Source organism: Nicotiana tomentosiformis, chromosome 10 (genome assembly GCF_000390325.3).
Source record: "Nicotiana tomentosiformis chromosome 10, ASM39032v3, whole genome shotgun sequence".
Lineage (NCBI taxonomy): Eukaryota > Viridiplantae > Streptophyta > Magnoliopsida > Solanales > Solanaceae > Nicotiana > Nicotiana tomentosiformis.
The window spans coordinates 5,987,367-6,105,659 of record NC_090821.1 but is presented as its reverse complement, the minus strand read 5'-3'; the positions used below and the strand labels follow the sequence as shown (position 1 = coordinate 6,105,659).

Below are 118,293 nucleotides of genomic sequence, written 5' to 3'. Positions count from 1 at the left end.
CCCTAAGGGTTCAAACAACAATGGCACAAGGCCCAAATATGGCATTCAGCCCAATTTACAGAAACTCTTTCTAAAATATATAAGTATCATATAGTTTTAACAAAGTATGCAACTTTACAGTTGCTATGGGACGGACCAATTCTTAATCCCCAACAGTGCACGCCCACACGCCCGTCACCTAGCATGTGCGTCACTAAAAATAGTATAATGATACAAAAATCTGGGGTTTCGTACCCTCAGTACTAGATTTACAACCATTACTTACCTCAAACCGGTCAAATCTCTACCCCGCAATGCTCTTGCCTCTGGACTCGGCCTCCAAATGCTCCGAATCTATTCACAATCAGTGCAATACCATCAATACGCGCTAATGGAATGAATTCCACAAGAAAAGCTACAAAATTATACCAAAACCCGAAATTGGTTCAAACCCGGCCCCCGGGCCCACGTCTCGAAATCTGACAAAATTTATAAAACGAGAAAGCCCATTCACTTACGAGTCTAACGATACCAAATTCATAAAGATCTGACATCATTTGGTCTTTCAAATCCTTAAATTACTCCTCCAAAAATCTCAAGCCCTAACCCCTTATTTTCACTAATTACATGTTTAAACAACGGGAAATCACCATATATACGAGTATTAGGGCTCAAGTAACTTACCTCAATGAAAACCCCTTTGATTCCCTCTTCAAATCTCTCCCAAAAGCTCCAAATCCGAATAGAAATGGTGAAGAATGCACCAAAATTCGCGAAGTATGCAATATGTACCTTCTGCCCAGGCTTCTCGCACTTGCGGCCTTTTACTCGCACTCGCGCGACCGCACCTGCGGTCCAAGGAACCGCACCTGCACAACTTACTTATCCGCCCAGACTCCGCATCTGCGGCAAACGCGTCGCACCTGCGCGTGGCGCGCCGCATTTGCGAAGCCAGCCTTCTTCTTTCCTTCTGCATCTGCGCCCAAGGTCTCGCACCTGCGGGCTCGCAGATGCGATAGCCTTCTCGCACTTGCGCATCCTGCCTAGCCCAGCATTGCCCGCACCTGCGAACCCCCTTTGCACACCAGCGACCTTGCACCTGCGACTTCTCCTTCCGCAGGTGCGGAAATAGTAGAAGCAGCAGCTCTAGCTGCAAATTTCAACTTCGACAAATTCGTTAACCACCCGGAATCACCCGAGGCCCTCGGGACCTCAACCAAATATACCAACAAATCATATATCAACATACAAACTTAGTCGAACCTTCGAATCACTCAAAACAACATCCAAACACCAAATTACCCTCGGATTCAAGCCTAAGAACTTCTAAATTTTCAAATTCGGCAACCGATGCCGAAACCAACCAAATCACGTCCGAATGACCTCAAATTTTGCACACACGTCATAAATGACACTACGAACCTACTCCAACTTCCGAAATTCTATTCCGACCGTGATATCAAAATTTTCACTGCTGACCGAATTTGCCTAATTCCCAATTTCGCCAATTCAAGCCTAATTCTACCACGGACCTCCAAATCACATTCCGGACGCACTCCTAAGTCCAAATCACCTAACGGAGCTAACGGAACCATCAGAATTCAAATCTGAGATCGTTTACACATAGGTCAACATCCGGTTGACTTTTCCAACTTAAGGTTCTAAATAAGAGACTAAGTGTCTCATTCCACTCCGAAACCACTCCGGATCCGAACCAACCAACCTGGTATAACACAATACAGCTAAATAACACATAAAGAAGCAGAAATGGGGGAAACGGGGCTATAACTCTCGAAACGACCTGTCGGGTCGTTACAGTAGGTTATCATTGATTCAGGGGACTCAATTTATTCATTCACAGATCCATACATTGATACAGTCTCACATTTCAAAGATTATTGAGATTTACACACATATAGTAAAGATTATCCTTTTTCGAGCTTTGGACATTGATTCCTCTTGTTCATTTATAAATCATTCTCTACTCAATTTGGGTTTATATTCATTACTTTTTATAATCAATATTCGATATATTTCTACTTATTTTTTCGATTTGTACCAAGTTATACCACGTATCCTTAGAATCACGTATAAATTCAACTCTATCCGTTTTTCAGATAAACGTGTGCACATGACTTACAATACATTTTTGGTATTTATCAAACACTTAAATAATGATGTTGACAATTGTGCCGACCCGTCTTATCCTCACTGTCCTTCACCGTGTCCTTCTCCTACCTCATACAACCCCTTGAAAAGTACATAAGTAATGTTCTATAACTTTTTTTAGAAATGAGATGTGATTTTTTTTTTTAGTAACTGGAATCCCTCTTTTTCCAATTTAATGTACAAATCTTTCCGTTTTTCAAATCGATCCAATCTATTTGTTCATAGAGCTATTTACTCAATCACAGGTTATCAAAAAAGAAAGAGAATGGATTTTTTTTTTTTCTTTTAAAGAATAATAAAGAAAGAATCAAGTAATTTCATACGTTAGATTATTTTAACTTTAACAGAATAAGAAATCCCGTTTTTCAATATACAGTAATCTACAAGGTGGTGAAGTGAGATTAAATAAAAATTCCATTTCTTTAACGATACATGCAAAACTCAGCGTAAAGCAATAAAGGTGTACATAGTGCAGATATGGATCAGACTAGTGTCCAAAGAGCTGAGGATGAACTCGCAATTCAGTACATCCTGCTTACAAAGTGGATTTCAATGTACTGTCCAAAATAGGTTAAGCTTGCCACGGCTTCTCTTCTGCGGACTCCTACTATAGGCTACATACAGATATGCACAGCTACCAGTATATAGGAATTGTGCCAAAGATCACATCCTTACCAAATTAAGGCTGTCAGATACTTTCATTTCGAGTGACAGTACCAAAAAAGAAAATACATAAAATCTAACTTCTATCATGCTCGAGTATATTATCAAACTGGCATGAGTGGTCAATACTGAACTGAAGACGAAGGGCTAGCATTGAGAAGAGAGACTTCATCTTTCAGTGAAGTGGGGAACCCGTTGGAGTTGACAGTTCCATGTCAATGCACATATCCTCAGCTAGCAACGTTTCACTTACATCCTTACTTTCGTAGCCAAGCACATCTTGTCTATTGCTCAAGCCATATTCCTGCTCAGGAATGCCAAAAGGTTGATTCTGATTATATTCAGCACCAATAGATATCTCAGGGATATCATCCAGCAAGCTATTGATGTCACCACAGCTGGTCACAATGTCGGAAAAGTCACCATAGCAATCGTGCGTTTCTTGCATCAGGTAATTTGTGATTCCTGTGTTTACTTTATTTCCTTCTTCTTCCCACTTTTGGCTATCTTTCCTGATATGCCCGGGCTCAATAGCTATTGCTTTGTGCTTAGCAGTCCAATCTGGGCGACTCCACAGATACAATGGAGGGGAGTTGATGTTCCATTGCTCCATCTGCTGGTTATGCACATTAATTGATCCTGGCAGGTAAAAGGACTGGCATAACAAAACAAAAAACTAGTATCACACTCGCATTCGTAAGAGAAATGAGCGATAAAAATCTTAGGATTTCAATTTTTTGCACCTTGCCAGCCAAGATAATGTCATCTTCCCAAATTATATCGTATGGATTCTTTCTTTCATCAAGTCTGGAATGGTAGATAATTGATATATCAGGTGGTAAGCAGATAATCACTGAACTTGCAGTTTTCATAATTTAAATCTTCACCTTTTTGTTTCTTTCGGAACAGTAACAATAAGAAGCTTTGGTCTGAATGTAAGAGCCTTGCTTATAAATTCATTTGCCGAGGCAAAAGGGGGATTCAGCCCCATGATCTATTCAAGATGCAAGGTAAGATTGGTAATGCTTCAAAACAATGTTTAAGTCACACCAAGTTATGCAAAGCTGATGGTTTCCAACATACCAAATTGGATCCTTCTGGCAAGTCTCTTAAACCAACAGTCATCCAATCCCTCTTCTCAAAGTTGAAATTATTCTGGAGAGTTAAGAAATCCCAAGAAGTCGCTCATTAACTTACAAAACATAATCAGAGAAGGCACTAAGTTAATGAAATACAAAGCAAATGATCTAATAAGGGCAATGTGGACTTGAAGGATTCTAGCAAAAGTTGGATGAAGGTTTCATATTTGTAGTTTGTTTAGGAAGTACACAAGAGGAGACTAACATAGATTACAAATGCATTAACTTTTATCCCTACCCTTTCTACTATCGTTCAATCTATCGTACAATATCCAAGTCGATCGACCTGCTGTTTTGTAACTTATAGGATGATGTTCTTAATACAGTATTAGTTCAACTAACGGTTGCAAAATCAGCATAAATAAAATAAACAAAAAATAAAGCGTCCATATCTGTATCAATCTCCGGAAACCAATCAGATGCATGCTATTGTGAAGCATCAAAGCTTAGTTAAACAACAGTTTAAAAGACAAACTTAAGACTGGATTATGTATTACTCAGTGAGTTGAGATAAATTTAAGATCTAACGGCTTTAAAATCAAAAGATCATAGTGATTTCATGAAAGGAACATGTGTGGTCATACTTTCATACCTATATGAAACTACAAATTCACCGACATCTAAAATGTCGTGAATCACTCATACTAAATAACATTGTAGTGATGTGCTTTTGAGTTGGCTCGACAAACTAAATACTCCCTATAGCTCGGTGACTCGATTGAGCTTTGATCACGACTAATCATAGTCCTTTTCACGAGTCACAAACTATTTAACCAAGTCGAGTTGACTAGGTTGAACTTGGTAAGTTACCTCAGATTTTAAAGCAATGATAAGAAAACTTGCTCACTATATGGAGCATCTTATTGAGCACTGTAAGTGGCTACAAACTCAATTGACAAGGATGGCCTGTTGTCCAATAGTATAAACAACTTACTACATTGGTGATATCTCTTGTCTACGAGCCATTTTCCAAGTGTTTGGAGGATCGGTCTCTTCAACCTATCTTGTGCCTGATAACATAAACTTAAGCTAAATAATATTTGCACTTGGAAACTTCACCATGCCCTTAAAGAAAAACTCATTCCTCAACTACACATGATAAAAAAAAATATAATGCATATTTACATTCATTTTCTTCTAATTACAAGCCATTACAGTGGGTTTTATTTGCGCAATAACACACCACATGATGACTAGCTAATCTTATATTGTAAGCATTTGGTTGACGAACAAATCACAAGTACTGTTTGACTGGAGTAAAAAAGACTAGCTAGTTGTAACAGGAAGGGACCTACTCAAGAAGAGTTACTGCAAGAGGAAAATTAGAAAGAACTCAACAATTTTACTACCCCTCTTTTACCAAAAAACAGAACTCCCAGTAGTAATATGGTTCACCTGCAATTCAGATTTAATAATGATAATTCATGAAGGAAGCTGATATGATTATAAAATAATTTACCTTTGGTTGTATGAGATCAAAATTTCTGAAATGGCATTTTTTCCCCATTCTGTGTAGTTCTTCTTTCATCAAGCAGCTAAAGTCATTGGAGCCACAGCAGAAGTCCACTATCTGAACAAGAAAGCCTCAGTATTCAAAGAAATATGTAAAGCTGCATTCCTTCGAACAAGAATAAGAGAATGAAGAACTTAAGAATAAAAAAAATCAAAGCAAAAAGTGCTTGACAAGATGTTTATATGAGGTTTGCTGAATGGTAAAGGCACCCGCCGGTAAACACCAAAGGTTCTGAAACAAATTTCATTCCCCGCTGTTGGCCCTAAGAATTATTTTAATGATGAAAAAATTGGAGTAAAAGAATCTGTTTAGAGCTTGTAATCTGTCTTAGCAGGACAACAATATGCGACGAAGCCGACTAGATCAAATGACACAAAGAAGTTGAATCAAATGTTACTCTAAATGGAGACAAAACGCGATAATCCGAATAAGATCAACGCAAGACGCTTTCAAACTCGTTATTCAAGTTGTCAAAGCAAGAAAAGCAGTACAATTCAGAAGAAATTCAAGAAAGCTGATGCACTTGATGAGCAAGCGTGAAGTTCCAACAAAAGGAGAATAATTGAAGGACTCCGTCTCGTAACCAAAAAGTGTGGAGTCCCAAACAAGGAGATAAATTAGGTGTACAAGAAGCTGCAGACTAGCATGAAGACTTTAAAGTCCCTAGCAAGAGCATTTATGATCTGCCACGGTCAAGAAGTTGGATCTATCGAGAAAAGAGGAGATACTAATACAAGAAGGAGCGAAGACAATAACTTCACTGAATCTGCAAATACTCAAAAACACTCAGAGATAGACTGAGATTGTACTAGATCTTATTGGCTTATACTTTTATCATTTTCAATAACAAAGCTTAGAAGTACATATTAAATTTCACAAGAATTGGGCGACTGGAAACTGTTTTGGAAGTTCAAAATTATGTGTAAGTCAAAAAAATACAGTTTACTCCCCCCACCTGTACTTTCACCCAATTCCTTAGCCAAGCAATCCCTCCCCTTCCCCCCCCCCCCCCCCAAACCCACCAAAAACAAATAGCAAGAAAGAAAAGATAGGCAGGTTATGATGCTAATATAAGATGAGAGACTACAAGGAAACAAAGAAGATTATATGGACTTTTTACCGTGTCACCATCTTGCACATACCATCTTAGTCTATTAACCACCTGCATATGGAAAATCATGCTATAATTTAGCCTCTAATTTGCATAAAACACATAATTAAGCCTGATGCCATTAATCAGTACAAGCAACAAAGAGTAGTGGGACAGAATATAATGTTTTGTCCAGCAAGTGCAAGAGACATAATCATGAATAATATTCTCTTATAACATTCCAAATGATTATCTTGACTTTCTTAGCCAAACAAGAGAGAGCATTTGAAATCTCTTATTATTTTGGGTGACGGTAGTGTTCGGGCCAGCTTGTAATAATATTCTATTTACAAAATTCCGCCAGGTGCCCGCTACCTCCCAACATCACAGGTACCTGGTAACTCTCCCCACCAAGGCTTGGGCACATGGTAAGAATCACCTAGTCTTTTTATTAGTGTCGAAAATGTTTACTATTGTAACTTTTACATCGTATGCCAAAATTATACTCTAATTATTTTCAAGAAGCACTCCTGGTGAACCTTGTTAGAGAACTGAAAACATGCATACGAAATTCCAGGGTATTCATCTGTTTCGTAATGTAGAATGTTTCTGGAGTAATATTTAACGTCACAGTGATTAGAAAAGCTGTGAAGATGGAAGACAGGGTTTACTAGTACACTGGCTTTATCGAGTAAGTTTTAAAGTTGCATCAATTAGAAAAATTATGAAGATGGAAGACAGAGTTTAGTTTACCAGTACAATGCAGCTTTATTATCACTTCCATTGAGATACAAGATCCGATAAAAAATGTAAAAGAAGTGCATACCTCCTTCAGTTTGTCCACCTTCGTGAAGTGGCGACCGAAAGATGTATAGCGCATGCCATTAAGAAAAGGGGCAAGATAAGATCCTAGCTTCTTCTGTAACATACAAGACAGAAAATGAAATATTTGCAAATCATTCATCAAATCGTCCATAAAAAACAACCACGAAATGCCCCATCAACCATATCTCACTGTAAAAATAGGTTATTGACACTAAGATTCACATCTTCCTTTAATAATTTTCAAGATCATTATTTCTCCTTGTACACGAGATATTGAGAACATCAAGGTGAACCAAATAAGCACTTTACCCCCAAAAAAAAAAATTACTTTTCCACTCTAACACAAAAGCAATGGTGCCAATTCTCCAAATGCTGACATACAATAAGAATCTATCTTTTCACACTAATAGGAATGTGGAACTCGTAAAAAAATTAACAATATTCATGGAAATAAAAAACTTTAATTGCTGCGATGTATTTGTGATGCAACGCATGGAAGTTCAGGAGACTACCTTTAAGTACATGAATTATTTGTCTAGTCTTAAGCAAGAAATAATCCAGAGAAACCTAAAAAGTGCATAAGAAAGAATAGCTAGGGATTCTTTTCCACGAGCTAATAGAGGATATGGTTTTCAAGCACGCATCGATGCAGCAACTTCCAGAAGCTGAGGCAGATTTTGGTTTAATTTTTGGACTAGGTAGCAGCTAGACCATCAAAGGGAGTTATATTCTTTGCACAAAATAATTCATGTTCCAATGGAGTCAGTTAACCAGTAGCTATGACAAGCATCTTGTTTAATCATATGTGGGAACTTGTCAAAGTGCATCAGAATTCTATTGGTGCAACTACTAGAATCAATATTCTAATATACTCCTACAACTAGATCACCACCATCCAGTCCAAGCAATTCGAGAGAGAACTAGGGCATGTTACACTTTTTGTTGGGCTTGATTTAAAACCTAGAAGCTCTTTCCCTATCCTTTCTTTCTGTTCCAAGTATCTCTGATGCCATATCAACACTCCTCTTTCTTTCAGATTTGTTGTACATGACATGCACTCCCTATGTATGACCCACCAAGGGGAACATACTTCACCACACAGCATAAAACATTGGAGAAAGAAACTTGTCAACAAATTAAATCAGAAAATAATACATCAAGTCAGGAGAGCAAGAATATAGAAAGCCTGTGTTCATGTGTAAGAACATTTTTAGGTCCTATGGAGCAACCTTCCATCTGAAAATCTGAGTGAGAATTTCTGGTTCACAGACAGCTTTCGCATCTTCAATGCTGTGTCCTTCTTCTAGTTTCTTCAACGCTATTCCAATAGCCTGGTCCAGAACATAAAGGGGACAGATTTTCTATAAGAGGAGACTGCAGAAGAAATTAGAAGAAAAATTAAAAATTCAAGAGTACATTCTCTTCAATGCTGAACTAGTAGATATACCTTCACGGAACACTGAACTTTTCCCAAGGTAATGGCCTTGTCTGTGAAAACTTTTCGAGAGTTACTATCAATACATTTCCGGTTCTGCTCATTTATAAATTCCTCCACATTAAACGAAGAGGTAGAGTTTTTTATCAAAGTCATCATTCTGCATACCAAGTATAAAATGCAAAGTAAATAGGTTTAACAAAATGCATTTAACATCCATTTAAAGTTCTAACATGGATGGAACATATCATTTGAAACAAAGGGAAGGAGGATTCAAGTTTAAGAACATGATGAAGTCCATTTGAGCACCTCTTTTTCATTTCATTATCTTCCAATTCCCGTGTACTGCTGGCCTTCTTCATCACTGGCATAGCTGGTCGGACATTCATTGTCTTGCCACTAGAAGTACTTTGTGGGGCAAAGACAAACTTTGTACCCAGTGGCGCCTTCAATTTGCCTCTTTCTTGTGTTGGAGGCTTACATGGTTTTCCTGACAAAGATGTAAATATTTAGTAGACTTAATAGTTTGACCAATTATAGAACAAGAGCTTGTATAAGCCATTTTAGCACCTTTTCCATAAGAATCACCAACTTTAATAGCATTGTGCCTCGCTTCAAAAGGCTTTTTCATGTTCACGACACTTGTTTCAGTGAGAGCACCAAGAACCTTACTCCTTCGTGAGAGAATCCTCAAAGGTCCTGAAGATTGTGAGTTTGCATTCCCAACAACATATGGGAATAGGATATGGTCTCTTTTTGGAGTCCCAATTATAGGAATAATCTTGTGGTCCCTGGGCAAAGGTTGGCTTGGTAAATTTTTTAACAGAAATTCTCATGAATGTTCATGATTCCTGAAGTTCCAGATGATACTTACATACAGTATATCAAGATACGACTGGGCAAAAGATCATTCCAAGCCCTTCTCTGGATGTTCTTGTCATAATCGGAGGGCTCAAAAGCAATACATCTTAGAAGAGCCAACAAGAGAACACAGAACATGAGATGCCAGTACCTCTTTCGCCATTAGTATATTTAATCAAAGCATTCAAAATCAAAACAGTAGGATTAAGGAAACCTTGGTAAGCATCTGCGATGATATGCCCTTGGACAGCGTCTACAAATTGCAAATTGCATCTCAATTGTCTTTTTATCCTCTCCTTTCTTGCAGACAAAACATTTATGAGCAGGGCAAGTAAATGATTCTCCAGCTACAATTTGCTTCTGCAGCTCTAAGGCTCGACATTCATCACCAGGGAAAAGTAACACTGAGATGCATTTAGGATGAAAGAAGTGTCCACAAGTTGCAGAAACGCAAGGGAAGACCTTCGGGACATTGTGCAAATAAAATATAGGTGAGAAAATTAGATATAAAAATAGTATAAACAGTGATATGAAGAGATGGCAGATACGTAGAAGAAAATATTTATCAGTATCTCCAGTATTATGCAATTTCCAGTTCGTCCATATTCTGGGAATCAGAAATGCCTCCGGTTAACGCTGCAGAAACTCCAGCCCCCTTCTGAGGCTCTTCATTTGAGCAAAATGCAAAACAGACGGGTAAAACCGTAAAAGATTATGTTCTTGTTTCCTTGAGTATGTTCCGTGACAGGAAGCTGACAAATGGAATATAAACTTATGCAAGTTATTAGCTATGTTGGTAAGGAAATCTTCCTAGTTGCAGGAAATTGGAGCTCAGCCACAAATTCAAGGACCAAGAGGATTAAACATTTCCTATTATATGATAAAAATTACTTGCAATTTTTCAGAAGGTAGTAAGTAGAAGACGAACGTATATTTGAGAATCTGATATGTCAACGGTCAACTCGCTTTAATTCTAGCAAATCCCCCCCCCCCAAAAAAAAATCTCTCTTCGTTTTCTGCGTTTTTTTTTGTAAAATAGTGGTTTCCTGCATTTCTTTTACTGCAGTCAGATCTGGTTCTATATCCTCATAACAGAAGCAATTTTACCTCAAACCTGATCAATTCATTCCTTCAATCATCCCTCAAACCTATTTAGCATCCACTCCTCCTAGCTTAATAAGCATCCCACAGACCCCATGTCAGTGCTGCAACACCCCTCCACCTTACCCAATAGTCCAATATCAGCCTCGTGACGCAATTGAAGGATTGTAACACATAAAAATTTGATAATCACTGTTTTAGCTAAGAAAATGCCCTGTGAAACCGTTGTAATTTAGATACGGAGTCAGCTCAATTTCAACAAGAATTAAGTCATGTATGGATTGAGAAAACAGTTGCTCCACAGATGCTGTAAGAGAAGATTTGTGTCTTTCTTTTTTTCTTTTTTCTCTTAAACTAAAGGCACTGGGAAAGGACACATATTTGAAACATCAAGTTTGAATATTTTTTCTATTAATGTTACCATTAGGCCTTCTTAATGTATTTCAAACCTGTTGCTAAGTATCACGCTGTTCCGTTGGGAACGTAGCCACTTTCACACATCTCAACTATTATTTGAGACATATTTTAACCAAACACCAGCATAGTCTAGACGACTAAGACATTTCTTAGTGTAGCCAAATCAGTTTATCTACTTTCAAGCAAAGGAAGTAACGTCTTAACAATCAAAAAGGGGATAATGATGGTAAAATTTCAGCTTGAATCTATATTCTGCAGCCCTTTATACAGAAGATGGGTATCAAATGGTATCAACTAAAAAAGATTCCTGATCATTTTCTCTATTTCAAACAGAAGCTAGACCTAAATAAAATACAGGTCCAAGCTACTTGCCTTTTGTCTAGATCTGGTGTAGCTTTAATGCTTTAAGATTTTTCAAACTTGTGCACATGTAAAAGCTCCCAAAATGATTTGATAGCCTTTACATGTGAAAGACATGTTTGCTATAACTAAATATTCATCTTCTCACAATCTATGTTGCACAGACTTGCTTAAAAAAAAATGTTGCACAGACTCTCCAAAAAAGGTCAAAAATAACATAATATTTTCGTAATCTATGTTGTACACTCTCAAGGAAACAATAACATAATATTGTCATAATCACCTGGAGGATCCGACACACACCCAGTATCATCTTGAGAGAGTCCGAGCAACATAGCTCGTAATTGGTCGGAGATAGGTTTTGAGTGATATAAAACAAGATTGAGTTATGATATAAGGCTTCCATACCACAAAAGATTAACCAAATGAAATAAAATAAAATAAAATAAAAGAAATAAAAGTTAAATCCAATATATAATCATTAGTGGAATCTGCTAATCCGTTAAAATCAGTTATCTCAACAATAAGTACAGACATTTCAACATAGATATTGGTGAAATATTATCTTCAAGTCAGAGAAGAAAATTAGAACTTTTGGCATTTCATGGATTCTACCCTTAAGATTTTCCTATTTGTATATAATGGACAAGAAATTCAAACCTCTGCACCAGATGATTTGTCAGATGACCCCAACAAGCCACAAGCAAAACATTGATGTTGTTGATATTGACAATTTTTGCACAAGAAGGTCTGGATTGCCTGTGAAATAGCCGCATGCTAAAACTTCTTTTGATTGTTAAAGGGAAGCCACATGCTAAAACTTTACAAACAACCATATGCTGAAAACTTTAAGCAATTCCTAGCAAAGTTTGATAAGCCCTTACATGATGCCAAATATAGAGAGAAGTAAAAAAAAATTGAGAAACCAGGATAAGGATCAAAATATTCAGACTCCTACTTGTAGATTTCTGTAACCAAGAGATTCACAAGAAGATTCAACTCCAGATTCCACGGACGGATGGAAAGATCGTATGCAGCGGCCTTCACAACTGACAGACATGCAGACAGACAAGATTAAAGCTGTACAACACTCTGCAAAATGTTGAAGGACAAAAACAATAATTTTTCACGAACAATCTTAGGATTAAAATCACACAAGTGAATGAAAGTAAATGCAGGGCAAAATGCTATACAGAAACGATTTTAGCCAATCAAAAGGCAGCGACAAAATAGATGCAATCACATTCCTTCTAAAAGAGTTGACTGCTGATCTCTTTTATTAGCCTCTTTTTCTCTAGTATCTTTAAGATTTAGAGAGGAGCCAGATAACTTAGTCCAATAAAAAATCTAGTTACTTTTGTTATGATACTCAGTTCTTTAGATCAAACCAGCTAAATTCTAAAAGAATGGACTGACGGGACAAATATCAAGTTCTACTTATATTTCTTGGACGGAAGGAGAAGGGTAAGATTGCGGAGGCTAGGGATAAAAGACTTGAAGTTTTGTGATTTGGAGTTATGCTCCGTGGTATATAAATGTGACTCAAATTATTTTCTTAAAATCTTTTGAAGGAGGGTGGACGGTGGACCTGTGAATATTGGGGAAAGGGAAGACTTCTAGAGGGACGAACCCTGCCCCTAAGTGGTGCAGAATGAAACTGTAATCACTACTGTACAATTTCATACCCTCACTTGAATAAGCATCACTTTTAGGAGAAGCCAAGTAGTGATGCTAGCCAGTGTACTAGATCTCTATAATCTGCTAGTTGCTCTTTAGATTGATCAAAGGACCAATTTCTTTAAATTGGATGTAGCATCCTCAAGCACTGGAAGTGCTCTTTGGGACAATTTTCCGTGGCACTATGATACCTTGTTTTGACTTAACAAACAGCCTGTAATACAATTTACAGAAAAGACGAAAAAGACGATTACATGATAGCTCTGTTTCCCATTTTATAGGCTTCCTTCCCTATAAAATGTCTTCCCCCACAATTTCCAACATATTGTACCAACAATTTACAAACATTTTTCAGATAAACTAGTATCAAGGAGGAAGTGGAAATTCTGCAGGACCTAAATTTAGTAGAAATCTGTAAGATTGAAATTTTGTGAAGCTCCAAACTTTGACATTTGTATAAGCAACAAATATCACGAGTCATGATACATGGAATAGGAAGGATAGAGAAATAAGTCATTCACAACCAAATCATTCTACTTTAAGCTGCTAAGGAGGGAGAACATGGTTTACCGTCACTTCTCGGTCTGGATTCCTAAAGTACCACCTTTTTGCATGGTTAGAAACGTGAGAACCATCTTAACAACAGAGAAATTAGACGAAAAGTAAAAAGGAAGAAGGTTTAACGTTAATTGGCAATACACATGCAGGGGGGAAAAACTCAAGGGAGGATACCGGTTACTAAGTGCTAGCGCATTGATTATGAGATGTTGCTTGGAACCAGTACGGAATTGAATGGATAATGGAGGGTACAGTAACGCTCCATAGCTGGGAAATCAGAACGACAAGAAGGAAGAAATAAAGCATGGGACGTGCCCCTTTGCGCCCCTTGTAATCAATCTGCAAAGAAAGAAATCGATGGGTGTTGAAGTGATTGAATTACATTTGCAAAGTTCCATTTTTGTCTTCTAAACTTTTGGAGCACCCATGAGATTCCAATTAGTATAGTTGTTGGATGCTCCTGGTAGAGAAACATACTTCTGTTTGAGATTTTTCACTTTTCGTACGCACCTTGTACAAGGGATTTCCTCCGTATTACATCACTAAAACCATTACTTTTTCAAGAAAAAAAAATGATTGCATGACGTACTTAAGTTGTTCTGAAAGTCATCAGTAACAAAGTTTCTGAGTTATGTATAATTTTAGCACTCCTAATTACTTTTACCAAAATTTTCTGTTATTTGCCCATGTTTAATGGTAACACACATTGGCAAGATTTAGATAGCTTATATTAGAAATACTGAGTTACCACAAAAGTTCTCCCCCATCATCACAAAGAGCACAAACATGATCAAATTGTTCATCTTCATCCTCATCTGAATCATCATTGGTACCACTATCAGCATCGTTATCGGTCTCAATAACAAAGTGGGGTCTCTTTTTTGCTCGATTGCACTGCTAGACAAACCACAATTAAGAACTGAAAATTCTTAATGAAGAATAAAACGAGATAACATATAAATTGCATCTAACCTCGTTATCGTCTATCCTCTTTTGTGATGTCTCCAAAAGAAATGCATTCAAATTCTGTTTCAAAATGTAAATCTCAATACAGGATAATGCCAGAAATGTTAACGTATATACAGTTAAAAAGCAGAAGCGAGTGATAGCACAAAAAGGTAAGACTCCATATTAGCAACTAAAAGAACTAGTTCTCCACAAAGGACAAGATGCAGTAGCCCACATAAGTTGCAAAAGCAAATAAATGACAGACCACTAGCGACACATTGAATAAGGATCAGACTAGTCATGCTACACTGAAATATATCTTCAACCTTAAACATAAAGGTCTCCTGATATGGCACTGATATTAGCTAATCTGACCTTTAAACTTCTAAGCTGAGTTTAATGATGGTCTCTCTTAATGACATGTGAACAACTTAGGAACTAAAGTTAGAAAAACAGTAAGGACCTCAAGCATTTTAACACATGCTCAACTAAGCATATAATGTTGGTCTTACAAAAAAGAGACATACTTAACTCCATTCAACAACCTTTGCAGTATGCACCAAGAGAATTAGGTAACCACACAGAAAGTGAACACAGCAATGCATAATAATACTAATAATTAAAGAATCACAACCTTGGAACTAGATATGTCTTTATCCCTTCTTGCAGCTTCTTTGATTGTTGGCATATGCTCTAGCAGATCATCTTTACAAGGTAGTACCTCGTATGCACTAAAAGAACTGATTTAGTGAATCCCATTATAACTAAAACTGACAATAAAATATTTAGGGTGCGTTTGGCATGGACTTTCCCATGTTTGGTTGGTCAAAATGTTTTAGAAACATTTTGTCTAGAAAAAACAAGTTCCTTAAAAATCAAGAAAATGACTTCCCTGGTGGGAATAGGGAAAACAAGTTCCATTAGTGAAACTGATTATCTCCTCCGCACCCCAAATCCCGACCCCCCTAACCCACTAACCCGCTCCACCCTCTCATTCCCACCCTCGACCTCCACCCTGCCTGACCACCCACCCCCATGTATTTGCCTAGATTCTATACAAATGCTTTAGGATAATTTTTTGTGCTTACTTGCAAATAACCAAAAAAGGTAAAAAAAAAATCACTTATTTTTTAGGAAAATGTTTTTCCTTCATACCAAACACACCCTTAAAAGACTTAGGTGTAACATTTCAGTACCTAAAACTTTTCCCAATGTAATTCCACACAATCTCTCCAAATGTGTCTGGATTCTTCTTCACAAAGTGGAGGAAATGAACAGTGATGAGTATTGTTCTGATAGTGTCTGCGTAACTTTTTCGAGGTTTAAGGAGTTTAATCCAAATTTTATCTTTAGAAAGCACTTGAATTTCAGGCAGGGCATAAGTAAGTTCAAATCTCCATGCTAAAACCTTCTTATAAATGTGCTGAAGACCATCATCCGCAGTTCCACGCAAAAATATCTCCGCATTATTACTCACTGCCCCTCCAATTACGTCATCATCATCCTCCTCCCCCCACTGTAGAGGCAAAATGGAAAATGAAACAGGCTCTCCATTGCAGCCAACGAAATGGTAATTTGTTATGCAGTTTGGAACAATTTCGCCCTCTTCGTCAGATGATGCCATCAACAATAATTTTTGTAACAATATCGCCCTATTTGCCATAGTTAACAAAAGGTTGCATCAATATAAAGCGGAAAAAGAAGATTCTAGTAAAATTTCAATATATCGCCAGAATTTAAAACTGAGTGACAGAACTATGAACAGTAGGTGAACACAAGTAAGAGATCATTTGTAGTAAAAGAAAAAGTAGCAAAAGATAAGTCAAATTCCAAACCTACACTATGCAAGCTCTACTTTCTCAAAAAACCAAAAGCCATCGAGTGAGAAGTCAAAAACGCAAAAGCTTTTAAGCGCCAAAATCCTAACCATTATACTTGTTTTCCTTTTTCAAAAGTTTGTCCCAAAAATCCATTCACATGTATCAACCACTGTAAACCAAAACCTAGTCTATAACAAAAACCCACTTCACAAACAAAAAAATGAACTATATACTGTATAATAAAAAAGGTAAGAAAATACACTGATCACTTGAAGATAAGAGAAAAACAAAAAGAAAAGAGAGAGACTGTGATATAACAACTGTACTTCTACGATATAAGTAACATTTTAAGAAGAAGAAGAAGGAAAAGCACAATACCTCCCTAAAGTGGGTAACCTTTTCTGTTCAATTTCTGAAGAGAAATGAGACACAAATTACAAGGAAATAGAGAGAGGAAACACAAAGGAAATATGCTTCTGCTCTGCTAAAAAAGGTTTTTTTGTTTGTTTGATCAATGGTGAGAGTTTAGCGTGAGTTGAAAACCGTACTATGTACGTGACTAGTGTGTATAGCTGGAGACTTTCACAGAAATGGCAGTTGCTTTTTTGCAGAAATGGAAGTTTTTTAGTAAACATTGTCCTCTAAGTTTAGGAGTAGATTTAATGTTGTCCTCTATATATAATTGTGAGCATTTTCCATCCTCTAGTTTACAAATCTTGAGCAGATTTAGTCTAACTAACGGAACGATCCTGCAAACTTAACAGTATACATGATGTAAAAAAAAAAAAGACCCAACTCTTCTTCCCCGCCGTTTTCTTTTTATCCTTCCTTTTCATTTTTCGTATCTTCTGAACAATTATATATACAGGTTTTTCAATATTGACATTAATCGTCGTTTCAATATTTTTAAATATTGAACTTTAATAATTGAATTCAAGTGAAATATTGAAATACTAGTTTAAAGGTGCATTTCAAGTACATATCAATTCCCATTAGATTACAAATCTTCAACTATGGCAAACTTTTTCATTAAAAATGAAGTGCTACACAAACCTTTTCTTAACTTGAACTCAAATATTGTCCAAATGCCTACTTAGTTTTTGTTACTATTTCAAGATGTTGAAGACTTTCTAATATTTTTTTAATAATCATGGTATATGTCCACGCATTTCAACTTGTGTCCGCATGAATTTGAACGAGATACCTTATAATTATCAATTCCATAGAATTAAACGCAACTACTTAAGCTATAAGCAAATGATAAATTATCATGCTATGTTATATATCTGTTGTTCGAAAAACTCATCAACCTTTTAGCTCTTCAAGTAGTAAAAGAATCCAAACATTCGATTCATATATGAAAATAGTGAATGTTAGAAAACAATGCTCAGATAGGTGATTAATTAGTGAGTATTTTAAGTTTATGAACTGGTCTAATTTCATCCCTTTGTAATTAAATGGTCTTCCAAGTTTTCATTTTGGTGCACTTTTGGTCCGCAACTGACGGAAAAAAGTTATGGAACATTTGGTTTAATTCACAAGAGAATTAAAAAGAAACATATTTACTTTTGTTTCTTTCTATCTGAAGTGTAACTAAATCACCAAACTCCATTGAATGACCATACAAAATTCGCACCAGCACTACATTACAATGGTTAATAAGAAAAGAATTGCATGCCTGAACAAAATGAGGGGGGAAAATCACATGTCTATACAGATGAATGTCAAAAATACAATATCATTGCTCTTTCATTTTTTCCTGAATGGACAAAGTACACTTCATATGTTCATATACAACTCTTGAACTTTTGAATGCAAAAAGCAGCTAACCCCAAAAAACATATTTCCAATACAAACTTATCTATACATATGTAATACCCCACCCCCACCCCCCCCAAAAAAAAGAAAAAAGGAAAACGACTGTTTTACAGGGGTCAAGAAGTTGTCCTATGAGTGAAAGCCATACAATCAATATGGCTGAGGATTTAGTATCAATGGTTTGATATCTGCGTTTCTGATATCTCTTGAACGAATGCCTATTTGTACGATATCAGCTAGTTAAACATCAAGTCCCGTTTGTTCCAATTCCGACTTAGAAGCCATGAGACTATCAGATTCCTTGGAAGAAGATGATTCAACTAATTCAGGGACTTGATCGAGCAAGCGATTGATTGCATCAGGAAACTCACCCTTGGCCCGGTTGGTCTTACCCCCCACCACCACCGATGTCCCATCTTGCAAGGCCCATAGCTTTTGAAAATTCACATAGAAACATGTAAAACTAATGAGATTTTTGTAAAATTTACTGTCTCAAAGTTGTTCATGGTTTGGCAGGACATTTACCTGTGTATGAGATAAATAACTGATGCAAGTTGTAAGCATTAGAGCACCAAAACCAGCATAGACAACAGGTACTCCTGGATCAGTCTGTAAAAACACGGTTCATATGAAACGGCAATCGCAAACAGAACATGAAAACAATTGGATTTCAGTGTTGCTATGATTCATCTCACTTACCTTTAGGTCAAGGCCACTACTGCCAATTGCATCTACAATAACAATTTTTGTTCCATCAATCTCAATTGGAAGCTTGGAATTAGGCCGTCTGACTCCAGCGAATTTTCCTTGTTTATCATAAAGAATAACTGACTGCAAATCACGTGCTAGCATTGATCTGGATTATGAGCCGCCAAAACGACAAAAGAAAAATCAGAATACTTGACATAACAAGAACTCTTAGGACATAAGCTAGTCAGCAAGTTGAAGATTTCTATCGTCTCTTGAACTTTGTGTGCCTATTAAGAAAAACAAGCAGCTCAGACATCCATTTATCTACACCGTGTGTTAGAGTTAAAGAACATACATTCCCTTAACATTGGGCGAATCACCATCTTCGACTGGTAGGAAAGTACCAAAGAGCTTCTTGTCACCCCCATTCATTTGCAGTGGTGCCATAGCCAAATTAAAAGGACCTTCGCCATCCTTCAGAACTTGAAGCGCTGATATACTCCAATCTGTTTGGTATATAGTGATTCCCCCGTACCTTAATGGATCATTGACACTTATAGTCTTCCTCATTACTTCCTTTCCATTAAGGTCATATAGTGAAAGATCAGTATGGAACTGTGATACCTACAACACATATTAAAGACAAGGGGGAAACAAAATTGTCTCATAAGCTGATTTTGCATGCCTCCTTAGTACTAAAAAGAAAGCAAAAATCTGATTTTGCATACCTCCCCACTGTCATAGTAGTCCATGGAGAATCGATTGACATGAATCTCTGTACTGAAAGCATCAGAAGGAGTGGATAGAAACCCAGATGGTGAAAGTACATCACCCGCGACAAAATTTAAACCTTGTGGAACAGTCACAGCCCCTCTAAAGCTCCCGGTTGCACTAAGTGTTCCTCCAGACATTACAAGCAGCAGTGATAAATGGACGCCAATTGGAGCGAATCTACCTGCCAACCCTTTAAATGCATACAGAGCTGGCCCTTTCGAGAATACCTGGAGATACCGAGGTTGCTACAGGTCAATCCAAAAAGTCATATTTTTGAAGAAAATAAGAAACTAAAAGATGTTTGACAACAAGCCATGCAACTAGCAGAGACGAAGCCAGGATTTCAACTTTCGATTTCAGAACAGCGACTTCAAATGCTAATAACTAGGTTCTAAATTTAACATTTATACATATTTAAGGAATTTTTTAACAAAAATACATTGTTCGAGCAAAAACTATTGGGTTCAACGAAACGCGTATCCGGGCTTCTAGCTCCACCCGTGCATGCAAGGACACATAACTGAAGTGAGCATCTATGATTCAGCATAATACCAATGTTCAATCTTGGAACAAAACAAAATCCCATCTTGTCGAACAAACAATCACTGTCTAAAATACTAGGACTAATAGGAAAAAGAAGATGCACTCTGTCTAAACCTCTATAGAGAAATATCTCATATCTCTTAAGAAAGTCGAAGTGCTTAACAACCTTAGACACAACACTTTTTAGTTCTCTATCATATACCCGAGCATCCCTCTGATTGACAGAAGCTAGAGTTGCTGATTCCTATGACAAACCCTTATAATCTTGACATTTCTACTACTAAACCAAGGAAAGAGAATAAAATGAGCAAAAACTAGGAGAAATGTTATGTTTATACCTCGTATCCATCTCCCATCAGTATAACACCCAAGTCTTTAACTGATGCCCTAGGCAGAGTGTCTGCATATTCTTGCTTACGGATTGTCTCTGCCGAGTTTAAGAAAGACCATCTGCAGATTTAATCAATTAATTTTAGCCCCGGTTTTGGTTAAAGACCCCAAGAAGAAGAAGAAGAAAAATCTTATTTAGGTGAACTGAAAAGCAGACCTTCTTGCTACCTTCACAAGGGGAATCTGTGTTGTGTATGTGCAGGCCATCAACGATGCTCCTAGAAGAGTCAATGTTCCTAGGAATACCGGTGATGAGAACATATGATCAAAGCCAAGGGTAAGAACCCATCTCCAAGAGAAAAAACCCAGGGAAGGATGATCGTCCGGAAACTTTTGAAAGTAGTAATCAGGTGCCTCGCCTTGGTCAATGAAAGTTCCTTCAGAGAAACAAATAAAAACGAAACAAAATCCACAGTTAGTCAGAATACTTGAATTTGAGAGAAACAAATAATAGGAAAAAGTGATCAGGATGTGTGACTTAAGATGGAACAAAAAGTTAATAGTAAAATTTAACATTTGAATAAGAACACTTATTGGACAAGAATTTCACGTACTATATCATCCACAGCTACTCAACCTATCACTCATAACATAACAAAGACTAAACTTTCTGGTTTCATGCTATATTTAAGACGAAAAAACTTTATAATGCTAAGATTTCGAGGAAAAAGCTCATAGTCATGCCAAGATGGAATGCGTAGGAATCTCTCTTCCTTATATAATATTAAGTGAAATGGGCTTGGAATATCACAAGAGCAAGATATCTTTTGTGGATTTTGTAGCGAAGATGAGATAGAATGAGAACTCCAAATTGAAATCCGATAATTCAGAATATGAATGTGCCTATACTGCATGTTCTGCAGCATAGGTACGCAACTAGAACAGCTGCTGCTCAAATAATTAAGGATAAAGCTTATACATGGGGACACATGTATTATTATATAAATCATCCAGGATAATAAATGCAATAGGGTAAAGTTTCTACAGATCAGCGTTATCACGTCATTATCATTTGTGCCTCTATCAAAATATGCATATAGCACACATGGGCGTATCCAATGAACACGCTTTGGGTTCATCTGAACTCATAACTATTGGCTTAGACCATGTATATGTCTTAAGAGATTCACTATATATATACAAATAATATATTTTGAACCCACTAAATTAGATGCAGGTATAGAATTACGCATTTGAACCCATAAAATTCAAATTTTGGGTCCGCCTCTGAATTAGCACACATGCATGAAATACACTACATTTATCAATCAATCAATTATGCTCAATTCCGAACTAGTTGGGGTCGGCTATATGAATCCTCTATGTCTATTCCGCTTTGTCCGGCACATTTCACTAAATTTTACTAGTAAATAAGCTGTCTTTTAAGGCAAATTAGGAAACTGACAAGTAAGTCTTTACCAGTATCATAATTTATCTAGGCATTAACTGCACCTCAATAAACTATCAGAAAATTTTTCACATCTAAATTTGCAGATATGTAACTATACATTGAAATAAAGAAGAGTTTCAGTTTAATCTCAGCTGAAATTTTACCTAAGGCCATTAAGCCAGCAACAGCAAACATCTCAGCAATAGCCAAAGGCAAATTGGACAAAATTCCCAAAAATTTTCTAGGCAATTTCTTCAACAGTCCTGAACCAGAAACGCTATTTTTCTGCTCCACTTTCTTTTCACCATTTCCTATAGACCCTTCTTCTGCTTCAATAATTGGTGGTGCACTATCAGAATCAGGCACTGTAATCTGACCAGAAAAGCTTTTTTCATTGTTGGTTTTAGTTCCTTTAACTGTTTTGACTTTGAGCTTACATGTAAGAGTAAAGGAAAATGTGCGGCCACCTTTGTTGTTGTACACACCAAGAATTCGAGAATTGCGGATAAGGGGATAAGGTTTGAGATTTAAGGGATGAATTTGGTTTTGTATGTGTGACATTGTTGATGGTGTAGTTGAAATCTTTAGAGTTTCCATTGAAATTGTGTTGGGAATCTTGAGGAAAAAAAAAAGGGAAGATATTATAGGTTTTGTTCAGTCCATAATCCATATGTATGGAAGTGTAACGACCGGGTTCGTTAGTTTATCCACAAAGGTGTGCTTCAACTGTAATTATATTAGATATTTTTCAAAAAATACGAGAGGAATGTATATTTTTAGCTGTTGCAAAATATAAATCAATATATATTTTATGTACATATGTGTTGTATATATATTTTTTGGCTAGCGAATGTAATTATTTTCGACCAACCAACCAATTTGGTATTTTGGCCAAAATATAATACTAGTCATAGATTACGGGGAATAATTTTCCATGGTTTTCTTATTTGTACGTAATTATTATTTAGATGAAATAATTATTTTTTAATTATGATTTTTTATTTGTTTGAAGACATTTTAACTTATGAAATATGTAATTTATAGTACTTCTATGTAGTTTCTAAATAAAAATTTAAGAACTCGACATTCGAATTAGATGTGTTGACTCTTCTACCCGAACTTCAGAAACATTTTCAAGGACAGAAAGAGTACTTATAAGTAGAGTAAAGTATTTGATTGGGTACATAATTTAAGAAATTAAGGAAACATTAACATGTAAGTCCAATACATGCGAAGTATAAAGAATATCCTTTAAAAGAAATGGTAGCGTGAAAGTTCTATGTGTCTTTTTATTTTTATTTTCCTTATTAAAGAATGAAATTTTATTTTAATGAATCCCATTAGGCAACAAGTCATGTTATTATGGATAAAATGAAGTTATTTACAAGATTAAGCAATTTCGAAAAAAGAGAAATATGTCATTAGTTTTTGCCTGACTGAAAAGGAAAAGGAAATGACCATGGAAGATAATAAAGTATTCATAACGAACAGAATATTCAAATATAATATTTTCATGAATTTCTCTAATAAAATACATAAAAAGTTATCTTTAATCCGTATGCGTTGAAAGCCTTCACTAATTCATCCAAATCTGATGTAATCAACATCCAAATATTGACCTCACAAGCTTTTGAATCAACCCCTAATACTCCAACCGTGGCATCTTCTAAAAATTCAACTTGTAATATGATTTCTAATTTGAATCTTTCCATTTAGGCTTACAGAAAATCTTGTAGTCTGACCAGATCACTAATAGATTTAGCAATCCAGTAAACACACACATATATATATATATATATATATATATATATATATATATATATATATATATATATATATATATGGCTCGGGCAAAGCTGCAAACATTGAATGGTATCGATTGATGTTTGGAAAGGTTTTTGAGGAAAAGAAATATGTTTCCTAACTATTTTCTAGTAAGGAAACACATGTCATTTTTGTTAAAAGCAAGTAATTGGGTTTTGGAAATTTAGCCAAAACCTAATAATAACCGAACGCCATTTAAGTTTCCCAATTACTCTCTAGGGTCCTATTTACTTGTCATATTAGTCTCTTACACATTTTTAAAATATTGTTAATAAAAAGATTTATTTGGCTAATTTATTCTTTAATCTTTCACCACGCTAATCTCTCCCCAATAAATGTTCGCTCTACTAATTTAAGGGCAAAATTGGAAAAAAATATTACTCCATTCTTTCTTAGTTTTGTAAAATGATACGTACTCCTGAAACAATTACTTTGACAAACATGACTAGTAAATAGGACCAGAGAAAATAATACCGACGGTTAAGACTCCTTTGTGTATTTTACCTATTATAACAGGTCATTTACCATATTACTCAAGTTATCAATCCATGCTTGCTATTAAAAGTTACCAGAAATTTGGGTCGTAAATAAGTTGATAATGTAAATTTTTTTACACGGTTAATTTATATAATCAAACTTGTAGTAAAATAGATGCAGATCAATTTGAATGCGAAACTCCACCAGATTTTAATGATAAAAAATATGGAGCTAATTATGGTGCAATAAAGAATAAATACCTAAGCCAAATTTTGAATACAATGAAAGATAACTGTGCACACTGCTTTTGCTAGACATACATAAGCCTACTACTCTAAGATATACACACATGATTAACAATTCTACATCTTAATTTCATCTCTAACACTTGGAATGGAAAAAGGATAGCCGGTGCATTAAGCTCCCGCTATGCGCGGCGTCCGGGGAAGGGCCGGACCACAAGGGTCTATTGTATGCAATCTTACCCTGCATTTCTGCAAGAGGCTGTTTCCACAGCTCGAATCTGTGACCTCATAGTCATATGGCATCAACTTTACCAGTTACACCACGCTCTCCTTCTAACACTTGGAATGAAACTCTACAAAATTAAAGAAACAACTAAGAGGAAACCAATAATCAAGAGAAACATCTTGATGAAGAACTTTGTCCCATCTACATGAGTTGAATGATGAAAACCATGAGCATAACCGCCATGAACTGAACTCGAAAACAGGTATGGAACTCCTGTAGTCGCACCGTATACAGTAGCATCATGAAATCCTTGCACATGAAGGTTAAAAAAGGCCGGAATAGCTCCAAATAAAGCAGATAATGTCAAGTTCCCAAACCTCGCACTTGCCATTGGCATGAACCCCCCAATCGGATCCAACTCATCGTGCTGGAAATAGTTCATATCTAGTGGCGGAGCTGTTTGTGGTCTTGGCCCGAATACTGGACGGTTAGGAATGCTCGTCCTAGGACGTACACGAGACCTCGGGTCAGAGGTTGCCTTGCCTCGGCCATATATGGGAACTAACTTCTGCTCTTCGATGAGAGCCTTACAAACAGGGCATTCGTGGGAATGTGAATGAACTTGTAACCATTCACAAAGACAAGGCCAACAATAAAGGTGGCCGCAAAGAGTCACAATAGGATCTTGAGCTATTTCAAAACAGATGTTGCATTCAAAATCGCCATGCTCACAATTCATATTATCTGAATGCATTGCATCCACTGATTCACCAGTCTCGTGATCCATATGCACAACCTTTGAATCAAGAAACCTGTCAAATATCACAACACAATTGCCTTACTATGAGGAAAAAGGCTTGAATTTGATTATCTACTGACACAAGATGCAAGTAATCACACTAAAGAGTGGATAAGGAGTAGAGGGGTAAACAGAGAGGAAATACAAAGTTATGAACCAAACAGAGAGTAGACAAATATTGCAGCCTTTTATTACATAAAGAAATAGAAACAGTAATCAGCCTTCAAAAAGGAGAACAAAAATATATAAACGTCCATCATTTTCTATCTTTTGCTAGATTTTCCTGGATTCCGAGATATTCTGAATCTTCTGAGATAACTTCTCTCCCCTCTTAAGGCCTTCAAATTTTATGAAGAAAGTTAACATGGACAGGTCCTAAACATCTAATATATAACCCATTCCCCTCCTGTTCTACTATCTTCGTCCACCATTTTTGTGTTTTACCCTGACAGTGGTGCAAGACTAATGAAGGAACAGGAAGGAAATGAATCTTCAATAGTCTCAAGAAGTGCCCACTCACCAAGTGATTTCCCTATATGAGAAAACACAAAATCAACTGTTGAAAATCGTCTAGGCCTCTACGGTAACTACTGCAAACTCATACGATCAGTATCGACATATATGTCTGATTCTTAGTTCTTGCTCATTAAAATCCTTGAAAAATCAATCAACCAATCCCAAACTAGTTGGGTTCGGCAAATATGAATCCACTATATTTTCCCTCAATTCAAGCCTATTCCATTCCAATACAGAATCATGAAGAAATAACATTACTAAAAACAACCGCATCCGCAAACACAGAGAGAGTCAAATAAACGACAACACATACTCTCAAGAGAACTAATTGGGAGACCTATATTAACAACATTTTTGGATTGTCTTAATGAATAAGAACAAATTCTAGCACTGTGCAGATTGAAGCCACCAAAAATTCAAGCCAAAAACCAGAATTCAACCCTAAACTCACTTTATCCATCCCCAACCCCTCCCCCCCCCCCCCCCCCCCACACACAAAAAAAAAACCAACCTGCCCCAGACCAATTTCTGTTCTTGACAGCTTTATAAGGAACCAACAGAAGCATGGAGTTATATAAAGATGGAAACTTTATCACAAGGAATACATAATATAGTTAGTTACCAATTAAGTGCTCACCTTAAAATTGGATTAAAAAAGGAAACACCACAGATCCAACCACAGATCACATAACAACAACAGCAAAAACTACCCTTTAATCTCAAACTATACTATTTAGAGTCAACTATATATATCTCCCACACCCTTTTTGCTCTATTTCAACCCATTTCTTTCCAACATGCGCAAATCACATAACAAGATCAATAATAAAATAAATACATGCATGGAATTAAAAGAGAAAAAGATTGAGAACCCACCTGAAATTAAGGGACAGAGGATGAGAATCTTGAGGGAGCTGGAAAAAAGGATATATTTTGAATCTGAAAAAGAAAAGAAAGAAAAGGAAAACAAGAATAGATGATAGTATTATTATCTAATAGTAGCAGCTAATTAACAAACACAGAACAGAACTAAGGGGCTTTTCTCTCCTTAACTGTAGTGTCGGTTGATGGATGGATCTTAATGTTAAAGTCTGTTAAGTTCTAATTTTTTCACTAACAATGATTACTACAAAAATGAATGAGAAACTATTATAACAGTCCATTAATTTTAAAGTGGTTTTTTTTTCAAATGTTATTAGTGACTTTAAATTTTTAGTTTTTCTACATTAAACTATATTTTATAAAAAAATTAAATGTATTAATTTTATTTTAACAATAGTTACCGTCCAAAAATTAAATATAATAATCTTTGTGCTCTAAACATTATCATTCTTTTTTACATTAAGGACAAAGGAATCTACTGTCTAGTGGAACATTAATCCAACAGTAAAAAACTTGAGACACTATCACTGTTTAAAGAGGCATATAAGTTTTAATCAGTTATTAATTTTTTATTTATCTGAATAATTTATACTAATATTTATTTAATGTTTACTTGGGTTCACGTGTGCATATGTACATAAATGAGCAATACAAGTGGATGTATCAACATAAAAAACGTGGAGAATTTTCGTCTGGTCACTCTCAAAGCTTGATAAAAGACAACGAGGGACTTGATTAGTGGCCAGAGATAATTTTGTTCTCATTTCTCAAAATATTTTGTTTTCATTTTCCTTCTATAATGTGACGACAAAAACAAATACGCAGTATTTGGTATCAGAAAATTCGTTAACTAAGAAACTCACTGAAAAGTCCAAAACAAGTATCAAGACAACAAAATATCTAATCAACGAATCAACAAAAGCATCTTAAGTTCTTAACTGCTTATGCTATTGATTACCTTTTGATCTCAATTTATAGGTTATGAATAACTAATTACCAGTTGTAACCATAATTTATCGTATCCACAAATTAAACATTAACTTTTTTATTTGAATTTAATTTGTAATCCATACATTTCCACATAGGATAAATGTTCAATGAGTCCATTGTCTTTTCTTTTTCCCCGATGATAATCATCTTTTTTCGTAAACCAAATGACCATTGTGTCTTATGTCTTGCAGTAATTTGTGACAAAATGAAAAAGGATCAATATAAACATATACAAATAAAACCTTTTGTCACTATACTATAGTAATTATTTCAACCTAGACAATGTAGATGGAAAAATCCTAGCTGCATTTGAACAACTAAGCTAATCCTCTCTTGAGCAAAGGGAGCAACTATGTACAAAACCACTGAAAGTCTTTAACACCTCTCAAGAAACTTTTCTAGCAAAATCAATTTCGGAACTCATAAGAGCCGTAGAAATGCAAAATGTAAGACTCACTATGTAGAGATTTTATGAGTGGTAAAGAGTGAATAGATCTATTCTCTATGGAAAACCATTGCAATAATGAAATGTTCTTGGGTTAAGCATCACTCTTCATCTTCAGAATCAGAAGTGCCAACTTGTTGCTGTCTTGGACCTTCAATTGCACCACTTACATTCCTTCGCTCAGGGCGAATAAAATCTGAAGCAAACTGGTTTGCTGATAAGAAATAAAGAAGAAAAATGAAACATGAAAAACTGAAAAGGAAGGGGGGGGGGGGGTGGGGGGGGGTGGAGGAATTAGCACATAAATATGTAAATGAATACCATAAACTTATTTTTGTCAAGATACTTAACCAAAAGGACATTAATGATGAAAAGTATGTAACGATTAAGTAACACGAGATGCATGAAGGGAATGACTGATATCTAGAACACGAAATAGCAGCAAGTCCCAAGAGTATTTATTTGGCTACCTGATACGAAGGTCTTCATCAGAAGTGCCCTCACAAACTGGATTTCAGCTTGATGCAAGCTAACAAACTTGGACTGCAAGGGCAGGAATAATGCAAGGTTAAATGACATTGCAAAATTAGCTGCTTGCGAGTTGCACCTTAAAAAGATAATTAGCTTAAGCAAATTAAAGAGCCAGCCAGGTTGTGGATACTGATATAAGATCCAAAACCCAACTAATATATCGAACTGCTACAGACCAGGGTTTAGATGACTTAAGATCTATTTGAAGTAAAAATTAGTAGAAAATGGAATCCAACCCTTTGATCAGAAGGCATCCGATGACATCACACCTCATCAACCAAACATGAATCAAGAGTGTAATTCCTTCTTCTAACGTATAACTCGGAGACACAAGCTCCTTGCCCTTTGCTCCCCAACCCCACGAGAAGAAGGGAAAGAAACCAACAAGAGCCAAAACAGTAAGAAAGTAAAAGGCAAGAAAATAAAAACAAAAAAAAAAGGGAAATAGGAAGATGAAGTCTATAATTACCATTTGAGCATAAAAAAATCCAACTACTTGGTCCAGTCTGGCCTGATGCTTCAAGAGGAAAGGACGAAGATGATTCATATAAATTTGCCTTGCCCCCTGTCAGTAGCAAACAAAAGTACATACCATTTAGATACTCACAATGTTCACCAATTAGATTGTTCTGCCGGATCTGGAATTCATGGATGAAATGATGAAATGCATCCATAATTTGTGTAACATCAACATTGACGGGCGAAATCAGAAAGGTAAAACAAAAAGAGGCACTAAGTTCTGAATAAAGGTTTAAAGGGAGGAGACTGAGATTTAACAGTAGTTGTAAGACAAGTGACCACAAGAGGTTACTCAAACAGAGTGAGATTGCAACAGCCTTCCTGATAATGAGAGGGTAAGAGGAATTCCAGTACACAATCAGAAGATCAATGCAGTATAATGGTCTAAGGAACTCTGCACGTCATTTTAAGGCATGTTGAGAACAGACACATCTGCTTGTACAGGAGAAATATCCTGAACGATCCCTTAAGCAGGAGAACTTAAGAAAACAAAATTAGAGACAGATAAGGATGAATATAAGACAACACGAGCAACACAATGAGAAGAGCATCTTCTTTAGCTTACATCAGTAGTAGGGAGTTGAAGCCAAACAAGAAATGCAAACTTCATGTGGTAATACAGCGGAAACCTGATAAAATTGGAAGGACAAGAACATCAGCAGGCTTAACTAGCAGTCTAGCAGAAAAATGGTTGAGAAGTACAATGAGTGGAACATGAGCTATACCAGTAGAGAATCTTATCAGTCAATAACTCAACAATACTGAAAGACCCATAAGCTGCAAGCAACGGAAACTTCTTTCAGTTCTAAGTCCAAGAAATGCAACCAAATTATCGCGTAACCCAAGGGTACATGAAGAGAAACTATCAAAGAGAGACTGAACATTATAATACGAACTTACAGTCTGAGCAGGAATGCTATGCGGATTCACATAAAAATGAATTCCAATAAATGCCCATTAAAGCATATATACCTACCATGTATTAATATACTGTAGTCTCTCAACTTATTCCCAAATTCAAACATCTCTTGTTCCTCAGTATCATTGCAATCATAATCATTTTTATGTGGTTTATAGGTAATAGTCAATAGCTTCTTTAAAATAGTAATAGCAATTACTCATGACTTGCAACACAAAATTCCCCTTTTTGTTTTAGAAAGATACTTGCAACACTAAATGCAATTCTAATGTTCTACAGGCAACTATGTTAAGACATATTCTATGTTGAATTTGAGGCTACAGTTTTTTCAGCCTGTATCTAAATTCAACAACATCTGTACTAGAAGTAATATATCAATTAACGAGGGGCTATATGTAATGGTTTTGCCTAGAAAGTTGAAATACTAAAGTAAAAAAAGCTAGAGACTGGTGCTTACCACAAAATTAAATAGTAGTGTATTAAGAGATTTATAATCAATGGAGAAAAGCAATAAGAAAAATAAGCAACAGTACAAACCTGCCCAATACAGAAGCCACTTTTTCTGCTCATTTTCATCTCTTCCCTCAATTGCCTTAAATGTGGAATAAACAGGTAAAACAACCCCCACAGAACAGCTGTAGATGTCACATAATAAAATGCATCATCAATAACAGAAGCAATCTTCTCTAATCTTCCCAAATAAGAATCAATTTTTTAACAGAAAACAAATTTTCATAAATCATAAGCAGCAGTTTTAGTGAATAAAATTAAATAGCAGCTCACCATGCTGTCCGCACAACTATATTAGAACCCAGTGGAGAAAGAAGCAGTCTCAATCCAACCTGCATTGAATGGAATTTGCATTCATATAATTGATAGATTCTAAGATAACGGGAGAAAGCACCAAAAATATTCAATTTCTTTTGCTGAAGTAAGAGCAGCAATAGGTAATAGGGTATAAGTGATAAGTTGCAGCAACTTAAAAATTAAGTAAAATGAAGGCATATATATGCTTGTCACAAAGCCATATTACAACAAGTGTGAAGCGTAGATTCCACTCAAAATAATCCATCCTTGACTTAGAGAACTAATTCACAATTCCATCAACTGAGTGCAAAGAGAGAACTAAATCACAATTCAATCAACTGAGTGCAAAGAGATGTCAAAGATTAAAATGCAAATATGTGCGTACAGTTTAGATAGAAAGATGATGTTACAATGATTTTAGAAAACACACTTCGATACAAAGTCCTTGGACGTGTTAATGTTTAAAAAGAAGTATAACTATGTCCCCTTAACCATTCCATTACAAAAAATCCCTAAATGAACAAGAATAGAATAAAACCCTTCCCTAGCTCATGGTGACCTATCCATCATCCTTACCCCCTATTCAGTGTTAGGTAATCCACCTCTCATGAGACACTTGAGACAAAACATTAGTTCTTTGTGATTTAACCAAACAGCATTTTCAGTTCTGAAATTGAAGAGAATATAAAACAACTATGTCAGCTTTTTTCTGCTCCTTTTTTGTCTGGAAAATTATCGACACCATCTTATTTAATAAGGAATTGTCTACGCAATGTGTGTTTCACAAAATAAAGCTAGTTCCATCTTCAGATAAAGGAGAAGTGTTGTTGTAGGCCAATGGCCAACAAAAAAATAGTCTTAACTATAAAGTATCCTATGAATACTAAATTGGACTCGAATAGTACCAAATGAATAATTCATATAGCTGACCGTAACTAATTTGGAACTGAAGCATAGTTGGTTGACAGATTGATTGATTCAAGGAATTGTCTGCACTAGTTATTATATAGCAGCAGATATAATCGAAAGCTGATCATCCTCCTACACTGTCTAGTTGAATAGCATCAATCATTTCTTCATCCCAGATTTGAGAAATGTTTATTGCCAAGGCTGCTTTTGGTCATCCGAAAATCATGACGCACCTCCATCGTCACAACCACCATAAATGATTCCAATTTCAAACCACCGGCGCCAACCACCAAGCATCAACCAACTGTCGGTCACTACCGCACGAACCACTGAATCCCCTTAATGAAAATCCTAGCTCCGCCATCCGAAGTACTATTGAGTCTTAAAAAAGTCCTTTCTTTTCACCACTATTTACTACTATACCAACACTGGAGCATCCACAATCAACACTTGTATGAATCTTCTATATCTATTCCGTTCTAATTGGGCTCTCATGTGAGAAATTCATTCATCATATTCATAGTTAGGCAATTCTTTCCTACGGCTCTCCTAAATTTTCCACAACATAATAAAAATCGAAGATTGCAAATCAATAAAAATATTCATGTCAAGAAATAAAAGAAAAAATCAGAAACTCAAGCGCAAAAATAAATAAAAAGTGCATAAGAAGCGTATCAAAAGTGTAAACAAACCTCGGGATCCATCTGTTAAATCGATCAATTCTCGAGCAGTTGCTAGTTTTCCAGTAACGAATTGGCGCAACGTAACTTCTTGTGGAAGAAATAAGAAGTGTTTAACGGAGGTTTTTGCGTTCGGCGTTCGACTCAGTAACTCACCGGAAGATATCAGTTTTCAACTTATCTTATTTCCATCAATATCCTATTAAATTAAATTAAACTTCAGAATTTCGCAGTGAAAATTGTAAGAGTTAATTTCCCAAACGGTCATTCAACCTGATGAATTTACCTAGTAAAATCACTTTTCTTTGTGTTAGGACAAAAAAATCACTATTTCTCCAAAAGTCATAACCACCATAAAAGCCAATTTTTATAAGAAATTCTTTTTTACCCATATTAATAAATACATAATGTTAAAATTCGCATAAAATTATTAGATAATTTGTTTGAGTTATATAAACTTATAATAAAAATAAAGTATAAATCTATAAAATAAAAATGTTGTATTAGTTTAACTAACTGAATAAATGAAGAAATGTATTTATGAAAGTTTTCATATGCCTTACTGTGATTTCTGAGTATTTATGCCCGAATATCTTATAAAAATTAGTTCAAATAAAACGTAAAAATACTTTTATCATATTTTTTTTAATGTTTTATTAAATAAAATAAAATAAAAATTGATTCTTTTGGTCGTTGAAAAGATTATCATACAAAATTGATAGTGGCAATATAACGTTTAAAGAATAAATAATGTTGAATTAATATTTTACATATAAAGAACTTAATATAAAATTTATAGTGCGTTTATAATGCATTTTGACTTCTACTATTTTGCAATTCATGTGTCAATTTTGCATCTTTCTGTTTTCAAAATCATTGTGTTTTATATTCGTATAAGATTTTGCGAACTCATTAAAATATTCAAAAGAGATTAGTTAAAAACTAAACCAAAGATCAGAACAATTACTTATGAAATAATATTGAAAGAGTCCAGCAAGACAACAACTAATATATAATGGACAGAATTTTTTGGATTTGATTTGATGGAAGTTTGTGATTATTTTGAATTTATAGTCCTATTATAATTTTATATAACCTTAAAAATTATTTAATAATTTAATACAATTGTAACATTATGTATTTATTGACATGGAGTAAAGTTGTCTTTTCTTAAGAAAAGTGGTTTTTATGGTAGTGTATGGCTTTTGGAGAAACAAGCGAATAGTTTAGTGATTTTTTTGTCCTAAAACAAAGGAAAGTGATTTTACTAGATAAATTCTCCAGTTGAATGGTCATTTGGGGAATTAACTCAAATTCTAAAAGCAGATTAATCATTAAAAGAAAATAGTACATCTTCTCTCCAAAAGTAAATAATATGAAAAACTATTTCGTAAAAGTATTTTCAAAAGAAGCCGTTTATAAAAATTTGGTCAAACATTTCTTAAAGAATTAGAATTAGGGAACTTTTAGCTAGATATGTAAAATTAGAAGCTTAATCGCCACTATGAAAGACATTTGAAATTAATTACCTAATATAACAAGATTTTTAAAACATGGCAACTCAGACAAGAGTGGGTTGCTCTAGTGGTAAGCACCCTACAATTACAATCAAGAGGTTGTGAGTTCGAGTCATCCCAAAAACAAGGTGGGGAGTTCTTGGAGGGAGGGAGCCGAGGGTTTATCGGAAACAGCCTCTCTACCCCAGGGTAGGGGTAAGGTCTGCGTACACACTACCCTCCCCAAATTCCATTAGTGGAATTATACTGGGTTGTTGTTGTTGTTTTAAAACATGGCAACTCCTAAATTTTAGGCTTCAAAATTTTCCCTATTTTCTTTTTCTTTCTCCATGCCTCTCCCCAACTATATACTAATGTATATAGTATAATAGTAACACTAGATCGACGTTGGCCCGTGCTAGCACGAGCCTAATAATTTAAACACGTATACGTGTGAAAATAGTATATGCGATAGCCAATTTTCGAATTCGTAATTATAAATAGCCAGCATTTGCAAAGTTATTAAAAAATAGCCAATATTTTAGCTGAAACAAGAAAAATTCTAGCATAATATACTGGATTTTGGAGCTCCCCCGTATAAACTTCTAGCAAATTATGGTGGAACTCCGATACATTATGAAACTCCAACACATTATGTTAGAATCTCATATGTAAAAAATTTGAACTCCAGTGTATTATGCTGGAATTTTTACGGACTTTTAAGGGTGTTTTTTGTTTAGATTTTATCTTTACATGAAAAAATAGCTAAATTTCGATTACTTTTGAAATTGTGCCTATTTTTTAATAACCAGTTGTAAATCTGACTATTTCTGACTTTTTCCCCATATATGTAAACCTATTAGGGCTTGTTTAAGTCTTAGTGTAATTGAATTTGAATGTAATTTAATTAATAATACGGTTTGACATGTTTATCTGCATATGTAGTCATTTAGTCAATATGAATTAAGCATAATTGAAATGAAGTGATTATACTCTTCAATTCTCACATGGGATAAATTGATAATAACTAAGTGATGACATTCAAATTCTTGTTTTTTCTTTTTAAAAACATAATAAAAAAGAAAAACTCTTTTCCTCCTTTCATTTGTCTCTCAAAATGTATTTTATTGCTCCTAATTCCATTCCAGGTACTCCTTTACTCTTTAATTCTTTTTCCTACTTATTTCATACTTTCTCTTAGCGTGACATTTTTTTTTATTTTAACTATAGAGTATTCTTGCTGCTATTTCGGTTCCATGTCCTCCTTATTCCCTTTTTTTATTTGCATATTTTCCTGCTTTTATTTCTCTTATTATATACGTAGATTGTAGTACTTTGCAATTTCTTATACTTTATTTTCTTTATTTTTACTTATTTTATTTTTCAATAAATATTATGCTTTATTAATATATTTAAAATGCTATTTTTATTTTTCCTATATCGTATACAACAACAACAACAATAACAACAACAACAACATATCATGTGTAATCCCACAAGTAGGATCTGCGCGAGAGTAGTATATACACAAACCTTATTCGTATCTCGTTTTGTATCATATGGCACTCAAAATAACCAATTAAGTAAAGGACATACCAAAAAATTACTATTATTCGTTGCATAACATTCTAATAACACAAAAGAAATTTTGGCTCTCCAGCAACATTTATTGTAATGACCAAATAATGCTCGGTTTTTGTTAAGGTAAATTTTTTTGATATTCCTTCATTTTTTTGTTAGTTCTCAAGACAACAAAATTCGTATTTTAATTCGTTTATAAACAGTTAAAACGTATTCTAAAATTACAAATACTATTTCCTTCTAATAGCCAAGAATGATAAAATCATATCGTAGAAGCTAACAATCTTCGTGTATCAATTCTTGGAATTAATTAAAAGGTATCTCCAGTTTAAATCAAAAGAATACATTAATTCAAAAAGAAAAAGAAAACAAATGGTGGTCTACAAATATGAAAAGGAAATTAGCTTACAGACAACCATTTTGGGAAAGTAAAGAAGAGAAAAATGTGGCATTACAATGACATCATCAGTGTGAGGTTGTAAAGTGGAAGCCCAAGTAAGGGGTTTGGGGTTGGTGTGTCAAACCAAAAATATAATGGGCCCACCATAAGCAATACATTGAGCAGGGGCTGTTTCAACGTGGCACGAAAGCTGCTACTGACAATGTCCAAATAATGCAGCAGCGAGTATAACTCTTTCAAGCAACCTAAATATGTGAAATGTCGAAAATGTCTTGACAGTAAGCAGGCATGTCGTCCAGCTGTCTGTTAACTCCCTCTTATTAGATAGTAGAAAACCAAAAATCCACTACCTAATGGAGCTCACTCTAGCATTGTTTTTTTTGGGCAAAGATCACTTTTAGCCTGCAATCAAAATTATTTAGGGGTCGTTTGGTAAGAGGTATAAGAATAATGTTGAATAAGATATATTAGTAATTGTGAGATTAATTATGCTGATGTTAGTTATACTAAAATTATTTATTATCTACTATTTGACTTGATATATTAAAGTATTGCATAATTTCTAAAAATATTAGTTGTTTACAAAAATACCCTCCAAAATATGGCGAAAAGTATTTGGAATAGGTTTTGACTTTTAAGGAGCAATTATGTCTTTAATCATGCTTATACAAGTATTAAAACCCCTTGCATTACTAATACTAGAGTTTGCTACGTACTATTAATTATACATATGATAATACCAAATAGGATGTATAACTAATAGAAATATTAGTTATACATAGGTTGAAAAATATACCAAATAAGGGATTAGTAACGCACAAAGTTAATGCTTGTATAATTTTTTCTAATACATTTTTTTTAATACCTCCTACCAAATGATCTCTTACATCCGATAGCCACAAAAGTGTTTAAATTTGCATATTTTTTTGTGTGTGTATATATATATACATTGGCTATTATTTTGAGAGCAGTTATAAAGTATCATTTCCTTCTTTTTATCACAAATCAATTTGGATCGCTAATTTAATTTCTCTGATTATCGTGATGATCATGGTTGAACCAAAAAACTTTCGTCTAGTGTGTTTTATCAATAAAACTTTCGCTGTTTCCCAAGAGCTAACCCATGAATATGCAGCAAACTGTAATTATAGGTCATGCAATCTGCAATCTGCAATTCGCATACCATAAAATAAATATCCTTTCATAACGACAGCGAAGGGATGATAGCAATTGGAGTAATATATATTTGGGAAAAATACACATCTTCCTGAATCTGCTTTGTGTTTGATCACTTCGCTTCCAACTGGATTGTGATTAAGTGATGAATTAAGACCCTGATTAATACCCACAAAAGTGCTGAGTGTATCTGCAGGAGAGACAAAAATAGAAAAACAAGAGCGCTTTCTATAACCGTCTTCAGAATTAGGCTTTTGGACATTCCTGGATTGAAGAGTTGAGATATTTCTACGATACAAATTTGCAAGAGCCAGCTTCTTGTACTTCGAAGTGGTTAATGAGCAACACCAGCTTTTTCGTCATTGGAAAGCTAGCTACCATGTACTACTAAAGATTCATTTGCAACTAGTATTCTGTTTCTAGCACCCCATCTATGAGACCAAACTCCATGGCCTGCCATAAAGCAGTAAAGAAAGAAAATGTTTGCTTAATCAGATGGATTCTGTCTCATGCCCACCGAAAAAAGGGTATTGAAGGAAAGTGAAATCAGATAAAATAGAATAATATATACACCACAGGAAACTGCTTTAGAAATTGGCAACAAGCTTTCGAGGCATCTAGAAACGCTCTAGCAAGGAGTAGCATCTAAAGTACTAGCATACAAGTTATAACATGAGTAAAATTACCTCTGAGACAGACAAAAAACGATCCCTTTCAGTGTACTGTTGCACCTTCTCAATTGGTTGGCCAGTAAAGGCGACATACATCTTGTCGATTTTCTGTATAAGAAAGTAGAATATCAACTCAATCACAAAGTCCTGGAATATACACTACTATTAACTACTCTGACCGGAGTTTTAGCTCAATCACAAAGTCCTGGAACATATACTACTACTATTAACTACTCTGATCGGAGTTTTAGCTGAAGGACCATCAATGTTAGCTTATAATAATACACTGAAGGTTGCAACCCATGTATAAAGATAAATTGAAATTTTGGTGATTCATTCCATCACGTATGCATCCCCGTCAACAATTTTTTTTTTTTACTATGTTACATAAAAGACCATGTCCACAAACCAGTAAACTGAAAGTGAAGTTTAAAAAGACACTTCTTTATGGTCATCATGGTCCTATGCTGTGTCAGTATAGTTTTCAAAATTACAACAAATAGAGAAAGGAAGTCCAGGGAACCTTCTATGTATCATTATGCTTAATCTGGATTCTGGATTATTGTATAACAATGAGTTTGTAGTAGCGTACAACAAATACCAAGTGAACCTCCATCAACTTAGCTTAATGACCCTATTAGACAAGTTTTTTATCTGTATGGTATACTACAATATGGTTTGTGAAGAAGTTTCAACAACAACTATCTTATGATCATGTTTATTTAGTGCGTAACTTTCATTCATATACAATTTCCCTATATATCCTATGAGTCGTCAAAATTTTCTGAGTCACGTCAAATCAAGAAGATTCGTGTTGGTGACATTGCTGATATAAATCAAAACGTTGCATAGCAAATTTATTAGAAAGGCTTTCAGTTTATTTTTCACTTTTTGTTACTGTATACTTTGATTGTACCATCGCAACATGGTCCTGTCTAGATTATCATATTAAAATTATGCTGGTGTCAATCTTTCAAAGGGCAGTGTAAGTAACAGCTAATTATCTGCCATGATATTTCCTGTATATTCTTTGATTGTCATCAGAATCTTTTTTATTAAATGTTGCTATACATATTCGACAAACCCTCAATGTGGTACATGATACATATCCTGATCTGACCACTATGACCACTATCAGGAGATAGAAACTTTGCTTGCAAATTTTAGGTTGGTGCCCATGAAAACAAAACTCTCTAGTACTCTTTACTTATCATTTTATTTCCGCCCTTAGGGAGTGGGGCGACAAGAAAAAGATAACAAGATAACAAGAGCAATAAATTTAATTTGGAGGCTGAGCAAAGATAATCTTCTTCAGAACCCAACTGTAGATTATCAGAAAGAGAAGGTTGAATAAGAAAAATTACTAACATGACGAGATTGAACCGCTTCGTTCACTTGGCGCCGCACATCTTCCACATGACCCTAAAGCAGCAAGTACAAGTAGGCTTTTAATAAAAATACAACCAGTTTAAGCAGCAAAAATGGAAGCATCTTCATACAGTTCTGAACTAACAGAAATATTCTAAAAAATATTACCTCTCTTCTAATTGTTTTATATTAGAGACATCTCTTTAGCATAAAACGAATAGCAACACTCTATGTAGTGAATTTTTTGTACTGAATTTCATTAAGAGCTTCTAATATAATGCGGAATTGCCCTTACTATATACGCATTTCCTTGTACATTTGGACTAATACATTAATCTACCTTTTTTAAAAAAAATTGACATCATTTCTAGGAAATAATTTTGTATGTCTTTTCTTTGATAAGGAATTTCATGTCTTTTCTTATACATGAAACAAAAAGTGAGTTTCGTTATGCCTACCCAAAAAAAAACTGCAAAAAGGAAAAAATATACCACAGATTGGCACATACCAAGTCTTTAGTCGTACAATCACTTTATTGCACCATTACAAAGTTTAGTACAATCAATTTTACAAATTTTTGTCAGAACAAATTAGCTGTTGATGTTCTTTTAACTGTTTGGGAAATTTATATTAGAAAAAAGGTAACAAAGAGTGCTCATTATTCAAATAGGAAATTTAAAAAAAAACATTTTATTAAAAGAAAAGAGTTGAAGAATGCACAAAAAATAGAAGAAATGAAGAAAATAAATATAAGTTGAAGGAAGATTATAATTGTTTCTTGGGTAATCCAGTGGCCCAATTTTTCAGGGGAGAGGGTGTTTCTTAATACCTTAAAGGGGAAACAACAATGTCTCAGTCCCAAACAAGTTGGGGAAAATGTTTGTAATATTTCCAAATCAGAGGAAAGGTAGTTGTACTACACCCAAAGTAACACATCTTGACTGAAATTCTCATTACACTTTTAAAAGAGATTAAAACTTACTCCACAACCACTTTGAGGTTGATGAATCATTATGCGTGCATTTGGCATTGCATACCTCATGCCCTTTTCTCCACCGGCAAGAAGAAGTGCTCCTTGGCTTGCAGCTACTCCGAAACATACTGTACCAACCTTAGGCTTTATCTGAAAAAGAAGTCATTGCTTGAAGCATAGTTATTGTAAGAACATAATTCCAAGCAGTAGAGCATATAGGCAATTGAAAGTTGTTCAAAATTTGATTAAACAGAGTGACTATAGACACTACAAAGTGGCATACTTACCCATGACATGCAGTCATATATTGCCAAGACAGAGTAGGTACTTCCACCAGGACAGTTAAGATAGATCTGATATTGCAAAATATGGACATAACTGTAAACAAGACCTTTCTATATTCAACTTGATTAAACAAATCTAGCTATATGGTTATGGCAAAGCAAAGCAGTACCAAAATATCTGCATTTTCATCGATAGTTGCGAGGGTCACAAGTTGTGATATAACTCTCTGAGCAACTGCGGAGTTGATTGGTTGTCCAATGAAGATAATTCGATTCCTGAATAACACAGTAGAGAGATCCAAAGGTCCCCCTGGTGTCATCACGGCAGGCATGATGGGTGGATTCCCCTTTTTTGCTTCGATAACACCATAGCTGTTTCCATGAATTTCAAAACATGAGTGTTATATTATCCGGGTGGCATGTTTCGACCAATGATTTGGTCTATGTGTGTGAACATTGACCAAGTGTATTTTCAAAGACCACCGAGTACTCAAGAGACATTCAATAATGCAATATTTCTGCTTGCGAGTTAAGTGCAGGCTGGCTGACCATCTTTTCAGAATGCACATTTGGGTCTATGCTTGAGTCTTATTTCTTCACTCTGTAATTATATATTTTGGATAAATTGTTTCAACACTTCCCTACGAGAGATTGTTGTCTTTTTACCTATTTACCCCAGCTTTTTAAGACCTAGCAAGCACCAAAACAATATCAAAGCGGGCATGACAATTTATGCTCTTCGACATATTTTCAGTTTCAAACGAGCGACGTGCCACACATCAATACCATCAAAGTGAAAGTGAAGATAAGCTACTCATAGTAAATTTCAGTAACTCTATTTCTAGTTATTGAAGGAAGAACACAAAGCATCACCAATTAAGGAAAACAACAGTAAGCTCATCTCAAGAGCAAGGAAAATTTATCTAAGTTCTAGATCGAAGAACGTCTGTTCTTAATAAGTGTTGAGAACATCTCTTCACTCTTATTGACTTCTTACAAAACCACATCACTGCATTACTACATCTGGTAGTATATTTAACCAAAATATGACCTTTTAAAGCAATATGTTTAGAGCAAAATATACTCCACAAGTATAGAAAAGTCTGAGCGCTAAGGGGTTGTTTGGTTACAAGGACAAGGGATTATAATCCTGGATAAAATGTAGGATTAGTTTATCCCACGTTTGGTAGAATCTTCAGTTCCGGGATTGTTTATACCTCAATTGTGGTATAAATTTATACTACATCCAATGTGGCAAAATGACACTTTTGACCTTCTCCAAAGCTTTCCTCACAAAGTCTTTTAAGAAAGTCAAGGTTAAAATTGAAAATAAAAGTTTATCGAAGCTTAAGCTTATAAATTTTTTTTATCAAAGTTTAACCTTAAAAAAAAGTTTATCGAAGTTTATCTAGCTTAACAAAAGACATGCTTATATTATACCCCGCACATCACATTTTTAGTCAAATGAACCAAACATCTATCAAATATCCACCAAAATATTCCCGCCATTATTTGATCCCATATTATAATCCCCACATTATAATCCCATAAACTTGTTCATAAACCAAACTAGTCTAAGGATAGAAGATAAACCTTGAATTGGTAAGACCACTGGATTCGTTCTCATTGAGCTTTAACGGGGTTCTCATAGTCTTGCCAGAAAATCCTAGAAATTGAAAGAACAGAAATACAACCAAATCATCACCACAAAAAACAAAATTAGAAAAAATCATAAAACATTCCGTTTCAAGATAATTAAGTAGCTAACTAAGTCACTAACTAACTCGAATTCCGTTGCTAATCGAAAACTTAACTTACCAATAGCTGATGAATCAGAATACGGACTTCGGAGAACAGAAACTATCTGCTTCCTTAAGCTTCTGCAGAAAAGTAATTAGTATTAATTTGTTCTCAAAATCAAAAAATAAACAAGTAAAGTAGGAACAAAAACGTAAATTTATCAGGCATTCGAAAAGCAATTATGAAAAGCTAGTGTATAAATTACCTAGAAGAAAACAAAGACGAAGAAGACGTTTGCTGCCCGAAAGAGACTGGAATAATTGACGTTCCGGTGATGGCAGACGTTACCATTTTATTGCTCCGGCGAGATTCGGTGACGGAGTACTAGAGGGAGAGTGTTCGCCGGCGGAGTTAAGAGCTATCCCACGAGCATTCTGGTAAAAAAAGGGGATAAGAAACTGGGATAACCCGAATAATTGTTGGATCTTTATTGGGCTTTAACATTTTATTTTGAATTGGTCTATTAAAGCCCAATTAACTGCTAACGTGGAAGTGCACAGTTAGCCACTAATTAGAGCTGTATTTACTCTTAAGCCACTGTTTAAAATATATTTACTCTTTAGCCAGTGCTTTAATAAATTTTTACCTGTCCAGACGAAAATACCTCTCTGCTAGATATGGTGTCTTCATGAGTGTTGTGTAAATATTAAGGGCAACGTGTCTTGAATTACCTTCTGTTTTAAACATTAGGACATCATGTCTTTAACTTCATATGTGTAGTGTAACTGTTAAGGACATGGTGTCCTTAACTTCATGAGTATTGTGTAAATATTAAGGACAAAGTGTCCTATATTTGCATCTTCTGTTGTTAAACTTTAGGACAACATGTCATTAACTTCATATGTGCAGTGTAAATGTTAAGGACATGTTGTCCTTAACTTCATATGTACACTGTAAATTTTATGGACAAAGTGTCCTTTAACTTCATGAGTGCTATGTAAATATTAAGGACAAAGTGTCTTATATTTGCACCTTTTGTTGTTAAACTTTAGGACATCATGTCCTTAATTTCATGAGTGTTGTGTAAGAATTAAGGACAAAATGTCCTTAATATTTACACATCACTCATGAAGGTAAGGACACAGTGTCCTTAATATTTATACAGTACTCATGAAAAAAGGGTAAAACTAGGGATGACAAACGGGCGGGTCGGATATGAGCGTGTCAAAAATGGATAATTTAAAAAATGAATAAATTATCCGACCCGACCCGTATTTGAGACAGATAAAAAATGGGTTATCCGACGGATAATATGGATATCCATATTATCCATGGTTTCTTGAATATGATCACTTATGGGAGAATTTCTAGTCTTCCAAACTTGAGGAACTCCCAATTTGAGGCTTTACAAATGTAAAAGTTGAATACATTAGTTATTCATTTGGTTAACCATTTTCTAAGTAGATAATATGGTTCTTATCCATATTCGACACGCCTTTAAAAAGCTTTTTATCCGGACCATTTTTTAATGGATAATAGAGGTGGATATACTACAAGAAATGTGATCTTTTGTAGCGACCCGTATAGTCGCCACAAAGGTTATGGTTTCTATGGCGACTCACGTAAGTTGCTACTAAACGTTATAGCTGTAGTAGCGACTGTTGAAGTCGCCTTAGAAAGAAAATATGCAGTGGCGACTATACTTAAGTTGACACAAATGCTCTAATTTCGCAAAGGCAAAAATCAGGTTCAGAAAGGTATTGTAGCGACCTTTTAGAAATCGCCACAGAAAGAGCTCTTGTGGCGACACAGTCGCCTCTGTATCTTTTTGTACAAAAAATTAAAAATTAAAAATTAAAAGTAAAAACTGTTATAAAATAAAGACTGTAAAGTAAAGACAAGTATAAAGAGAAACTGATATATTATTCAACTTCAAATTCATGTACATAATGAACTGAAAACTCCTCTATTTATAGAAGAAAGGAAGCAGCTGCGAGGCTTTTCAAGAAGCAGTTGCAAGGCTTTTCTTTAGCTGCTTGTAAGTTGTCTGCATGAGCTGCTTGCAACCTGCCTGTTTAATAAGAAGCTGCTGCAAATCATTTCATTGAGCTGCTTGCAACCTGCCTGCATCAGCTGCTTGTAGATAAACTTCAACAGAGTACTAAATGGATAATCTTCTTCGGGAAGATTATCTATAGCGGAGTAATAAATGAACATCCACAATATAATTATTTTCATAACACTCCCCCTTGAATGTTCATTAAAAGGTATTGTGCCTCGTTAAAACCTTACTAGGAAAAACCCAGTGGGAAAAATTCTAGTGAAGGAAAAAGAGTACACATATTTAGTAATACGCATTTCTAGATGCCTCATTAAAAACCTTATAAGGAAAACTCTGTGGGAAAAAATCTTAGTAAGGAAAAAAGAGTATATCGCGTATTTTACTCCCCTGATGAAAACCTTGTTTCAAATATTTGAGTCTCCGCATTCCAATCTTGTATACCATCTTCTCAAAAGTTGAAGTTGGCAAAGATTTAGTGAATAAATCTGCTGGATTGTCACTTGAACGGATTTGCTGCACATCAATATCACCATTTTTCTGAAGATCGTGTGTGTAGAATAATTTTGGTGAAATGTGCTTCGTTCTATCTCCTTTTATAAATCCTCTCTTCAATTGGGCTATGCATGCAGCATTGTCTTCGTATAAAATTGTGGATCTTTTATCACACTCCAAACCACATTTTTCTTGAATAAAATAAATCATTGATCTCAACCATACGCATTCCCTACTTGCTTCATGAATAGCTATTATCTCAGCATGATTTGAAGAAGTAGCAACAATTGACTGCTTTGTGGAGCGCCATGATATGACAGTACCTCCACATGTAAACACGTACCCGGTTTGAGATCGAGCTTTATGGGGATCAGATAAATAACCTGCATCTGTATAACCAACAAGATCTGCACTATCTTTGTTAGCATAAAACAAACCCATATCAAGAGTTCCCTTTAAATATCGCAATATATGCTTAATCCCGTTCCAATGTCTCCGTGTAGGAGAAGAGCTATATCTTGCTAGTAAATTAACAGAAAATGCTATGTCAGGCCTTGTAGCATTATCAAGATACATAAGTGCACCAATTGCACTGAGATAGGGTGTTTCAGGACCCAGGAGTTCCTCATCCTCTTCTGGAGGTCGGAACGGGTCCTTATTCACTTCAAGTGATCGAACAACCATTGGTGTACTCAATGGGTGCGCTTTGTCCATGTAAAAGCGTTTTAAGACCCTTTCTGTATAGGCAGATTGATGCATAAAGATCTCATTTGCTAAATATTCAATTTGCAGTCCAAGACAAAGTTTTGTCTTTCCAAGATCTTTCATCTCAAATTCTTTCTTAAGATATTCAATTGCCTTTTGGAGCTCTTCTGGAGTTCCAACAAGATTTATGTCATCAACATAAACAGCAAGTATAACAAATTCTAATGCCATTTTCTTTATAAAAATACATGGACAAATAACATCATTTATGTAACCCCTCTTTCAGCAAATATTCACTGAGGCGATTATACCACATGCGCCCAGATTGCTTTAAACCGTACAAAGATCTTTGTAATCTGATTGAGTACATTTCCCGAGATTTTGAATATGCTTCAGGCATTTTAAATCCTTCAGGGATTTTCATGTAAATCTCATTATCAAGTGCCCCGTACAGATAAGCTGTAACCACATCCATCATATGTAATTCAAGCCTTTCACGTAAGGTTAAACTGATGAGATATAGAAATGTTATGGCATCCATAACGGGTGAATATGTTTCTTTATAATTGACTTCAGGTCGTTGTGAGAATCCTTGTGCGACAAGGCGAGCCTTGTATCTTTCAACTTCATTTTGCTCATTCCTTTTTCGCACAAAAACCCATTTATGACCAACTGGTTTTATACCAGCAGGTGTTTGGACTACTGGTCCAAAGACCTCTCTTTTAGCAAGTGCGTTCAATTCTGATTGAATTGCCCCTTGCCATTTTGGCCAATCAGATCTTTGTTGACATTCTTCGACAGATCGGGGTTCAAAATCCTCACTATCTTGCATAATGTTAAGTGCAACATTATATGCAAAAATATTATCCACCACTATTTCAGATCGATTTAAATTAATCCCATCACCAGTAGAACTTATTAAAAGTTCTTCGCTCACTTGAGTCTCGGGTTTATTGATTTCTTCAGGAATCTCATAACTAATCAGATCTTGGGTCTCTTCAGGAGATCCCTTCATAATATCATTTTGATCATTTGTCGATTTTCTTTTTCTAGGATTTCGATCCTTAGAACCCATAGGCCTACCACGCTTCAGGCGTGCTTTAGGTTCATTAGCTCTCATGCTAATAGATGGTCCTGCTGGGACATCAATTCGGATAGGCACATTCTCTGCAGGGATATGTGACTTAGTTATCCTTTTCAAATCAGTAAATGCGTCTGGCATTTGATTTGCTATATTCTGCAAATGGATGATCTTCTGGACCTCCTGATTACATATAGGGGTACGTGGATCAAAGTGAGATAATGATGAAACTTTTCACACAATTTCTCTTTTGATTTCCTTTTTCTCTCCCCCTAATTGTGGGAAATTTGCTTCATCAAATCGACAATCTGCAAATCGAGCAGTAAATAAATCTCCCGTCAATGGTTCAAGATAGCGAATAATAGAGGGTGATTCAAACCCAATATATATTCCTAACTTTCTTTGGGGGCCCATCTTACTGCGCTGTGGTGGTGCTACTGGCACATATACAGCACATCCAAAAATTCGTAGATGGGCAATATTTGGTTCATGACCAAAACCTAATTGTGACGGAGAATATTTATTATAATGTGTTGGTCTGAGACGGATAAGTGATGCTGCGTGCAAGATAGCATGGCCCCAAACAGTAGTGGGCAATTTTGTTTTCATAAGTAGTGGCCTTGCTATCAATTGTAGTCGTTTAATGAATGACTCTGCAAGGCCATTTTGAGTATGAACATAAGCTACAGGATGTTCAACTTTTATCCCAACTGATAGACAGTAATCATCAAAAGCTTGAGATGAGAATTCTCCAGCATTATCAAGGCGAATAGCCTTTATAGGATAATCTGGGAATTGTGCCCTTAATCGAATTATTTGGGCTAATAACTTTGCAAACGCCAGGTTGCGAGATGATAATAGGCACACATGAGACCATCTTGAAGATGCATCTATTAGGACCATAAAATATCTAAACAACCCACTTGGTGGGTGAATAGGTCCACATATATCCCCATGTATACGTTCTAAGAAGGTAGGGGACTCAATGCCAACCTTCATTGGTGATGGTCTAGTGATCATTTGCCTTGATAACAAGCATCACAAGAAAATTCATTATTTGTAAGAATCTTCAGGTTCTTTAATGGATGCCCACTCGAATTTTCAGTAATTCGTCTCATCATTATTGATCCAGGATGGCCCAAACGGCCATGCCAAAGCACAAAAGTATTTGAATCAGTAAACTTCTGGTTTACGATAGAGTGTGATTCAACTGTACTAATCTTTGAATAATATAAGCCAGAAGATAAAGTTGGTAACTTTTCTACAATGCATTTCTGGCCAGAAATATTCTTTGTAATACAAAGATATTCCACATTCATTTCATCTATTGTCTCAACATGATACCCATTTCGGCGGATATCTATAAAACTCAACAAGTTTCTTCGGGACTTGGAGGAGTACAATGCATTGTCGATAATAAGTTTTGTTCCCTTAGACAGAAATACAATAGCTCTTTCGGAGCCTTCAATCAAACTTATATTACCAGAAATTGTAGAAACATTTGCTTTTTCCTTATGCAAATAAGAAAAGTATTTCTGATCTTTGAATATGGCATGAGTTGTTCCACTATCAACTACACAAATATCTTCATGATTGGTCTTTGATCCAAACATAATTTGAGGATTATCCATATTCTTCAAAATGACATAAACAAAATAAATATGATAGTAAACATTATAACTTTTATTTATGTACAACAATTAACTATACTATCTACTACAAATAACAGAAATTAAAATATTTACATCTCTACAGATTCACTACCGATCACATGACTTGTTTCTCCTTCTGGGAGTGCAAAGTAATCAGCTACATCCAAATGCATGAAGTCTAAATTATCTTCAGAAATAAAATTTGCTTCAGCATTTTTCTCTGTCTTCTTCAGGGAAGCTTGATATAGCTCAACCAGGTGCTTTGGCGTACGGCATGTACGTGACCAGTGCCCTTTTCCTCCACATCTATAGCATGCATTTTCTGGCTTTGCTGCTTGCACCGCTTCATGCTTTTGTTCCTTTCTTTTTCACTGCTGGTGGTGAGGAGGGATCTTTGGTGCATTATTATTACCACGATTAGAGTTTCCTCCCGACCACGGCCATGACCATGACTGGGGCCACGTCCTCTTCCACGTTTAGCTTGGTGGAAGTTCGTCTCATTCACTTCTGGGAATGGACAAGAACCAGTAGGTCGGCTTTCATGATTTTTCATTAATAGCCCATTATGTTGCTCGGCTACAAGAAGATGTGAGATAAGTTCAGAATACTTTTTGAATCCCATCTCTCGATATTGCTACTGCAGGAGCATATTCGAGGCATGAAAAGTGGTGAAAGTTTTCTCCAACATATCATGATCAGTAATATTATCACCACATATTTTCAATTGGGAAATAATTCTGAACATAGCAGAATTATACTCATTGATAGATTTAAAATCTTGTAGCCTTAGATGAGTCCAATCATAACGTGCCTGTGGAAGAACGACCATCTTCAGGTGGTCATATCTATCTTTCAAATTACTCCACAGTATGACTGGATCTTTAACAGTAAGATATTCCATTTTCAGGCCCTCATCAAGGTGATGGCGTAGGAATATCATTGCTTTGGCACGGTCTTGATTTGATGTCTGATTTTTATCTTTGATGGTGTCTGCCAGACCCATCGCATCAAGATGAATTTCGGCATCAAACACCCAAGACATGTAGCTTTTGCCCGATATATCCAGGGCTACAAACTCAAGTTTAGAAAGATTTGACATTATTAAGAAAAAGAAAGTTCGTACCTCTGATACTTTTAAAGTATTTGCTCGAGATGGCAGAGTCTCGTGCTGATAACGTGTTATAAAATAAAGACTGTAAAGTAAAGACAAGTATAGAGAGAAACTGATATATTATTCAACTTCAAATTCATGTACATAATGAACTGAAAACTCCTCTATTTATAGAAGAAAAGAAGCAGCTGCGAGGCTTTTCAGGAAGCAGCTGCAAGGCTTTTCTTTAGCTGCTTGTAAGCTGTCTGCATGAGCTGCTTGCAACCTGCCTGTTTAATAAGAAGCTGCTGCAAATCATTTCATTGAGCTACTTGCAACCTGCCTGCATCAGCTGCTTGTAGATAAATTTCAACAGAGTACTAAATGGATAATCTTCTTCAGGAAGATTATATATAGCGGAGTAATAAATGAAAATCCACAATATAATTATTTTCATAACAAAAACTGAGTATTGAAGCAAATCTTGCTAATTCCAATTAGCCCCAATCTCTTCAAATCCAACTCTCTCACGCCTCTCTCTTCATTTGACTTCAACTTCAACACCACATTTACAAACACCCAGATATGTGAGATTCACTAATTCACACCGGAGAAGAGAACCCAGCACAAAGAACCCTAAATCGTCTCCGACTTAGAACCCTAAACCTTGTCCAACTCCTCTTGTCCTGGCGATAGAGCCCTAGAAAGGTAGCTACATCCTACAATTAGTCAAAATCTTTGCATCTTTCGGGATAAACAAGCCCCATCGGAGCTCATTAACGTTGTAAACAATATCGAGATGAGGTATTTTACCCTTTCTCTTCTCTCACCTGTCGATTTGCTTATCCCACTAACATAGATCGGGTTTGTTTCTTTGTTTTCTTTCAAGATCTAACTTTTGAGAGCTAATGTGGTACGCATTGAAACCTAGAAGTGGTTGATGGTGTCTACCTGAAGAGCTTCGGTTGAAGCTTCAAGAGTTTTGTATTTTTCCAGAATTCCCAAATTGTAAAAGGTCCATATCTTCCTAGTTCAATTTTTTTATTACTCAAACTTAAACTTGGGTAAGAATATTTTGTGTTTGTTCTTTTCATTTCTTTCTATATTCTAAGTAGTTTACAAATCATATTGCTCGTGAAACAATGTCACTAAATATTTTTTTTGTACATAAGGTTTATGCTTCTTCATTTCTTTCTATGTTTTAATTAGTTTGCAAATTTTATTATGGTATTTTAGGTTTCATCGTGAAGCTAGAAATGTATTCTATTTGCTATCGAGTTCGAATCTTTTTTCCAAGGGTGAGATTTGATTGGGGCAAACAAATGCATTGTTGGTAGAAAGCATATCACCTAAGAAGTTGACTCAAGAATTTATTTTATTTTAGGTTTCAGATTTTCATAGGATGATGACAAGAGGGCAACAAGATCAGCTTTTCTTCATTATTGATCTTTACAAACGTAATCTGTATCCTCAAATAATAGATACAAGGATTATAAATCCGTAGCCACTAAACTAGTTATTTTATGAACTAATTTTCTGCAAGTAATACAAGAATTATTGCTTATGTTCTGATTTAGCGTTGAAGTACAACCAGATCAAGTGTTTTTGGAACTTGAATTGCTTCCACATAGGACAGTAACACCAAACAGCTAAGTTGTATTAGGTGAAATAGTGCTTTGGCTTCTAATTATGTGTTCCTCAATATGATTTTGGGGCAAAATAGTTTTTTTTTTAAACATAAATTTTATTGTTATCTGTTACCTTTGTTATGCCACAAGCTATAGCTAAATTTTTTTAAACTATGCAAAGCAATAAGTCTTTCTAGTTAATGTCATAGCCTCTTTATTTTAACAAATGCTTAGGAATTTTTTTTCCGTGTGAAGGTTAGATAGGTGTGCTCCAACTCTAGAGATATGAAAATGTTGAACTCCCAGCACCATCCACATTAACATGTAAATTTTGCTATGGTAAGAGATGTTGTTGATCCAAAAAATCGCCAATCACAAACAGATTAACCAACATATTCTACTTGACAAATTTCATATTGAAGAATAGATAAATATGAAATTCTCATAGGTGAGTATAACAATTTGATTGAGCAAAATGAATATTAGTAACTTTAAACCCATAGGTTGCTGGCTAATATTTCTCTGTTCTTATCAAATAGTAGATGCATTTTGAATTAGACGATATCTCTTCTAAAAATAGAATCATTCAGGACGTATGCAATTCATGGATTAGCTTATGGTGCACTTGAATACTTTGACCTTGTGTAAAAAAGATAATTGTCACAACCCAAACCAATGAGCCGCGACCGCAGTCCGCCCTTCCTTGAATTATTCGGTCATGCAATACTTATTGAATACAAAGAACAAAATTCATTTCGACCCCGTCGTAGTTCTCAATCATTTCGTGGCACCGGTCATGAGATGAATTGAAATAAGCATGAGGGAATACTGGACATAAGATGACCCAACATGATATACCGACTTATACATATGATGCACGGGCCTATAAGACCAGAATGATCACTCATATACTGAACATAGGCCGACAAGGCCATACAATCTTTCATATACATGACATATTTTTACATGCCTCTAAAAGTAGATAAATACCATAAAGTTCGGGACATGGTCCCGCCATACCAATCAATACAAGTCCAAATCATACTGACCAAATAAGCAACTCCGGAGCAAATGGAGCGCACCAACACCTTTCGCTGAGCTGATAGCCTACTTGGAGGACTCTCAACCTGTTTATCGGGACCTGCAGGCATGAAATGTAGCGTCCCCAGGCAAAAGGGACGTCAGTATAAATAATGTACCGAGTATGTAAGGAATGAAAATCAGTAAATAAAAGACACGAGAGAAACATGGAGTAAAAGACTTAACATGTAAGTCTGTATAGCTCTGTGAATCGTTTAATATTTATAATGTCGTGCATATGCGTATAAATATTATATCATGCATAGGTATATGCATACATAACATCATCAAGCCCTCTAAGAGCATCCCATCATTTCATCACGGCCACTGTGGGAAAAATCATTAACATATACCAGCTGATCAGGTGATGGTGCGTATATAACGCCGTAACCTTTTCCAATATATCATACATATATAATATACGCGTATATAACACCTTCTGGTCATGTGTCCATGTACACGTATAAATGAATGAAATGCATAATAAGTACGTTAATAAGATTTCTCGGAATGTCACAAGATCAATATGCCTTTGATTAGTATCAACTACGTATTTTTCTGAGACCCATGAACAGAAGATATAATAATAATTCACATGGGGAATCAAGAACATAGGCACCTCTAATACTTTTATGAATAGAGTCATTTATGATAGTTGTACATTTGCTCGTTTCGTTTGTATCGTATGGATCATGCCAAAAGGAAAGAAGGGATAGCCTTTACATACCTGAGCCGATTCTCTTGACAACCCCTCTAACACACGTCAATCACGAAAAAATATGTAACGACGAGATCGAGGTAGGGAAAAATCCATATGATATTGATATTCTTGAGAAAGGTTGTACCGTGCTCCCTTAGAATTTGCAATTCACGTTGCACGTTGTAGGGGTTTATAAGAATTCCTTTTGAGAATTCCATCCATTACTTATCAAGCATTTTTATTTCCCTTTAATGATGTAGGGAGGTGGTTTTTAATCATAGTGAGTGGGGTCCACTTTAGGTGATGACTTAGCCCAAAATTCTCCTAAATATGCCACCTAATACATAAACCAAAGAGTCATTGTCACCTAAATTGTCTTGCTGCCACGTTGAGGGTGATGTCCCCACCTAATAATTATCCACAATTTTCTAATTACATGGTTAATCTCTCATTAAACTAATAATTAACCCATTTCTCATATAATTAAGTAATATCCTAGTTTACTCAAAATACTAATCACTTTTAACACACTTTATATACCTTACTATCACGGTCATGTGGTACCTTGTATGGCACTAGTCCATAAATACGGGGTATTATAGCTTGAACCGTATTTTATCTCCAAATGTTAAACTTCGACGAAACTCATTTTCTTCGATTCGCTTACCCTCTCACCTTCACGAATTTACTTATCACTTGTTTGAAATAGCATAATACTTATAACCTTAAAATAATCTTGTCTTTGAACTGATGTCAATTATCTTACGACAAATTCAACATACAATATTACGGGGTGTAACATCGTCGTAATACTGCAGAGCGTAACATCATTCTTCCCTTTAGAACATTCGTCCTCGAATGTTGACTGATGCACTTATCGGTCTTATAACCGGATAGCTTTTAGGAATGGTTTTAATACTGTCCTTGCCATTTAGGCAACTCTTCTGTGAATAAATCCAAAGTCCAGGGCATTCCCACCTTTAGGCCTCTTTCTCACACCACGACCTGTGGTTGGAATTCTTCCAATCTCGTAACTCTTGCTACCTTCTGTCATGCAGCCTGTACGACTTTTTCCTTGTATGTGCGCCTATGCGACTCTTCCCTCCAGCTTTTAGCCAATCTCTAGGCCTCACTTTGGGAACATATACAGAACTTGACAAGATGTCCCTCCAGCATCTATAGGTATACTGAAGTTCTTCACTCGGTATTTTGTCAAACTTACGAATATTGCTATATCTTATTTCATAGACCAAGTTATCTATTCGTATGACTTTACTGCATCTATGTAGGTCATACTATACCATAACTCTTACTTCGATTTATTATTACCGAGGTCTACTACCCAACTCCAGGTTACTCTCTTGCTGCTTATCATATATGTATAAATCTAAGTCCTTCAATGCTACCATATTACTGTTCATCTAAAGAATGACATCTTTATCTCCTCTCATACGTTGGAACTCTATCCATGTATTGTTGATTTATCTTAATGTTGATCCATAATCTACCACTGATAACTTGAAACCTTTTACGTAATACATTGTCACTAGGGCTCACGTCGCATCGAGGAATATTTGAAGTGATTTGCCTGATCCACCTAGGAATAATACTATACTTCAATAGTTGTATTTCTTAGCAGCCCAATGTGATTCATCTTATGGGGATATTCTAATCCCGTACAATTCATGAAACCGCTTTTCTTTAGATCATTACTCAATCGGATGTCTAAACGACATCCTTTTATCTATCACAATTACACCCTTATTCTACTACCAAGGTAATATTCCATATTTTCTAAATGCTACTAGTCTTAGACTCCTTTGAGTTTATTCAGGCTATACTGAGCTTTCTATAACTTAGAGAAACTATCAGCTCTCTTGTTTTCACGGGTTTAATCCCGAAAACTTATCCATTCTCGTCACCTTCTCACTAGCCTTTTCTTATCCTTACTCCTGTCTTCCTAAAACCTTGTCGCTCTACCATACTTTCGCTTACGACCTACACATATCTATTTATACTATTCGCAACCTTCCTTCAACTTGCTTGCACCATATATTTCCTTATGTTATTCTGGAACATCAAGCGAGACATCACATCGTCTCTAACTCTTCTTTACTCTCTTAATTAGACCTCTCGATATCTGAAAACCATAGGCTGAAAGATATGCCACTAGTTACACCGCTATCATACCTGGATACTGAATCCCAACGCTTCTAGCCCTCTATCTGAAATATGAATTATTCACAACCTTCTGCAACTGAGTATCTCATACATTGTCCACCTTTACCGTACTAACCTTAAAATCTCATATCGTATCTTCTACCTCTTTCATAACCCCCCTTCCACATAGGTATAATTCACTTCCACAACTTGAAGTTCTCTTATAATACTTGCACCTCTGGTGCATACACAATCTGATGGGAGCTCTATACTGACTTCTTATAAGGTTGGTACTCTTCTAACTGGCTTTTGTCTTAGTTCCCACGCATGCCAGAATTTTGTGCAACTCATATGATCTCGAATTTTACTTTTGGTTTCACTTCCCGCTTATTAGCCACGATAGGTGCCACTTTCTTATGGAGTACATGCAATGTTGTAGTGAGACTGCTATTACAAGACCATTTCTTCTTCAAGTTACTATGCTTGGGTTGAAGCTCTTTTCCTTATTTCCTTAGCTAATCTTTTGTTGTAGTACTTGAGGAACACCCTCTGACTCTTATAAAGTTGCGAGCTTATTAAATCATTTACCATACGGAAATTCCATGCTCATGTGCTTGTAGGGTTGCTTCTGAACTGAAATTTTGGTTGTCTTCCCAGTGAGACTTTCTTTTATTTCCGTAACATTCATACGGTACCTTTAACTACCCCAACTCCTATATGAATATTTTTCAAGGGTCACGATATCATTATCTACAAGACTGGATTTACTATGTTGGGGTTCACTATGTTTATCTTGCACGGTCTATTGATTTGTCTGTATCCTCTTGTCTCGCCATAACTAGGCTCTTGCTGAATTAACTACTAACTGCTCGTTGATCCATACTCATATCTATATTTCGCGTAATCTCTCTTGGGATATGTCCTTTGTCCTAACTTATCTCTCGCACTCGCTCCTTATTTATTACTAACATCCCGGGCAGGAACCCTTACTTCCTTTCCTTGACGTCGTGTTTGCATAATGTTCTGAAATCGTAGAATATCTGTAGGATTTGAATAAATGACATGTCATCCCTTTCTCATTTTTATCACATTCTTCCTTTATCATTCCAAAGTTATTAGAACCACTTAACTCTGACTTAATGCCACATCACTCCATATTCTCTCCTTTTGGGGAGTACTAAGATTTAGTACTACGATGATCTATGTATAGATGTTTTACATCTTCATCTTTGGCATCTTTCACATCATCGATGACCCTTACTTGCCTTGCTAAAATCCTTCTGTACCAAGGATAACAAAATTCCTTACTCACGAGGGGGACACCTAGTATAACTGGCACACATAGTCCCTTAATCTTAACTTTGCTCACATTACTTGCTTTAGGGAAGCGTCTTCCTGAATGACCTTTAAAGGTTATTCTTATGTCGTCCATTCTATTATCGCCGGAACGCAATCTCTGAAATTCTAATGATGCCGACTATTATCAAATCACTCAGTCCCTAATTCATGTTTAGTTTATCTTGTTCCAGCCCATACTGATTTCTATTACTCTAGGGTCTAAGTTTTCCTTCTGGTAGTCGTGTTGGAGTCACGAACTTATTTCTCGAAATGAGGATATGACTCTATGGCATATACTCTTTTGTTTTCTCAAGGACTGTCACCTCTCGTCCTTTCTTTCACTTGACTATAGACTCTGTAATACTGTCATTTTTTTGACCTACCGTTGTTATCCATGTATCACATCCTACTCATAATGTTTCATTAACTCTCTTCTTATTTCCCTGCTAACATTTTTGTCTATCACTTTATTCCGAAAACTTCAGCAAGGCGTTCTTTTGCTTTTAGCTCCCCTTGCTCCATCCACTGGCTCTTCGGGTTGCCTAACATTCTCTCTCTACTAGGGACGGGAGCCACACTAAGGTAATATTTATCCCTTCCAGGCTTCCAGTGCCTATCTTTGATTTTTTTTTTAAAACATTCTAGTATTCATATCTAGATATACTATTCTAAAGTCACCATCTGGGTGTCTCACAAGGAGATCTATTAGCACACTAGCAATATCCTTCGAAAATGTCAACTAACGCAAACAATCCATCCACCATTTTAGGTTACTTTAACCCCAGCCGGATCCTGATATCCCGTCCTTCTCTTAAACTATATTTGTTAGCTCCCATAAGGCATAACTGAGATGGGTGTGGCCGATTGTACATACATTTGTTATTGTTGAAGATAACTCAAAATGCTTATATTTCTCTGCCTGAATTGTAAATACTGATAATCTTCATTAACTGGACATCTCATACCCTTCTTTACCTTGCTTCTTTTACTTTTTGAAACTGTATCCATCTTTAGATTATCTTATTCTTTTTACCATATGGATGGATAGATATTCATGCTATAGGGCTTCTTAATAAGCTTACATATTTTAGTACACACATGATCTGCTGAAGACCTCACATTTACTCATCATAAGCATGATGCAAAATCGAGTTCCTCTGACTCAACTCTTCCATAGCTATATCTCTTACCAACCGTATTTCTAGATGTAAGTATCGTCTTATTACGAATAAAATAGAATTTAGGAGTTTGAATTCTTACAAGTGAGCTCTACCACACGATCTAGAGTAAGAAGAAAGAGTGACAGTCCTAAATGCCCTGTAGCCTCCTGCTTATAAGTGTGGTGCAAAGCACACCCATAAACAAAACTATACTAGACACGGCTTGTAGACTCCCTAGGACAGAACTGCTCTAATACTACTTTTGTCACGACCCAAACTAATGGGCCGCGATGGGCACCCGGTGCCTTACTCAACCGAGTACCAACATAACATATTTTTCGTATTATACTATCATAGGTAAATGAACCAGAAAGGCTGTCATGAGATGACTTGAAATAAGCATGAGGGAATACTCAACATAAGATGACCCAACATGATATACCGACTTATACATATGACGTACGGGCCTATACGACCAAAATGATCACTCATACACTAACCATAGGCCGACAAGGCCATACAATCTTTCATATACATGACATATGTCTACGAGCCTTTAAGAGTAGATAAATACCATAAAGGTCGGGACAGGGTCCCGCCATACCAATCAATATATGTCCAAATCATACTGACCAAATAGGCAATTCCAGAGTAAATGGAGCGCACCAACACCTTCCGCTGAGCTGATAGCCTACTTGGAGGACTCTCAACCTGTCTATCGGGACCAGCGGGCATGAAACGCAGCGTCCCCAGACAAAAGGGACGTCAGTACAAATAATGTACCGAGTATGTAAGGAATGAAAATTAGTAAATAAAAGACATGAAAGAACACATGAAGTAAAAGACTCAACATGTAAGTCTAAATAACTCTATGAATCGTTTAATATTTATAATGTCGTGCATATGCGTATAAATGTCATATCATGCATAGGTATATGCATACATAACATCATCAAGCCTTTCAGGGCATCCCATCATATCATCTCGGCCACTGTGGGCAAAATCATCAACATATACCCGCTGATCAGGTGGTGGTGCGTATATAATGTCGTAACTTTTTACCATATCCCATACATATATAAGATATGCATATATAACGTCATCTGGTCATGGGTCAATATACATGTATAAATGAATGAAATGCATAAGAAGTATGTTAATAAGATTTCCCGGAATGTCATAAGATCAATATGCCTTCGATTAATATCAACTACGTATTTTTCTGAGACCCATGAACATGCGATATAATAACAATAATTCACATGGTGAATCAAGAACATAGGCACCTCTAATACATATATGAATAGAGTCATTTATGATAGTTATACATTTGCTCATTTCGTTTGTATCGTATGGATCATGCCAAAAAGAAAAAAATGGGATAGCCTTAACATACATGAGACGATTCTCTTGACAACCCCTCTAACACACGTCAATCACGACAAAACACGTAACAGCAAGATCGAGGTAGGGGAAAATCCGTATAATATTGATATTCTTGAGAAAGGTTGTACCGTGCTCCCTTAGAATTTGCAATTCACGTTGCACCTTGTAGGGTTTCATAAGAATCCTTTTGAGAATTCCATCTGTTACTTAGCAAGCATTTTTATTTTCCTTTAATGATGTAGGGAGGTGGTTTTTTAGTCATAGTGAGTGGGACCCACTTTAGGTGATGACTTAGCCCAAAATTTTTCTAAATATGCCACCTAATACATAAACTAAAGAGTCATTGTCACCTAAATTGTCTTGCTGCCACTTGGGGGTGATGTCCCCACCTAATAATTATCCATAATTTCCTAATCACATGATTAATCTCTCATTAAATCAATAATTAACTCATTTCCCATATAATTAAGTAATATCCTAGTTTACTTAAAATACTAATCATTTTTAATACACTTTATATACCTTACTATCACGGTCATGTGGTACCTTGTATGACACTAATTCATAAATACGGGGTATTATAGCTTGGACCGTATTTTATCTCCAAATGTCAAACTTCGACGAAACTCATTTTCTTCGATTCACTTACCCTCTCACCTTCATGAATTTACTTATCACTTGTTTAAAATAGCATAATACTTATAACCTCAAAATAATCTTTTCCTTGAAGTGATGTCAATTATCTTACGACAAATTCAACGTACAATACTACGGGGTGTAACATCGTCGTAATACTGCAGAGCGTAACAGTAATGCAGGTTAATCGTTGCTATTAGAGTTTGCTCGTAACTGTGTTAATTCCTGCTTCAGTTGAAAGTAAGATGTGATGATACACGAAGAAGTCCTTGAACTAGTTGTGTATTATTTCCTTAAAGATGTAATTTGTATTGAAATACTACCTCTTAAGTAAATTGTAGTTGCCTTGTCACTCGAAAATGAAAGTGTGTTGAGAAATTGATCATACTTTAAAATGTCAATGTACAGAGGGAAAAGTCTAATAGTTGGTGCAAAGTGTCTAAGCAAAATATTGATCTTAATACATGTAGTTGTCTCTCCACTTGTGGACTTCTCTGTGCATGCTGATGTAAGCCTAAATATATACAAAAATGTACAGTTACAAAGCCAAATAGATGTTTCCATCTACTATCCTATTAATATACTAAACACAACTAGTTACAGAAGTAACCCACTTTATTTGCAGAAACAAAATAACAATATATTTAAGTTCTTAGTATTAATAAAAATTCTAATAACAAATCTAATCCTCTATTCACGGTATTAGTTATCAATTGTTGTCCAACATTGTTTGACTAAGATGTGCAAGCCAGATACACTACTAAAAATCTGCTAAAAACCGATCAAATATTTCCGACCAACATTGGTCGGTCAAAAAAAGCGACCAAAAACCGTCCAGCTTGGACGGAAACTGAAAAAAAAATAATTTATATTTTTTTAAAACTAAATACCGACCAACGTTGGTCGGTAAATTGGTCAACGAATTGACCTAGCTGGTCAGACAAGAAAATTTTGGATTACCGACCAACGTTGGTCGGTAATCTGGACCCAATTTTTTAAATTTTAATAATTATTTTATTATTTAAAATATTTTATAATATTTAAGAATTTATATTTAAAATTACCGACCAACGTTGGTCGGTTAATGTAGGGGAAGCATTTACCGACCAACTTTGGTCGGTAATTATTATTTTCTGCAAAATAACCGATCAAAGTTGGTCGGTTATTACGTCAACATTGGTCAAACTTTCGAATTACTTTTATATTTACTATCTAAATAATATAAATGTAATTCGTTAACACTTTTGTAATACAAATAATGAATACATTAACATATACTATATATAACATGCTATATATGTAGTTAAAGTAGTACAACGAAGCGTGTTATATGTATATATTAATGTATATATGTATATATATATATATATATATATATATATATGCACGCGCGCACACACACACACAAACATATACTATAACAACCTATATATATATATATATATATATATATATATATATATATATATATATATATATAGTTAAACTATTACAATAAAGTGTGTGTGTGTGTGTGTATATATAGAGGTATAGCCGTATATATATAAGAACATGAAGCTCTAGGACCACGGGGTCGGGTTCTTTAATTTATGGGATAGACTTGTGAAGATCCTAATTAGTATATATAATTTATCATCAAATATATCTATTTGTAAATTGATTCATCGACTTATAACTTACTTAGATGCATCGATGAATATTAAAAATAAAACGTTTGACCTATATAGACTAATAGTAAAAATAAAACATCTCGACCTATATCGATTAATCTATGCCATGCATTATTAGTGATGAATGAATGAAAAATAGAAGAATTAATACATATATATATATATATATATATATATATATATATATATATATATATATATATATATATATATATATATATATATATATATATATATATATATATATATATGGATCACAAATTAAATAAACGAAAGAAGTTATTAGTATTAAGTAAACGAGTTAAATTAATAGGTCAAACATGGTCAAACTTTAACAAGCTATATATATACACACTAACATATACTATAATAAGGTATATATATAGTTAAAGTATTACAGTGAAGTATGTTTTTGTGTGTGTGTGTATATATATATATATATATATATATATATATATATATATAAGAACACGAAGCGCTAGGACCACAGGGTCGGGTTCTTTTAGGGATAGGCTTGGGAAGATACTAATTATTATATATACTTTATCATCAAATATATCTATTTGTAAATTGATTCATCGACTTATAACTTACTTAGATGTATCGATGAATATTAATCGATGATTCATCAAAACTTCTCGACCTATATATTGATTAATCTATGTCATGCATTATTAGTGATGAACGAATGAAAAAAGAAGTTATTAGCATCAATTACAATATAGTGTATGTGTGTGTGTGAGAAATTACTCACATACTTAAATTATAACTTAGAAAATTTACTTAGATAGATACTATTATAATTTATTAAAATTAAATAGTTAATATAATTATTTATAAAGATTATGCTTATAGTTTATAATTATTTATAATAATTGCATAGTTAAATAAAATAAATACTTGTAGTTTATAATATTTTTTTATAGTTTATAATATTTTAAGAAAAAAATACAAAAAAAAGAATTTAATTTTTTGTTTTAAAAAACCGACCAAAGTTGGTCGGTTTTTGGTCAAACGGTCAACACTTAATGTACCGACCAACTTTGGTCGGTAATTCTGAAATCAGAATTGAAAAACGGGGGAACCCCCATTTCTCTCTTATTTTCCCCCCTCCTTCTCTATTTCCCTCACTCAAAACCTTCCCCTCTCCTTCTCTATTTCCCTCACATAAATTCCATTCCCCACCCCGCGTCGCCACCGCCCAGCCGTCGCCGTCGCCGCTACCACTGCCACTGCTGCCCCTCTCCTTCTCCATCTCCTAAAAATTCTAGGTTTGAATTACAACTCATTTATTTATTATTTCTAGGTTTTGTTAATTAGTTGTGAATTAGTTTCAATTGATTAGTGTTTCAATTATTTAAACATTGCATTTTATTGAGGATTAGGGTTTAGGTCTTGTTTTAATTAGTTTTTTAACTAGTTTTATTAACTAATTAGTTTTGTTAATTAGTCAATTAGTTATGAATTAGTTTTAATTGATGAGTGTTTCAATTTTGAGTTTGTATTGTCTTGAATAGTTTAGTTAGAATTGAATTATTAACTTTGTATTGTCTTGAATAGTTTAGTTAGAATCTAGGGTTTACGATTTGTTCTTGTGAATCGAACTTTTAGGGTATGGGTTGAATTTCTTTTAGTTTAGTTAGTTTATGTTTAAACTCGTAGGATATGAATTGAAATTTTAGTTTTTAGGATTTGTTCTTGTGAATTGAACTTTTAGGATATGAATTGAACTTTTAAGATATGAATTGGACCTTTTGGATATGAATTGAACTTTTAGGATATAAATTGGTGTAATTAGGAAAAAATAATTATCTTGAATTAACTAAAAAAGATATAATTAATTTATAATTATAGAATAAATTAATTTGTTCTTGTGAATCGAACTTTTAGGGTATGGGTTGAATTTCTTTAGTTTAGTTAGTTTATGTTTAAACTCGTAGGATATGAATTGAAATTTTAGTTTTTAGGATTTGTTCTTGTGAATTGAACTTTTAGGATATGAATTGAACTTTTAAGATATGAATTGAACTTTTAAGATATGAATTGGACCTTTTGGATATGAATTGAACTTTTAGGATATAAATTGGTGTAATTAGGAAAAAATAATTATCTTGAATTAACTAAAAAAGATATAATTAATTTATAATTGTAGAATAAATTAATTTGTTCTTGTGAATCGAACTTTTAGGGTATGGGTTGAATTTCTTTAGTTTAGTTAGTTTATGTTTAAACTCGTAGGATATGAATTGAAATTTTAGTTTTTAGGATTTGTTCTTGTGAATTGAACTTTTAGGATATGAATTGAACTTTTAAGATATGAATTGGACCTTTTGGATATGAATTGAACTTTTAGGATATAAATTGGTGTAATTAGGAGCCAATTATTATCTTGAATTAACTAAAAAAGATATAATTAATTTATAATTATAAAATAAATTAATTTGTTCTTGTTTTATTTGTATAGATGGAACATCGTACTTGGATGTACAATTAGAATTATCCTAATCGGCGGGGATTGCGGGAGGATTTTGTAGAAGGGGTTGATGACTCTATTAGACATGCAATGTCACTTCCACCATACCAAAGTGAAGGAGTAACTAGGTGCCCTTGTGTCAGGTGCAATTATATAAAGTTTAAAAAATCGGAGGAAGTTAAGCTTCATCTTTATAGGAATGGGTTTATAGAGAATTACTTTATGTGGACTAATCATAGAGAGGTCGATGGTAGCCGTGGGATATTTCATAATATAGTTGTTGGTGAAAGTAGTAGGTCGGTGGAGAATACAAATCTTGATTCTAGAATTCAGGATATGGTTGCGGATGCTTTTGGGATGCACTTCGGGGGTGAACCCAATGAAAATATTGAACAAACTCCTAATGATGACGCAAAATGTTTTTATGAACAGTTAGAGGAAGCTAGTCGTCCACTACGTGAAGGAAGTCCGCACTCTGAGCTGTCTGTTACAGTTAGATTACTATCACTCAAACTTCTCTTTCTAACATCCTTAGAACATCGGCCTGGTTGATTGAATATGGACATTGGTGGATATAATGGATCATTCACACATTCGACCGTGTGCCTATTGGGCCTATTCCTAGAACATGGCACGTTACTCTCAAAATAATAAGAACAAAAATGTGCAGTTTCCTTTGCAAGATAGGCTTCGCATATAGATCCTTCAATCTTATTCCTCTGCTTAACAAATTGTTTGCATTTGCCAATTGTCCTACATAATCTCATGTTAGCCAATAACATTCAAATAAAATAGAATAGTACATCAAACTTATAATATTACCTCTCAAAGGGATACATCCATCTGCATTGAACAGGCCCTCCAAGTCGTGCCTCGTGTACAAGGTGTATTGGAAGGTGTTCCATCACATCAAAGAAACCACATGGGAATATTTTTTCCATCTTACTAGAAATTACACGGATGTTCTGGTCCATCCGAAGTAGGTTTTCTTCCCTTAATGTGGTAGAACACAAGTCTTTGAAAAACAAACTAATCTCTGTGATGGGTTTCCAGATTCTTTCAGGCAAACCACAAAATGCAATAGGCACTAAGGTCTCCATGAAAACATGGCAGTCATGACTTTTCAAATGGCTCAACTTCCCTACCTCCATATCTACTTTTTTTCCAAGATTCGACGCATAACCCTCAGGCATCTTCAATTTCGTAACCCAATCACAAATTTGTCGTCTTTCCTCCAAAGTGAATGTGTAACTTGCTTTGGGCTTGAACACCTTACCATTGTTTGTTGTCTGCAAGTATAATTCAGGCCGCCTGTAATATTCTTGTAAGTCCATTCTAGCCTTTGGGTTATCTTTTGTCTTACCTTTAACATCCATCACTGTGTTGAACAAATTGTCAAAATAATTCTTCTCAATATGCATGACATCAAGGTTGTGTCGGAGAAGATTATCCTTCCAATAAGGCAACTCCCAAAATATACTTTGTTTCGTCCAATTATGATTAACACCATATCCGGGGAATCTATAAGGTGGAGCCTCAATAACTTTACTGAAGTTCTGGACCCTCTCCCAAATTTCCTCACCTGAAAGTATCGGAGGTGGAGAATCATATTCCACTTTATTCTTTTTGAATGTATTTTTCATCCTTCTAAACTCATGATCATCAGGCAAGAATTGACGGTGACAATCAAACCATGATTGCTTTCGGCCATGTTTCAAAGTGAATGCTTTACTATTTTCCATGCAGTAAGGACAAGCTAGCTTCCCAGCAGTCATCCACCCAGACAACATTCCATACGCAGGAAAATCATTAATAGTCCACATTAAATTAGCACGCAAATTGAAATTCTGCTTGGTTGATATGTCATATGTTTTAACACCATCATACCACAATTGTTTTAGCTCATCAATCAAAGGTTGCAAATATACATCAATCAAACTTTTCGGATTACGTGGACCGGGGATAATATAATTTAAGAATATATATGGACTAGTCATGCACAACTCAGGTGGTAGATTATAAGGTATAAGAAAGACAGGCCAACATGAATATGGTGTTGTAGATATAGAAAAAGGCGTGAAGCCATCCGCACACAAACCTAACCGAATGTTCCTTGGTTCACTAGCAAAATCTGGATATGCCCTATCAAAGTGCTTCCAAGCATCTCCATCTGAAGGATGACACATAACACCAGGTGGTCTTCTATTTTCAAAGTGCCATCTCATATGAGGAGCAGAACTCATCGACGCATATAACCTCTTTAACCTAGGTATAAGAGCTAAATAATGCATCGCCTTGACAGCGACCATATTCCCGCTGGAAAGCCTCTTGAAATGAGGCTTTTCGCAAAATTTACAACTGTCTAAAGTTGCATCATCATTATAATATAACATGCAACCATCTTCACAACAATCAATTCTCATTGACGAAAGTCCTAACTTAGAAACCAATCTCTTTGCCTTATAGAAATCACCAGGTAAGTTGATATTAGGGTCAACTAGAACCAGGCCGATGTTCTAAGGATGTTAGAAAGAGAAGTTTGAGTGATATGGAGTACAAGTCAGCTACACTTCATGTGTTGCTAATTTGTCCCGAAGTTGTACCATTTCTCAAGTAAGTATTTATTTATTAGTGATCAAAAATGTAAAATTTACTGTGACTACATATTGATGCAACTACTAAAAATATTTGATATGTCATAGTCACTTCGTGGGTCAATTTGGCCATGATGCTGTATATACGAGATTTGATACGTGGTTCAAACAGTTTGTAAGTGTGTGTGTGTGTGTGTGTGTGTGTGTGTATATATATATATGTATATGTAGTGAATGTATAAAAATTGATATATATATATATATATATATAAATTGATTCATACGTTGTGCTAACTTATGAATTTGTTTAACACTATGTAGGTAAATAATCCAAATAATGGTGTAAATCAATTTTTGAAAGATATATCTTGGAGACCTGGGCTTCAGGTCACAACAATGTCTAAGTACGTAGTGAATGGTTATAAGTTTCATACAGAGGATTGCTCTAAAAATAAAAATAGCAACAACATCGGGGTGTGGTTTCAAGGTGGTGATGGCAATCAAGTTGGAGATATTGATTATTATGGTGTGGTCAAAGAAATATTACAACTAGAATATACAGGTTAGCCATATAAGAAATTGATACTCTTTAGATGCAAGTGGTTTGACCCAAATCCAACAAGAGGTACAAGAGTACACAACCAATACAACATAATTGAGGTTAATCATACGAGGGAGTATGATCGCTATGATCCTTTCATAATTGCACATAACGTTAGGCAAGTGTATTATGCTCCTTATCCATTGCGGCGGAATAAGTCCGATTGGTGGGTTGTAATAAAAACTAAGCCTGTAGGTAGGGTGGAAGTCGAGAATGTGTTAGATGTTGCATATCAAAACGATATCTCCAATGTTCACCAAATAATGGACGATCAGTTAGAAAATAATTTGGAACATTCTGAACGCATATTGGAAGAAGTTGATATAAATGAAGTAACAATTATAGAAAATGAGGACGAAGAATCAACTGATGAAGCTCAAACAAGTGAGGACGAAGAATTCTCGGACGAGGAACAATACATCGATGAGGATTAAAAAGTTGGTTTTTTAAAGCACTATCGTTTTATAGCTAGTTTCTTATATGTTTCAATCTAAATGTGTATTATATTATACAGATGGCAGGCAAGGATCAAGGTAACAATAACCCTACTAGTTCTCGGGGTCGAGAAAAGGGTAGGAAGGGAAAGAGGAGGGTAGAAAATAATACTCCCTCTTATCCACCCTTTTCAGAGATGCCTATGTCTTATCCTCCACCACACGGCTATACTGAGCTGCCACAATATCACGAGCCGTACACCTTCATCCAGACACCGGGTCTTCCATCACAGGGCCATAGGACTATACGTCCGACATACAGTCCAACTGCCTCACAGCCATCTACATCACATCCACATGGATCACATCCCTACATATCACAGCCACATGGATCGCATCCATCTACGTCACAGCCACTCGGGTCACAGCCATCGGTATCACATCCACTTGGGTCGTATCCAGCTATGTCGTAGTCACAGGGATCGCAACCATCTTCATCATCGACTCCATCTATTGCAGGCCTTCGCCTGCGAGGCAGTAGCTCTAACCCGCCTACATCGTCTTCACATGCCTCTGATACACATGCTTCGGATGGTGTTGACGAGGTAGTGCATTATGATCGATATGGCAGGATCATCATAGTCCCTGAGGGTGATGGGTAAGTGTTATTCATTATTTTTGCGTCTATTGATTTGTAACATTTTTACTAAGATATTAATGTATTTTTATTGTTAAATTGCAGGTTCAGGTCGGGTAATAAGACTACGAAGATAATCACCAATGCCATCAGAAAGCTTTATGATGGCCCTTATGCGACTTGGACTGATTGCCCATTCTCACTGAAGGAGCAAATTTTTAATCAATTTAAGGTATAAATGTTCTTTTAAATAGTTTAATAATTTATATTTATGATGTTTCCATCTAATATTTAACTTTTAAAATACAGAGCAAGTGTGTATGGGAAGACCACTATAGCGCGAAAGTGGCTGCAAATTTTCATCATAAAGCTTGCAAGAGATTGGCGGATGCTTTCTCGGATGCTAGAAAGAAAAACAAGAGGCCTGACTGGTTACTTGAGAATTTGTGGAATGATTTGCAAAGGCAATGGCTTACCGCAAAGTTCTTAGAGAGGAGCGAAAAAGGAAAGAAAGCTCGCGCATCCGAGAAGGGAGGTTCCTTGCACACTAGAGGTGCGATCAGCCTAGGGACAATAAAAAGAAGATTGGTGCATAATTGCTTAAATTATTTTACTTTTCTAAGTATATCTATTCTATTTATTAACTAAATTAATTTGTTTTCAGGAAAAGAAGTATGGGCATCCAATGAGTCATGATGAGCTATTCAAGGAGACGCATATTGTGAAGAAGAAGAAAGAGGGGGATCAAGATAGGTGGGTCGAGGACCGGGCCTCGACTGCATATGTAAGCTTTCAATTTTCTTTAAGTATTATAATTTACTTTTATAAAAATTTTGAAATACTGATTTAATTTAAAATAATATAGGGACACTACCAAAGTAACGTGGAGAAATTCATCCGTAGTCATCCAGCTGGTGAATCGGGTGAGCCAACTCAACCTTCGGACGAGGATGCTGAAAGAATATGGTTGGAGTCTGTTGGCAGTCCAAAATGGGGGAAGGTATACGGGCTTTCTACTAAAAACCTCCATCGCTATAAGTGTGGAATGCGAGGAATAGGGACTTCCTCGCAAGGCGAGCAACTTAATAGGAAGAGCCTCTCCGCTATGCGGGAGACAGTGACAAAGTTCACATCCGAGCTAGAAGTGGCCAAGGAAAGAGAAAGGCTTAGAGATGCTCAATTCTTTAGCATGCAACTCAGATCAGAACTCTCCTATCTAGTGGAGCTTTTCCGTTGCCCCGATCTCGTGAGTCATCTCCAGAGGGTCAACCTCCACGTGATCGTTCCTCCCGTCCTGCTCGTGATCGTTCCTCCCGTTCTCCCCGTGATCGTTCTTCCCGTCCTCCACAAGACCGTTCTCTATATCGTCTTGTAAATGAAATTTTATCAGACGGTGATGATAATGTTGTAGAAAATACCCCTTGACTTTTATATACTTTGAACTAGACAAATAGAACCAATTTTGAACTAGTTGTAATTAGTTTTAACTTGGTTTTGAATTTTTATGTTCAATTGAACTTTAATTTGTTAGTTTTAAAGTATTTATTGAATGTTTTGGTTGTTGTTGTGTTGTTGTTGTTGTTGTTGTTGTTGTTGTTGTTGTGTTGTTGTTGTTATTAGGTGTATTGGTATGCTGACAGGTGGTGTAGCTGCCAAAACAGGCATTTTATGTCCAAATTAAACCCAAAAAACCGACCAAAGTTGGTCGGTTTTTAATAAAAAAAATAAATTATTCCAAAATACCGACCAAAGTTGGTCGGTTAATGAACATTGAATTCCCAGAATTCAACATTACCGACCAACTTTGGTCGGTATTTTGCCTGCACTGTTGAGATTACCGACCATAGTTGGTCGGTAATGTTTAATTTTAATTATTTTAAAAAAATATATATTTTCAATTACCGACCAAAGTTGGTCGGTTTTTTTAAATTTTAATAATCAATAAAAAAAATATAATTTAGTTAAACCGACCAACTTTGGTCGGTAAAATTAAATTAATAAAATATGTTTTCGACCAAAGTTGGTCGGTAAGTACTTAAACTTGTCAGATGGTCGTTTTAAGCTACCGACCAACTTTGGTCGGTAAGCTATTCCGACCATCAAAACACCATCCACATCCTAATGGTCGCGTTTTGGTCGGTAATTGGCCATAATCGACCAACTTTGATCGATTTTTTGGATCGGTTTTTAGCGAATTTCTAGTAGTGATATAATGCTCGAGAAGTAGGCTTTGGAACTACCAACTATACGTATGGTCATGTGGCAGATACATTAGTGGTTGTTGATTAATCTTTCTTTCTGTTGTTAAGTTGAGATTAATGAAGTATCAAATATATGTTTAATTAAACTAGGACTAATGATATTTTCAAATAAATTTACTACTTTGAGACTTGTATTTCTTTACAAATTCTCGTTGTATATGACTTTTTAGAATTCCTTTTTGTCTAGACTTTTTGTTGCTTATGAAGGGTGTACGTACCCTTTGATCTCAGCTATCACCACAAAAAGAATCTGCATAAGTACAGTTTAGATCATGGGCATCATTTGACAATTTTGAATTTCTGAATTTTGTGGGCCTGGATCAAACTATTTTGTATAACTTTGCTTAGTCATGTTGTCTCTTTGCTTTCTTAATTGTATTTGGCAATCTTTATTGTTGTCACCCCTTTTACAGTTTACTATCATCATTAAATTATGACATTGTCAAACTGATTTTGTGGTTTTTTCCTTAATTACAAGGACAGACTCTTAAACAAATCATAAATATGGCACCGATCGAGGAGTTTGAAGGCACTTAATCTTTTTTGGCCATATGTATGTATGTACATTGACAATGACAATGATGTAGTTCGTAGTGTATATTTGATTGACTTATTAGTAATAAAAGTAAGTATTCGGCTCGGGAAATATTGTTGTGTTTGTTGGATGGATGCTTTTAATATTGGTACGCAATTGATACAAATATACTTGTATATTAATACTAGGTCACCCCTAGAAACCTATTAGAAATTTGGCCATTGTACTTATTGAAAGAATACGATTTAGTGGCGACTTAATTTTGTCACAAAAACAGTTTGCATTCATGGCAACTACAGTCGCCACAATCCTCAAGCTAGTGTGGCGATTAGAGTTGTCACTGAAGGTACAATTGCTTTTGTGGCGAGAATAGTCGCCACTAAAAGTCACTATTTAGTGGCGACCTTCTTAAATTGTTTTTTGTGGATCATTCTTCTGTGGTGAGTTTGTTCCTCATTTGTGGCGACTTTTGTCGCTACTAAATATAGATTTTGTGGCGACTGGAAGGAGTCGTCACAAATGACATTCAATAACGCTTGCACTGGCAGGAACCATAAGGTCACTGGTAAAAACATTTAGCAGCGACTTTCTAGCTTTTTGTAGCGATTTAGGTCGCCACAATAGGTCCGAATTCTTGTAGTGATAACTTTATTCTTTTAACCATTTTGCCACCTGTAGGTAAAACTGTCTATTTGTATTAATTTTAATAGAGTAGTGGCTATTTTTGCTCAGCATTAAAAATGTTGGATAAAAACTAAAGACCAAATTAAAAAGTAGCTACCTCGAGCTATTTCTACTGCTAATGGACCTGTATCCTAAAAGGATCTTTACACAAATAGCCGGTCGAACTCATTGTTTGTTTTTTCTAGCCAGTATACAAAAATGATTATACATCAATATATACATATTATATATATATATATATATATATATATATATATATATATATATATATATATATATATATATATATATATATATTATACATCTACCAGCTATTTTAGCTTTAAGCGCTTGGGCAGGCGGCTATTTATGTTAATTTTTCTATCCCGAAATTCTCCAGAAATTTGCAGAAATACGATACTTTTTTGGCTGCTCTTTAACTTTTGACCCTCGCTTGCCTTATGAGCAGAATTTCAAGGTCAAAAGTTAAAAGTGTTACCCATGGGGCAAGCAAGGGACAACACTTGTTAAACTTGAAGTTCAGCCGTGAAACAAGGGGAATCAAAATCTCATGACCATCTACTTTGAGAGGTACTTATGTATTTTACCCCGAATTCACGATCTTGACAAATGTGATATAAAAAATGAAAATTTTCTACACAAAGTAGTAATATAGATTACAAAAATAATCTCACTGTACAGAGAAGAAAAAAATTAAGTCATGCTTTAAAGATGTTTGATAGATATACCTATGCATGCCCTCAAATTAACTAGACAGAAAAGAATTTCACTAACGAAAAAGTTTGCTATGATCTAAAAATGCGAAAAACCACTTCTTTTAATCATGTAGTCTTTTTGTTTTTTGGTTAGTCTCCCTACTTTTTGGTTTTTGGTTTTTATTTTTCAGGAGCATGCGACATACGTACTACTATAAGGTATAGTATATAATAATATATAAAGAATTAATCAAGGGGTCTAGCTCAAAAATAACTTATATAAATGAAATTCCAAACCATTACATATATCACATATACGGAGGGAGAGAGCCGAGGGTATATCGGAAACAGTCTCTACCCATGATAGGAGTAAGGTCTGCGTACACACTATTCTTCCTACACCCCACTAATGAAAATACAGTGGGTTGTTGTTGCACATATATCACACATTCAAATGAAAATTTTCAATGTAAACGATAAAAGGGATTACAAAAACTCATCACAAAAGTTCATGAATAGAAAAAATAACAAACAAATGACATGCACCATACACAAAAAAAAAAAAAAAAAAGAAGAAAACTTATAAGTCCAAGTGACACGTGGTGGTCTGAGAACTCTTCGTTGAAGAAACAGGCACCATAGGTTTACACAAAAGCTTCAGCTTCCGATGACTGGATTTCCAAATTCCAACCTTAAACCTTATCTTAGCCCTAACTTTGATCTCCATTTCCACAGCTCCGGCCGTCCTCTCCGTCTTCAGATCACGAGCAACATCACCGTACAATGCCACGTCTTTCGCCGGAAGGAAAAGGTCCAAATAAGTCACGTTACGACGAGGCTGAAAGAATGGTTCCACATTGTTAAAAGCAATTTGTTGAGAGTTGTAAAACAGTTTCACTTCAAAACTGTCGTAATATATAGACACCCTACTATTGGTATTGAAAGCTTTTAACGTGAAGTTGAAATACAAATGGTCATTTTTGGTCATGTTGTAGCCATGCAATGAAGCATTTTCAATTGAGTAAATTGGTTTTCGTGGCTTCACTGCTAACCAAATGACAAGTATTGTTATGCCAACGATAACGATTAGGGTTAAGAGTATAAGGGCTATGCATTTCACGGGGCTTAGCCGCCGTGGCTTGCCGCCGTTTTGTGGCGGTGGTGCGGTCATAACGGGCATTTTGACGGTGGAGATTGTGGAATGAAGAAGTTGCTATAATTGATCAAAATTCTGATCAATGTAACTAATTATATACGAAAGAAAAACTAGAAAATGTTCATATGGAGAAGCTACTGTACTTTTTCTAATTTCAAAGTTCTTGTTCCATTATATAGGGAAAAGAAGATAAAGGTTAAAGGTGACAGCGATGTCTTTTTTTTTCTTTAAGCTTTTGGTTCCTTGACTGTAACTCAAGAGATCTCAGAGTTGCCAACAGAGGCTCAGCTAGAGCAAGACCTATGGATTCGGCCGAATCCATAGCTTTTGTACGGTGTATTTGTCTTAAGAAATTTATCGAATATATATAATTTATTAATTTAGAACCCAGTAACTTAAACAGATTAGATTTTCCGAAACTATAAACTTTAAATCTTAACGCCGCCATGGCCAACTCCAATTATCCAATGAATATGTGTCGTTCTTTTACTTTTTTCTGTAATAACTTTTGTTATCCTATTGAAGCATATATTTTTCATTGTTAACTCATAAAGACACACAGCGTGTTTATTGCATGAATATTCTTATCTTGCATGAAGAAAAAAGACAAGGAAAAGGTGCGCATAACTATATCTTGTTGATATATATATATTTCATGCTTAGTTAACAAGTTATTCGAAAACCATCTCTCTAAAGTTATTCTTTAAAGATGTTACTAATTTGATAGATATGCCTATGCATGCCCTCAAACAAGGCAGAAAATAATCTCACTAACGAAAAAGTTTGCTAGGATCTAAAAAGGGAAAAGGCCCAAAAATGACCTTGTGGTGTTCGAAATGGATCAATTATAACCCCCGTTTAAACTTGAGTCCAAAAATGACCCTGTCGTTATAGAATGGGTCTAATAATGCCCTTGTTATAACCCTCGTTTAAATTTAAGCTCACTAATGACCCTGCCGTTAAAGAATGAGTCTAATACTGCTATTTTCCTCAGTTAGTAATGATTAGGAGTGTAAATGAATATTTAAAAACTGACTAAACCGACATAATTGTACTGTGCCGAACCAATTTTTAGGTTTCTTTTAATAAAACTGTAGGTTTTTATATAAATCTATAACCGTATCGATAATTAGGGTAGGTTTTTTATTTTATAAAAATAAACCGAAAAAATATCGAACCGTACCGAATAAATTTACATGTGAAACATATATTTATATATTAAGTTTAAAAATAATAATGTATTAAAATTTGTACATTATTTATATTAATACATTATTATTTACAAATATAAATATTAGACCCATTCTTTATAAATATTAGACCCATTATCATTTTTAAACTTAATATATAAATATCGAACCGTACCGAATAAATTTACATATGAAACACATATTTATACTAGGTCTAATAATAGGTCTGATATATTTACATGTGAAACATATATTCACATGTAAATTTATTCGGTACAGTTCGAATATATTTACATGTGAAACATATATTCACATGTAAATTTATTCGGTACGGTTTGATATTTTTTCGGTTTATTTTTATAAAATAAAAAACCTACCCTAATTATCGGTACGATTATCGATTTATATAAAAACCTACGGTTTTATTAAAAGAAACCTAAAAATTGGTTCGACACAGTACAATTCTATCGGTTTAGTTGTTTTTAAATATCCATTTACATTCCTAATCATTACTAACTGAGGAAAATAGCAGTATTAGACTCATTCTTTAATGGCAGGGTCATTAGTGAGCTCAAATTTAAATGAGGATTATAATTGATCTATTTGAAATAACACAAGGGCATTATTAGACCCATTCTATAACGACAGGGTCATTTTTGGACTCAAGTTTAAACAGGGGTTATAATTGATCCATTTCGAATACCACAAGGTCATTTTTGGGCCTTTTCTTTTTTTAATCATGTAGTCATTTTTTGTTTGGTTAGTCTCCCCACTTTTGGTTTTTGGTTTTTATGTTTCAGGAGCATGCGACATACGTACTATAATATATAGTATTATATAATTGACGAGTGTTGTAACGACCTGCCCGGTCATTTTGAGAATTAGAGCCCCGATTCCCTATTATCTACTTTTTTCATATTTGTTTCTGCTTTTGGAATTTGCCGGAGTACTTGGTTATGGAATTCGGAGAGTTTTGGGACACTTAGTCCCTAGTTGTGAGTTTAAGCCTTAGAGATTGGACCATAGTCGGAACTGTATGAAGACGGAGGAATGGAATTTCGTCGACTCCGTTAGCTCCGTTGAGTGATTTTGAGCTTAGGAGCATATCCGGAATGTGTTTCGGAGGTCTGTAGTAAATTTAGGCTTGAATTGGCAAAAGTTAGATTTTCGGCGATTTCAGCCGATAGTGGAATTTTTGATATCGAGCTCAGAATGGATTTCCGGAAGTGGCTGTAGGTTCATAGAATCATTTGTGACATGTGTGTAAAATTTGAGGTCATTCGGACTAGATTTGACGTGTTTTGTCGTCATTTGTAGAAATTGGAAAAATTCTAAATTCTTAGGCTTGAATCCGTGCTTAATTCATGATTTTGGTATTGTTCTATGTAGTTTGAAGGCTCGACTAAGTTCGTATGGTGTTATAGGATTGGTTGGTAGGTTTGGTTGAGGTCCCGGGCGCCTCGGGTGTGTTTCGGATGCTTAACGGGTGGAAGCTTGGACTTAGAGGAATTTTTGAGTTGCTGGTTCTGGTGTTTTCACACCTGCTGTGGGGAGTTCGCAGGTGCGGCCTCGCAGAAGCGAGGCTGGAATCGCAGGTGCACTTTTAGGCCGGGGAGTCAGTGGTCGTAGATCCGACGAGTGAGCCACAGGAGCGGAGCCGCATATGCGGAAGGGCAGTCACAGATGCGGAGGTGAGAAGGACCCAAGGTTCTGCAGAAGCGGACGATTGAGCGCAGAAGCGCATCCGCAGGTACGGACTCAAGAGCGCAGGTGCGGACCCAACCCAAATAAATGGACTTCACACCTGTGATGGGTTGTCCGCAGGTGTGTGACCACAGGTGCGGTCCTAGGTCCGTAGGTGCGGAAATCGCTAGGCAGAAAAGGGGATTTCGAGGGTTTGAATTTTCATAATACAAAATTCGATTTAGAGCTCGGTGGGAGATGATTTCTCGAGGAATTTTGAAGGAGAACTATTGGGTAACTAATTTTAACTCTATTTTAATCATAATACATTAATCTATTATTGTTTTTCTCGTCTAATTAAGGAAATTGAGGGTAGAAGTTTGAAAATGGGGGAAAATGCTCCCCAATTGAAAATCTGAGATTTGAATGGGAATTTGACGTCGGATTTAGATGATTTTTATTCGAGTGAACTCGTGAGTGAATGGGTGTTCATAATTTGTAAGTTTTACCCGATTCTAAGACGTGGGCCCGGGGAGACTTTTTGGGCGTTTTTCCTAATTTCACGCTTTAGCTTCGAATTAATTAGTTAAATTAGTTACTTGTAGATATATTTATATTTTGCAATTAATTTGAATAGATTCGGGCCATTTGGAGTCGGATAATTGTGGCAAGAACGTGATATCAAGTTAATTTGGGCGGTCGAGATAAATGGCTTGTCTAACCTTGTGTTGGGGACTTTTTCCTTAAGATGTTTGATATTAATTGATGTGTGGGCGCCGTGTACGTAAGGTGATGAGTACGTACATGGGCTGTTATTGCAAAAATCCCATTTTTTCCTTTCTAAATCATAAACTGTTTTTCCTTATTAAATTGCACTAATACGTTTAATTGTTTAGCTTAGATTAGAGGAGCATGCTTACGTGTTCTAACTGCCTATTTGACATTCTGTGCGCCATACTTAGTTAAGTCCCTACTTTCCTTATCTGTGTTCAGTATAAACTGTATAACTCGATGCCATACCTGCCATTTCATCTTGCGTTGCATATTTAAATTGGGACTACGGACGTATTCCAGGAGATCCCCCTGTCTTGCATATTTATTTTGGGACTACGGACGTATTCCGGAAGTTTTCCCAGTACTGCATATTTACTTTGGGACTACAGACATATTCCGGGAGATCCCCCTGTACTGTATATTCATTTGGAACTACGTGATAGTATCCCGAGAGATTTCCCATTGTGTTTACCTTGTTCTGAGCCGAGGGCTCCATTAACTGTTAAATTTTTAAGAATTTCTTTAACTGTGCTACCGTAAATTTTACTTATATCTTCTACGGTTTAATTTATTATATTTACTCTGGTAGGACCTTAACCTGACCTCGTCATTACTCGACCGAGGTAAGGCTTGACACTTAGTGGATACCATTGTGGTGTACTCATGCCCTTCCCTGCACATATTTTCGTGTGCAGATCCAGGTGCGAGCTATCAGCCTCAGGGTTAGTGCGTGATGCTGATTTTAGGAGACTTCAAGGTACTACTGCTTGCGTCCGCAGATCTTCGGAGTCCCTTTCTACTCCCTCGCCTAGAGACTTTCTTTATTATCTTCAAACTTTTGTATAGAGCCACATAGGTTATAGCAGCTTGTGACTTAGTAATATTTCGGGTCTTGGAAAATTATTTTGTATATGCCGAGCGGTACTACTCTTGGCTATTCACAATATGCTATTGATCTTTAAAAATGTTGTGTTTTCTTTATATTTTTCGTAATATTAGGCTTACCTAGTCGTAAAGACTAGGTGCCATTACGACACCTTATGGAGGGTTAATTTGGGTCGTGACAAGTATCTGGCGTGTATAAAATTTAAACTCGTACCCTGTCAAATTATAGTATAGAAAGATGTCGAACCCACAGAGATTGGTTTATCTATTCTACAGACGTTTCTTATTTTAATTATTATTTGAGAAAACCAGGAAGAGTTGAGTTGTGAATTAACTAACTAAAAATGCATGAATAGGGCAATAAAAAATATTTTATTTTTCACAAATATAATAAAAAGGTGTTGGGATAATAACTTCACTTAATATTTCTATTATATAATAGATAAAGTTATCCTTCAATTTTTATTTCTCACAAATGTATAAATGTCTCTCACGATTATATATATATAAAACTTATATTACTTAATTGAACAATTAATTGCAATCCCCTCGGTTATACAAATTAATCATCAAAATAGTAATATTAAAGAGCCAGAAATATATGCTTAAACTAAAACTTGCACTTTTTAGTAAGTCACTTTCGGTTACCCTACTTGTTATAACTGATTACTACAATATTCGGCTCTTTCGATTACAAATAAGTGTAGAATCAATTTTAACATATAAGAGTTAGATGTCACTAAATAAAAGTTAACATCAATCAATACCAAAATTAACTATATTACTCTTCCGCCTCTTTCGATTACAGAATTAGTAAGGAGTTAATATGTAGTACGAAATAGATAGATGTTAACAAATTAAATAATACCTAACTATAAAGCAGATAAAATTTAAATGGAAAAAAAATCATCTCAAACATGTGAAATTGAGGGATAATATCTACTATTATATAAAAATACTAAGATCTGTCATTCTTCCAACACAAAAAGTTACTCCATAATGGAGTTTGTACTGATAACGGAAATATTTTTGCCCATTAAATAAGAAAATATAAAGAAATATTCAAGAGAATAATTCCCCCTATTTAATTAAAAATAGGTGCTAGAGTAATTTTCAACATTATAATTTATTCGGAACTAAAAATGAAGATACTGTAATAGCTAAAAGAAGAAAAGAAAGTACTGAAAGAAGCAAGGAAAAGAAGAAACTCTCCTCTCAATTTTCTTGTGTGTGAGAAGCTCAATGTAGCGCTATTTATAGGTGAAAAAGTATTGATTGCTCACATAAATTTTCCCAAGTTGGCAACTTGCATGTAGTTGTAGTTGTAAAGTTTGCTGAAATGTAATCCTCCAAATCGGCAAGTGGGCCATTTGCTTGAATTTTTTCATGTGCACAAATACTTTCATCATTTGTCAAGTTGCATAGACCACTTTACTTTTAACTTTTCATCATCATAGTTCTTCTTTGCAAATTTGATATGGTAGCTAAACACTTTAAGTGAAATCATGAGAAGTTTTGACATAAAAGAATTAACTAAGACCAATCCACGAGTTCAAACAACTTTTAACCGTACTCATGTTCACCTATTGAGAACTGAAATCACAATATTTTCTAATCCCGAGTGTGCCTCACCAAATGAAGAGAGATGCCCATATATCACACAATATATAGATATAAGAACAAAGAAGGGCATATATAAAAAATATTTGCTCACTCTCAATAAAGAAGTACCTCAAGCTACTAAAAATTATCATAAGAAGCTTGACTATCATGTGGTTCTCCACTAATATAGGAGTCTTTGAGTTGAGATTGTATAGGAATTTTACAAGGTTGTAATGTAGGCTTAGGGATGAGTAGGATATATATAGATAATAGTGACTCAAATTCCCTATAGGCACTACATATTTATTGTCTTTCCTCTCGTTTAAACAATAATACTCTATTTTGTTTCATCTTTTTCACAATTATTTTTTTATAATTTTACTAAAAACATATTTTTTCAGTTGTAACATCTACTTTTTTTTTTTTTTTTTAAAACTTTTTGCCTTTAACAGAGAAAAAAACTTTAAAGAAACACATATATAACAAACATATTCCTCTACCCCCAAGCTTAAATAATATCATTTCTCATGATAAATAAATTAAAAATAAAAGGAGATAAAGGAGCTTCCCTGATTTTTTTCGATTCTGGCCTCATTTCCTTTTTCTTGGCTTCTTAAGGTTTTTCTCATATAACAAAGACAAGATTATGGCAACGAAAATGTTCTTTTTCATGATAGGAGAAAACTTTTCTTGTCGAAATCATGGGAGTGCTTCTTTATCGTGAAAAAATATATTAATACATACTACATACACACATATATATAATATAATACAAATATGCAATTATTGATTTTTTTTTTACTTTCTTTTTTTAAAGAAAAAAAAGCTAATTTTATTATATATATTTACTAGAAAGGAAATATTATATGTTACTGCTAATAATTACTTAAAATATTAAAGAGAGGGAGCGAAAATAGTTCTGAGTTTAACGTCGCGAGCTCGACTTATTTATAAAATTAGGTAAAAAGGATTGTTGAAGCCTGTTTGTCAAATACTTTGCTGATATAAGGCTTCAAACGATGATCGTTTACTTTGAATTTGTCTCCCCCATCTATATGTTGTATTTCAATGGCACCATAGGGGGTCACTTCTGTTACAATATACGGTCCTGACCAATGTGACTTGAATTTTCCCGTAAATAATTTCAACCGGCTATTGTACAAAAGAACTTTGTCTCTAATTGTAAACTCCTTATGGCGAATGAAGTTATCATGCCATTTTTTTTGTCTTTTCTTTGTACAATTTAGCATTTTCATATGCTTCAAGTCTGAACTCCTCCAATTCATCAAGCTGCAACAGACGATTTTTACCTGCATCTGACAAATTTAAATTTAACAACTTTATAGCCCAATATGCTTTATGTTCTAGTTCCACAGGTAAATGACAAGCTTTTTCATAAACTAGTCTATAAGGAGATGTGCCTATGGGAGTTTTGAAAACAGTTCTGTATGCCCATATAGCATCATCTAACTTTAAAGACCAATCATTTCGAGAAGAACCAACAATTTTTTTTAAATTCTTTTTAATTCTCTATTGGATACTTCAACTTGCCTGCTTGTTTGAGCATGATATGGAGTTTCTGTTTTATGAGTTACTCCATATCTTGATAACAAACTAGCAAATTGTTTATTTATAAAATAAGTTCCCTGATCGCTTATGATAACTTGAGGAGTTTCAAATCTAGAAAATATATTTTTCTTGAGAAAAGCACAAACAACATAAGCATTATTTTTTCTAGTAGCCATTGCTTCTACCCATTTTGAAACATAGTTAACAACAACTAAAATATATTCACATCCGTTTGAAGGAGAAAAAGGACTCATAAAATCAATGCCCCAAACATCAAATATTTCACACACAAGGATAGAGTTAAGAGGCATCTCATCGTTTTTTGAAATGTTACCACTTCTCTGGCATTTGTCGCAAGTGGAGACATAATTTCATGCATCTCTAAATAAAGTGGGCTAGAAAAAACCAGCTTCAAGCACTTTTGCGGCTGTTCGTCTTCCTCCATAGTGTCCTCCTACAGCTCCATCCTGACAATGGCTTAGGATATTGTTCAGCTCTGTTTCTGGTACACATCTCCTAATCATGCCATCTGCACAAAATTTAAACAAGTAAGGATCTTCCCAAAAATAATATCTTATTTATTTTTTGAGTTTTTTCCGTTGTTCGTAAGACAAATCTTTTGGGATTCATCCTCCAACTAAGTAGTTGGCAATGTCAGCTTTCACGACCCAATTTCTCTTATTGTCCGTGATGGCGTCTAACGTTACCGCTAGGCAAGTGTACGATGAATTTACTACGTGATTACTTCTTTTAACAAGCTTACAAGTAATTAAGTTTCATGTATTTAGAAATTTGCAAATTAGAGAGTCAAATGAATAAAATGAAAGCATCTGAATGCACGCATAAATACGTAGATGTCACGACCCAAAATTCTAACCTGTCATGTTGGCGCCTATCTCAGTACTAGGCAAGCCGACAACATTAATAATTCACGATTTCCTTTTAATTTAAAGACGTAACTTTTAATACAATACCAAAATCTTAGCAAAAATCTGATACAACACTCTCAAAACATGGTGTCACTGAGTACATGAGTATCTAATATGAATACAAATCTAGGAAAGTACGGTCTACAATAGTCTAAGACCAAAAATACAGTAATACAGAGATAGGAAAGGAGAGACAAGGTCTGCGAAACACGGCAGCTACCTCTGAATCTCCGAAAAATTAGCTGTACGGAAGAATCAACACCCGCTATGTCCGGGAACACCTAGATCTGCACACGAAGTGCAGGGTGTAGTATGAGTACAACTAACTCAGCAAGTAATAATAATAAATAAGGAACTGAAGATAGTAACGAGCTACACAGTTATGGTTCATTTCCAGTAATCCTAGCAAAGAATAGACATGCTATCAAATCTGGCAGTTTAATGTCAAATCAATTTTTATACAGTTCCTGTTCATGTAATCTGTATATCAACAATCTTTCAGAGATTTCACGACAATGACAGATAGCAACTAAATGCAACAATAAATAAAAATCAAGTACAACCTCTCAGGACATCAATCGCTCACTGGGCTCCCAGCCCTCATCACTCCCTAGGCTCCCAGCCCTTACTCAATGGGTACCCGCGCTTACTTGGGTGTACAGACTCATGAGGGGCTCCTACAGCCCAAGCTCTATAAGCACGGACAACTCACGTGCTGCACAGATAACTCACGTGCTGCACGGACAACTCACGTGCCATAATATAAATATTTGGATCCGTACGGCCAACTCACGTACTGCACGGCCAACTCACGTGCAATAATAATATAAGGATCCGTACGGCCAACTCATGTGCTGCACGGACAACTCACGTGCAATAATAAGCCAATAAGGCCTGCTGCAAGCGGGCAGCCCCGATCTATAAAATATCCTCACAATTAGGCCCTCGGCCTCCCTCAGTCATAAATCTCTCCAGTCTCTCGGGCTCTCAATAATCATGAAATCAGCCCAAACAACAATGATAAGATGTATCAATAATAATAACAGAGACTGAGATAAAATGTACAGGTAAAAACTGAGACTGAGTAAATATAACATTTAGCAGGCAATTCAACAAGTACACGAACCTCTGTGGGTCCCAACAGTACTATCACATAGCCTAAGCATGATTTCTAACATGATTTACAGTCAAATTTTATCAACACATAGAGGGCATATAGCTAACAACAAATTATTCAACTTTACAGTTTTCCGGGACGGACCAAGTCACAATCCCCTTGGTGCACGCCCACATGCTCGTCACCTAGCATGTGCGTCACCTCCAAAATAATCACATGATACCAAAATCCGGGGTTTAATACTCTCATGACCAGATTTAAAACCGTTACTTACCTCAGACCGTGCAGTTCTTTATTCCGCTATGCCCTTTCCACGAGAATTGGTCTCCAAAAGCCTCGTATCTAGCCACAATTAATTCGATTAAGTCAATACCAATTATTGTAATTAATTCCATAAGGAAATACTAATTTTTCTTATAAAATTCGAAATTATCTCAAAAATCGCCTGTAGGGCCCACGTCTCGGAACCCGACAAAAGTTATAGAATATGAACGCTCATCTAACCACGAGTCCAACCATATAAATTTTACCAAAATCCGACACCAACTCGACCTTCAAATCTTCAATTAAAGTCTATGAAGATTTCTACCATTTTCAACCCAATCCTTACCCATTTGAACTTAATAATCTTTCCACAACCTTATAGGTATGTATACAAGATACTCTTACACCCAAGAATCATACTATAAATGTGATGATCTAAAATGTCATCTTTAAATTTAACGATTAATTATGTAATCTAAGCACTATTTACCATTACTCACTTGCGTGTGCAGTCCGTAAAAATTTTTCAGGTGAAGAATGGATTAAAATGTGAATTAGATGTTTAAAACACAACTGAGTTGACTTTGGTCAACATTTTGAGAAAACGGACTCAGATCAGTATTTTGACAGTTCCGATAGGTCCGTATCGTGAATTGGGACTTGGCCGTATGCCCGGAATCAAATTCCGAGGTCCCTAGCCCGAGATATGGAATTTTGATAAAAAATTTAAAGTTTTAGTTCGAATAGTGACCGGATGTCGAATTATGTGCAAATGACCCCGAAATAGAATTTTAATGATTCCAACAGCTCCGTATGGTGATTTTGGATATAGAAGCGTGATCGGAATTTTATTTGGAAGTCCGTAGTAGAATTAGACTTGAAATGCCGAAAGTTGAATTTTTGGGAAGTTTGATCGAGGGGTTGACTTTTTGATATCAGGGTCGAAATCCGATTCTGAAATTTTTATAGCTCTGTTATGTCATTTATGACTTGGGTACAAAATTTGAGGTCAATCGGACTTGATTTGATAGGTTCCGGTGTTGTTTGTAGAAATTGAAAGTTTTAAAGTTCATTAGGCTTGAATCTATGTGTGATTCGTGATTTTAGCATTTTTTGATGTGATTTGAGGTTTCAAATAAGTTCGTATGATGTTTTAGGACTTGTTGGTGTATTGGGTTGAGGTCCCGAGCGCCTCGGGTGAGTTTCAGATGGTTAACGGATCAAAAACGGGACTTAAACAACTGTTGCAAAAGCTGCTGCAATTTTCTGTTGGAAATGCTGTCATAATCGAACTTCCTGTGAATCGAAGGCAGGCTCGAGATCCATGATCGATGGCAGGCTCGAGAGACATGATCGAAGGCCACTGATCGAAGGCCCAGGATCGAGAGCTATGACCAAGGCTAGTGATCGAAGGCCATAAAGATCGAAGCCATGATCGATAGCCAGGATTGATGGTTGTGATCGAGCCCCAGGGTCGATGGCCATGATCGAAGCTATGATCGAAGGCCATGATCGAGGACCATGATCGGACTGCCCTTAATCGGACTCCCCATGATCGGACTCCCATGATCAAGGTCACCCTGGACAGATCTGTAAGATATAAAATTAGGGGGGCTTCGTCCCATTCGCCATTTTTGACAACTTGGAGCTTGAGCAGAGGCGATTTTTGATATATCTTCAAGGAAAAACATTAGGGTAAGTGTTCTTAACTCAATCTTGATTAGATTACCCGAATCCATCACTGTTTTTAATATTTAATTAGTGATTTAAGTTGGAAAAGTTTGAAAACCCTCTTGGATAGATTTGAGGATTTGAGGGTCGAATCATTATCGGAATTTAGTCATTTTGGTATGGTTAGACTCGTGGTTGAATGGGCATTCATATTTTGTAACTTTCGCCAGATTCCGAGATGTGGGCTCCACGAGCCATTTTTGAATTAATTTCGGATTTTTATTGAAAAATATAGTATTTTCTTATAGAATTAATTCTATAATTTTTGTTGACTGTACTGAATTAATTATGACTAGATACGAGTCGATCGGAGTCGAAAAATCGAGGAAAAAGCATAATATTTGATTAAATTGGAGCAAGTCGAGGTAAGTGACTTGTCTAACCTTGTGGGGGGAAAATTTCTCCTAGAATTGATATTAATGTGATTATTGAAATGTGTTGAAAGTCGTTTACACGAGGTGACGGGTGTGTACACGGGCTAAATGCGAAGGATTATATTTTTAAATTATGTAGATCATTGTTGTGCATTTATTAAATTATTTTATCTTGTTATATTCTTCATTATTGATTTGTGATATATATATATTTTAAATTTGTTTGCCTTTTCCCTGCTAATGGTTTTACCTGTTTAATTGAAACTTGATTTCTTTCATACTGTGCATTATTTGAAGGTTGATTTTCTTCAAATTAAATATTATTAATATAAAATATTTGACATTTTAAATTTTGATATTGAAGCAACGTATTAAAAATTTGAAATAATATTTTCCTGAATTATTTATTCTTGAATATTTTCGTAAGATTTTCTTTTTTTTGGATTATTCTGTCATGAGTCGTGAGCTCTTTATTATTGAAAAATATTGTTGTTGATATTTTTGTGGAAAATTGAAATATTGGGCACTTGAGATGCAAATTATGGTATATTGTGATATTGATACGCATGCGGTGGTATAAGGTCTGAGTGTTGAAATGCATGCGGTGAGATAAGGGTGGCTTGATACGCGTGGCTAGTAGGGGTGACTACTAGAAGTTATGCGGTGTGATAAGGGTGGCTAAAACGCGGGATGCTATTTCGAGAAAAAAATATTTTCTTTAAATAAATTGTGAAGGCTCCCGCGGTGATATAAGGAAATGAGATATTGTGAAATTATTTATAATCTGGGACTACGAGGCGGTACCTCGGTAGTTGCCTTGTTGATATTGATTTATGGCCATAGTTGTTTTTCGATTAATTGTTGTGATTTTCATAAAGTTGAAGGAAATTCTGTTTTGTTTCCACGAGATATTATTTGCAATTATTTGGTATCATTAAATGTGACATACTATTTGATTCATTTGCAATGTCATTTTATTTTACTACATTGAAAAATATTTTACCATGTCATTATTATATTCCGGTAGGTCCTTACCTGACTTCGACACTACTCTACCGAGGTTAGGCTTGGCACTTATTGGGTACCGCTGTGGTGTACTCATTCTACGCTTCTGCACATCGTTTTGTGCAGATCCAGGTACATTTTACCAGCCTGGACGTCAGTGAGTTACCTGCGCACGGAGACTTCGAGGTATATCTGCCAGCGTCCGCAGACTCCGGAGTCCCCTTCTATCATTTTATGTTGCTTCCTTATATTTTATTTAGACCTTGACTTATAGAGACATTGGGAATAAATTCTTAGAAGCTTGTAACTTATTTCTACCGAATTTTGGGAGTTGTAATCATTTGAATTGTAGATTATTTATTTTCAGATATTTATGATTATTCCGCATTGATAGGCTTACCTAGTCTTAGATACTAGGTGCCATCACGACACCCTACGGAGGGAAATTTAGGGTCGTGACAAGTTGGTATCAGAGCACTAGGTTCATAGATGTTATGAGTCATAAGCAGGTTTAGTAGAGTCTTGCGGATCGGTACGGAGACGTCTGTACTTATCTTCGAGAGGCTATGGAACTGTTAGGAAATATTCACTTCTTGATTCCTTATCGTGCAGCATTGATTTATCTTGAAACATATATCTTATATTCCTTTGTATCCACTCGTGTATGACATTGCACATTCAGTATCAGTTGTGCGTTGACGGTTTGTGATGCCGCAGATGGACTACGAGGGAGCCAAAGATGCTCAAACATTGCCTTAACGTGTGGTTCCGACTGAAGATGCGGGCATATTAAGAGATCACCTAGTGAATCATGTGCGGGGTGCAACGGACATTGGCGTCTAGTTGATTTATACGAGCTGTGAAGGTTATTATTGTGGATCATCGGACGTTGTGACCTATGACTTCACGCCGTCCACTATCAATGGGTGGATTGCGGGGTCATGTATTATATCAGTTTTGGCCTTAAATGTATATATGTGGTACTGAAAGGTTCCCTAAAATTTACACATGTTTAAGACCTGAGATTTTGTAGAGGATAAAGTTGGGACTTGCGGTATGTCCGCCCCCTTAATAATCCTATACTTCAATACCAAAGGAGTTATAGAAACAACTCTAAATTTATAGAAGGTCTACTCAGCGTGGACATCACTGTTGCGGATTTTGGGGTGCTTCGGAGTAAGTACACTTATGGACGAGAGTCTGGACTATGTGGTTCATGACAAGATTTGTCTGTATGGAGCTCTACTTTTGTGATTGTTGTGTATAAATAGGGGTAAGGGTTACCCCAAAGAAGAGTCGAAGAGTATGTTAAGAAATGGGTCAGCTCAACAGTGTTGAGTCAGCATAACAAAAGAAGAAATTGCCTTGGGAGAGATAATTCTCCACCGGTGTTCGTGGCAAGCCTATAAAGAGAGCAGACCAGCCAATGCAACACTGCCCACTTGGCTCAGTTGTCAGAAACGCTTTTGAAAGAGTTTATTTCCCGGACTCTCTGTAATGCATGGCATATAGGGTTTGAACAGTTGCGTTAGGTCACCAATGACGGTGTCAGAATATGCCATCAAGTTCAATAAGTTAGCCCGTCATACTCCTACTTTGCTTCCTACAACCAGAGGGCAAGTTCACAGACTCATTAAAGGACTCAATTATGATCGTAAAATTTTGTACGACTCGGGAGCTACAAACTGATACTTCATTTCTGCTAGTTGTACAAATTACCAAGATATTAAAATGTGTTCGGGGTGAGGAAAAAGGAAACTAAGGAGACCAAGACGTCTCGAGGTTGTGGGGGATTCAGTGGATTCTACTCTACAAGTATAAATCATTATGGAGGGGGCTCAGACAGTCGGCCAGCCCAGTCCGCATATCGGATTACTCGGGGTGCTCCAGTAAGTTCTTTCAATGCACTACGGACATGAGTTCCTACAATGGTTATTTCAGTTATCTGGCATAGACTCAATATGAGCAGCTTAACCCGCAAAAGGGTTGTTATGAATACGGTGATACTAGGCATATCATGAGAAAACAAAATTGTCAAAAACTTGGGAGAGACTTATTTCATCAAAGCACTCAGGCTACGTGCCCCATTGCAGTTACTACACCATCCACACAACCAGTTAGGGGTGGAGGATAGACGGGTAGAAGGCCTCCTAGAGGTGGAGACCCAGCCGTTGATATATATATTTTATGATATGGCGGAGGTCGCTACATCAGTTGGTGTCGTTACAGATACGACCTTGATATAATATAAAGGAATAATTTCCTTAACTTGATTCGGTTCTCAGTATCGAAACGAGTCCTTCTATGGTGCTCCACTTATGAGTGAGCTTCATAATTCTGTAATCTACTTATGTGTTTACTCTTGTTGGGAGATTCTATGGAGATAACTACGCCTATCATTCCATGTTGGTCACTAATAAGAGTTGTGAGGATAAAGGTGGCATTATGTTACTCATTTCGGTAAGTTTTGATGTAAATTCTGAATAATTAATTGCAAATTGTGAATTATATGCCTTACCGGTGTGGGGTTCATTATGTGTTGTGATTTTGTTTAACGAAAATTATTTAGAAGGAGCAAATGGAAAGCTTCGATTGGCACAATGTGCATATTGCTTGTGACTGAGGACGAGATCCTCGCATTTTAAAATAAACTGATATGTTTAAACCGGGCTACGAGCTGCAGTGGAAGTTATATAAGGACGAGATCCTTATGAGGAAAATTCTTGTGTTTAAGTTCTTCCTTGTGAAATTAAATTTGTACTATAGTACTAATAGGGAGTCATGCCTGTTAGGCTTATTTGAAAATTCTATATGAAATTCTCTGTGCATACTTGCCAATTTTGTGTTGTAATTATTGAGTTTTAACCTACGAGATAGGTTCCCGCCCAGGTGACGTTAAATGTGACTCATTAACTCAGGTAAATAATTATGAGGTCTTCATGCCTCGTATCTCATTATCAGTATTATGAAGGTTTAAAACGAGATTTTTGTTAACATGAAGTTAATTGACGATTTTGCAATTGATTATGAACAACTATTAAGACCAGATTGAGAAGGGTGCTCCGTTCATATGGGCCGAGGAATGTGAGGAGAGCTTTCAAAAGTTCAAGACATCTTTGACTACAACCTCAATGTTGGTATTACCTACAGGTTCATGGTCTCATACTGTGTATTGTGATGTGTCGCGTATTGGTCTCGGCGCAGTGTTGATGTAAGACGGTAGGGTGATTGCCTACGCGTCCCGACAGTTAAAGGTACATGAGAAAAATTATCCGGTCTATAACCTTGAGTTAGCAGCTATTGTTCATGCCTTAAAGATTTGGCGACATTATTTGTACGGTGTCCATTGTGAGATCTACACCGATCACCGGAGTCTACATCATCTGTTTAAATAGAAGGACCTTAACTTGCGGTAGCGGAGGTGGTTGGAGTTGCTTAAGGATTATGATATCACCATTCACTATCATCCTGGGAAGGCCAATGTTGTGTCCGATGCCTTGAGTCGTAAGGCGGAGAGTTTGGGCAGCTTAGCATATTTACCGGTAGCAGAGAGGCCTTTGGCCTTGGATGTTCAGGCCTTGGCCAACCAGTTTGTTAGATTGGATGTTTCCGAGCCGAGTCAAGTTTTGGCTTGTATGGTTTCTCAGTCTTATCTTTATGATCGTATCAGGGAACGCCAGTATGATGACCCCCATCTGCTTGTCCTTAAGGATACAGTTCAGTACGGTAATGCCAAGGAAGTCACTATTGGAGATGACGATGTATTACGAATGCAGGGCAGGCTATGTGTGCCTAATGTGGATGGCTTGCATGAGTTGATTCTCCAGGAGGCTCACAGTTTGCGGTACTCCATTCATCCGCGTGCTGCAAAGATGTATCAGGACTTGAGACAACACTATTGGTAGAGGCGGATGAAGAAAGACATAGTGGGGTATGTATCTCGGTGTCTAAATTGTCAACAGGTGAAATATGAGCATCAGTGACCAGGTGGATTACTTCAGAAGTTAGAGATTCCAGAATGGAAATGGGAGCGGATCACTATGGATTTTGTTGTTGGGCTCCCACGGACTCAGCGAAAGTTTGATGCAGCTTGGGTGATTGTGGATAGACTGACCAAATCAGCCCATTTCATTCCTGTGATTACTACTTACTCTTCAGAGCAGCTGGCTCAGGTATATATTCGCGAGATTGTCAGACTTCACGGTGTACCAGTATCTATCATCTCTGACCGGGTTACACAGTTTACCTCACGATTTTGGAGGGCAGTACAGCGTGAGTTGGGTATTTGGGTAGAGTTGAGTATAGCATTTCACCCTCAGACGGACGGGCAGTTTGAACGCACTAATCAGATACTGGAGGATATGCTTCGTGCGTGTGTGATAGATTTTGGGGGTGCTTGGGATTAGTTCTTACCACTTGCGGAGTTTGCTTACAACAACAATTACCAGTTAAGCATTCAGATGGCTCTGTATGAGGCCTTGTATGGTAGGCGGTGCCGGTCCTCAGTGGGTTAGTTCGAACCGGGCGAGGCTAGGCTATTGGGTACAGACTTGGTTCAGGATGCCTTGGAAAAGGTTAAGTTAATTCAGGATTAACTTTGGACAGCCCAATCTAGACAGAAGAGTTATGTGAATCGGAAGGTTCGTGATGTTGCATTCATGGTTGGTGAGCGGGTATTGCTCCGGGTTTCGCCTGTGGAGGGTATGATGAGGTTCGGCAAGAAGGGCAAGTTGAGCCCTAGGTATATTGGGCCTTTTGAGATTCTTGAGAGAGTTGGAGAGGTGGCTTACAAACTTGCACTACCACCTAGCCTTTCTGCGGTTCATCCGGTATTCCATATTTCTATGCTTCGGAAATATCACGGCGATCCGTCTCATGTGTTAGACTTCAGTTCGGTTCACTTGGACAAGGATCTATCTTATGTTGAGGAACCAGTGACTATTTTAGATAGGCAGGATCGAAAGCTGGGGTCAAAGAACATTGCTTCCGTGAAGGTTCAGTGGAGGGGTCATCCGGTCGAGGAGGCGACTTGGGAGGCCGAGCATGATATACGCAGCTGTTATCCACACTTATTCACCAGCTCAGATACTTTTTCTAACTCCATTCGAGGACGAACGTTTGTTTAGAGGTAGAGAATGTGATGACCCAAAATGTCATCTTTAAATTTAATGATTAATTATGTGATCTAAGCACTATTTACCATTACTCGACTTGCGTGTGTAGTCCGTAAAAATTTTCTGGAAAGTTTTCAGGTGAAGGATGGATTAAAATGTGAATTAGATGTTTAAAACACAACTGAGTTGACTTTGGTCAACATTTTGAGCAAACAGACTCGGATCAGTATTTTGACAGTTTCGGTAGGTCCCTATCGTGAATTGGGACTTGGGCGTATGCCCGGAATCAAATTCCGAGGTCCCTAGCCCGAGATATGGAATTTTGATGAAAAATTTAAAGTTTACGTTCGAATAGTGACCGGATATCGAATTATGTGCAAATGACCCCAGAATAGAATTTTGATGACTCCAACAGCTCCGTTTGGTGATTTTGGACTTAGGAGCGCGATCGGAATTTTATTTGGAAGTCCGTAGTGGAATTAGGCTTGAAATGCCGAAAGTTGAATTTTTGGGAAGTTTGATCGAGGGGTTGACTTTTTGATATCAGGGTCGAAATCTGATTCTGAAAATTTTCATATCTCCGTTATGACATTTATGACTTGCGTGCAAAATTTGAGGTCAATCAGACTTGATTTGATAGGTTCCGGTATTGTTTGTAGAAATTGAAAGTTTCAAAGTTCATTAGGCTTGAATCTATGTGTGATTCGTAATTTTAGCGTTGTTTGATGTGATCTGAGGTTTCAAATAAGTTCGTATGATGTTTTAGGACTTGTTGGTATATTGGGTTGAGGTACCGAGGCCCTCGGGTGAGTTTCGGATGGTTAACGAATTAAAAACGGGACTTAAACAGCTGCTGCAAAAGCTGCTGCAATTTTCTGTTGGAAATGCTATCATAATCGAACTTCCTGAGAATCGAAGGCAGGCTCGAGATCCATGATCGATGGCAGGCTCGAGATCCATGATCGATGGCAGGCTCGAGATCCATGATCGATGGCAGGCTCGAGATCCATGATCGATGGCAAGCTCGAGAGCCATGATCGAAGGCCACTGATCGAAGGCCCAGGATCGAGAGCTATGACCAAGGCCAGTGATCGAAGGCCATAAAGATCGAAGCCATGATCGATAGCCAGGATTGATGGCTGTGATCGAGCCCCAGGGTCGAGGGCCATGATCAAAGCTATGATTGAAGGCCATGATCGAGGTCCATGATCGAGGACCATGATCGGACTCCCCTTAATCGGACTACCCATGATCGGACTCCCATGATCGAGGTCCAGGATTGAACCTCATGATCGAGGTCACCCTGGACATATCTGTAAGATATAAAATCAGGGGGGCTTCGTCCCATTCGCCATTTTTAACAACTTGGAGCTTGAGCAGAGGCGTGTTTTGATATATCTTAAAGGAAAAATATTGGGGTAAGTGTTCTTAACTCAATCTTGGTTAGATTACCCGAATCCATCACTGTTTTTAACATTTAATTGGTGATTTAAGTTGGAAAAATTTGAAAACCCTCTTGGATAGATTTGAGGATTTGAGGGTCGAATCATTATCGGAATTTAGTCATTTTGGTATGGTTAGACTCGTGGTTGAATGGGCATTCATATTTCGTAACTTTCGCCGGATTCTGAGATGTGGGCCCACGGGCTATTTTTGAATTAATTTCGGATTTTTATTGAAAAATATAGTAGAATTAATTCTATAATTTTTGTTGACTGTATCGAATTAATTATGACTAGATACGAGTCGATCGGAGTCGGAAAATTGAGGAAAAAGCATAATACTTGATTAAATTGGAGCAAATCGAGGTAAGTGACTTGTCTAACCTTGTGTGGGGGAAATTTTCCCTAGAATTGATATTAATGTGATTATTGAAATGTGTTGAAAGTCATGTACACGAGGTGACGAGTATGTACACGGGCTAAATGTGAAGGATTATATTTTTAAATTGTGTAGATCATTGTTGTGCATTTATTAAATTATTTTATCTTGTTATATTCTTTATCATTGATCTGTGATATATATATTTTAAATTTGTTTGCCTTTTCCCTGCTAATTGTTTTACCTGTTTAATTGAAACTTGATTTCTTTCATACTGTGCATTATTTGAAGGTTGATTTTCTTTAAATTAAATATTATTAATATGAAATATTTGACATTTTAAATTTTGATATTGAAGCAACGTATTAAATATTTGAAATATTATTTTCCTGAATTATTTATTCTTGAATATTTTCGTAAGATTTTTTTTTTTTGGATTATTCTGGCATGAACCGTGAGTTCTTTATTATTGAAAAATATTGTTGTTGAGTTTTTTGTGGAAAATTAAAATATTGGGCACCTGAGGTGCAAATTGTGATATATTGTGATATTGATACGCATGCGGTGATATAAGGTCTGTGTGTTGAAATGCATGCGGTGAGATAAAGGTGGCTTGATACGCGTGGCTAGTAGGGGTGACTACTAGAAGTCATGCGGTGTGATAAGGGTGGCTAAAACGCGGAATGCTATTTCAGGAAAAAAATATTTTCTTTAAATAAATTATGAAGGCTCCCGCGGTGATATAAGAAAATGAGATATTGTGAAATTATTTATAATTTGGGACTACGAGGTGGTATCTCGGTAGTGCCCTTGTTGATATTGATTTATGGCCATAGTTATTTTTTGATTAATTGTTGTGATTTTCATAAAGTTGAAGGAAATTCTGTTTTGATTCCACGAGATATTATTTGCAATTATTTGGTATCATTAAATGTGACATACTATTTGATTTATTTCCAATGTCATTTTATTTTACTACATTGATAAATATTTTACCATGTCATTATTATATTCCAGTAGGTCCTCACCTGACCTCGTCACTACTCTACCGAGGTTAGGCTTGGCATTTATTGGGTACCGCTATGGTGTACTCATACTACGCTTCTGCACATCTTTTTGTGCAGATCCAGGTACATTTTACCAGCCTGGACGTCAGTGAGTTACCTGCGCACGGAGACTTCGAGGTATATCTGCCAGCGTCCGCAGACTCCGGAGTCCCCTTCTATCATTTTATGTTGCTTCTTTATATTTTATTTAGACCTTGACTTATAGAGACATTGAGAATAAATTCTTAGAAGCTTGTGACTTATTTCTACCGGATTTTGGGAGTTGTAATCATTTGAATTGTAGATTATTTATTTTCAGATATTTATGATTATTCCGCATTGATAGGCTTACCTAGTCTTAGGGACTAGGTGCCATCACGACACCCTACAGAGGGAAATTTGGGGTCGTGACAATAAATCACTCATTCTTATTCCAAACCCGAAATTGAAGGATTGAGGAAAGAAATTCTTACCTATTTGAAGCCCTAGCAAGATCCTTGTGAAATCTTCAAACCTTGAACAAGAATTGATGGATAATTGACCAAATCTTCACTTTCTCTCTCTAAAATGCTCTCACCCCTCTATAAAATATCAGATTTTGGCTCAAAAGTGAGCTTCAAGGGCTATAAATTGAAGTTGGGTCGGGTCAAAAATTAGAAAGAAAAGAAGCTCCGACGTAGTTATGCGGTCGCATTTGCGATCGCATAACAGGTATGCGGTCCGCATACCGGCCGCATAATTTGGCCTCCAAAGCTGGGCGTTATTAACCTGTTCTGCGGTCATTATGTGGTCCGCATACTTGTTTTGCAGTCGCATAATGCACCGCAAAATAGGTCTGCGTTCGCATAGTGCACCGCAGATTTTCCTCAAATCTTGCCCCACTACTGATCCACTTTGCGACCATTATGCGGTCCACAGAGTGATTCTGCGACCGCATAGTAGTCGCAGAAATGACTATTTTTCGACAAATATTTCCTTTACATTTCGGTGCATTGTTCAACCTAAAAGGTCCGAGCCGTGATCTACCTCGACACCACTAAACCTTAATTTCTTTAGCAAAATTTCTCTGGGGTCGTTACACATAAGTTAACATCCTATCAACCTTTTCAACTTAAATTCTAAACCTTGGAACTAAGGCTCCAAATCATTTCAAAACCTTACCGAACCCAAACCAATTACCCGGGCAAGCCAAATAACAACTATAATTCACAATTTGAGCAGTAAATGGGGGAACGGTATTGTAATAGTCAAAATGACCGGCCGGGTCGTTACAGTAGATACTCCAAAACCATAAAGTCTACCCAAATGTGTGCCAATATCTGGTGTCACAAGTGTATGAGCACTAATAGATTACACAAAACTCTAGCCACTGTATGAAATGAAAAATATATAGAAATAAATATAAAGGAGAGACTCTAGGTGCTGCGGAACGACTCAGAAATGCAGCTCACCACTAGGCCTCGGGATATTTGGGATGCACACCGGTAATAAGCGTGATGCACCTACCTCAGATCCTGCATGATTAGTGCAGAAGTGTAGCATGAGTACATAAATGTTACGACCCAAAATTCCACCACAGGCGTCGTGATGGCACTTAGTCTCTAAATAGGTAATCAAAACCAACATCGGAAATATTCACAAACGACCTCCCAAGACTGGTAATACTGAGTCACGAACTCTACTGAATACATGAAATGATCTCAAGGATCGAATATACAATACTGTTCGAATAAGAGTTGACAGTACAATAAAATTGAAAGACTCCAAGGGATTGCGACGACCGAACATCTCTACCTGGAATCCTTGCGATCTCACTTTAACTCTGTCTGAGTCCAATAACTTCAATACCTAACTCTGCACAAATATGTGCAGAAGTGTAGTATGAGTATACCATGGTCGGTACCCAGTAAGTATCAAGACTAACCTTTGTGGAGTAGAGACGAGGTACAGTCAAGACACTCACTAGTCTAATAACCTGTGCAATATGATATACAAAATAATAGGAAACAAATAACAATAAGGGCAACACAAACCAACCAATGATATGCACAACAGGGCAACAAGAACACCATTACTATCGCTCAACAGATAATAAATACAAGTACACCCAATTAAATCAAGTCCTTCAAATAAATATCTTTGAAATATAATTCTTTCCATAAATCTCTTTCAAACATAATTTCTTCAATTAGGTATCTTTCAAATATAATTTTTTCAATAAATACATTTTGAATAAAAATCCTTCCAAATAAATATTTTGAATATAATTCTTTCGATAAAAAGTCACCATTTGACACCCCATTTCATAATCATAAAAATACGGGTCTCAGCCCTTTTCATATTGTTGTAACACTGGACTCAGCGCACTTTCATATTTCCATGGCACCTTGTGCCCATATTTCTATCAAAACCGCACGGACAACTCACATGCCAATAGTAAAAATTATCATATTTTCCCAGCACCTCGTACCCATATTTCTTTCATAACTTCCCGGACAGCTCACGTGCCAATAATATAATCATTATATTTCCTTGGCATCTCGTGCCTGTATTTCATTTCACATTTGCACGAACAGTTCACGTGCCAATAATATAATCATTATATTTCCTTGGCACCTCGTGCCCATATTTCATATCACATATGCACAGACAATTCACGTGCCAATATTATCATTATTTACTCACGGCACCTCGTGCCCACATTTCTTTTCATAATCTGCCTAGCAATAGCCACATGCTCCCAATTTCAACATAGATCAAATCAATTGGCATGGAAACACCCTTCGTGCATTTATCTCTTTCTCACCGTGCATACATATAACAATACCAACTAGGTGGGATAAAAGCCAATAACAATAAAAGAAATAAAGTGGAAGGCATACAGTAAGCAACAATGACTACAAGTCACATAGAAAACCTAAGTGCATAATAACATCTCAAGATAAAGGCCTAAGTAAATACACAATGAAAAGATATCACAATATAATATATATCTCTTATCCTCGCCTGCACGGAAACATCCTTCGTGCCATGAACATATAATAATATAAAAATAATGGCACGGCATCACCCTTCGTGCTTTTACTCTCATCCTCACCTGATAATATAAATGAAATGGCATGACATCACCCTTCGTGCTTTTACACTCACAATGGCACGACATCACCCTTCGTGCTTTACACTCACAATATGGCACAACATCACCCTTCGCGCTTTACGCTCACAATGGCACGACATCACCCTTCGTGCTTTACACTCACAATATGGCACGTCATCACCTTTTGTGCTTTACACTCTCCCTCACATGATAACATAATTTAAATGGCACGACATCACCATTTGTGCTTTACACTCTTCCTTACCAAGCACATGTATATCATTGAGAAGCAAGGTAGGAAGCATAAATAACATCTAGGAGATTGTTTAAACCACAACATAATACAACAATTCATATCACAATTTGCCACTGACCACAACCAAATTCTAAATATGTAGCAGAATCAATAAACTTCTCAACAAATAGCCCAAGGCTCCACACAACGTATATAAAATCTCAAAAACAACCACAAGGATGGGAAAATAACTCATCACAAGACAACGCCTTCTTTAATCTAATTTTTTGATAAATATATAAATGCCTCAATTTAAACATATTTAATTAATTATTTCTATATGAAAATCTATAATGTGATTATTTCCAAGAAATATCAAATCAACAATACACGGAATTCACATAAAAATCCAAGTGACACTAATACCAAATTATCATATAAAATACAAATCCGACAAACAAGGAATGAGGCATAACAAATCAAGGATTTACTAAGTTCCAATAATTTTCCAATTTAATACATAAGGGCGTCTATGAATTTCAACCAATATAATTTGCACATATAAACCAAGTACGTACTCGTCACCTCGCGTACATAATTTTCAATTACACAATTTTCACATAAGACTCAATGCCTAATTCCCCCACTCAAGGTTAGGCAAGATACTTACCTCGTTTCGCAATCAATTTCAAGATTCCAATAAACCTTTTCCTCACGAATTCGTGTCCGAAAGCTTCAAATGTAGTCACAAACAATTCGATATACTCAACACGAATCGTAGGAATTAATTCCATATGAAAATACTAATTTTCCAACAAAATCCGAAAATTAACTCAAAAATTGCCCATGGGGACCACATCTTGGAATCCGACAAAACTCAAAAAATCCGACAACCCATTCAATTACGAGTCCACCCATACCAATTTTATCAAATTCCGATATTGGATTAACCTTCAAATCTTCATTTTATATTTTTGGAAGATTTTACAAAAATCTGTTTTTTCTTCCATAAATTTATGAATTCATGATGTAAATGAGTATGGAATCATGAAATATAATCAATATAGGATAAGGAACACTTACCCCAATGTTTACCCGTAAAAATCGCCCAAAAATTGACAGAACCGAGCTCCCCAACTATTTTTATGTCAAAAATGGCCAAAAAACCTGTTTATAGAGCCTCTGGTGTTTTCGAGCGTCACAGGTATCATGGGGCACTGTCTGTGGTACTATTTCCAGTACCCTTAAATATCTCAGTGCCAGGGCTAGCGCCCCACGCTACCCTGGGCGCTCGCGGCGACGAAAAATCTTTTTCGATACGGAAATGGGCATAACTCTCTCATACGATGTCCGAATTCGACGATTCTTTTTGCTATGAATGCAAAATTTCAATACAGATCTAATGATTCAAACAAAACTCAATTTGGAGCTCATTTGCTTAATGTTATACCACGTATTCTTGAAGAATCAATGTCGAAATATAGCAAATCAAGTCCGATTGACCTCAAATTTTGCATACAAATCATAATACATCATATGAAGCTATTAGAGACTTCAAATAGTAGAGAGGAGTGTAATTACTCAAAACGACAAGCCGGGTTATTACAATAAATAACATGTACCTAGTAAGTATCAAGTCTAACCTCTAAGAAATAGTGACGAGGGGTCGACTTTGAAACTTACTATGGGCTAAAAATATGAATACATAAATTTTAAAACAAACATAAGTTATGTAAATGATAGTAATAATTCCTTGACAAGCAGGAGCAAATAATTATTTTACAAAGTAATAATTTCCAAATAAATTTCCGTCATTTATAAGGGTAATCCCGTAAGCACAAAAATAATGTCATGTATGATTAGACTCCGAGTATTACTAGCACGATTTATGTCGAGGTCGTATGACCCGATCCAGAATAATGTGTACACTGCTGAGGGACATGCAACATGATCCATAGATGCATCTATCTACTGCCGATGTGTTCGGCCTGCTCCACAAGAAGAAAGGATACTTTATAAGCATTTGACTTGACGTTATAACAGGGCTAGTACACAATATAATAAAATTTCTATTAACGGTCAAATAATCCGTTAAAATTTCAAGTAAGTGAAATTCGGTCTTTTACAATTTCCCTAACAAGTTCTAATATAATTTTGGGCACTTAAATTAACAAGTAGGGAGCACACACTTCAGGTAATCCATGGTTTGGGTCCTAAACTACCCGGACGTTAGTATGAATAGTAGCTATGCACGGACTCTCATTACCTCGTACGTACGTAGACCCCATAATTAGAAGCAAATATTAATTTAAATCACATATGGGTTAAATTTCCTCTTACAAGGTTAGACACGAGACTTATCTGGTCCCAAAGCTCACTTTCCGGCCTCAAATTCACTCCAAAGCCTCAACTCGGTGCCGAACAATCCGAAACTAGTCAAATATTGTATAAATCGATTAATATATGTTCAAAAGTTCATATTATAACCATTAAAGTGATTACCCAACCCCAATTGGAGGATCCCTAAAATTCATCCCCGGGCCCATGTGCCCGGATTCCAAAAATTTTCAAAGAAAGTTGTTACCCATATCCTCACAAACTCAAATATATAGTTTTCACTCAATTCCATAACCATTTTCTTGGTTAAATCTTATTTTTATCAAAACCTAGGGTTATTCATCTAAACCCATAATTTTCACAAATTTTTATGTTTAAATCTACCCATGATCTATGTATTAAACTCACATTGCATAGAAATTATTTACCTCAATTAGCCAAGTGGAAATCCCCCTTTTTAAAGCTCCACAATTTCACAAGGGTGCAATAAAATGAACCCAAAATAGCCTAAGTTCCGTTTTAAAAGGACCACTTTGCCTCCAGCGATTCCGCACTTGCGGTCGCTAGGCCGCATCTGCGGACCAAGGTCCGCTTTTGCGGAAGTGCCTAAGGCTGGTTGCTTTCGCTTTTGCGGGCGGGATTCCGCTTCTGCAATCCCGCTCTTACACTTGTTTCCCCGCTTCTACGGACCACAGGCCAATGTCCAAAGCCGCTTCTGCGGCCACAAGCTCGCATCTGCGGGATCACTTCTGCGGCGAGTTCGTTCCGCTTCTGCGATAGCCTTCTTCGCACATGCGCCTCCGCAGGTGTGGTCCCTTTGTCGCTTCTGCGATCACTGGATAGCTTGTGTTGCACTGCTTCTACGGTCCATGGCTCGCTTCTGCGAGCTCGCACCTGCGGCTAGCCCTCCATGGATGCGATTACACCAGAAGCCTGGTGCTTCAGCTGCCCTTCTAAGTCCAAATGAGTTATGCGCCTCGTCCGATTAACACCCGAGGCCCCGTCCAAACATACCATTGAGTTTGAAATCATAAAACAAACTCGCTCGAACCCTCGGAACACATAAAACAATATCAAAACTAAGGATCACCCTCCAAACCAAATAGAATCAACTTATGAACTTCAAGTTCTTTCAACTTACTCCGAATGTGCCGAAACATACTTAAACTACTCGGAATGACACCAAATTTTGCGTGCAAGTCGCATATCACCATACAGAACTATTCTTAGACTCAGAATCCCAAACAGACCTCTATAACACCAAAACCTACTTCAAACCAAATTTAATGAACTTTAAAACCTTCAAGTTGCCAACTATCAATATTAGGCGCCGAAACGCTCACGGGTCATCCAAAACCCGATACGAACATACGCCCAAATCTAAAATTATCATACGAACCTATTAGAACCATCAAATTTCGGTTCTGGGGTCGTTTACTCCAAACGCTAGCCAAAGTCAAACTTGGCCCTTTTTGCCAACCTTTAGGAACCAAGTGTTCCGATTTCAGCATGAACCCTTTCAAATCCCGAATTAACCATCCCTGGAAGTCATAAAATAGTAAAAGCACATACGTGGAGTTGGTATATTTGGTTGAGGTCCCGAGAGCCGAGGGTGGATTTCGGATGGTTAACGGAATTTAATTTGGATATTTCTAGAATGTTTCGACAATGATTCTTCAAGAATATGTGGTATCAAATTAAGAAAATGAGATCCAAATTATTTTTTGATTAAAGCATTAGATCCGTATTGAAATTATGGAGTCATAGCAAAGAAAATCGTCAAATTCGGACATCGTATGAGAGAGTTATGCCCATTTCCGTCTCGGGAAAAATAAAATCCTGTCACCAGCGCCCAGGGTAGCGTGGGGCGCTAGCCCTAGCTCTGGGATGTTTAAAGGTTCTCGAAACAGCGCCACAGGCAGCGCCCCATGCCATATGTGGCGCCCGAACATTAAAATCCCTATAAACGGGAGGTTTTGCCATTTTTGACGAAAACAGAGTTGGGGAGCACGGTTTGGGCAATTTTCAGAGGCAAATTTCACCACAAAACTTGGGGTAAGTATTCTTGAATCCCTTGTGATTATATTTCATGAATTAATATTCATTTTCGGCGTTAGATTATTGATTATTCAAGAGAAATAGGAGAAATTTTCTATAATTTCATAAAATGAATTTTCGAGATTTGAACATCGATTCAGAGTCGAAATTGAGATAAATTAGTATGGTTGGATTAGTAATTGAATGTGTTATCAGATTTTGTGAGTTTTATCATATTTCGAGACGTGGGCCCCACCGTCAATTTTTCGAGCGGAGTTGGAAATTTTTGTAAATTGTTAAATTGTAAGCATTAGAGTAAATTGTGATTAATTTGCACGTTGTTTGAATAGATACGAGTCGTTTGGCTTGAATTGAGGGGATAGGAAGGCGTATGGAGGTTGATACGCGCGTAATGGAGAGATTGATGACTGAGTGCTTACAATCTGCTTACATTGCATTTACATACTCAGTCATACGCATTCATATGCAAATCATATCTCAGTCTCTATTACCATTTATTGATGCATCACATCATTATTTTTGGGCTGATTCTTTCCATGATACTGAAAGCCAGAGAGACTGGAGAGATTGATGACTAAGTGAGGCCGAGGGCCTGATGGTGAGGATGTTTATGGGATCAGGCTGCACGTTGCAGCATGTTTTATTGATTTATGTCATGATTGGCTTGTTATAGCGCTTGGGCTGAAAGAGCCCCTCCGGAATCTGTACACACCCCCAGTGAGCGCAGGTACCTACTGAGTACGAGTGTCGAGTGCAAGTGCCGAGCGATTGGGAAGATTGAGTGACTGTGAGGACTGAGTGACTGAAAGAACTGAGTGACTGGGAGGACTGAGTGAAATGATACTCTAAGAGTATGCATATGGTTTTATCACTGAGTTGCATTGCATTGACATGCACACTTGACATACATGCATAGAGATGCATTTTTCGTCATGCCATTTAAAAATAAAATATTTACCTGTTGAAAGTTTTTGGGAAAAATCACAGTTTTCAGACTTACTCATATTTTTGGTGATTTTCGGCAAAGGATTTGAGTTTTACTGTTATACTTGAAAAAAATGTTTATTTTCCAAAATTGTATACGAGCTGAGCATTTTATTATTGAGTTATTACTTGTGCTGCTTTATATTGTATTGTTTTGAAATGTTATTGGTTATTGGAGTGGACTTTGACCTTGGTACAAGCTTGTCACTACTTTCAACCTAAGGTTAGGTTTGTTACTTACCGAGTACATGTGGTCGGTTGTGCTCATACTACACTTCTGCACCTTACATGCAAATACTGGATGTTGATGTTGTTGTGATCGACGTGAGCTGGATTTAAAGACGTACATGTGTTCCGGTCGTAGCTGCCTCTTGTTCATGGTAGCCTTAGATTTATAAAAATCTGTTTATGTACATTTCGAACAGATGATGTATTTATTTCATACCAGCTTTGTAAATTCTAATTTTAGAAGCTCATGATTTGTACTACCAGTCCTTTGGGAGTGTATTAGAGTCAGTTAATTATTAATTGAATCGGATTATTGTTATTTGGCTTACCTAGTGGGTGAGGTTAGGTGCCATCATGGCTAGTTGGATTTTGGATCGTGACAAGATGGTATCAGAGCTCTAGGTTCAAAGGTTCTACAAGTCATGAGCAAGTGTCTATTAAAGTCTTGCGGATTGGTATGATGACGTCCATACTTATCTTCGAGAGGCTACATAGAATTTAGGATAATTTTCCATCTTTCTTTCCTTATCGTGCAGAATTGATTCAGCTTGAAACATAACTCTTTGAATTCCTTCCACGCATTCATGTGCGCATGTGAGCGTTCAGTATCAGTTGTGCATTGTCGGCTTGTGATTCTATGAACGAGGTTTGAGATGTGTATTCTGTGTTTTGGTGATGGGCCAGTCTGGAGGACTTGAGGACAGGTTTAGATCACAACTTAGGCTCGGTAGCTTCAGTTGTGTGAACTTGTACATTTGGACTCATATGTCCGATAGTGTCCCTATGAGTGGAATTTGTGGCTCGATGAGCGGTTGAATAGCTATATGATAAGCATGATGTGACTGCGGGATGTGTTAAGATAGTTTGAATGTGACGAGAAGTGTTTCCTTGAGATGTAAAAAAAAGGCCATTGGGTGCTTGATTTTCGTTTTGATGTGACGTACAGTATCGAGTTGTGAGTGTGTTGAAGGATCTTTCATGCGGTTTAACTGTGGAGCGAAGTAGATTTTCATGTCGTGTTGATGAGTTCAAACTCAGGAAGATTAAGTGATCACGTAGTGATTGTGGTTACGAAAGGGTATATCAAGATGCCAATATTTGGCTAAGCACGTGGGTTATCTCATGCGGAGTAATCTACGGAGGTGTGCTCCTAATAATATTGAGTGGAGAGTTTCTTTTCTACCAACAGGTGTATGTGTTGAGATTTGAATTTGAATCTAGTTGAGAAAGTTAACTTGACTGTCAAGAGAATAAATTCGAGCTTAGCGAATGATTGAGGTATTTTATGGTTGGTGTTGCATGAGCTTGAGAAGAATTTTCGTTGTACTGACTGCGGTATTATGGCAGTAATAGAGTATGGGTATTGTGAGTTATGGAATTTGTTCTATGGCTTTGAGCCAAGTGGGGGATCCTGCTATTGACTATTTGATTTCATGGTTATGTGTAAAATACTAATTTCAGGTCAGAGGCATAATTGTGGATCCGTTATGACTTGAGGGGGTTGAGATCAAGGATGATTCGAGTAAGGAAATTCCTGGTTACGGGTTATTGCACTTTATGAGTATATGAATATCATAGGAATGAGTGAGTTATTATTTTTGAAGAATGTAGTGTGCACGGGGTATGAATTTGATCCGTGGTATTAAAGCAGGGTTACTTCTTTGAGTATTGTTGTGCTAATGGGGCACGTGTCTTTTGGCCCTTTTGGGCAGAGCAATTTAGATTTGAGCAAAATGGGTGACTCTCGAGAAGATTCTAATGGATTCGAGATTAATATGTAGCAACTGAGAATTTTTGGCGGATTTGTATATGGCTAGAATTTGAGATTTAAGTTGGATGGTGTCGAGACTTGTGGCCTTTTTTATCATTATGGATTTTATATTTCGGTATTAGGAAGGTGAAAGAAACGACTTTAGGCTCAAATAAGATATTTTCAGAGTGGGTGTTTCGGTTGTGGTATTTATGGGGGTAATTATGATGTGGTGAGACTTTACAGATGTTTTGGTGGCAATTCTTGGATTTGGTGACCTGCGTGGCTTGATAGAGTTAGGGAGATTCAGCTCTAATAGCTTGGTTATGTGCAAATGGATTTTAAAGTATTCTTGATGGTTTCTACCATAGTTATAACCGGATATTTTCTACCAGTGTGGGAAACGTGTTGTGTATTGTGATTTTCGCCTGGAAGGAAGCAAGAGAAAGATTTCTAACTAACCGGGTATGTAATTTGCTCGTGACTCAGAGTTCATAATGAGATTCTTGTGGTTGTCACATGATGGCATGATAGATGTGGTGTGTTGTGTGGGATTAAGATCTACATGTACAAGGTGGTAGTTCAGTCTTGAAGGGAAGGTCACGAATTTGGAAAGAATGGACAGTTTTAGATAATTAGAGGAATGTTATAACTGCTCGGTAATCCTTGAGAAGGGTGCGCATTTCAAAAGGCGCATTGTGTTTTGAATTACAGATGTTTCATTAGTATTGTGGTACTCACCTGGTTGATAGACTGCTGGTATTCGAATTTTTTCTATGTGTCACGGAAGAATTATAGGAGTATTCCTTGTAGGATGATCGTGCATGAAAGATGTGTTAGTCATTCTAGTGCTGGAGTTGGGATCAGTTACGGTGATTTATGTGTTTTATGAACTTGGAGACTAGGAGTTCTCAGAATCATATTGTTTTAGGGTTGCGGGCTGTTTGAGGTGAGTATTTTATTTAAACTCAGTGGAGGAACTAGTTGCATTAATTATTTGTGATAGCTACGTGCTACGAGTGCGTATATATGTGAGGTATGAGCCCATGTGCGGGCATCGGGGCAAGTATTCATGCTTGGGAAAATGCTTATACTATGATATGCCTAAAGTTGACTGTTAAGCTTAAAGTTATAACGTTCTAGCATTCGTACCTTTGTTTAGAACTATCTGAGCTATACTTGAGCTTACAAGAGGCTAAGTCCTTGAATAAACGTGGTAGTTACTATTTGTGCGATAACTTGTTGTTTTGAGTTGTGATAGCACAATTTACACACGCCTACACTATAGTGTGTTATTTATGCCAGTCCAGGAACATGAGAATCTTATCCTGCTCATCATATACCTGTATACCTGTTTAAATGCTTCCATATGATATGTTGGACTGGAGGCTTGTCGTGCGGGTGATGTTAATGTGAGCTCTAGAAGAGCTGGTTACCGTTATTAGATTCATGCGTCTTGTTTCTACTATATATGATGAGCTCATAGCATTGCAGTTGTAGTGGTGCTTGTTGAACTTGCGAAACGGCTCTCTTCTTTGAGATACTTTTCCATTTTTGGGTGCACGGATTGCACAGTTTTTTGCTTGAGATATTTGGTGTGGCGTGTATGTGGAATAATTGTATTTGATAATATAAGGTCATTGGACTTAGAATGTGTACTATCGGATTTGATTACGGTATATTCGGGAGGATAATATTGAAAGTCGTCTTAGAAAATGATTATGGTTGTGGTTGGGGCGAGAGAGCTCCATGACTTGTTGATATAATAAGGGGTCATGCGATTTCGTGTGTTTCTTCCATTATTATCAGTGTATGAAGGTTTTGGGCATGAGGTTTTGTTTGATATGGGGTTTAATATTAGGACCTATTTGGTTTTGAATCGTTACTATGATCGGGAATGGTGTTGCGATTATGCGAGTTATGTGGTATATCATATGATTACATCTTAGGTTATGGCTATGGTTTGATACAATCTGTTCAGATTTATATAGTGTGTAGATATGAGATTCGGGTCTTGTAAGAAATTTTGAATGTTGGAAATTAGGTTCTATGTTTTATGGACTAAGGTTAATGTAATGATCTTCAATTATGTTGCGTTGTCAAGCCTATATGGAATAGGGTGACGTGGGATCACCCTGGATATGTGTGTCGTAAGGAGGAATAGTGATTTGCAGGTTTAGGAACAACTCTTGGCACGTTCGAGGATGAACTTATGTTTAAGTGAGGGATAACGTAACGACCCGACTTGTCGTTTTGAATATTTACGCTCCTTTCAACTATTTGAAGTCTTGAATAGCTTCATATGATGTATTATGACGTGTGTGAATCGTCGGTTTTGATTCTTAGGTGTTCGGGATTAGTTCGGATGAATAAAATTCATGTTGGATGCTTAAATGAAAAGCGTTGTCCGAAGTATGACTTTTGTGCAAACGACTTCGGAGTGGAGTTTTGATGGTGCCAATAGCTCCGTATAGTGATTTTGAACTTAGGAGTGTGTCTGAATAATTATTTGGAAGTCTGTAGTTAAATTAGGCTTGAAATGACGAAAATGGGAAAATTGAAAGTTGGAAATTTGACCGGGGAGGTTGACTTTTTGATATCGGAATCTGATTCTGGAAATTGGAATAGGTCCGTTATGTCATTTATGACTTGTGTGCAAAATTTGAGGTCAATCGGACTTGATTTGATAGGTTTCGGCATCGAATGTAGAAGTTGAAAATTCTTAGTTTTATTAAGCTTAAATTGGGGTATGATTCAAGGTTTTAGCGTTGTTTGATGTGATTTGAGGCCTCGACTAAGTTCGTATGATATTTTGGGACTTGTTGGTATATTTGATTGAGGTCCCGAGGGTCTCGGGTGGATTTCGGATGGTTTAACTAAATTTGATTTGGATATTTCTAGAATATTTCGACAACGATTCTTTAAGAAAACGTGGTATCACATTAAGAAAATGAGCTCCAAATTCAGTTTTGATTGAAATATTAGATCTATATTGAAATTACGGAGCCATAGCAAAAAGAATCGTCGAATTCGGACATCGTATGAGAGAGTTATGCTCATTTCCGTGTCGGGAAAAATAAAATCCCGTCACCAGCGAACAGGGTAGCGTGGGGCGCTAGCCCTGGCGCTGGGATGTTTAAAGGTTCAGGAAACAGTGCCACAGGCAGTGCCCCACGCTACTTGTGGCGCCCGACATTAAAATCCCTATAAACGGGAGGTTTTGCCATTTTTGACGAAAACAGAGTTAGGAAGCTCGGTTTGGGCGATTTGCAGAGGAAAATTTCACCACACAACTTGGGGTAAGTGTTATTGACTCCCTTGTGATTATATTCCATGAATTAATCTTTATTTTCGGCGTTAGATTATTGACTTTTCAAGAGAAATCGGAGGAATTTTCTACAATTTCATAAAATAAATTTTCGAGATTTGAACATCGATTCGGAGTCGGATTTGAGTAAAATTAGTATGGTTGGACTTGTAATTGAATGGGTTGTCATATTTTGTGAGTTTTGTTAGATTCTGAGACATGGGCCCCACTATCAATTTTTCAAGCAGAGTTGAAAATTTTTGTAAATTGTTAAATTGTAAGCATTAGAGTAAATTATGATTAATTTGCACGTTGTTTGAATAGATACGAGTCATTTGGCTTGAATTGAGGATATAGAAAGGCGTATGGAGGTTAATACGCGCGGAATGGAATTTTCGGAGTATTGTACAGCGTGCTCGGTATTGGATTTGGCTTGTTCGAGGTAAGTAACACTTCTAAACTTGGTGCTAAAGGTATGACCCACTGAGGTCATTTCTGCTGTTGAGTTATCTGCTTACATTGCATTTACATACTGAGTCATACGCATTCATATGCATATCATATCTCAGTCTCTGTTTCCATTTATTGATAAATCACATCACTATTTTTGGGTTGATTCTCTCCATACCACTGAGAGCCCGAGAGACTGGAGAGATTGATAACTGAGTGAGGCCGAGGGCCTGATGGTGAGGATGTTTATGGGATTGGGCTGCACGCCGCAACATGTTTTATTGATTTATGTTATGATTGGCTTGTTATAGCGCTTGAGCAGAAGGAGCCTCTCCAGTGTCTGTACACACCCCCAGTGAGCGCAGGTACCTACTGAGTACGAGTGCCGAGCGATTGGGAAGATTGAGTGACTGTGAGGACTGAGTGACTGGGAGAATTGAGTGACTGGGAGGACTGAGTGACTGGGAGGACTGAGTGAAATGAAACATTTACCTATTGAAAGTTTTTGGGAAAAATCACAGTTTTCAGACTTACTCATATTTTTGGTGATTTTCGGCAAAGGATTTGAGTTTTACTGTTATACTTGAAAAGAAAATATTTATTTTTCGGAATTGTATACGAGATGAGCATTCTATTATTGAGTTATTACTTGTGCTGCTTTAAATTGTATTGTTATGAGATGTTATTGGTTATTGGAGTGGACTCTAACCTTAGTACAAGCTCGTCACTACTTTCAAACCTAAGGTTAGGTTTATTACTTACTAAGTACATGGGGTCGGTTGTACTCATACTATATTTCTGCACCTTGCATGCAGATATTGGATGTTGATATTGTTGTGATCGACGGGAGCTGGATTTGAAGACGTACATGTGTTCCGGTCGTAGCTGCCTCTTGTTCATGGTAGCCTTAGATTAATAAAAATCTATTTATGTACATTTCGAACAGATGATGTATTTATTTCATACTAGCTTTGTAAATTCTAATCTTAGAAGCTCATGATTTGTACTACCAGTCCTTGGGGAGTGTATTAGAGTGAGCTAATTATTAATTGAATCGGATTGTTATTATTTGTCTTACCTAGCGGGTGAGGTTAGGTGCCATCACGGCTAGTTGAATTTTGGTTCGTGACAAGTGTTGAGCAACAAAGGAGATTAATACCCATTATGAAAGAGGTCGTGAAGAAGGAAATAATTAAGTGGCTTGATGCAGGTATCATCTTTCCCATTTTTGACAGCAACTGGGTAAGCACAGTGCAATGTGTGCCTAAAAAGGGGGGATGACTGTGGTAGAGAACGACAAAAATGAGCTAATTCCTACTCACACTGTGACGGGGTGGAGAGTTATGCATTGATTACATAAATCTCAACAAGGCAACCCGCAAGGACCACTTCTCACTTCCATTCATTGACCAAATGATGAACAGATTGGCGGGGCATGAATATTATTGCTTCCTTGATAGTTATTCGGGTTACAACCAGATTGTCATATGCCTAGAGGATCAGGAGAAGACCATTTTTACTTGTCCTTATGGTACTTTCGCTTTCAAGCGAATGTCGTTTGGTCTTTGTAATGCACCGGCTACTTTTCAGAGGTGCATGATGGCTATTTTCACTGATATGGTGGGAAAATTTGTGAAAGTCTTCATGGATAATTTTTTAGTCTTTGGGTCTTCTTATGATGATTGTTTGAATAACTTGAGCAAGGTATTGGCCCGTTGTGAAGAAACAAATTTGGTGTTAAATTGGAAAAAATATCATTTTATGGTACATGAAGGCATCGTGCTAGGTCATAGAGTGTCAAGGAGTGGCATTGAAGTTGATAAGGCGAAGGTGGAGGCGGTTGAAAAATTACATCCACCTATTTCTGTGAAAGGTGTCCAGAGTTTCTCGGGACACGCGAGATTCTATAGATGCTTTATTAAGGATTTTTTAAAAATTGCTACTCCTTTGTGCAAGTTACTTGAAAAGGATGTAACTTTCAATTTTGATGAAGCCTGCCTGAAGGCATTTGAGGAGCTCAAAAAGAAGCTGGTGGCTGCCCCCATTATTGCGGCACTAGATTAGTCCTTACCATTTGAACATATGTGCGATGTGAGTGACCATGCTATTGGGTCAATGCTAGGCCAAAGGAAGGACAAGATGTTTTACTCCATCTACTATGAGAGTAAGACTCTTCATGATGCACAACTGAATTACACCACCACTGAAAAGGAGTTGTTGGCTGTTGTGTGGGCCTTTGAGAAATTTCGGGCATACTTGGTGGGAACAAAAGTCATAGTCCATACCAATCATGTAGCAATCGGGTTATCTATTTACAAAAAAAAAAAAAAGAATCCAAGGCTAGATTGATGCACTAGGTTCTATTGTTGCAGGAATTTGATGTAGAAATAAGAGACCGGAAGGGCACAAAAAAATAAGTAGTCGGCCATCTATCAAGGCTGGAAAATTATGAGCATGTGGAGGAAGGTGGACAAATTAAGGAGGCATTCCTTGATGAGCAACTTTTTGCTATTACCCAAGACCCTCCCTCATGGTACGCGGACTATGTGAATTATCTTGTGAGTGGGGTACTTTCTCCTGAGATTGAACCTGAAGCTAGAAAGAGGGTTCTGCATGATGTAAATTTCTACTACTGGGATGAGCCACTTTTGTACAAATAGTGTGATGATCAGTTGATGAGGAGGTACATTCCAAAAAAAGGAGGTGGAATTATTATTGTATGATTGCCATGCCTCACCTTATGGGGGCCATCATGGAGGCGATAGGACAGTTGCAATGGTGCTACAGTCCGGGTTCCTTTGGCAAACATTGTTAAAGGATGCCCATGCATTTGTTAAGAAGTGTGACCAGTGTCAAAGAACAAGGACAATCACAAAGAGGCACGAGATGCCTTTGAATAACATCCTAGAGGTAGAAATTTTTTATGTGAGGGGGATAGACTTTATGAGACCGTTCCCATTGTCCAGAGGTAACAAAAATATTTTGCTAGCGATTGACTACGTGTCAAAATGGGTAGAAACGATCGCATTGCCAATAAATGATGCCAAGGTGGTAGCCGCTTTTGTGAACAAGAACATATTTTCAAGGTTTAGGACTCGACGCGCTTTGATTAGTGATGAAGGGACACAGTTTTACAATCGGTTGTTAAATAACCGTCTAGCTTAATATGGAGTCCGCCATAGAGTTGCCACGGCATATCATCTGCAAATAAGTGGACAAGCTGAGGTGTCCAATAGAGAAATAAAGCAAATATTAGAGAAGACTGTGAGTGTTAATAGAAAGGATTGGGCTGCAAAGTTAGATGATGCCTTATGGGCATATAGAACTGCATACAAAATACCAATTGGGGCATCGTCGTATAAGCTTGTTTATGGGAAGGCATGTAACTTGCTTGTTGAACTTGAACACAAGGTGTTATGGGCTATTAAAAATTTGAATATGTATTTTGAAGTCGCGGGCGAGAAGAGACTCTTGCAGTTAGATGAGTTCAGACTGCATTTTTATGAAAATGCTAAACTTTACAAAGAGAAAACGAAAAAATAGCATGACAAGCGTATCAAGCCACGTCACTTTGAACCGAGCCAACAGGTGCTATTGTTCAATTCTAGGCTCAAGCTATTTCCTGAAAAGTTAAAATGGTCAGGTCCATTTGAGGTGGTGAGAGTCACTCTTTATGGTGCAATTGAGTTGCGCGCTTTAAATGGTAAAAGAAAACTTTTAGTGGATGGGCACAAAGTTAATCACTATTGAGGAGGAATCATTGATCGTGAGAAGACCAAAGTAGTACTCGATGATGAGTAAGCGAGGTCTTGCGTTAAATCAGACGCTTGTTGGGAGGCAACCCAATTTTTATTACTTTCATAGTTTAGTTTTTAAACTTTTAGTTAAAGTAGACTAGAGTTTTATTTCCTTTGTAAACATAAAAATTATAGGTAGAATGGTGTGGGCATGTAAATTGGATATATAAAGTGTTCGGGGGATCGGGAATTATTTTTAAAAAAAAGCATAAATTCAAAAAATCAGTGCCCAGGCCAACGCCCCACGCTACCTGGGGCGCACTTTACAGTATGTTCGAGGCCCCCAGCGCCAGGCCTAGCGTGGAGCGTTGGGTTTAGGGTCATGTGAAGTATAATTGTTTTTTATTTTCGTTTTTGTTTTATTAGGTTAAAACCCGTGCCCATAAAACTCGACCCATATACCCATCTACATTCACATTCTAACCCATACCCAATCACCCAACTCATCTTCACTAAAACAAAAATAAATTTCATATAACTGTAACCCCTCCCCCTTTCACCTTCTCTCTCTCTCTCTCACACGCACACGCTCTCTCTATACTGCGACCCCTCTTCCCTTTCTCTCTCAAGTTTTCTCTTGCTCTTGTCCTAAATCATACATGTATGTTCCTATTCTTCCTCTTTTTCTTTTATTTGGTAGATGATAATCAACATCCCCCCTCCCAAATGCCCCAATCTCCAAATTCTCCCCTAAGTGCTTCTTAGAACTTTTCTATGGTGGGTGGGCCTAATGAGAACGAAATTGGATGTGACAACTTTGTTATTGTGTTGTATACGAAGTAGTAAATTAGAATTCTCTCTACTTCGTTAAAATTTGGAAGAGTCACCATGTTCCACTATTGTTGAACTAAAGTGCACACACTTCATGCCCACAATATGTTTGCTAAAATGTTTGAATAAGTACTTTGTGCACCGGTGAAGTCTGAGTAACCGACAGGGGCAGACCTACGTGGATCCAAGAGGGTTCATACGAACTCGCTTCATCGAAAAATTATAGTATTATATAGGTTATATTCTGCAAATTTGGGTATATTAATGTTACTGAACCCCCTTGACAAAAGTTCAAACCTTGTACTAGTGGTTCAGCAGGTTCAAAGTTTGTTTGACGTCCAGTGTTCGAGTCCCAACTACATATGTTTTTCGCTATTTTAAGTATTTTCTTGATTCTGTATTTTTTGTTCACATATATTTTCCACATGTGAACGTACAACGGTACAAGTCCATCAATACTAACGCAAGCCACGTTAGTTTATTCCCCTCCTGCTTTATGTGTTTCTTTTTCTAATCTTTGTTTTCTGTTTTAGTTTAAATTTGATGTTTTTACTCAAATCAAATAGTAAGAATTATATTATATCGTCTATTTTACTTCAAGAAATCAAGATTATCTAGAAAGTTCTTACATATGTTTTGATAAAATATGTAAGTGAAACAATTGATATTAATTTTTTGTTAGTTAATCTTAAATTAGATTATGCTAAATTATTTACTGTGTTACACTATAATTGTTAGTTTATTTTATTAGTTCTCTTCTCTTATACTTAGCTTCTATTAGTTTATATGTATCTCTTTTTCTTGTTGTCTTTTTTTTTTCTTTTTTCTTTTTTGTAAATACAACATTATCAAAAAAAGATATGAGGTAAATTCTCTCCAATACTTTATTAAATTTTAACAAAATTTTAAATTATCTGAGGTAAAATTATTAGATTAAATAGATAAAATTTAAATATTTTTAGTTAAAGTAAATTAATTTTTTAAAATTTAAATTATTTTGCCCAGCATTTGTTTAAGAAACGGTATCGACCTCGACTTTCATAAAAATTTCATTTTATGGTAGCGTTATAAAATAAAAAGGAAAAAAAAGTGTTGCATAAATCTCTCTTGTTGTGCCGAGTAATATCCCAATTGTCAATTAGTATCTTTATTTATTGAACCGCTTGTATAAAATTTTGGGTCCGCCACTGGTAATCGAGTGTAGTTGTATGTGATATCGGGCTAAGTGTGGGATGTTTGGGGATGATTTTACATAATTCGGAGCTTGATTTTAATGTGCACATGTCGCCCGCACCATGTACCTTGTATTATGTATGTTGTAGCACTTTGTAGAATTAGCTAATGTAGTATAGTAGTTGTAGAAGTTAATGATCATGTGTCACTTGCTTGCATCAAGGCTAAATCACTTCATCATTATCGACCACTTGATTTGTGTGGCATAGCTCGTGAGCTATAATTGTGCGGCATGGGGAAGTCATGAGTACCTATTGCCTTGTGGTGAAACACTTGTGCGTTTTAAACCACGATTGTGAGTATAGTACATTGAGCCTTCGATTTTAAGTGTGGGGTCATCTTTGACTCTCACGATAACCTTAGGTGGATTTTTTAATTCATTCTCACATTCATGCTTATTTTTGTGTCGTAGGTTGCTATGGCTCGTGATAGTACAAACAAGGGCAAGGGAGTAGGGAAGTCCTCAACCACTGCTCCTGTGCCTAAAAAGCGCAAGCAAGGGGAAGGATCATCTAGGCAAGCTAAAGGGAAATAAGTTGCCGACGGATCATAGCATGCGTCATTGCAACCGAGGCCTCGTTTGAAACTAGTTCATGATGATCCCATCGCATGGCATAGGGACTTCATGCCATATGGGCGGTACGTCTCCGAGATGGGTATTAATGTAAAAACTTTGGAAAAGAACTTCACGGACGTGCTTGCCCGGTTGCGAGAAATAAAAATGGATAAACTTCTAGAATGCCCCGGCCATGCAAATTTGAGCATGCTGCGAGAACTGTATGCCAATTGGAATGCGAACTTGTTCATGTCATGGATTCGTGGAAAGAACGTATCATTGGATAGGCCTTATGTGAATTTTTGGGAGTTGAAAACTCTAACCCGCGGAGGCTACCAAAATTTGTCAAAAGCCCAAGCTACACGGCGATACATCACACTCTTTGTGGCGTCGATTAAAATGCCAAGTGGACCAGAACTAAGGGCGATGCCCATCTGAAGATGCTCCGCTTCGATTTTAACAAGACCGCCAAAGTGTGGCAAAAAATTTTGTACATGTCCGACTCATGCTAGTTGAACACAATAGTGAATGCACTCGAGCTCGAGTATGTGTGATATTCTTTTTGATGACTGGGCGAACCATCAATATGGGTGACATCATGCTAGGGGAGATGGCCCGCACACGATTTGGGCGGCAAATCAAGAGATTCTTCTTTGGCAACTTGCTCACGCAGTACATGTTGTCCCGGGTGGTGCCTGAATACCTCGTACATGACGAGGTTGTGGAGGCTCCTAAGGGGTTGATAGATATCACATCTTTGTTGGAGACCACGTCTAATCTTACCCAGGCAGCACAGAATGAAAGAGATGAGAACTTCAACAGGTATCTATATAACTCCTTAAATGTGATTATGAGCAGGATGGGTGTATCAGACGAGGAGTGTATGCATCTACGCAATGATTTGTCTAGTTCTTCCAAAGAGATATTGATGATTGCACTTGGTAGTCTCGTTCACCTGTCAGAGGATAAGAACACTTACAAAGGCTCTGACACTGAGGATGCGATTGGTGATGAAGTCACGGGGCCCATGGCTTTAGTGCCCCTGGGAGCTGACGATGATGATGAGCCCGGAGCTGCGGCTGGCGGGCATGCCGAAGAGAAGGAATCCAACTAGCAAAGAGTTTTCTTTTCACCCTACTTTGTTTTACATTTTTACATGCAATGGGGACTATGCATATGCTAAGTGTGGGGTGGGAGAACTACTTCTTATGATGTACATTGTATAAATTGTATAAATGTATTTCTTTTTTATTAGTTTTTACTTAGTCTAGTTTTAGAAAGAAAGAAAAAAGGAATATATATATATATATATATATATATATATATATATATATATATATATATATATATATATATATATATATATATATTTATTTGACAAGGTGGGTTGCTCTGATGATAAGCACCCTCCACTTCCAACCAAGAGGTTGTGAGTTCGAGTCACCCCAAGAGTAAGGTGGGGAGTTCTTCGAGGTAAGGATGCCGAGGGTCATTTGGAAACAGCCTCTCTATCCCAGGGTAGGGATAAGGTCTGTGTACACACTACCCTCCCCAGACCCCACTAGTGGGATTATACTGGGTTGTTGTTGTTGTTAGTGTTATATATATATATATATATATATATATATATATATATATATATATATATATATATATATATATATAAAACAAAAAAAGTAGGAAAAAAAAGAAAAAAATCATAAAAAGCTCGGACTTTTTCCGACGATGGATCTTTTGGACATTTTACTTGAGGGATTAAAGTCTGATACAAAACACCAAAAAGATTTTTTTTTTAAGGATAGTTAGGTAGTATCCTTTGGTTTTTCTTTGGGCGTCGGTTCTATTCCAAGGGTGTAGCTTGAACCGGGTACTTTATTTTTTTAGGAGTAGGTTAGGAAGAAACTGAGTTGCTCTGAGGTGCCTGTTGACGTGTTTGGTGTTTGCACATTAGGTTATGGCATGCGCTTTGTCTTCCCGTATATTTGATTTGATTTGTGATGTCTGAGTAAAATAAATATCCTACTTTTGAAGCTTTTTCTCAGTTGTTCGACTTGTATACCATATAGTGCAATATTTCTTAAAATTTCTCAATTATATGTGCTTGCTTGACTTGAGAGTTGAACAGAACGTCTCTATTGAGTCATGTGCAATGTGTGTAAGAGGAATTGTGATCTTCTATGCTATCGTGTGTAGTCTAAAACTTACCCCGTGTGTCAATCGAAACGAAATCATTAAGTTGCGCTAGTCTAGGAGATGACATAGTTGTTTCTTGCTTGATCATAGATGTGTTTGTCATTTAAAAATAAAATTTTCCGTTGCTAGTCCCTTTGAGCCTATAGACCTTTTCTTTGGCACTCACATTACAAGATGCACCCCTATTTTGTTCTAAATTTGAGATTGTTGAACCTTTACCTCCTAAGGCACTTAGTCGCTAAAAGAAATAAGGTGAGAGATTGGGGAGTAACTTTCATGTAGAGCCATAGAAGGGCCCTTAAGGTGCACTAAAGTTGTGAAAAAAGGTCACTAGCCGATGAACCTTAATGTATGGAGTGTGTGTAGAAAAAAAAAAGAGAAGAAAAGAAAAGTTGCAAGAAAAAAAATGATAGTTCAAATAATGTAGAAAAACACACACCTCCTAATCTTACTAATTCGTGCTAGTGGGAGTATAGAAGTGCTTAATTGAAAAAAGGGCTATGTTGTATATGGTTTGTGGCAAGTGAATTGGTTGAGAAGAATGTGTGCTTGATTTATGAGTGTAGTGTATTAAATTGTTTAGGAAGGTTAGTCACTATTCCTAAATGTATCTTACATATCCTTTAGCCTACATTACAACCTTAAAGTTCTAATTGGTCATATAT

General features: G+C 36.3%; 6 protein-coding genes and 1 long non-coding RNA gene across 15 annotated transcripts; 1 reads left to right on the top strand and 6 right to left on the bottom strand.

Moving 5' to 3' along the window:
* Nucleotides 1–2,544: 2,544 nt before the first annotated feature.
* LOC104121460 (protein ENHANCED DOWNY MILDEW 2-like) lies at nt 2,545–17,133 on the bottom strand. 5 transcript variants are annotated; one of them, XM_070187208.1, is made up of 21 exons: nt 16,934–17,131; nt 15,932–16,387; nt 15,370–15,466; nt 14,760–14,813; nt 14,536–14,681; nt 12,511–12,601; nt 12,213–12,311; nt 9,889–10,136; nt 9,688–9,780; nt 9,384–9,604; nt 9,123–9,303; nt 8,826–8,973; nt 8,608–8,709; nt 7,380–7,472; nt 6,584–6,625; nt 5,410–5,520; nt 3,895–3,966; nt 3,699–3,805; nt 3,555–3,618; nt 2,979–3,466; nt 2,545–2,939 (listed from the first exon to the last, which is right to left on the bottom strand). In XM_070187208.1, exons 2-20 carry the CDS (start codon nt 16,357–16,359, stop codon nt 2,987–2,989), a joined length of 2,877 nt encoding a protein of 958 aa, XP_070043309.1. In that variant the 5' UTR covers nt 16,360–16,387; nt 16,934–17,131; the 3' UTR covers nt 2,545–2,939; nt 2,979–2,986. The 5 variants fall into 5 exon arrangements, with proteins under 5 accessions (XP_070043309.1, XP_009631765.1, XP_070043310.1 ...); XM_009633470.3 differs by having other exon boundaries at nt 2,545–3,466; nt 16,934–17,130; XM_018766659.3 differs by lacking the exon at nt 2,545–2,939 and having other exon boundaries at nt 3,092–3,450; nt 16,934–17,133.
* Nucleotides 17,134–18,269: 1,136 nt separating this feature from the next.
* Nucleotides 18,270–22,849, bottom strand: LOC104121461 (cytochrome c biogenesis protein CCS1, chloroplastic). The gene is made up of 8 exons (XM_009633472.4): nt 22,325–22,849; nt 20,928–21,147; nt 20,719–20,830; nt 19,792–20,064; nt 19,419–19,687; nt 19,073–19,229; nt 18,899–18,982; nt 18,270–18,805 (listed from the first exon to the last, which is right to left on the bottom strand). The coding sequence occupies exons 1-8, from the start codon at nt 22,755–22,757 to the stop codon at nt 18,614–18,616; spliced, it is 1,740 nt and encodes a 579-aa protein (XP_009631767.1). The 5' UTR covers nt 22,758–22,849; the 3' UTR covers nt 18,270–18,613.
* A 1,865-nt stretch (nt 22,850–24,714) lies between these two features.
* On the bottom strand, nt 24,715–27,509 carry LOC104121462 (uncharacterized). Of its 3 annotated transcripts, none has more exons than XM_018766661.3 (2): nt 27,124–27,348; nt 24,715–25,744 (listed from the first exon to the last, which is right to left on the bottom strand). In XM_018766661.3, exon 2 carries the CDS (start codon nt 25,717–25,719, stop codon nt 25,060–25,062), a length of 660 nt encoding a protein of 219 aa, XP_018622177.1. In that variant the 5' UTR covers nt 25,720–25,744; nt 27,124–27,348; the 3' UTR covers nt 24,715–25,059. The 3 variants fall into 3 exon arrangements, 2 of the variants coding, with proteins under 2 accessions (XP_018622177.1, XP_018622178.1); XM_018766662.3 differs by lacking the exon at nt 27,124–27,348 and adding an exon at nt 26,885–27,067; XR_011411618.1 differs by lacking the exon at nt 24,715–25,744 and adding an exon at nt 25,900–26,263 and having other exon boundaries at nt 27,124–27,509.
* Nucleotides 27,510–28,349: 840 nt separating this feature from the next.
* On the bottom strand, nt 28,350–33,204 carry LOC104121463 (HVA22-like protein k). The gene is made up of 8 exons (XM_009633474.4): nt 32,942–33,204; nt 31,317–31,375; nt 31,071–31,168; nt 30,340–30,391; nt 30,180–30,243; nt 29,565–29,660; nt 29,035–29,107; nt 28,350–28,778 (listed from the first exon to the last, which is right to left on the bottom strand). The coding sequence occupies exons 1-8, from the start codon at nt 32,951–32,953 to the stop codon at nt 28,666–28,668; spliced, it is 567 nt and encodes a 188-aa protein (XP_009631769.1). The 5' UTR covers nt 32,954–33,204; the 3' UTR covers nt 28,350–28,665.
* A 4,357-nt stretch (nt 33,205–37,561) lies between these two features.
* On the bottom strand, nt 37,562–43,072 carry LOC104121464 (ATP-dependent Clp protease proteolytic subunit 6, chloroplastic). Of its 2 annotated transcripts, none has more exons than XM_009633476.4 (9): nt 42,884–43,072; nt 42,697–42,755; nt 42,472–42,544; nt 41,049–41,250; nt 40,882–40,947; nt 40,604–40,744; nt 39,622–39,675; nt 38,269–38,361; nt 37,562–38,035 (listed from the first exon to the last, which is right to left on the bottom strand). In XM_009633476.4, the coding sequence occupies exons 1-9, from the start codon at nt 42,967–42,969 to the stop codon at nt 37,988–37,990; spliced, it is 822 nt and encodes a 273-aa protein (XP_009631771.1). In that variant the 5' UTR covers nt 42,970–43,072; the 3' UTR covers nt 37,562–37,987. The 2 variants fall into 2 exon arrangements, with proteins under 2 accessions (XP_009631771.1, XP_009631770.1); XM_009633475.4 differs by having other exon boundaries at nt 42,697–42,758; nt 42,884–43,066.
* A 7,004-nt stretch (nt 43,073–50,076) lies between these two features.
* LOC104119407 (uncharacterized) lies at nt 50,077–51,263 on the top strand. 2 transcript variants are annotated; one of them, XR_691435.4, is made up of 3 exons: nt 50,171–50,715; nt 50,937–50,998; nt 51,085–51,263. It is a non-coding gene; the product is annotated as an uncharacterized lncRNA (long non-coding RNA). The 2 variants fall into 2 exon arrangements; XR_011411527.1 differs by lacking the exon at nt 50,937–50,998 and having other exon boundaries at nt 50,077–50,715.
* Nucleotides 51,264–72,952: 21,689 nt separating this feature from the next.
* On the bottom strand, nt 72,953–73,552 carry LOC104117737 (uncharacterized protein At1g08160-like). Its single transcript, XM_009628821.4, has one exon. The coding sequence runs from the start codon at nt 73,550–73,552 to the stop codon at nt 72,953–72,955; it is 600 nt and encodes a 199-aa protein (XP_009627116.1).
* Nucleotides 73,553–118,293: the final 44,741 nt, after the last annotated feature.

Coding starts and splice junctions, on each gene's coding strand:
- LOC104121460 (XM_070187208.1), bottom strand. CDS start 16,359: ATGGCATCATCTGACGAAGAGGGCGAAATTGTTCCAAACTGCATAACA. Junction 15,467..15,931: donor TACATTGGGAAAAGTTTTAG/GTACTGAAATGT, acceptor CAGTTCTTTTAG/TGCATACGAGGTACTACCTT. Junction 12,602..14,535: donor GATGGGGGAGAACTTTTGTG/GTAACTCAGTAT, acceptor CATGTCTGTCAG/TTGTGAAGGCCGCTGCATAC.
- LOC104121461 (XM_009633472.4), bottom strand. CDS start 22,757: ATGGAAACTCTAAAGATTTCAACTACACCATCAACAATGTCACACATA. Junction 21,148..22,324: donor TGCTGGCTTAATGGCCTTAG/GTAAAATTTCAG, acceptor GTTTCTCTGAAG/GAACTTTCATTGACCAAGGC. Junction 19,230..19,418: donor TCGCCCAATGTTAAGGGAAT/GTATGTTCTTTA, acceptor CTCATAATCCAG/ATCAATGCTAGCACGTGATT.
- LOC104121462 (XM_018766661.3), bottom strand. CDS start 25,719: ATGGATCACGAGACTGGTGAATCAGTGGATGCAATGCATTCAGATAAT.
- LOC104121463 (XM_009633474.4), bottom strand. Junction 30,244..30,339: donor ACTGATAAGATTCTCTACTG/GTATAGCTCATG, acceptor CAATTTTATCAG/GTTTCCGCTGTATTACCACA. Junction 28,779..29,034: donor GATGAAGACCTTCGTATCAG/GTAGCCAAATAA, acceptor ATTTCTTATCAG/CAAACCAGTTTGCTTCAGAT.
- LOC104121464 (XM_009633475.4), bottom strand. CDS start 42,969: ATGGTAACGTCTGCCATCACCGGAACGTCAATTATTCCAGTCTCTTTC. Junction 42,759..42,883: donor TCGTCTTTGTTTTCTTCTAG/GTAATTTATACA, acceptor ACTTTTCTGCAG/AAGCTTAAGGAAGCAGATAG. Junction 40,745..40,881: donor TATATGACTGCATGTCATGG/GTAAGTATGCCA, acceptor CTTCTTTTTCAG/ATAAAGCCTAAGGTTGGTAC.
- LOC104117737 (XM_009628821.4), bottom strand. CDS start 73,552: ATGCCCGTTATGACCGCACCACCGCCACAAAACGGCGGCAAGCCACGG.